Consider the following 144,179-nt stretch of genomic DNA (forward strand, 5'->3'; position numbering starts at 1 on the left):
ACTGAGTATGTCTGATCACTGCCTTCTACATTCCACCAGCATGATTCCTCTGCTGGATCAAAAGCCCCTCACAGATTGAAGGAGCTCTTCAATGGGAGGCTTTTGCTAAAGCCAATTGATTTGGAATTGTTGTTGTTGTTGTTGTTGTTGTTGTTGTTGTTGTTTTTATTATTATTTAGAACTGGGGATTAACACACAACTCTAGGGAATTGTCTAAACCAATTTGGTGGCACCTATAAAAGAAGGAATCTCTTGGGTGCCTCATAAACTTCAGATAATAAGAAGCAACAAGCAAGCAAAAAGAAATGTAGAGTCAAAATATTGTATGATGAATAGGTGTGCATCACTGTAGAGTAAAGAAAATTATTTGATAGATGTCACTGTGGAAAATAAATTGGACTGTTAGGATCTTTGAGCTCCATTTCCTGCTACTGCTATCTCTTAAGACAGAACTATCTTTTAAGAGATAGTTATCTCCCATTATATTTCTGGATACATCATATTCAGGTGCTATGATGCTTAAGATTGTTCAGTTGATTAAGGTGAATATTGGAAGAGGAAAGGCTTCAGTTCAGTTTTTTTTAATTCTTTCCATGAATCTTTTGGTGAAGAGATGTGCCCTAACCCCGGCGCCAGCTTATCTGGCTAACGGGGGGGGGGGGCTATTGCGGGCAGGTGGGGTGAGAGGACATAGGGGCCTCTCATTGGTGCACCCCAGTGGCATCACCATGCAAGGAGTAAGGGTCGTAAGATGCCATGCACCTGGGCAAACTGGTTACCAGGTTTCTTAATTTACACTTGCATCCTCCAGCAGAGATTCCCTGAGAGGGGTTGGGTCCTCACCAAGTATCTGGACATAATATACAGGGCTTACACTGAATATGAAGGGAGTGCATGGCTGGCCTATGATGAGGCCTTCCGCCCGAGGGCCACCATTGACCCTTCCATGCACTGGGATCTGAAGGACCAGGACCTAGGGATGTACAAAAGTTCTGCCACGGATCTCGGGGAGGCCGAATGCCAGCACATTCAGCCCCCCGAAATCGGTGGCGGAACGGCCCCCCACCCCCCCGCCGGGACGGGACTTACCTGGGGCGGATCTTCCTGGCGGCTCCGGTGGCGGCTCTGGTGGCGGCTCCGGTGGCAGCCGCCGCCATTTCCAAGTTAAAAACAAAACAAAACAAAAAAACGTGATAGGCTATATAAAGATTTACATAGCCTATCACGGCTAGATTTTAAAAAACACCGTGATAGGCTACGTAAATGTTTACTTAGCCTATCACAGCTGATTAAAAAAAAAAATGCGCGTACGCAAATGGCGGCGCGTCTACGCTATTTGCATTCCCCTTATTTTTGCTGTAGTCTATGTAAATGTTTACGTAGACTAAGACGTGCCAAAATAAGGAACGCAAATGGCGGCGCCCATGGGCGCCGCCATTTGCATACACATGTGTTGTTTTTTTAATCAGCCATGATAGGCTACGTAAACATTTATGTAGCCTATCACAGCTGACTGCAGGGACGCAAATGGTGGTGGCTACGGCCGCCGCCATTTGCATCCCTGCTAGCCAGCGGCCAGATGTCCATCCGCTGGTGGAGCCGGCCGGCGGCTCCGCAGAATCCCTGCAGAGCGGAGCCGGCTGGCCAGGATTCGGGGGGGGGGAGGGACGGAGCGCCTCCTCCCCCGGCCAGAATTTCGGGGGGAGGGACGGAGCGCCTCCCTCCCAGCATCAGCATAATCTGCGAACAGGTAAGTGACTTTTGTACATCCCTACCAGGACCTTTGGCTCCAATTTATGACCCCTTCCAGTCCGGACTTCGGTGACAGATCCAACAGCGGCCACATTCTCACCAAGCTGTCACCCGCAATGGCCTCCAGACCTATTGCGGGTCCAGGGGTTCAACACCGCTGGCTGTGCTGGGAGTTCAGCTCCAAGGGTTCCTGCTCCCAAAACCCATGCCACTTCTGTCACGAATGCTCCCTTTTTGGTGGTCAGCACTCCTGCGCCTCCTGCCCAAGGGCCAGAGGTTGGAGGGGTCCCCCAAAGGAAGGCCATGGCGGCAGAAAACAGGGCAGTGGGCATCATCCCCCTCCCTAAGGGCCCCAGCCCAGTTAAGATCCTTCCACTCCTTCAACTTTTAGGGTGTTGCCTGAACTGGAGGGACACGATCTACTTGGAACATGGCTTCACACTGGGTTTTAGGATCCCCTTCAAAGGTCCGCGTAGGCTGTGTTTGATCAGTAATCACTGGTCTGTCCTTATCATGCAGTGCTTGGTTCAAGATAAAATCAACAAGGAAGTTCTTATGGGACGAGTCATCAGCCCCTTTTCCACACCCCCAATACCCAATCTTCGGATTTCCCCTTTGGGAATAGTCCCCAAGAAATCTCCCGGAGAGTTCAGGTTAATTCACGACCTCTCCTTCCCCAAGGGCCAGTCTGTTAATGATGAGATCCCAGATTATCTATGTTCTGTGCATTACACCTCCTTTGATAAGGCAGTGGCCATGATATGGGATCTTGGCCATGGGGCATTGATGGGCAAGTGTGATATCAAATCCGCCTTTTGCATTTTGCCTATCAATTCAATGGACTTTGATTTGTTGGGATTCTGCTTCCAGGACAAATTTTACATCAACCGCGCCCTCCCCATGGGATGCTCCATCTCTTGCGCCATGTTTGAGACATTCAGTACCTTACTGGAATGGGCCATAAGGGATAGGATGGGCTCCAGAAATGTGATTCATTATTTAGATGACTTCCTGTTTACTGGACCTGGGGGCGGCAGTCAATGCTCTGACCTAATCAATGCATTTGTATCCCTTTCCTCAGACTTAGGCATCCCTTTGGTACATGAGAAGACAGAGGGCTCATCTATTACTTTGACATTCTTAGGGATCGAACTCGATACCCTCACACAGTGTTCTCGCCTCCCTCACGATAAACAGCTGGTCCTTAGGGGTAAGATCCAGACCATCCTGCAACTTCGTAAAGTCTCCCTCAGAGTGCTGCAAGAAGTAGTGGGGCATTTGAACATTGTTTGTAGGGTGGTGGCCCCCGGCCGTGCCTTCCTGCGACGGCTCTGCTGGGCAATGCGGAGTCTTCAACTCCTGCATCGCACCAGAGTCACCTCCACCATGCGCATGGACCTGCAGGTATGGCTTAAATTCCTGAGGGAATTTAATGGCGTCTCCTTCTGGAGGCGCGAGTTGCTTCTTCTAGCCAACCTGCAGATTCATTCGGATGCTGCCGGCACCTTCAGTTTCGGTCTAATATGGCAGGAGTGGTGGTGCCTTGGCCAATGGCCAGAAAGCTGGGTTGCTTCCAGTATTTGTCAGGACCTCACCTTCCTGGAATTCTTCCCCATTTATGTGGCAGTGCACATTTGGGCGGACCTTATGGCCAATTCCGTCACCCTCTTTTGGTGCGACAACATGGCCGTTGTGCATGCCATTAATACATTGTCCTCCAGAAACCAGAGGGTCATGGTTTTAGTTAGAGCATTTACCCACCAATGCCTATGCCACAACATCTGGTTCTGTGCCCGCCACATCTTCGTTCCCAGACACGGGGTCTGGGGAACCCAATTGCCGATGCTTTGTCATGAAACCAGATCAACAGGTTCCATGTATTAGCCCCATGGGCACATCCGCTACTGGACCCCATGCCAGCTGGATTATGGGAGATTGGCATTCTCAAGTTGAACACGCTATCCTGAATTCTATAGCCCCCAGCACTAGAGCCGCCTACGAGAGAGCAGGTAGGGACTTTCGCGCCTTCAGGAGTAGGGATGTTAGAGAATTCCGCCATGGATCCCAGGGGGGCTGAATTCCAGTGAATTCAGCCCCCCAGAATCTGTGGCGGAATGGAGCAACCCACCCCACCACCCCGTGAAAGCCCCCCGGAACAGAGCCTACCTGGCGGCAGCTCCGGCTGCGGCTTCAGCTCCGGCAGTAACTCCAGCAGTGGCGGCGGCGGCTCCAGCTGCTGCCGGGCTGCTGCGGACGCAAATGGACGTAAATATTTATGTAGCCTATGATGGCTAAAAAGGGAATGCAAATGGTGTCCGGGTCTGGGGAACCATTTGCATTCCCTTTTTAGCCATCATAGGCTACGTAAATATTTACGTAGCCTATCACGGAGAAAACGGAAATGCAAATGGCGTAGGGGACGCCATTTGCATCCCCGCTTTAGCCGTGATAGGCTACGTAAATATTTACGTAGCCTATCACGGGCTACCATAGGGACGCAAATGGCGTTCCCTACTCAGGACGCCATTTGTGTCCGCAGCAGCCCAGCAGTAGCTGGATGCCCCGCTGCGGGTTGGCCTCGCTGGCGACTCTGCAGACTGGCCGTGGAGCGGAGCTGGCAGGGCAGGATTCAGGGGGGAGGAACGGATCACCTCCCCCCTGTCGAGGATTTCGGGGGGAGGGACAGAGCGCCTCCCCCCCACCACAGATGTCCCTGGACGAAACCAGGTAAGCGTTTCATACATCCCTATATCAGGAGTAGGGATGGATGAAAGGGACTTACCTTGTCCCGCAGCTTGCTTCGTGGTGGGGGGGAAGTGCTTCGGTTCTCCCCCCGAAGTTCAGGCGAGGGGGGGAGGCGCCCCATCCCTCACTGGCAAAATTCAGGCCGGGGAGGAGCACCCTGTCTTCCCGGCCACACACAAAAAAAGAAAAACAAAAAACAAAAAACACACACCCGTGATAGGCTACGTAACGATTTGCATAGCCTATCACGGCTAGATTTCCAAAGTCAGCCGTGATAGGCTACGTAAATCATCACATAGCCTATCACGGGTGACTTTGGGGGAAAAAAAAAGCGTGTATGCAAATGGCGGCGCCCCATGGGCTCCGCCATTTGCATTCCTTATTTTGGCACGTCTAGTCTACGTAAAGATTTATGTAGACTACAGCGAAAATAAGGGCAACGCAAATAGCGTTGCCTTATTTTCACCATAGTCTACGTAAATCTTTACGTAGTCTACCCCTGTCCAAATAAGGAACGCAAATGGCAGCGCCCATGGGGCGCCGCCATTTGCATACGTGCTTTTTTTTTCCCCCAAAGTCACCCGTGATAGGCTGCGTGATGATTTACGTAGCATATCACGGCTGACTTTGGAAATCTAGCCGTGATAGGCTACGTAAATCGTCATGTAGCCTATCACAGGTGTGTGTTTTTTTTATTGTAGTTTTTTATTTTGTAATGGTGGCGGCGGCAGCCGGTCGGGAGACCGGCTGCCGCCCCCGCCCCCACCGAAACGCCACCAAAACGCCGCCGGGACCCGCCGCCGAGAGGGACATTCGCCGAAGGTAAGTCCCATTCTGGGGGGGGGCAGGGGGCTGGCGGAGAATTTCTCCAACACTTTCGGGGGGCCGAATGCGTCGGCACTCGGCCTCCCAGAGATTCGTGAAGAAATTCTCCGCCATCCCTAATCAGGAGCAGACTTCAGTTACAGGACTCTTGGCTAGGAGTGGACGAAAGTCCCTTATCTGTCCTCGAAGGACGTTCGCGGTGGGGGGGAGGCGCTTTGCGGCTCCCCCTGCGAAGCTCAGGCCGGGGGGGAGGCTTCCCGCCTCACCCCGGCCAAAATTCAGGCCGGGGCGGAGGCTTCCCGCCTCGCCCAGCCGCGAACGCGAAAGTTTTTTTTTTAAAAAAAAAAACGCCCCCTGATAGGCTACGTGACGATTAACGTAGCCTATCACGGCTAGATCTGCAAAGTCAGCCATGATAGGCTACGTCAATCGTCATGTAGCCTATCACGGGTGACTTAAAAAAAAAAAAAAAGCGCGTACTCTAATGGCGGCCCCCATAGGGACCCGCCATTCACATTCCTTATTTAGTCGCTGTAGTCTACGTAAATGTTTACGTAGACTACGGCGAAAATAAGGGCAATGCAAATAGCATTGCCCTTATTTTCGCCGTAGTCTACGTAAATTATCCGTACACACTTTTTTTTTTTTTTTAAGTCACCCGTGATAGGCTACGTGACGATTGACGTAGCCTATCACGGCTGACGTTGCAAATCTAGCCATGATAGGCTACGTTAATCGTTACGTAGCCTATCAGGGGGCGTTTTTTTTTTCTTTTATTGCAATGGCGGCGGCGGCAGCTGGTTGAAAGACCAGCTGCCGCTCCTGCCCCGCTCGAACACCCGCCGAACCGCCGGCCGGACCCGCCGTCGGGAGGGACATTCGGCGAAGGTAAGTCCCGTCCCGGGGGGGGTGCGGGGGCGGGGGGGTTCGGAGCATTATTCCCCAAAACATGTTCGGGGGGCCAAACACATTGGCGCTCGGCCCCCCGAAGTTTCGGGGAGAAATTCTCCGCCAACCCTACTCTTGGCCCTTGCCTGTGGACCACTTGTTACAATTCTGCGTACATCTGCATAACAAGGGGCTATCCGCTAGGACCATTACAGGGAAGCTTGCCGCTTTGGCCTTCTGGGCCAAAGTGCGAGGGGTTGAGGACCTCACCTCAGATTTCTGATTTAGGCGGGCAGTTCAAGGTTGGGCTTGGATGTCACCTGACCCACCAGATTCCAGGCACCCTTTGTCTCCGGTTATTCTTCTAGGGCTCCAGGGATTGTGGCCCTCCATTTGTTCTTCTCCATACAAAGCCTCCCTCTTCCATGCTGCAGCTTTAACAGCCTTCTTTGGGGCCCTTAGGATTTCAGAACTGGTCTGGGCTTCCAAATCTGACCCAGCCAGGAGGGCCTTAAGGTACTCTGATGTGCAGATCCATCCCAACCTGATCCACCTCCGTATTCAATGGTCAAAAACCAATCAGTCTGGCAAGGGAGCATTGGTGGCCCTCAGCCGGGCCCAGGCTGAAGAGTTATGCCCTGTCAGGGCCTTGCAGGTTTTTCTGGGACAACGCGGAGCGAGTGAGAGACCCCTATTCTGCCATAATGATGGTTCACCACCGACATAGTTCCATTCTGGGCAGTCACTAGATCGGCCTTATCCATACTGGGTTTGGGTCATTATTGTTTTGGGACCCACTCTTTCTGCATTGGGGAGGCCTCTACGGCAGCTGCCGTAGGTTTTTCATCCAAGCACATGATGGCTGTAGGGAGATGGCGCTCCAGGGCTTTCCGGTCCTACATTCGTGATTTGCCTGATACTTCATAATGTTTTTCTTTGCCTTCCCCAATGTTTTATTTCTTAGATGGGATTCGACCTGAGCCGGTACGGGTGCTCATTTGTGAGCACAGTATGGTGTTTTGGGCTGCTTGCAGAGCTTGTACGTCGGCCTTCGGAACCCGGCTGCAGCTTTCCCAACAGGTGGCTATACAGTGGCTTGGCAGGCGGGGTATGCGATGGGACTCACTCCTTCCCATCCTGTTTCATCAAGGTTTGGTCAGTTTCCCTCCACATGTCCTGGTGCTGCACCTGGGAGGGAATGACCTGGGCTGCAAGCCAGGAAAGGGCTTGGTTGAGCAGGCATTGGTCGATTTGCAGACGATCCGACATCGCTGGCCAGGGGTGACCATATTGTGGTCCTCGATGCTCCCGAGAATCAAGTGGAGGGCGCAGAGTAATGCTGCCATGGAATGGGCTTGGCAGAAGGTGAACAGAGAACTGGCACGGGGGCTGTCAGAACATGGCGATGGGTGCATCACCCACCAGGGAATTCTGTGGACAAGGAGGTACCTTTATAGGCAGGATGGTGTCCACCTGTCGGATGTAGAGAATGACATATTTTTGTCCAATCTGCAAAGGGGCCTGCAGGAAGTTCTTCTGCGCAGGTGGGGGGAGTTTCACAAGCAATAGGCTTGTGACTCCTGTGGTGGCTAGGATGGGCAAAACCTGAAAGAGATTAGGGATGGTGTGCATGCAGAGGCACCTTATGGTGACAGGTGACACCTGAGGCCCCCCGAACGGGTTATGCGGCTCAGCGGGGGGATACGGGTTGCCTGGGAGACCAACCCTCCTCACTCACCCAGGTGTTGTGCGGCACCGGGTTGGGGGTGACACCAGAAGGTCTACCTCCCCCAGAAGGGGCAGTCTGGAGGGATGGCGAGATCACCGCCACCCCTCAGGCTGGGTGTGTTTTCGCCTGAGAAGTGCCAGCTAGCCACTGACACAGTTAGATGCCCGTCCTAGTTACCCCTTTGCAGGTATTTCAATAAATGTGGCCCAATTTTCAACCCAAGCTTGTTGTCTGCATCTTCTTTAACCCATCTCCACTCACAATTATTACAACAAATTTAAGCATCTACTATGGAATGTTCAAAGAAAACAGTCTGGGAAACAATAATAAAAAATCTTCTTCATAGAATTCTGATCTACGATGGAATTCCTTTGTTCAGTCACCATTTCTATGTATGTTAAATAGATAATGCTGTGAAGCTATACAGCTTTCTATGACCATGTAGTCTACATTTCTTAATGCTCACTAAGTCTTTGTGGAGTAGATGTAGGTTGAGATTTCTTCACAAAGCATAATGCATTAAATTAAAAAGCTCTATCTTTGTGTGGATATTCTTTCAAGAGAGATGTCAAACATTAACAGAAGGATTAATTCTGAATGATTTATCCACTCTTGTTCAAGAACAAGAATGCATGGACTCCAAAATGCTGCTGGTGTCCTCCTTTTGCTCTGTTTGTTGAGTGCAAACCTTGCTTGAAGAATTCCTTAGAACTTTGAATAGGTTATAAGACTTAGTCAATAGTTGTGAACATAATGTATTTTAGAAACCTGCTGAAGGACAAGAGTGAATTTCATGAATAAACAACTTAATTTGTTCTGTTCAATATGTTTTGATGAAACACTGTGTCATGCTGTGGAGTGTCCAGCAGTATCATTGTGGGTGACAAGAAAATTAATTAGATAAAATGGAAGAGCATTACAATGGCCTTGGCATCAATAGAAAAAAAAGAAGAGAGAGAGATCTGAAATATATACTGTACATAGGAGCTAATTGATTGTCACCAGTGAAAACAGTCTGTGACTCATTGACTTCAATTAAAAACAAAAGGGCAGCTAGAAATACTGGTGTCTTATTAAATAATTAGGTGATAGTCCGACTTGAATTTAATCAAAAGCCATCAGTCAAACTGATCTTTCAATAGCCATTATCAGAAGATAGTAGATAATAGCACCCTTCTTTTCAGCTAATAGCCATGTGGCTACTCTGATAGCTGACAAAACTAGATTTCAGAAGATTCTAATAAGTTCTTATGTTCTTATCCTCATAAATCCCAGCAGTTTCATGGAGAGGGATATTACTGGTTCTTAGTGTCATTACTGCAGGACAATCTGAACTCTACCAAAAATGCATACAAATAAAAAATCTGCAATGCACATATAACCCCCAAATGTGACACAATACTTCCATGAAGATTGTATAGACAACAAATTCATAACATCCCCTCCTCGAACATTATAAGAAACCAGTGAGAAACCAGTGGAATGACTGTTCTTTCTTTCATTCTGAGAATGGGTCAGATACCAGCCAGAGCCTGGAACTGTGACAAAGACAACAGCCAGCAACCCAGTGCCAAAAGGGAGAACTGGCATTTGGTGAAAGAAGAAGCTCTTCTTGGGAGAAAAGCCAGTAGCAGGATGTTGTCTGTTTGTCTGATCAATTTGTTCCCCTCCTTTCTAACAAGAAAATGGCATTTAAGGCCAAAATACCACCCTTACTCTGGACTCATGTCTCTATACACATCTGAAATCTACTTTTCTATGTGCAGGCAATAAGTCCTTATTATGTGACCATTTTGCCCTAGTTCTCCAATGCTAGTGTAACCCCTTTGCCTCTTCAGTCCTGCCTCTATTCAGCAGGAAGACAGGCTATTGTCAACCCAAAAGAACAGGCCCAGGAAACTCACACAGTTATCAAATTCACATGAGCCGAACATGCATAACTTTAGAAACTTCAGTATATGTGGTATAGGGAGCCTTCATAAGGTACCCAGGAGAAAGTAATAGAGACAAAACTAGATTTCTCCCCCAGAAAAAGTAGATTTTTATTGGAACAGTTAATTAAAAGGCAAAATTGCAAGGGAAACTACTGAAGGGGAAAGGTGAGAAACATATATAGAGAGATGAGGTGGCAGCAAGCCAAATGCAGCTATGTAGCGATACATCAGCATTTGGAGGAATAAGATAGGGGCCAACATAGTGGAAACTGGCAATCTAGAGAGGCAGAAAGAAGGGGGGGAGGAGGAGGAGTGGAAATGAGTGAGATCCTGTACACCTATCCTTCCTTATGATCTGTCAAACAATAAATGAAAAGGAGGGGAAGCAATGGTCCTTCACACCAGAGTGAATCCCCCCCCCCAAGCAGGAAGAACAGACATTCCTCAGTCATAAAAGCTTTACCAAGAAAGGACACAGGATGAGAGGGGGTATAGAGATGGGCATGCAAAGGTGCATCAGTCAGGCTAAGCATATGCCAGCAGGACTGCTCTCCTGAGGTTAGAATTCAGTTCAGTTTGATCAGAATTTACCAAAAATTGCGAGTGTCTTAATATTTAGAAGAGAAAGATCTTGATTTTTTTTTTTAAAAAAAACAAATTAAAATGCAGGAGGAAATGAAACTCTCAGATTCATCCATCACAGCTCTCAATAGCCAACTGGTAAATGACACAGTGTTGTTGTGATTCAATTAGGAAGCAGAAGAGATTTGTCTTGGCACTTCCAAGAGTTCTCAGACCAGGGTAAAGAAGGGTTGTGGCACTCTCCTTTCCAAGTAAGGATATTGATGAGACCTGCAAATACACACTGTCTCAATTTACCAGCTTTACATTTACAGACAAAATTGAGACTTTGAGCCAAGGGGATAATGTGGAGACAAAATGGAGGAAAGCTGATGCTCTGGTAACAAGGAGAAAAAGCAAACACAGAACTATCTGTGAAACATCTCCTAGATAAACAAAAAAACAAAAACCACGAGAGTCATTTCTGGTGATTGGCTGACCTTACAGTTCTTAAGAGGCTTAAAATTTGATCTTTGGAATACTGCACAACTGATTATACTAGAGCAAGGCATAAAAGAAAGGCTGAGGTGAGCCAAGGGGGAACTGAGAAGGAATTTGAGGAGGGTTTATTCATTTATTTATTTTATTTATTAACAACATTTGTATACCACTCCACATCTAAACCAGATTCTGGAGAGGTGAACATAAAAGGTAAAATAATAAAAAATAATTAAAACATCATATTAAAATTGTTCTTTAAAAAACAGAATACCAATAAAAACCATGGCTGCTCAGTTAAGGAATGCTTCCTGGAAAAGAACTGTCTTCAGGAGGCGCTGGAAGCAGCACAGTGTTGGCGCCAGCCTGACCTCCATGGGCAAGGAGTTCCAAAGAGGGCCATCACACTGGAGGCTCTTCTCCTGGTGACCTCCAATCGGGCCATAGGTCTATGTGGAACCACTAGGAGCATGCTGTCTGATGGTCTCAGTGACCAGGCAGGTTGGTAAGGGAGAAGGCACTTTCTCGGGTATCCTGGTCCTGAGCTGTTTAGGGCTTTGTACCAAAATCTGAAAACTGATCTGGTAGCAAATAGGCAGCCAGTGCAGTTCCCTCAGAAAAGGAGTTGCATACTGAAAAGGGGAAGCTCCTGTCCAGAGCAGCCTTAAGGGCAGCCCCACATAGAGCACATTGTAGTAATCCAGTCTCGGGGTTACTAATGACTGTACCACTGTGGCCAAGCTATCCCTGTCCAGGAGAGGTCATAGCTGGTGAACCAGCAGAAGTGTGTAAAAGGCACTCCAAGCCAACATGGCCACTTGGGCCTCCAGCGACAATGATGGATCTAGGAGTACCCCCAGACTATGAACCTGATCGTTCAGCGGGAGTGCAACCCCATCCAGAACAGGCGATGAGCCAATCTCCAAGATTCAGGAACCACTCACCCACAGGGCTTCCATCTTACCAGGATTCAGCTTCAGTTTATTGGCCCTCATCCACCCGTTACTGAGTTTAGACACTGATCCAGGACTTGTACAGCCTCTCCTGATTCAGATGTAGCGGGAAGATAGAGCTGTGTGTCATCAGCGTACTGATGGCACTTGGCTCCAAACCCCCTCATGACTGCTCCCAGTGACTTTATAGAGGTTAAACAACATTGAGGACATGATGGTACCCTGCGGAACCCCATACTTCACTTGCCAAGGGCCAAGGAATGGTCACCCAATTTTACTCTGTGAAATCGACCCTGCAGGTAGGTCCGGAACCACCGTAACACAGTGCCTACAATGCCCATCACTTGGAGTCGATCCAGGAGGATACCATGGTTGATTCTATCAAAAACAGATGAGAGATCGAGGAGAATTAACAGGCTGAACTATCCCTGTCCCTCTCTCCATGAAGGTCGTCCATCAGGGTGACCAAGGCTGATTCAGTCCCGTAACCAGATTGGAATGGTCTAGATAATCAGTGCCTTCCAAGAGTGCCTGCACTTGTTCTGCCATGACCCTCTCCCTTTCTTAGTACCTTCCCTAAGAAAGGGGTATTTGTAGGGATGTACGAAAATCACTTACCTTTCAGGGATTATGCTGATGGTGGTGGGGGGGAGGCGTTCCGTCCCTCTCCCCGGAATCCTCGCCGGAGGGGGAGGCGCTTCGTTCCTCCCCCCCGCGGAATCCTGGCTGGCCGGCTGTGCTCCACAGCGATTCTGCGGAGCCACTGGTCAGCTCTGCCAACAGCCGGACATCCAGCTGCTGGCTAGAAGGGATGCAAATGACGGCGGCCGTAGCCGCCGCTGTTTGCCTTCCTGCAGTCAGCCGTGATAGGCTACATAAATGTTTATGTAGCCTATCACGGCTGACATAAAAACAAAAACAAAAATGCGCGTACGCAAATGGCGATGGCCATGGCCGCCGCCATTTGCGTTCCTTATTTTGGCACATCTTAGTCTACGTAAACATTTACGTAGACTAAAACAGCGAAAATAAGGGGAACGCAAATAGCATAGCGTCTACGCTATTTGCATTCCCCTTATTTTCACCATCTTAGTCTACATAAATGTTTACGTAGACTAAGACGTGCCAAAATAAGGAACGCAAATGGTGGCAGCCATGGCCGCCGCCATTTGCATACACACGTGTGTGTTTTTTTAAGTCAGCTGTGATAGGCTACATAAACATTTACGTAGCCTATCATGGTGTTTTTTTAAAATCTAGCCGTGATAGGTTATGTAAATCTTTACATAGCCTATCACTTTTTTTGTTTTTTGTTTTTTTTTAACCTGGTAATGGCGGCGGTGGCAGCCGGTCAGAAGACCGGCCGCCACAGATGCCGCTGCTGAACTGCCGCCGCCGCCGGAGCCGCCGCCACCAGGAAGATCTGCCCAAGGTAAGTCCTGCCCCGGGGGGGTGGCGGGGGGTGGTGGGCCATTCCGCCACCGATTTCGGGGGGCCAATGCGCTGGCATTCGGCCTCCCTGAGATCCGTGGGGGAACTTTCATACATCCCTAGGTATTTGCGACTGGGCGCTAGTTGTCTAATACCATTGGGTCCAGGGTGGGCTTCTCCAGGAGTGACCGCACTACTGCCTCCTTAAGGACAGCAGGGACCACCCCTTCCCACAGGGAAGCATTCACCACAACCTGGACCCAGCCAGTCATACCCCTCAGCTAGCTTTTATTAGCCAGGAGGGGCAAAGATCGAGAAGACATGCAGGGCTATGTGTTCTAGAGCATGCTTGGTTATCTTTGCTTCAAGTCTTGCATTATTTGCACTCCAGCCGACATCCAGCCTGTTTCATTGACCAAGCAGAGCGGGTTCCACAGTGCAGGAAAGGACACTCAGGTGCAATCAAGTCAATGGCCCTCTGCATCTCACAGTGCGACTAGGGCCTTGGCTGGATCACCAGCTTTCTCCACTGGAAAATCCCCAAGAGAAATCAGTCAGATTCCATCAGTCTCCTGAGGCAGCCATCCAAATATGTCCCCCACCCCCGCAGGGGGGAAGTAATGCCGTAAGTTCAAATCTTACTAGGAAATGGTCTGACCATGACAATGGGGCTACTTGACCCCCCCCCCATTTTCAGATTACTCATCTCACAGCTTGGAGCAAAAACCAAATCAAGGGTATGTCCTGCTTCATGTGTTAGGCTGACAAATTGAGACAGCCCCATAGCTGTCATGGAGGCCATGAAGTCCCAAGCTGGAGCTCCAGCGATAGCCTCAGCATGGAAGCTGAACTCACCCAGAATCACTATGTTGGGTTCCTACAACACCACACTTGAGACCACCTCTGCCAGCTCAGTGAGACTGCTGGGTAGCACTGTGGGCAGTACACCAGCAGCATACCCAGATGGGCAGAGCTGATCAGGTCAGGTTAACCCCACCAAGCTCACCCACCCAAATCTCAGAAATACACACCAGATCAGCCTTCTCACCCATGATTAAATCATGAATGAGTGTGGTCTTATTGCAGACCAACCTGGCATTAAATAGCAGCACTGCAAGACAGGAGGGCACAGTGGATGAGCTACCAGGTACATGAAAGCTAGAGGAGCAGGGCAGAAAGGAAAGAGTGTATAAACATCCATTACCCCTTCTACTTGCAACCCCCTCTGCCTGATGTCCTCAACCTGTCCTCCTGCCATACATCCTTCTGCCCCAAGTCACTGGGATAGAGGTGCCATCTTCATTGATCTCCATGGATCCCTCTGAGCACATCCTTGTCACAACAGAGCTTCTCACACACTCTCACCACCCTCTCACAACTGAAATGCATCCCCAGCCATTCAAATCTCACACACTCCATTCATCCAATCAATCACCCACAGTCAACCTGACACAATCACAGATGATAGCTTGTGGGAATAACTAGCCACTGGTCACATAAAGGACATCAGGCTTGCCAACCCACAAGCAACATAACAATAAACTCTTTCTCAGCCATTTAGAGTTGCTGCTGCTGCTGCTGCTGCTTAATATACACTCCGTCTCTCACCTGGAGTGTGACAGACACTTCTCCCCTCCGTCTCTCACCCAGAAGGAAACCCACTCCTAACCACCACAGGCTCTCACCCTGGGCAGAAGAAATAGTTCAAGCACACAAAACCCCTGACCTCTGTCTCTCACCCCTGTCTTAATTCATTTGGGGAAGTTGTCAAGTGATCAGCTCAACACCTTTTCTTGTGCTATAGGAATATGATTTCTAGAATGTTCTCAAGCTAAACTATTAAGGTGCTTTTTTATTTAATGTTTTACCTAATACTTTGCCAGGCATCTGAATATTTGAAATTAAAAACCGAAGTCTTAGTTGAAGTCTTAATATAGAAGTCTTAAAAGCTGACTGCGAGGAAGTCACTGTCTCTAATCATCCATTCCTCATCATAATATATAATGTGTTGACGATGATGATGATGATGATGATGATGATGTTGCAAGGCTCTTCTGATGGTGAGTGAAAGGTTGCAAAGCACTAAATCAACTAGGAGTGCAGTCTTATGGATTGTGCTTGCGACAGACAGAGGGCTCTGAGATTGGATCCTTCTGCCTATCCAATGCCCTGACATCAAGAGCCAGGTGGCTCCAAAAATCAAACAAATTCAGCTTGACAGGCCTCTGAGCTTATCTAGCTCACTTGCCATGGTGGTTGGGGATGAGTAATGGAGAGGCTTCGGTGTCCTGTGGATCCTAGCCTCTCCCCTCCCCACCCATCATCTCACCCCCTTCATGGGTGTGACCTTCGAGGAGCTGCTGCCATGGTGCTTTCTGTGGGAGCTGTGAGGGGGCAAGGGAGTGACTCAAGGTTGGATTCTACCCCCTCCCAAGGTCATAGGAGAGTTTACAGAGGCAGAAGGGAGAATCATATCCTAGGGTCCCTGGACCATTCTTTCAGGAACTACAGGATTGCTCTGTTACGGTGCTATCTAAGTAAGTAAAGTTTTCAAAAATGTCTAAAATATATTTCCAATGTACTTTTCATTGCTTTTCATTGCCTTTGGTAGGGTTTTCCATCAAATGCCTCTGCAAGGTAGAACATATTGGAGAGATTTGCTTTTAAAGGGACTGTACGATTTCTAGCTAAGCTTTCCGTCTTTTTAAGTCAGTTTCTTTACCGAAGGTTTTTCTTTCTTTAAGAAGACCATGTAGTCATTCCTCACATTGTTTTTGGAAAGGTCTTGTTAGTTTTTCTAGCTTATGAAAGGGGGCCTGTATTATTTCAGTGATGGATTGTTATTGCATTACCAGATAACCACAGGCATCACAGTAACTCAAGCATCCTGCCAACATGCTGTGACTTGACATTATTCGCAGTAGGTATATTTCTGATGTATGATGCTATGCCACAGTTCCAGCTAATCAGCATTTTTACTATAGGCAAGTAATACTTCTTGCAGAGCATGGGCTGATGCAGTTGGCCACTCCACATATTATATCAATAAAGCAGTGGTAGAACAAGAGTAAACAAAGACTGTGGGTAACAATATTTCTTCCCAAATACATACCAGGGAGAAATCCCCTTGGGACTCACTGTGAGGTAGTGGTTAAAATGTTGGACCAGGACTTAGGAGATCCAGGTTCTAGTCCCCACTTGGCTGTGAAGCTCACCTGGTTGTCTTTGGGCTAGTCACTCACTGTCACTCACTGTCACTCTAACCTACCTGACAGGGTTGTTGTGTAGATATTTTTTCACAACTTTGCAGCAGGCACTCCTGTAACATAAGGACCTCAATATTTCATTATATATTTTTATATTTGCTGTGTGTTCATGGATGAGAATGTTTGGTTTCCACATCATCCATATGGTCTGGCTAAGTTTCACTTGAACCAATGAAAAGCCCTCTTTTATCAAACAGTGTTTTCCCATTAGTTACGCACACAATTGTTTAGTTGAAAACAGTTGATTAGAATAATCATATGTTATTTTTTCAATTTCCTTAGAGTTTGCACCTTCTAATTCAGAATGATGCCACTTCAAGGTCATTCTCCACAATGGGTAGATCAAATATGTGAAAATATTCATTTTGTGATCACACGCTCATTGGCAAAGAGCTCTCTCTTATTTAAAATATTACTTCTTTTAAAAATGAGGTCCTTCTGTGAGGTGCTGATCTTGATGCTTCACATCACATTTTCCTTCAAATTAAAACTAATAATCAGCTGCAAATTATTCCAATACCAATTATTTAAGGCTCAGCAATCATTGTAGTATGGGAATTTATCTAGAGCTCAAAGGAAAACATGTTCATCAGTTGTTCATTGATATAATGCTGCTGAAACACTGAAGCACTCTTAGCATGTAAGCAAAATATCCAAGCCTATGATCTCTGCTTTTAAACTAGGACTAATCAAAATGCCACTCTCCATTTTATCACCTCTTTCTGGGTGGCAAAATCAATGGGTAGCATTTGGGGCAATTAAGGGGTGAAATTTGGGACTGGGCTAATTAATTAATTAATATAACTGCCCCATAACACAAGTCTTCTGGGTGGCTCACAAAGCAAGTACAACAGTAAGGTACAATATAAAACAATAAAAAAACTATTAAAACTAAAACACAAAACATGGGCTAACACTATTTCACTATAGTGACCAGGTTAAAGTGTGAATAAATGATTATTTCTGTTGAGTGATTGTGTGTTTATTATCTGCCCAAATATTAACAGAGAAATCTTTAGTTTCCTGGCCAAAGTGTGGTGGCAACTATTAGTCAGATTAGTCTCAGTTTGGAGTTAGTACTCTAGCTTGGAGCTATAGTAATTCCTGAAGCCTTTCTTTGGGCACCAGGTTAAAACTGCCCTCTTCTCACAGGCATTTGACAGTGTATAATGAGTCATAGAATCATAGAATAGTAGGATTGGAAGGGGCCTACAAGACCATCAAGTCCAACCCCATCGAGTCTCTTGATTGTCTCTGGCTGATTGTTTTTGTTTTAGATATATGTTGTTGTGGGTGTGTTATTTGTTCTGTGTTATTATGTGAATGGTTTTATATTTTATATAATATATTTTAATGGTTTTTAATTTTTGTCAACCGCCCAGAGAGCTTCGGCTATGGGGCAGTATAGAAATTTAATGAATGAATGAATGAATGAATCTTGCAACTGTGACTCTATCTAAACACAAACGTGGCCAGGTGTGATCCTGCCCTCAACATTTATACTCCTCTGACTAGGGATGGCTGAACTCACTGCCGTTGCCTTACGTTCTGCTCACCGGAACCCTGCTGCCCACCTGCCCTTGCTCGGCATGCAGCATGAGCCACCAGAAAGTCTGTGTGTACCCTGCACGCAGCGTGTGGCATTCCATTTACACATCAGCTGCCATTTTGCAGAAAACTGAGGGTAAGCTTTTTACGTGCATGGCCATTTTGCACAAAAAGGCAGCTGTAAATAGTGCCATTTACACAAAACTGCAGGCCATTTATGTCTGCAATTTCATGTAAATGGTGCTATTATGGCAGTCATTTTGTGCACAATGGCCATTCACGTAAAAAGCTTACTTGCGGTTTTCTGCAAAATGGTGGCTTGTGGGTAAGCAGGGATCCCCAAACTTGCCTGACTCGCCACACACCAAGTTGGGCAAGCATGGGGATCTGCAGTCTGGCATCCAGGGGGCCAAGCAGGAGGATGTCCACTGGAGTCTACCCCTTTCTTGGACATCTGCAACAGCCCTGCCTCTGATGGTAGCCAGTTCTGGTAAAGAACCTACATTCTTATCAGTCAGATTCAAGAGGTCACCATTCTCATAACATACACACTCACTCATCACCAAATGTCAGTATAGATCTTGATCTAGACGTTTCTAAATGACTGGCCTAATCAGATAAAAAATATGTGAGTGTGTTAGGGATGTACGAAAGTCCCTTACCTTTGACGAAAGTTGATTCGCGGTGGGGGTGAGGCGCGCCGTCCCTCTCCCCGAAATTCTGGCTGGGGGGGAGGTGCCCCGTCCCTCCCACCGCAAATCCTGTTCTGCCGGGACTGCAAATGGTGGCGGCCGTAGCCGCCGCTGTTTGCGTCCCTGCAGTCAGCTGTGATAGGCTACATAAACATTTATGTAGCCTATCACGGTATTTTTTAAAAAAATCTAGCCGTAATAGGCTATGTAAATCTTTACGTAGCCTATCATGTTTTTTTTTTTTACTGGAAATGGCGGTGGCGGCAGCTGGTCGGAAGACCGGCCGCCGCTGCTGCCAAACCACCGCCGAACCGCTGCCGCAGCCGCCGCCGCCACCACCACCGCCACCGCTGCCACCAGGGACATTCGCACAAGGTAAGTCCCGCCTTGGGGGGGCAGACCGTTTTGCCACTAATTTCGGGGGGCCGAATGTGCTGGCAATCAGCCTCCCCGAGTTTCGTGGCGAAATTCTCTGACATCCCTAGTGACCATCCTTTAATGACCACTACTATTACTTCTCCCCTTTCCCTGAATAGCACCTTTGGCAAGTATAAAAGCCACTCCAGTGAATACCTACCAGCTGTAACTCAGTTATGAATGTCTGTGTAGGGCTACACCAGTGGAGATAGCTTAGTGGTAGCAGCATGCCATTAAAATGCTAATTCCATCATTTGTGTTTAAATAAATGAGCCATGCTTGATGTTGGCACATGACATCGGCAAGGCAATATCACAGAAACTGCTTCACATTGAATCAGACAATTTCGTCCATCTATGGCACTGCTGTCTACTCTGACTGATAGTGGCTCTCCAAAGCTTCAGGCAGATAGAGGTCCTGTCTAAGCCTTGCTACCTGAGATGCTGCACTAGGAAATTCTGGGGATTGAATCTGGGACTCTCTGCATATGAAGACGTATGCCCCTGAGCTATGTTGCTTCCCATCCTGGGACAGATCATGGCACTACGTGAAGGCCACAATTCATCATCTTGTGCTGGTGTAGCACCTTGGACCTCTTCTTAAATGCTCACTTCTTGGCACATTGGCTCATAGGACTGGTCCATTAGTCATAGGCTGATGAGTACATAATATGAACAGATATGGAAATTGTATTCTTGAAGTGAAGCTTCAAATACTTACAAAGTAAGGTTCAAGCCTTACATTAGAAGGTTTGGGGGTTCTTTCACAGAATCTTTCACAGAATAAGCTAATTAATTAATATGTTCTGCTGATAAATGCACTGATTTTAAAATTCATATATATAATTCCCCCCCCCCCAAAGTTAATGGGCCTTTATTTCATTTGTCACTATAATTTACTGACAATTTCATTTCTCACTATAGTTTACTGACTATAGTTTACTGACAAAGAAGTGTGCACTGACCCCCCCACCCCACCAACTCAGACCCTGATTCAGCATTTTGGAAAACATCCCACTTCTGCTCAGGCCAATTTGTAGCCGGTCCATTTCAGCTCAGCACCAAACCTGAGTCAAGGTTTGGAAAAAGGAGTCTTTATGATTCCCGTTGACTACCATGGGAAATAAGAAAAAAAAAACCCTGTATTTTTTTCTCTTGGTCAGAACTGGGTGGTAATTTCAGGCATAGTACCCCCTAGAAGGGGGCCCAATGTCAGAAAAATAGGTGCAGGGTTTATATTTTGATTTTCTTTTAAAAGGAACTGCCAATAACATTTTTCATCCCTTGGAAGAATTGGACAAACATTTCAGGATTCATTGCTCCATCGGAGGAGATGATGTCTGCCAAATTTCAGAATGATAGCCACAGGGTTTTTGTGCAAGGGTGGCCTTGACATTTTGAGGTCTCCAAAAGAGGACATACTTCTCTCCCTATTTTCCTTGTGGACCATTGTTCTGAAAATTACAGACAGCCTAGAGTTGTCCATAAATAAGAAACATAGGGATGTCAGAGAATTCCACCACGGATCTTGGTGAGGCCGAATGCCAGTGCATTCGGTCCCCCGAACTCCGTGGCGGAACGGCCTGCCACCCCCCCGCCACCCCCTGTGGATCCCCCTTGGGATGAGACTTACCTGGGGTGGATGTTCTGGGTGGCGGCGGCGGCAGCTCCGGCGGCGGCTTTAGTGGCAGCAGCGGCTGGTCTTCAGACCAGCTGCCACCTCCGCCATTTGCAGTCTGGTCGCTTGGATTTTTTTTTTTTTTACAGAGACGTGATAGGCTACGTAAAGACTCACGTAGCCTATCACGTCTGGGTTAAAAAAAAAAACACGTACGCAAATGGCGGTGGCTATGGCCGCCGCCATTTGCGTTCCTTATTTTTCGCCGTCTTAGTCTACGTAAATATTTACATAGGCTAAAACGGTGAATCAAAAAGGGATGCAAATAGTGCCCACTACGCTATTTGTGTTCCCCTTTATTTTCGCCACAATAGTCTACGTAAATATTTATGTAGACTAAGACGGCGAAAAATAAGGAATGCAAATGGTAGTGGCCATAGCCGCTACAATTTGCATATGCCGTTTTTTTTTTACCCAGCAGCCAGGCTGGAAATCCGGCTGCGGAGGGCCCTGGCCTGGCCGGCTGCTGTGTGGAGCCACCATGGAGCAGAGCCAGCTGTCGAGCATTCCGGAGGGGAGGACTGGATCGCCTCCCCCCCATTGAGGATTCTGGGGGGAGGGACAGATCGCCTCCCTCCCTCCAGCGGACACCACCACTGGAACAAGGTAAGGGATTCGTACATCCCTAAAGAAACCAGCAAAGTTTCAGAAGGACAGGTGCAGCAGTTCATGTGGAAGGGGAGTTCTCCAATTTTGAGGAAGGAGTGATTTGCTTTCCCTTCCATTCTCCCCTTCCCCAATAGTTTTTGGATAAATTTGTATGAAAATGCACAGGTCATTAGAGCTGTCTCTGAAGCAAGAAACCTGCAAAGTTTCTGAAGGATATGCATGCATTCAAATTTAGAATTACTAGAATTTATTTACATTTCACTAAGGATCTGCCACGGATCTCGGGGAGGCCGAATGCCAGCGCATTTGGCCCCCCAAAATCGGGAGGTGGAACAGCCCGCCCCCCGCCCCCCCCCCAGGATGGGACTTACCTTGGACGGATCTTCCTGGCGGCTCCGGCTCCGGCGGCGGCTCCGGTGGCGGGTCGGTGGCGGTGGCAGCTGCGGCGGCCGGTCTTCCAACCGGCTGCCGCCGCCACCATTTCCAGGTTAAAAAAAACAAACAAAAACAAAAACGTGATAGGCTACGTAAATCTTTATGTAGCCTATCACGGCTAGGTTTAAAAAAAACACCGTGATAGGCTACATAAATGTTTACGTAGCCTATCATGGCTGACTTAAAAAACAACAACAACGCGCGTACGCGAATGGCAGCGGCCACGGTTGCCACCATTTGCGTTCCTTATTTTGGCACATCTTAGTCTACGTAAACATTTACGTAGACTAAGATGGCAAAAATAAGGAACGCAAATAGCGTAGATGCTACGCTATTTGCTGCCGCCACTTGCGTACACGCATATTTTTTTAAAAAAGTCAGCCATGATAGGCTACGTAAACACTTACGTAGCCTATCACAGCTGACCTCAGGGACGCAAACGGCGGCGGCTACGGCTGCCGCCATTTGCGTCCCTGGTAGTCAGCGGCCGGATGTCCGGCTGCTGGCGGAGCCGGACGGCGGCGCCACAGAATCGCTGCAGAGCACAGCCGGCCAGCCAGGATTCTGGGGGGGGGGAGGAACGGAGTGCCTCCCCCCCCGGCCAGAATTCCGGTGGGAGGGATGGAATGCCTCCCCCCCAACCGTAAACATAATTCGGAAAAGGTAAGTACCTTTCATACATCCCTATGACAAACAAAACAAACAAGATTTGTTTCTCTGCAGCCATGTGAACCCACTTTTCTCAAAGGCTTGAGTGAGAAGAAGGAGAAAATGAACCCCTCTTGTCGGTTTGTATAAAGTCAAATACAGTTCAGAACTTCTCTTGCCCACCGAAGAGAATTCTCTTTAAGAATTCCCCAAGATATGCTCTGGGTGGAATTAGGGTTGGCGGAGAATTTCTCCCCGAAACTTCGGGGGGCCGAGCGCCAACGTGTTCGGCCCCCCAAAGACGTTTCGGGGAGAAATTCTCCGCACCCCCCCGCCCCCCGCACCCCCCCCGGGACGGGACTTACCTTTCCCGAATGTCCCTCCCGGCGGCGGGTCCCGGCGGCGGTTCGTCGGGTCTTCGTCAGGGGCAGGGGCAGCAGCCGATCTTTCGACCGGCTGCCGCCGCCGCCATTCCAATAAAACTAAAAAAAAAAAACCACCCTCATGATAGGCTACGTGATGATTAACGTAGCCTATCACGGCTAGATTTGCAAAGTCTATCACGGGTGACTTTAAAAAAAAAAAAAAGCGCGTACGGCTAATGGCGGCCCCCATAGGGAGACGCCATTGATGTTCCTTATTTGGTCGCTGTAGTCTACGTAAAGATTACGTAGACTACGGTGAAAATAAGGGCAATGCTATTTGTGTTGCCCTTATTTTCGCCATAGTCTACGTAAAGATTTACGTAGACTACAGCGACCAAGTAAGGAACGTGAATGGCGGCTCCCTATGGAGGCCGCCATTTGCGTACGCGCTTCTCTTTTTTTTTTTTTAAGTCACCCGTGATAGGCTACGTGACGATTTACGTAGCCTATCATGGCTGACTTTGCAGATCTAGCCATGATAGGCTATGTTAATCGTCATGTAGCCTATCACGGGGGCATTTTTTTTTAACTTTTTATTTCGCGGCCAGGCGAGGCGAGGCGCCTCATCCCCGGCCTGAATTTTGGCTGGGCGAGGCGGGAAGCCTCCCCCCCGGCCTGAATTTCAGCCGGGAGAGGCAGGAAGCCCCCCCCCCTGGCCTGAACTTTGGGGGGAGAGCAGCGAAGCGCCTCCCCCCCACCGCGAAAAGCTGCGAGACCAGGTAAGTGACTTTCGTTCACCCCTAGGTGGAATAAAGAAGAGAAAGAACAGGATAGGGGAGGGAAAAAGAGAAGAAGAATGGTTATTCAAAATGTGCAGGGTGTGTGTGTGTGTAGAGAGAATTCCCTAAGTCAAGTGGCTCCTTTCTGAGAGGCAGTATTTCAGAGGAATTTAGGAGGTTCTCGTGGGTTTGTAAGGATTGTTGTTCTTCAGTCGTTAAGTCGTATCCAAATCTTTGTGACCCCATAGACCATAGCACGCCAGGCCTTCCTGTCCTCCGCTCTCTCCCGGAGTGTGCTCAAGTTCATATTCATTGCATCGGTGATGCTATCTAGCCATCTCATCCTCTGCCGTCCCCTTCTCCTTTTGCCCTCAATCTTTCCCAGCATCAGGGTCTTTTCCAGGGAGTTTTCTCTTCACATTAGGTGGCCAAAATACTTGAGCTTCAGCTTCAGTATCTATCATTCCAATGAGCACCCAGGGTTGATTTCCTTTAGGATGGACTGACTTGACCTCCTTGCAGTCCAGGGGACTCGTAAGAGTCTTCTCCAAAACCACAGTTCGAAAGCATCAATTCTTCGGCGCTCAGCCTTCCTTATAGTCCAGTTCTCACAGCCATACATTGCTACTGGGAAAACCATAGCTTAGATTATGCAGACCTTTGTCAGCAAGGTGATGTCTCTGCTTCTTACTATGCTGTCTAGGTTTGCCATAGCTTCCCTCCCAAGGAGCAAGGGTCTTTTAATTTCATGGCTACAATCACTGTCTGCCATGATCTTGGAGCACAAGAAAATAAAATCTGTTACTGCTTCCATTTCTCCCCGTTCTATATTCCAGGAAGTGATGGGGCCAGATGCCATGATCCTCGCTTTTTTAATGTTGAGTTTCAAGCGAGCTTTTGCACTCTCCACTTTCACCCTCAACAAGAGGCTCTTGAGATCCTCTTCGCTTTCTGCCATTAGGGTGGTATCGTCTGCGTATCTGAGGTTGTTGATAATTCTCCCAGCAATCTTAATTCCAACCTGTGATTCATCCAACCTGGTGTTTCTCATGATGTACTCTGCATATAGGTTAACTAAGCAGGGCAACAATATGCAGCCTTGTCGTACTCCTTCACAATTTTGAACCAATCGTAGGGATGGCGGAGAATTCCTCCCCGAATCTTCGGGAGGCCGAGCGCTGATGCATTCGGCCCCCTGAAGTTGGTTGGGAAATTCTCCGCCGGCCCCCCGCCACCCCTGGAATGGGATTTACCTTCGGCGAATGTCCCTATCGGCGGCGGGTCCCGGCAGTGGTTCGGCACGGGTGGGGGCGGCGGCCGGTCTCCTGACTGGCTGCCACCGCCGCCATTGCAAAAAAAAAATAACTAAAGTAAAAAAAAAAAAAAAGCACCCGTGATAGGCTACGTAATGATTTACGTAGCCTATCATGGCTAGATTTCCAAAGTCAGCCATGATAGGCTACGTAAATTGTCACGTAGCCTATCACGGGTGACTTTGAAAAAAGAAAAAGAAAAAGCGTGTACGCAAATGGCGGTGCCCATGGGGCGCCGCCATTTGCGTTCCTTATTTTGGCACGTCTAGTCTACGTAAAGATTTACGTAGACTACGGTGAAAATAAGGGCATGCTATTTGCGTTGCCCTTATTTTCGCTGTAGTCTACGTAAATCTTTACATAGACTAGACATGCCAAAACAAGGCCATTTGCGTAGGCTCTTTTTTTTCCCCCAAAGTCCCCCATGATAGGCTATGTGACGATTTACGTAGCCTATCACGGCTGACTTTGGAAATCTAGCCGTGATAGGCTACATAAATCGTCACGTAGCCTATCACAGGGTCTTTTTTTTTTTTTACTTTTTGTTTCGCAGCCGGGGAGATGGGGCGCTTCTCCCCGGCCTGAATTTTGGCCGGGCGAGGCGGGGCGCCTCCCCCCCTGGCCTGAATTTCAGCCGGGTGAGGCGGGATGCTTCCCCCCTCGCCTGAACTTCAGGGGGAGAAGCGAAGCGCCTCCCCCCCACTGCGAAGCCAAGCTGCGAAAAGGTAAGTGACTTTCGTACATCCCTAACCAATTGGTTGTTCCATGTCTGGTTCTTACTGTTGCTTCTTGACCCTCATACAGGTTTCTCAGGAGACAGGTAAGGTGGTCTGGTACTCCCATCTCTTGAAGAATTTGCCAGAATTTGTTGTGATCCACATAATCAAAGGCTTTGGCATAGTCAATGAAGCAGAAATAGACATTTTTCTGGAATTCTCTTGCTTTCTCCATGATCCAGCGAATGTTGGTGATTTGATCTCTAGTTCCTCTGCCTCTTTGAAACCCAGCTTGTACTTCTGGTAGTTCTTGGTTTGCATACTGCTGAAGCCTAGCTTGTAGGATTTTGAGCATCACCTTGCTGGCATGTGAAATGAGCGCAATTGTACGGTAGTTTGAACACTCTTTGGTGTTGCCGTTCTTTGGAATTGGAATGTAAACTGACCTTTTCCAGTGTTGCGGCCACTGTTGAGTGTTACAAATTTTTGGCATATTGAGTGCAGCACTGTAACAGCATCATCTTGTAGGATCTTAAATAGCTCAGCTGGAATACGGTTATCTACGCTAGCTTTGTTGTTAGTAATGCTTCCTAACCCCCACTTGACTTCACTCTCAAGGATGTCCAGCTCAAGTTCAGTGACCGCACTATCATGGCTACCAGGGACATTAAGATCTTTCCTGTATAGTTCTTCTATTCTTTCCACCTCTTCTTGATCTCATCTGCTTCCGTTAGGTCCCTGCCTTCTTTGTCCTTTATCATGCCCATCTTTGCATAAAACATTCCCTTGAGATCTCCGATTTTCTTGAAGAGATCTCTAGTCTTTCCCATTCTATTATTTTCCTCGATTTCTTTGCATTGTTCATTTAAGAAGGCCTTCTTGTCTCTCCTTGCTATTCTCTGGAACTCTGCATTCAGTTGGGTATATCTTCCCCTTTCTCCCTTGTTTTTCGCTTCCCTTCTTTCGTGAGCTACTTGTAAAGCCTCATCAGACAGCCACTTGGCTTTCTTGCATTTCTTTTTCTTTGGGATGGATTTCGTTGCTGCCTCCTGAACAATGTTACGGACCTCCGTCCATAGTTCCTCAGGCACTCTGTCTATCAGGTCTAATCCCTGAAATCTATTCCTCACCTCCACTGTGTATTCATAACGGATATGATTGAGGTCATACCTGAATAGCGTTGTGGTTTTCCCTATATTCTTTAATTTAAGCTGAAATTTTGCAAGAAGAAGCTCATGATCTGAGCCACAGTCAGCGCCAGGTCTTGTTTTTACTGAATGTATAGAGCTTCTCCATCTTTGGCTGCAAAGGACATAATCGATCTGATTTCGATATTGACCATCTGGTGATGTCCATGTGTAGAGTCGCCTCTTGTGCTGTTGGAAAAGAGTGTTTGCTATGATCAGCGTGTTCTCTTGGCAAAACTCTATTAGCCTTTGTCCTGCTTCATTTTGTACACCAAGGCCATGCTTGCCTGTTATCCCGGTGATTTCTTGACTTCCTACTTTAGCATTCCAATCCCCTAGGATGAAAAAGACATCTTTTTTTGGTGTTAGTTCTAGAAGGTGTTGTAGCTCTTCGTAGAATCGGTCAACCTCAGCTTCTTTGGCATCAGTGGTTGGGCATAGACTTGAATTACTGTGATGTTGAATGGTTTGCCTTGGATTCGTACCGAGATTATTCTATCATTTTTGCGATTGTACCCCAGTACTGCTTTTCCCACCCTTTTGTTGACTATGAGTGCTACTCCATTTCTTCTAAGGGATTCTTGCCAACAGTAGTAGATATAATGGTCACCTGAATTAAATTCGCTCATGTTTGTCCATTTTAGTTCACTGATTCCCAAGATGTTGATGTTCAATCTTGCCATCTCATGTTTGACCACCTCCAGCTTACCTTGATTCATTGATCTGACATTCCAGGTTCCTAAACAATATTGTTCTTTACAGCATCGGACTTTCTTTTCACCACCAGACACATCCACAGCTGAGTGTCCTTTCGGGTTTGGCCCAGCCGCTTCACTCTTTCTGGTACTACTTGGAAATTCCCTCTGCTCTTCCCCAGTAGTATATTGGACACCTTCTGACCTGAGGGGCTCATCTTCCGGCGTCATCTCTTTTAGCCTTGTGATACGTTCCATGGGGTTTTCTTGGCAAGAATCCTGGAGTGGGTTGGCATTTCCTTCTCCAGTGGACCACATTTTGTCAGAACTCTCCACCATGACCTGTCCATCTTGGGTGGTCCTGCACGGCATAGCTTATGGCTTCACAGAGTTACGCAAGCCCCTTCATCACAACAAGGCAGTGTCCCATGAAGGGGTTGTAAGGATTGCAGGTTCTTAAATGAACTTTATGAGGTGAGGTGGCTGAGGTCTTTTTCTACCTTTTTTAAAACTGTAGAACCTATTTAAAAGCCCCAGCAGTTTCTCTATCATGATGCCACATAGTCTTAACCCTCCCTTTGGAATAATTTGAGTCCTACAGCTATTTAGGACAAATTAAAGCAGAGGGGGAGAAAGAAGTTTGTGGAGGCTGATTGGATCCTTTGCTGTAATGAAGCATCTAAATTTCTGCAGAACCCAAAGGTTCCAGTTTGGGACAGTAAAATCAGATGCTGTGTGAAATATCAGTATTTCACATGGAGCTCTTTCTTCCCTTCCTTCTCCCTCTTCACAATTTCATTGCAGATAAGGTGAACGCCTCCCTTGAGGAGGGAGTGATGCCATCACCCCTCAAGGAGGCAGTGATAAGACCGCTCTTAAAGAAGCCCTCCTTGGATCCTCAAGTTCTGAACAACTTTCGCCCAGTCTCAAATCTGCCATTTTTGGGCAAGGTGATTGAGCGGGTGGTGGCGGTGCAGTTGAAGGCACACTTGGAAGAAACTGATTATCTAGACCCATTTCAGTCGGGCTTCAGGCCTGGGCATGGGACAGAAACGGCCTTGGTCGCCTTGGTGGATGATATGAGGAGGGCTCTGGATAGGGGTGAATGCTCCTTCCTTGTTCTCCTCGACCTCTCAGCGGCTTTTGATACCATTGACCACGGTATCCTCCTGGACCGCCTGGAGGGGTTGGGCATTGGAAACACTGTATTGCGGTGGTTCCAGTCCTTCCTCTGGCAGGTACCAGAGGGTAGCACTGGGAGAGGAGGTTTCGGACCCGTGGCCACTTACTTGTGGGGTGCTACAGGGTTCCATCCTCTCCCCGATGCTATTTAACATCTATGTGAAGCCACTGGGGGCTATCATCAGGAGGTTTGGGGTGCAGTGTCATCAATATGCGGATGACACTCAGCTCTACCTCTCATTCAAATCTTCACCAAGTTTGGCCGTAGAATCCCTGTCCAAATGTCTGGAGACGGTGAGTGGCTGGATGGGGAGGAATAAGCTGAAGCTCAACCCAGACAAGACCGAGGTACTTTTGGTGGGAGACAAGAGGAGGCTGGGGGATGTTGACCTGGTGTTGAATGGGGTACAGCTACCCTTGAAAGACCAGGTCCGCAGCCTGGGCGTCATTTTGGACTCCCAGCTGTCCATGGAGGCTCAGGTGTCAGCTGTGAGCCGGACAGCGCTGTATCAACTCCATCTGATACGGCGGCTGCGCCCCTACCTTCCCGACCATCTGTTCCCATCGGTAGTACATGCCCTGGTCTCCTCTTGTTTAGACTACTGTAATGCGCTCTATGTGGGGTTACCCTTGAAGACGGTTCGGAAACTGCAGCTGGTACAGAACGCGGCGGCTCGCCTGATTAAAGGCAGCCGCCGGCGAGATCACATCACTCCAGTGCTGAAGGAGTTGCACTGGTTACCAGTTGTTTTCCGGGCCAAATTCAAGGTGTTGGTTTTGACCTTTAAAACCCTATATGGTTCCGGCCCAGCCTATCTTAAGGAGCGCCTCCAGCAGCACCAGACAGGCCGCTTAACAAGATCAGCCTTGGATGGCCTTCTCTCTGTCCCATCAGCCAGGACAGCTAGACTGGTGGGGACGAGGGAGAGGGCCTTCTCTGTGGTGGCCCCCACTCTGTGGAACTCCCTCCCTAGGGAACTCCGTCATGCCCCCTCTTTAATGAGCTTCCGTCGTGCATTATAAACGTGGTTGTTCAGGCAGGCATTTGGGGTGGGTTAGGGTATTTTTTTTAAAAAAAAAAAATTTATGGTAAAATTTTATTGTTTTAAATTGTTTATGGTGGGTTGTACATCGCCCAGAGTGGCTGGGTGACCAGTCAGATGGGCGATTAATAAATTTAATAAATAAATAAATAAAAAGGTCCCAACAGTGGGCATGTAAGAGCAGAAAAGTAGAGGGAGAGAGGTTTTTGCACTTCAAAAAAAACCTACATGAGAGATTAGGGATAGTGACCTCCTAATGGTCACCTTAAACACCTTCTGCTTAGGATCTCTTATCCCCTGGGTGGCTTGACAGTTGTTACTTTTTGTGTTAGACTTTGAGAAAAGAAATTTTATGGATGGCTAGCAGAAAAGCCACTGGACCTAATTGTCTGAAATTTGGTAGGTTCAGTCAACTCCATAGGGCCTGCCAGGTCCCCAATTTCCATGAATTTATGTGGAAACACATAAAAATTACAGCTCTTTACTTTGACAGATTTTCTTGGAAAAGGCAAATTTTACCTGTGGCAAGCACCAAAGCTACTTGACCTAACTTTCTGAACTTTGGCAGGCTAAGTCATCTCCAAAGGGGCTGTCAGGTCCCCAAATTCCACATATGTATGTGGAAGGACAGAAAAAATATAGCTCTTTGCTTTGACACATTTTCAAATTTTACCTGAGACTAGCACAAAAGCCACTGGATCTAATGGCATGAAATTGGGAGGATTCAATCAGCTCCATGGGCGCTACCAAGTCTCCAAATTGCATGAATTTATCATACAAACTAAAAAGGTTATAGCCATTTCTGTTTTCCAATGCAAGTCAACAGGAAAATGTAAAAATTGGCAATTAGCTCAAAAAAGATCCGGGGCCCATGCCCAGGTGGGCCCTTTTCTAATGACACCACTGCTATCCACCCTTCTGAAATCAAAACATCTTGGGTTTATCCAATGTTAGTCCTACATAGAGTAGACCAATTGAAAAAAAATAATAGTTAAGTTAGTCATGATTAACTTAAGTCCCATTTGTTTCAATGTTCCTTGTCTAAGTAGGATTAACGTTGGATACAAACCCTTAACTATTGCTTCTGTGACAAATGGCTGAAGTCTCAAGATCCTGTTTTAATGTCTCTCTTGGGTGGCCTTTACATAGAACTCTGGTCACATTGGAACTGTCCTTCTGTGATTGGATCTCACATAGTTGGGAGACTGTGTCTGAATGACACAAATGCATTGTCTGGGGCTGTGAATCATATGGGTTGACAAAGAGCATATTTTGCAAAAAAAAAAAAAAAGGATGGAACAAGTTTGAACTTAGACATCTGGCACTCTCAGTGAGACCAAGATTGATAGATCTGTCCACCCCTACAATCCACCAATAATAATGTTCTTCATTCTTTTGATGCCAGGTTAGGATGGGGCACAGTGCCTGGGGGCTGAGTGTGGACCAAGACAATATGAGAAAGTAAAACAGCAAGACCAACCCCTGCCACTAGGCACTGTTGAGGAAGTTTCATGTACATATTACATTAGTAGAGGTACTGGTGGTGGCATCCCTAGGTAATGGGTTCCATTGTCATATTGCTCTAAAAATAACAGTCAGGAAGTTTTTCCTGATGTTTAGCCATGAGCTGAGTATATAGCAAGTATATAGGGCTTTGCGGAATCCCTGCGGAGCGGAGCCGGCCGGGCAGGATTGCAGGGGGAGGGATGGAGCACCTCCCCCCCCCACAGCAAAGCAGATCCGCGAAACAGTAAGTGACTTTCCCTATAAGAAATGTCGCAGATGCCTGACTGGATCTGGGAGTCCATCACCTCCAGCCTGCAACCCCCAGACTGTGCCCACTGAGCCTCTGCCCTTGCTTGCACCTGCTCGTGCCCTCCCTGACTCACCGTGACCCGCCCAGGGAGTGCCCGCCATTTTGCCACTTTTTTTTTTTTTACGGAAAAAAGGAGTTTTTAAAAATGCACATATTTAAATATGCTCAGTTTGGGGCTGGGCAACCTTGATATTGCGCATGTTAAGCTTTTCCAGCCCCAAACTGTGCATATTTAAATATGCAGATTTTTTAAACTCCCTTTTTTCCGTAAAAAAAAAAAAAGTGGCAAAATGGCAGACACTTGTTGGATGGGCCTAGGATGAGTGCAGGTGATTAGCTGAGCTCAAGGGGGCTCAAACACAGGTCTGGGGGGGGCGCTTCATTGGGCACCCGGAGAACCCAAGCTGGGGTGTGTTCGCACATCCTTAGTTAAGGAATGTTTCCTTGAAAACCGCTGTTTTCAGGAGGCACCAGAAACAACACAGTGTTGGTGCCTGCCTGGCTTCCAGAGGCAGGGAGTTCCATAGAAAGGGGGCCACCACACTGAAGGATCTTCTCTTGGTGGACTTTATTCAGGCCATAGGTCCATGTGGAACCACTTCTGATGACCTCAGTGACTGGGCAAGCTGTTAGTCTAATATGATAATCTAGTATGCTAACTGAAAACATATCACATATCTAGATGCAGGTATGCAAGTCAATTCCAGGCAAAAATGGGTATGATCAAAAACAAAGATGGCAAGGACCTAACAGAAGCAGAAGAGATCAAGAAAAGGTGGCAAGAATATATAGGAAGGATAATAATATCGGGGATAGATTTGACAGTGTGGTCAGTGAGCTAGAGCCAGACATCCTGAAGAGTGAGGTTGAATGGGTCTTAAGGAGCATTGCTAATAACAAGGCAGCAGGAGATGACGGTATCCCAGCTGAACTGTTTAAAATCTTGCAAGATGATGCTGTCAAGGTGATGTATGCCATATGCCAGCAAATTTGGAAAACACAAGAATGGCCAACAGATTGGAAAATATCAATTTATATCCCCATACCAAAAAAGGGAAGCACCAAAGAATGTTCAAACTATCGAACAGTGGCACTTATTTCACATGCCAGTAAGGTAATGCTCAAGATCTTGCAAGGTAGACTCCACAATTCATGGAACGAGAATTCGGGATGGCAGAGAATTTCTCCCCAAAACTTTGGGGGGCCGAGCGCCAACGTGTTCAGCCCCCCGAACAAGTTTCGGGGAGAAATTCTCCGCCCCCCCACCCCCCGCACCCCCCCTGGGACGGGACTTACCTTTGGCAAATGTCCTTCCCGGTGGCGGGACCGGCCGGCGGTTCGGTGGGTCTTCGTCTGGGGCGGGAGCGGCAGCCGGTCTTTTGACCGGCTGCCGCCGCCACCATTCCAATAAAAGAAAAAAACAAACAAACGCCCCCATGATAGGCTACGTGACGATGAATGTAGCCTATCATGGCTAGATTTGCAAAGTCAGCCGTGATAGGCTACGTAAATCGTCACGTAGCCTATCACAGGTGACTTAAAAAAAAGCGTACGGATAGTGGCGGCCCCCATAGGGAGCTGCCATTCCCGTTCCTTATTTGGTCGCTGTAGTCTACATAAATCTTTATGTAGACTACGGCGAAAATAAGGGCAATGCTATTTGCGTTGCCCTTATTTTCGCCGTAGTCTACGTAAAGATTTACGTAAACTACAGCGACCAAATAAGGAACGCGAATGGCGGCTCCCTATGGGGGCCGCCATTTGCGTACGTGCTTTTTTTTTTTTTTTAAAGTCACCCGTAATAGGCTACGTGACGATTTACGTAGCCTATCACGGCTGACGTTGCAGATCTAGCCATGATAGGCTACGTTAATCGTCACGTAGCCTATCACGGGGGCGTTTTTTTTTAACTGTTTAGTTCGCGGCCAGGCGAGGTGAGGCGCCTCCTCCCCGGCCTGAATTTCGGCCGGGCGAGGCGGGAAGCCTCCCCGCCCCGGCCTGAACTTCGCGGGGGGAGCAGCGAAGCACCTCCCCCCCCACCGCGAAAAGCTTCGAGGACAGGTAAGTGACTTTTGTGCACCCCTATCTGATTCTTGCCACAATTCCTTTACCAAATATACGGCACAAATTAGCATTAAGTAAAGATGTGAAGCAAGCAATTAAGGCATCTGTGAGGAAGACCTGTCCAGGCTGTTTGGACAATGGTCTCCAGTTGAGATAGCTTTCATAAGTGCCTTAAAAATATTCAGCCACATGGATCTTAAGAGGTCTCACCACAGAAGCAGTTCAATTATTCATTCAGAACAGATACTGTTTTATTATATGTCTTGCAGTTTGAATGGTTAGATTGGAATGTGGGGCGTTGTACTCTTGCTGAGGAGCTCGTACTTGCATTTAGACTTTAGCGTTTCCTGCCGAGTAGTAAAATAGTTGCCAACACCAGCTGGGAGAGACAGGAAAATCATTAGCACTTTTTCCCCTCTGTTTTTTTTTAATCTTCAAGGTTACTAAGAATCAAAGTTGCTGGAGCTAGAAGTGAGGAAACAAAGGCAAAGTACTGGAAAGGAATTTATTTACTTTGCAGTGATGTCTTTTCACATTGATTTTAAAGTTTTAAAGCTCAATATACTTAATGAGAAATAACGGGTGCACTTGGCTGGTGGAATTGCAGGGAAGAAATCATCACTCCATGTGCAAACCAGTCTTGCAGAACTGCTCAGGTGGGGTATCACTAACATTCCTTCCTGAGCCAGCAATGGTATAAGGAATTACAGCATATATAGACTAGATCCTGATCTTCCTCTCATTTTATGAAAACGTTAGCTCTGTTACTGTTGCTTCAAGATCAGTTCCCACAGGACCTCTTGCAAAAGTGGTTAAAGTCCCATGGCTAGAAGTGGACAGCAGCCCAGCACACAGTCTGAGTAAATCTGTCTGTTGGTTGTTTATCACTAGCAATGAATACAAGTTATCCTCTGAGAATGTCATCTCTAGCATTCCAATTCACAGGCTACAGTCCTCCTATGCACACTTGGAATGCATGCTATTAAACTCATTACTATTTAGACATTGTTCCTAGGTAAATATGTATTGGGTCAGGCTGCATGTCTAGTACAAGAGCGTTGCTGCCCAAACTTTTTCTAATTATATGTGCCAGGTCACCTACACTACTCTCTCTTCTCTTCCCACCCCCTGCCACCGCCCTTCTATCGTTACAATCATACTACCCATCTTTAAAGTTTAAAGCCTATCTTGGTTCTTTTTGCTTTATAAATCACTTAGATATTAGGTATCTCCACCACTCTTCCCCCTTCCTCCTCCTTTATATCATCTTATTTTCCATTCTCTTCTACTGCAACTCAAAAGCCCATCTACTCTCAGCCCCTTTATAACACTTCCTTTCCCCCACTTAGTTCATGCAGATTCAGGCTGCTGTACATTTTTTCCAAGGAGGCATGACAAAGCTGTCTGTCTGTCTGTCTGTCTGTCTGTCTATCTATCTATCTATCTATCTATCTATCTATCTATCTATCAATCATCTATCTATCTATCTATCAACTATCTATCTAATTCCTTGGCTTCCCTTCACTGGAAATATTTCAGGTTGGCATACACAAGTGTGAATAAAAATTATTTACACAACATATAAATATAATAAAAATAACAAATAATAATAGACAAATAAAAAATAAAACTAACTAAAACATAAAACCAGACTGCACAAAAATCTTTCTCTGCAGATCCACATCTTCTACTATGAGTGAAACACTGAAACACTAATTGACCAGAGGCCATAAAAAGGTGTTATGTGCTGTGATGTACATGGAGTACTGTTTCCTCAGAAAGATCCAAGTTGCTTACAAGAAATAATGCATAATGATGCAAATAAAAGAATGTGTAAAATACATTATACAGTTCCACTGATGCCTTCCTGATTGCTAGGGCTTGCAACCCATGAGGGAAGAGGCAGACCGCATCAGACAGATCTGGGTGAAGTAAATCTGATCCAGTCAAGTAGATAAGATTGAGTCAGTCAGGTCACTGTCAGTCAGGTCTAGTCAAGTACATCAGGTTAAGTTCAGTCAGGTTAAAGTTGGAGGTCAAGGCAAGCCAGTTCATTACTGGCTTAGTCTTGGCTGGTTTGAACAAACAGCAATCAGCACCATGGATAGCTCCCGGTATGCTCAGCTGAGCCAGAAAAAGATAATTCTTTCGGCAAAGGACTGCTATCAACTGAGGCCTTTAAAGGGCTGGCAGAGATTGGCATTCCAATGGCTCTACCCCTTCTGGATGCTGACTGCAATTGTTAAAGGGCCTGTGGCTGTTTTTGCTGTCTTGTGCTCCTTCATGGCTGTGGGATAGGGGAAGCTGCAGGGGAGTCATTGTCAGAGATTGATGAGAAAGCTACATCTTCAGGCTGGAAAGGTATACAAGGTGGTACTAAGGAATCCCCATGAAATGAGACCTGTGATCCATCTGAATCTGAGTCCTTCTCAGGGAGATGCTGACCCTTGGAAAATGCTCAAAATATATTAAGAACATAAGAAGAGCCCTTCTGAATTAGACCAGAGAACTATCTAGTCCAGGAACTTTTCCCCCACAAAGGCCAACCAGATGTTTCTGGGAATCCTACAAGCAGGACATGTGGGAAATAGCCCTCTCCTGCTGTTGTTTCCCAGTTGTTTCTCTGTTGTTCCTCTGATTCTGGAGATAGTATATACCCATCCTGACAAGTAACATTGACAGCCTTTTCCTCCATGTATTGTCTAATCCCCTTTTTAAGCCATTTAAGTGATGATCACCGCAGTGTGTGCCATCAGATTCCATAATATAACTAGATGCTGTTTGAAGAAGTAGTTCTTTTGTATGTCCTTCCTGAGTCTCCCACCATTCAGCTGGCTATGGGTATTATGAAAGAGAGATAAGCCCCCCCCCCACGCCGCCGTTTTCTTGTGTACCTTCTTTCAGTGATTCTTCCATGTTCCACCTTCTTGGGTTCCTTCATTTGCTACTGTTTGTGTCCCTTTTTATGCTTTTATTTACAACATTTGTATACTGCTCCACATCTAAATAGGGATGTACACACTGTGTAAAATCCACTCTGTGTTTTGCAGGTTGTCAGGTGCCTTTTGTTCCATCCTCCTCCCAGACAGATGCAAATATTTTTTTTCATCATGTGCAAAAATATGGAAATAGTTACGTAAGTATTTACATAAATATTTACATAATTTACTTTAGTACATAACATTTAGCATATTGTCCCCCATTTAGGGATGCTGGAGAATGCTGCCACGGACTCCAGTGAGGCTGGATTCTAAAGAAGTCCAGAGTCCATGGTGAAACAGGACAATCCCCCCCCACCCTGTGGAATCCACCCAGGACAGAGCCTACCTGGCTCCGGCGGTGGCTCTGGTGGCAGCGGCAGCAGCCCCAGTGGCGGCTCCGGCAGTGGCGGTGGCTCTGGGTGGTTTTCTGACTGCTGCCAGGCTGCAGCCACAAATGGCGGCTGCTACACTGGCCACCATTTGCATCCCTGCCAAGCCGTAACAGGCTACATAAGTATCAACGTTGCCTATAATGACAAAAGGCAGGGACCCAAATGGCAGCCGCTACACCATTTGCACCCCTGCCTTTTGCTGTGATAGGCTACATAGATACTTATGTAGCCTATCACGCTTGGCAGGGACACAAATGGCGTAGCGGCCGCCATTTGTGTTCCTGCCTTTTGCCATGATAGGGTATGTAAATACATACGTAGCCTATCACAGCCTCCGCAAGGACACAAATGGTGGCCGCTACGGCAGCCACCATTTGCGGCCATGCAGCCCAGCAGCGGATGGAAGTCCAGCTGCAGGTGGCCCTGGCCGGTGGCTCCATGGAGTTGCTGCAGAGCGGAGCCAGCCAGGGATTGGAGCTGGCTGGGGAGGATTCCAGGGGGAGGGACAGAGTGCCTCCCCCCCACCGCAGATGCCCCCACCCGGAATGAGGTAAGGGATTCATACATCCCTACCCCCATTCCATTCAACGTTTCCTCAGCAGAAACTTACACATTTTCCTACAAATTTATATGTGCAAATTTCGGGAAAGTAAAACATCATCTGAAAATCCATGGACTCCATGCGGCCTGAGGGGGTTGCTCCACGGCAGATTCCACAGGTCAGATTCTTAGAAATCTGAGCTCATTTTAGTCCATCACAAAATTCTCCAGCATGCCTACATTTAAAACAGATTCTGGAACAGTGATCATAAAACTTTAAAAGAACTTTCTGTTGATACCTACTTATAGAGGGCATCTGTTACTTAAGATGGAAAGTACATTGACTGGACAGGGGAGGACAAGTTCAAGGTTGCCAAAGCCATTCTGAGCTCCTCTCTTATTTTAGCTCCTGGGTACAGGCATTTAATATGAATGGTCTGCTAGCTTGTTTGGATGGTGGACCAATTCAGGGTAGCTGTTGATTCTCTGGCAAGTAAACAATGCTGGGCTGATCCTCTTATCTCTATCCACTGGGCCCCAGCAGTTGATATAGCTACCATTGTATCATACTGTGTCTGTGTTCAAGTCTTTTGAAAAATGATTGGCTGTACACAGCTGTGCCTTTCAAGCCACTTTTCTCCTTTCAATCCCTCTTCAAAATGTCCTTATTTGAATTATGTGATCATATATTTCCCCATAACTCTGCATCCTTATGCGAACTCTGGAATGTGAGGGCCCATGCCCACTGCTATCTTTTTCTTGTTGTTGATGTTAGCTTTCCCCAAATGTACAGAATGAAAAGACTGATGTCCTCTCCCAGCTAAAACAAACTAAGGTAGCACTCTCTTTTCCCCCTCTTTGGAGCTGATCAAATCAGGACCCTTTAAAGAGTTCTTCTTTCATGATTACAACTGTTTGGGGCCCTGGTGACCACCAGGTTGACACTGCAAGCAAAATATTAGTTTTTGGTCTGTAGTGCTTTTATAGCCCTGGGTACCTGAAACAAGCTTATCTGGAGGATTCTGTTTATGGGGAAGAAATTGCTATGATCAATCACTGTGTAGTGAGGGATCAAAGAAAGTGCTGAATCAAGAATTGTTTTCCATTGAACCTGTTAACAAAAAAACAAGCAAGCAACACATGCAAGCAAACTGTTATAAATATTCTAAAAGGTGACAACAATTGATGGGTGTTTTTGTTTCCTATTTGATGTGAAAATATATTTCCAGGAGATTTCCCCATCTATGACATCCTATATCATGTCACAGTACCCAAAAGATAAGCTGTGTGTCTCTTCTAAGCAGCTCTATACTGGAGCTTTGTATGTCCCCAAATGAAGAAAAGCACAAGGAAATATATTCTTTTGTCTTGTCACTGGGCTATAGTCACAGTGTGGCTGTGCGGGGACGGTCTTCAAGAGATACCCCAGGCCCCTCCCTAAAAGTTCAGCATTCTTCTTCTTTTAAGGTAAGTCTCTAGCTCAGAGGTAGGCAATCTTGTGCTCTCCAGATGTTTTGTACCACAACTCCCATAAACCCTAGCTAACACAGCCAATGACTAGGGATTATGGGAGTTGTAGTCCAAGACATTTGGAAAGCACCAGGTTACCTACTCCTGCCTGGCTCTTTTACTACTAGTGTTATGAGGGAAAGCATGCAGGAGTATTATGCCCAAGAAGTAATATAACCAGAACATGTTAAACATATTAGGCTTCCTGTATGTGTTTTCTGGCTATTTTGCAATGATTCCTGAACCTCAGGCACTGTCATCACAGCAGTGATGATGGACCTCTCCACATAACATCAATTTTAAAATTGAGAAAATCCAAAATATATGCAGATTTATCCTGTAGGGAGGGGACATTGCTCCTGATCAGGAAGGCTCATAGCTTAGTGGCAGGACACAGTCTTTGCATGCATAAGGTCCTAGGTTCAATCCCTGGCATCTACAGGTAGGACTGGGGGGGGGGAAATCCTGCCTAGAGATGGGTGAATCTGTCCATTCACTTTTTCTTGCATTCAAACTTAGTTCTTTCCATCCCGATTTGTGAAGATGTTTGTGAATTTAGGTAGATTTTCATCAAATCTAAACTGAAACAAAACTCTCACCCATCTGCAGTGCAATATTTGCAGCCATTTATTTATTTATTACATGACAACACACAATATAAATATTTAGAAGTTTAAAACTACAATATGAAATAAACAATAATAGCCAAACAAAACCTAGCAACAGTGCAACCATTTAAAATACAGTATCAACAGAAACTGAAAGACTAAAATGCCTGGGAAAATAAGATGCCTGGCACTGAAATGAACACAGTGTAGGTGCCTGGAAAGCCTCTTTGGGAAGCTCATTCTACAAGTGGGATGCCTCAACAGAAAAGGCCCTCTTCTTCGTAGCCACCCACCTTACCCTTTAGTGGGATCTCCCAGAGAAAGCTGATCTTAGGTATAAATGATAGGAGGCGATCCTTCAGGTAACCTGGCCCCAAGCCATTTAAGGCTTTGTATGTTAATACCAGTACTTGAATCAGGCTTGGAAATGGACTGGCAGCCAGTGCAGATGGAAATGTTCTGGCATAATATGATCATTTGGCCCATCTCCATTAATGGGCCAAATCTGGATCTATTTTGGTCCAGCTGAAATTTCTGGACTGTTTTCAAAGGCAGTCCCATGTACAATGTACTGCAGTAATCCAGATGAGATTTTTTGTTCCGCTTCAGGAAGCAAAATGTTTTGAGCTGGTCATGATAGAGAACACAAAGATGTAGGGGAGTGGAACAGTGAACAGATCAGGAGGAGGGTGAGATAAACCTAAACATGACAGAGAGAAGCTCTTACATTCTATCCGGGGTGCCTGGAATTATTGGTTGCATTTTTATTTCCACTTTCCATTTCTATCCAACCAATATGCACAAAGGTAGCTTACAACCTGCCCAATTTAAAAACCAAAATGCAATTCATACCCAAGAAAAACTATTGAAAACACAAAATAATAAAAAAAAATGCCACATCCTCAAAGCACTTGATACATTTTAACTGTGGGAAACATTCAGGTCAGACCCTTAGAATGATAGCTGAAGGTTTTCAGATTTATTTATTTTTAACAGACAATTGAGCTGGCATCAGAAAACTTTCTGCAAAGGGTATCCCACAGCAATGGTTGTGGGCATTTAATGAATTTACTACTTTTATAATATTGATATTTCATTTTGAACAGGCAGAAATATCATTTTCCAGGATAAAGCCTGCCCCCACCCCAAAGTTAGATTATAGGGATATGGAAATGGTAGTAGAATCTTCTGTGCGGCATTTTTTCCTAATCTTATCCATATTTGATAAGAGGTGGGGTACAAACATTGCGTTTTAATTATTTCACAGTTTAGTTGTGAAATGTGTAGCTATGGTTACAAACTCAAACTGAAGAGTGTAATAGAGATCTTCCCTTCCATTTTAACTTGAAGAGAGAGGCAAAATCTTTGCTGTTTTAAATCTGTATTTTAAACTCCTGCACTGCTACTAGGTTTTATTGTGGTTGTATTGTTATATTGTGGTTTTAATGTTCTATATATTTTAAATTGTTTTATTTTGTGCTGTGTGGTTTTCATTTTTATGAACTGCCTTCGGCTTCGGGGCGGTATATAGAAATAAATAAATAAATAAATAAATTTGGGGGCAGAACGTAAGGGAAGGGGAGATGTCTCAAGACATTCTGCTGTTTGGGACGAAGGACAAGATGGTGCCTCCCCCATCCCCCATTCGACATACAGAAGTCAACTGGACTAGCAGCCGAATGTTACTTCCACAGGACAGCAAACTCCACTGCACCTGAGGGCAAGAGGGTAGCTTAGGGGGTACAGGGCAGACCACCTTGGACACAGGCCTTTTCCCTCCAACACCTTGCCTCTCCGGCCCCATATCATCTGCTGCCTGAGGCAGCTGCCTCACTCTGCCTAATGACAGGGCCTGTTCTGGGAAGGGGCAGGCCTTGGCAAAAACTTACTGGCACAGAATAGGAGCCAAGGAGTGACAGAGTGTGTGCAGATAAGGATCAGGGTAGTAACATTACTTGGAAAAAAGAGGAGAAAGCAGGAAATTAATATCGTAAAATTCAGTCAAATCTTCTCTCTCACTCTCTCTCTCTCACGCGCACACACACACACACACCTGATATTTTCAGGTTCTCAGGAAGGCAGGAGCTGCTGTTTGACAACGTCCTACAATAGTCTGTCAGTTCCAGAGTTGGGAATAGCATGCTGCTGTTAATGCTGCATGACAGTTCCCTACTAGTAAGTGAATTGTAGCTCAAGCAGGGCACAGTGAGAAGTCTTTGTTTTCACAGCCTTCACAAATGGGGACAGTTATTGCAATGCCCCTGTTCTCGCACTGTCAGAGCCCTAACCGGCCTAGGATGCATTGCTGAAAGTTGCTTGTTGTCCTGCTGTACGTATGCTGTATTCATTGACTCTGCCATAGTCAGTCTTCCACTGATTACAAAATTCGAGATGGTGCAAAGTTTGTCCAGTTTAATGGGTATATTAGGACAACATAATTGTCTCATAATATTCTGTCAGTCCAAAATATATCTCAGCAGCTGCCCTATGTGAAAGTGAAGGCTGGACGCTGTGCAGGGCATGTGGTGACAGGCAGGGACTCCCTATGCAGCATGCAGAACCCTCTCATCATGCCCCTGCCCCCCACAGCAGGGGGAAAGCTGGTGCCAATGGAAGGTCATTTTAAGCTGAGTTGATAGATGGGCAAAAATGGGAGATGTCACAGAATGTTGGAAAGGGAGCTTCCTCCCCATGTGCTGTGACCCTCTGTGCTGCTATTAGACTTTTAAGAAAGCTTATGGAACTCCCCCCCCCCCCCGGCAACCAGCCAAAAAAGCCTTATTATCATCAGAGAGGTGGGGCTGAGGAGGGGAGGCAGCTGTGGATGGAAGGGGAGAAAAAGAAAGAGGGAGAAGGAGGTAGAGAGAGAAATGGAGGGATGGGTGTGTGAATTGGTGCGTGCGTGCGTGCATGCGTGCGCGCGAGAGAGAGAGAGAGAGAGAGAGAGAGACAGGTGGCCCTGCCCACCTTTGTCTCAGGCCCATTCCTGCTCACTGCTGGTGTGTGGCCCCTGACAGATTGTGTTGCCAATAGGCAATGGTTCTTTATAGGTTTCAGAATACAATGAACACACTAAAATGGGTGAAGACTAACTATTTCTTAAGCAAAAGCAAATTAACAGAGTAATTAAAGGAGAAGAAAGTGAGACACAATAATTGCAGCAATCTACTTCGAAGCAAGATCATAAGCTTGCATCCCTACAGTGGTCGGGGGCAGGGGTATCCCAGACTCAAAATATGACAGCGGATGTGACTCCAAATGGTCAGGAACACATGCAGCACCTTTCCAGATTGGCCTCCTTTGAAGTTCTCCATCCTGGGAGTTTCTCAGGGATTCATATATACTATTATGCTCATATTAACCCCTCCCCTATTCTGGTGCTCTACTTCACTGACTTCAAAAATGTTTGCACACTCTTGGAAAGGGAAAAGTTCTGCTGTAATAGCAGGCTGCTAGATCCTAGCTATTCTGGCTAACAACACACTAACCTTGAGATCTTGCCAGAGGCTAATCTATCAGCCTGTCATGTAGGGATGTACGGACTGTGAAAAATCCACTCCATCTGTGTTTTGTGGATTGTCAGATGCCTTTTGTTCTGTCATCCATCCACAGACGGATGCAATTATATTTTTTCATTGTGCAGAAAAATACACAAATAATTACATAAGTATTTATGTAAATATTTACATAATTTACTTTAGTATGTAGCATTTAGCGTATTGTCCCCCATTCCATTCAACATTTCCTCAGTAGAAACTTGTTTTCCTACAAATTTATACGTGTAAATTTTGGGAAAGTAAAAAAAAATCATCCCTAAGTCCATGGACAATGTGTGATCTGTGGGGGTCACTCTGCAGCAGATTCTGCAGGTTGGATTCTTAGAAATCTGAGCTCATTTTAGTCCATCTCGAATTTCTCCAGCATCCCTACTCTCATGTGATACCATCTCAGACAGATAACTAACTCATGGGAGGGAAGCGATCAGAAGAAGCATAGCTATGCTAACCACTAAAAACAACAGGCGCAGCCAGAAGTCTAGACATGAGAAGGAGGAATCTGTGCACCACTAACTCCTCAAAATAGCAGTTATCTTCCATGTTTCCACTACACATATTTCCTCAGAGGGAATGTGGCCCTCAGGAGAAAAAAAGGGATCTACACTAAAAAAGACACTGACAAAAATTTAACAAGGCATTCCCAAAAGGCAAAATGGGGACAAAGTAGATTTAGTGATTTACCAAGAACAGCTAACTAAATAAAAGAAAAAAGAGGAACTGTCTCTAGTAAATATGAACAGTTGGGACAGTTGAAGGTGTGCTGTTTATCAGATATAAGATAAAACATCCACTTTTGCAAGCAACTCCTTATGTTGTGGCAGCTAAAGCCAATCCATAGCATTAGGGTACCCAAAAGAAATTGCACTGGGTCAAATAGTACTGATGTCTAGCATTACTCAATCAGGTAATATGTGTCATCCATCTTATACAACCACAGGCAAGGCAATGCATTTGAGATGAGGCAATCAGTAAGTATCAATTTAAGTTTGTAAGACAGTTTAGCATGAAAGATGCTACATCATCTGTATCATATTTGCTGGAGAGATATAGATTGACTGATTTGTGAGCCTCTCCTCCACTCAGCTGAACATAACAATACAATTTGGGTTCGTGCCTGCCCAAGTTGTTATTAAGGCCACGAGAATGCGTACTGACACCCACTAACAAAGCATAGTCAGGAAGATTATACAATGAATTTGATATGGGACACCTTTTAAATAAATTCAAAATGGCAATAGCTAAAGAAACAGTGAAGACAGAGAGCACACTAATGCTGCGGTAACACTGAGAGTAAATCCTTGTATCCCAATCCTTGTCCCTCAAATACATGAGTTTTGATTATCAAACATAATGATCCCAGGACTTCCTGTAGTTTCTTCCTCTAAGCAATGCCCCCTGGTGGAGCACAGAATTAGTGATTTAGAAGGCTCCTCCCAGTTTGAATCCCTGTAAGCCAAACCTTTGAATCCAAAATGGGTCAAGATTTTGGTGTGTGCAGTGGGACTGGTGGAAGTAGGGATGTACGAAAATCACTTACCTTTCGGGGATTATGCTGATGGTGGTGGGGGGGAGGCATTCCGTCCCTCCCCCCCCGGAATCCTGGCTGGCCAGCTGTGCTCCGCAGCGATTCTGTGGAGCCGCCAGCTGGCTCCGCCAGCAGCCGGACATCCGGCCGCTGGCTAGCAGGGACTCAAATGGCGGCGGCCATAGCCGCACGCCATTTGCGTCCCTGCAGTCAGCCGTGATAGGCTACATAAATGTTTACGTAGTCTATCATGGCTGATTAAAAAAAAAAAACGCGCGTTTTTGATTAAAAAAAAACAAAAAAATGCATCTACGCTATTTGTGTTCCCCTTATTTTCGCCGTCTTAGTCTACATAAATGTTTACATAGACTAAGACATGCCAAAATAAGGAACACAAATGGCGGCGGCCATGGCCGCCGCCATTTGCATACGTGCGTTTTTGTTTTGTTTTTTAAGTCAGCCGTGCTAGGCTACGTAAATCTTTACATAGCCTATCACTTTGTTTGTTTGTTTGTTTTTTTAACCTGGAAAGGGTGGCGGTGGCAGCTGGTCGGAAGACCGGCCACCGCAGCCACCGCTGCTGAACCACTGCCGGAGCCGCCGCTGGAGCCGCCACCGCCAGGAACATCCACCCAAGGTAAGTCCCATCCCGGGGGGCGGGTGGGGGGTGGCGGGCCGTTCCGCCACCAATTTTGGGGGGCCAAATGTGCTGGCATTTGGCCTCCTGAGTTCCGTGGCCGAACTTTCATACATCCCTAGGTGGAAGCAAACTTCTCCCCCATTCCTCCCAAAGGCAGCCCATCCAGCTTCCCGCCTGCAATGTTTCATAGAAGTTCAGGAGACCCTGCTGACTGGGATAGGTTGTGGTGAGGAGGGCTGAGGGAAAAGGGGAGAATCCTTCCATAGGAAGTGGACTTTCCCAACCCTTCTTTCTGTGAGCTTATACCTGGATCCAACCCATTAAATGTGTTTGGTTTCCCATGATGGAAGCTGGCAAGGGGAAACAATGTTAAAGAACAGAATTAATGACAAAGGGTCAATACATATCCATATTTGCACATGATGACTGAAACCATGCTGTGGAACTATAATACATTCACAAGATTCAAGGAGGAAGAAGAATGGTTGAGTCTGTTAAAATACCTCGGCCTAGATGTCATATTTCTAGAGTATTTAGACACTGCAGTGCTTCACTCCATACTTCGATATTTTCAGGGTATCACCCAGTATTCAGGGTATTCAGTGATATCACCCAGGCCTTCCCTGAATGAGTGTGCTGCCCAGTTTGTTACTTATGGTGTTGTATTGGTTTAAATGTTTTTATTAATGTTTCATATAAATGTTTTAACAATTGTTCTATATTGTATCATAATGTATTTTAATGTATTTAATTTTCTTGTAAACCACTTAGATATATTTAATATGGTCAATGGTGTATGAAACTAATGGATTATTATTATTATTATTATTATTATTATTATTGCATGACTTTAAATTCATTTCTGATTACTTTAATTTTGTTGATTTCAGCCCAGTGTTCCAGCTGGTCAAAATAGTTTTGAAGTAGGGCTGTCTGTCACAGGGAAATCCAGCCCTTTGGGGGCCTGACAGATCCCTGTGACAGACTTGGCTCAGCCTGCCAAGTCTGTCACAGGCTTTACTGGAGTTTTGGCACAAAATGGCAGCAGGTAGTGGTGGCAAGCGTCCCCACCACTACCTGCCCCCATTTTGCATAAAACCTCTGCTGCTGCACACAACTAGTTCCTTCTCCCCCTCCCAGGTCCCAGCAGGGAGAGGTTGCACACCAGTTGCATACAGTGGTGGGGTCACTCTGCACAAGTCTTTCATTCTTCCTCCCAGCGTCAGGAGGGAGGATGACAGACTTGTGCACATAGCGACCCCACTGTGTGCAAAATGGAGGCGGAGAGGGGAGCACTGGTGCCTGACTGTACAGACAGAGGTGCCCAGGCAATTACTACACTTTGCGGTTATAGGCAGTGAGGCTCCTGGCAAGGGCGAGGGAAAATGCACTGGCTGCTAATGTGTCCAAGGGAGTGCCAGAGGCTTTCCTTACCTGTTTCGTCTTCCAAGCTGGCTCAGGCCCCTTGTTTGGGAGAGGGGGACAGAAGTGGTTTTGCTGGCAAAAAGGTCAGCAATGGGCTAGGCAATATATGAGTAGTGTGGCTTGGCTTGATTTGCTTGAGTGGCTCTGGATCTTCTTGGCTCTGAAAACATCTTTCCGGAGTGCACCTGCTGGTTGCATGATCCACAAGGCCAGGCCACATGGGTTGGTGCTATGAAAGAAAAATATTCTCTTTGATCTTTCCACAACCTGAGGAGTGTTCCTACATTGTGTTCTATAGCATGTTTTTACTATTCTGAGTGTTTCTTTTATCTTAAACCTGATACACTTCTGCTTTTTACCATCTTGTACTTTATCTTTGATTTGCCATATATGTGTCTTTTGGGCCATGAGATGAAATGAATTCTAAAATATCCAGTCAGTCCATATTGATGAAAAAGGCTGAGGGATGTCAGAGAAATCCATCTGGAGTGTTAAAGTTCACTGAGCTCTTAACAACTTGCCCCTCCCACCGACTCCAGCTCACATTCCTGAGACCTCGGCCAACTCAATCTGTATTGAACTGGGCCAGCTTGTGGATTTTCGGGTGTGTCCCCCGCAAAAAATGGGCATTTACACAAATTGCGGCCATAGTTTTCATAATTTGCAGAAATTGTGTTCGTAATATGCTTAAATTGCACAAATTGCACCTGCAATTTGCACAAGTTAAGCATATTTGTGGCTGCAATTTGTGCAAATTACACAAATTACAGCTGAAATTTGCGCATCTTACACAAATTGCATCTGTGATTTATGTAAATGCTGATTTTAAGGGAGAAAAAAACCCTGCAGAAGTTCCTGGATTTGGGGAAAAAGCCCCTGATTGGCTCACAAATGTAAGATGAACCAGGGGCTCTGGGGAAATCCAACGAGGCCCCAAAGGGCCAGATTTCCCAGCAATAGTCATCCCTAATTAGGCTGCCTGAAATCCTATACACACACACACTTACATTGGAGTAAGTTGCATGGGCTCAATGGGACTTACTTTTAAATAGATATGCAAAAGATTGTGATGTTAGAGTCTATACAGCCAGGTACTAAATAGTTAGCAAATTGCCATAGCACACCAGGCAATAGGTCTTGTCACAGAATCAAAGCTTTTTATTTCTATAAAATGAAACAGACATATTTCTGATTTCACCACTGCTTTCATGAAGGCACTTGAAAGGACACAAATTTACCAGATGACATAATTAATAGGCTGTAGGACAACTGCTAAATTAAACATTTGAGAATATTGCTTGAACCTAATTACATAATTTAGTGAACATTTAAATGAAGGTAATCTCTTGAAAGGGAAATTTATCCTCTTGCCTTTTTTTTTTAAGTTCTCTTTCACATACAATGGTTGGTGGCAGTAAGGTCAGCATAGTTTAGCAATTTGCTAGCTTTTGTCAAGCCGATACATTAGTGAACCTTGATCTGTGTGAAATATAAATTGAGTGAACATTTTCTGATGTTCTACATTATACTGAGAAAAAGCCTTGGATCTCTCATTTTGTTTGATGTTGGTAGTAGTCTAGCATTTGCTTTCTGCAAATACAATTTTCCCTGGCAGAGTAACATTCTCTGTGTGAGTAATCTGCCTCCCAAAATCAGACATGCTCTGTCAACTTGAGATGACATGATATTCTTCTTCTAAAATGTCAACTCCCCCAGCCAGTATTTTCTTTATAACTGCAAACATTAGTTGATTAAGCAACATGTGAGTAACTGCTTAATGGCTTGACTGAAGATTAAAAACCAAGCTCTGTTTAATTGAAAAAGACCAACTGGGATCTTGTACTTCTACAAGTACACTGCTGATCTTTTTTGCCATCATTATTTCTTTATTTATTAACCATATTTACATCCTGCTTCTCATTTGAAACAAATCCTGAAGTGGCTTGCAAAGGATAAACACACACACATGCGAGCACATACACACACACACATCATGAGACTGGTAGAAATAGCTCGTGACTGGGGGAAAGCCAAAGTAAACAAATATGATTTTGATAAATGCCTAAAACACACCAGCATTGAGGCCCAACATACCTCAGAGGGGAAATCTTTCCACAGGGTGGGCACCACTGCAGAGAAGACCCATCTCCATGTCCCACCTAACAGAAATCTGTAGACCAGGGCATGGACAACAGAGCCTTCCCTGGAGATTGTAGGTATGGAGAGGTTGGTATGGAGCGAGGGGGGGGGGTTCCTGGTCTTGAGTTGTATAGGGCTTTGTATACTAAAACGAACACCTTAAATCCATTTCAGTAGCAGACTAGCAGTCAGTGTAGATCTTTTAGTACAGGTGTAATATATGTGTGGTAAGGCATCCCAGTCAGTAACCTAGCTGCTGCATTCTGTGCTAGCTGCAGCTTCTGAACCAACCCTAAGGGCAGTCCTATATAAAGCTCATTATGGTAATCTGGCCTTGAGTTACCAATCCATGTCCTATATAAAGCTCATTATGGTAATCTGGCCTTGAGTTACCAATCCATGTCCTATATAAAGCTCATTATGGTAATCTGGCCTTGAGTTACCAATCCATGGATCACAGCAGCCAGGCTATCCCTGTCTAGGAATGGGTTTAGTCTGGCGTAACAGCCTAAGATTTTAGTAGATGCTCCTAGCCTCCACTTGGATGCTCCACTTGGACTCCAATGATAGTGATGGATCCAGGAGTGACCCCAAACTGTGGATCTGTTTCTTCAGGGGGCGTACAATGCCACCCAGAGCTGGTAATTCCCCTAATTCCCAGACCTAGGAACCATACACCAACATTGCCTCCATTGTATCAGGATTCAGCTTATTGGTCCTCATCCAGCCCAGAATTTTGTTCAAGCACCATTCTAAGTTGTACATGGCCTCTCCTGATTCAGATATGATGAAGAAATAGAGTGGGGTATCATCAGCATACCTCACCCCAAATCCCTAATGATCATATGCAGTGGCTACATATAAGTATTAGATAGCACCAGAGACAAGCTGGAACCTTGAGGCCCTTCGCATTAGACTCCCAGCGGGCAACTTATAGTCCCCCTATTACTATATTCTTCAACCTGGCCTGCAGTTAGGAGCAGAACCACTGCTCTGTTGTGCCCATGCCCTGCTTGTGGGTCCTGGTCAACAGCTGGTTGGACACTGTATGAACAGAACGCTGCACTAGATGGACCATTGGTCTGATCCAGCAGGGCTCTTCTTATGTTGCCCCCAACCCCTAATCCACAGATGTAATCCAGGAGGATACCAAGATCAGTGAAATCACCATCTGCTGTGAGTCAAGCCCTACAAGTCTGGATCACAGGATCTAAAGGCCAAAAGCTGTGCCACAGACCCCCTGATCAAAGAAGGCCAGGCAGGCTGAGCACCCAGAAGCCTGGCCCAGCTTTCAGTCTGACTGCCTGTGGAAGAAAGAATGGGTGGATGCACTGCTTGAATAAGGTGCTGACATCAGCCCACTCGGCCACCAACTGACCCCCACTTATGTGGCTGTCCCTTGAAGTGGGCAGGGGAGGGGAACCTGCCACCAAAGTACCCCAGGAAGCCTTGGTAGGATATGTGCCTCCCTCACCCGTATGGTCCTGCCCTGCTTTCCACTATGGTCAGCAATAGCTCTAAGGAAAACACAGGCCACAAAACCCTACATGCTAGCTTTGTGAGGCCTGGCCCCTCCAAACCATGGGCGGAGTTAGGCCAGGATCCTCTAGGTTCATTCTGGTCTTCTCAATAGCCAGAGTTTGCAAGGAGGCAGGGCAGGGAAGACCTGCCTTCCTCTGTTCCAGTCAGGCAGGGGAACATATTTCCTGCAGATATGCTGGGCCTAAGTCATCAAGGGCTTTTAAGCATTTTTCAACCGACATGAAATGTTTCCTGCCCTAATTGGATATGCACATGGAAAACTGATGGGCTCAATATAAGGCTTATATTGAGCTCATGAAAAGCCCATGAGAAGTGGGCAAAAAGTTTCACTACTCGTTGCCTGCTTTGCCCTTTGTTCATAGTTGGGGAACTTTCATTGCAGCTACAATACAGATGTATTTCTGCATTAAAACTTAGATGCTTACATCAAAATTATGTTTGTGATAGGGAATGCATTCAGCTGCCAACTATGTTTTTGATGGCAGCCCCTCCCCACCACCACACACATGTAATTACCAAGAGCCTTCTATAGAGCACACAGCCATTGGCATTATTATTATTATTACCATTACAGATTTGCATGCTTAATTTTATGATGCAGTGACTAGATATTTGCGAATAAATCCTACTTACAATAATTCTACTTACAATAAATTAACCCCTTCATGGATCACTGCCGTGTTGTGGTGAAGGGGCTTGCGTAACTCAGTGAAGCCATAAGCTATGCCGTGCAGGGCCACCCAAGATGGACAGGTCATGGCAGAGAGTTCTGACAAAATGTGGTCCACTGGAGAAGGAAATGGCAACCCACTCCAGGATTCTTGCCAAGAAAACCCCATGGAATGTTGGAACAAGGGTAAAAGAGATGATGCTGGAAGATGAGCCCCTCAGGTCGGAAGGTGTCCAATATACTACTGGGGAAGAGCAGAGGGTATTTCCAAGTAGCGCCAGAAAGAGTGAAGCGGCTGGGCCAAAGCCGAAAGGACACTCAGCTGTGGATGTGTCTGGTGGTGAAAAGAAAATCCGATGCTGTAAAGAACAATATTATTTAGGAAACTGGAATGTCAGATCAATGAATCAAGGTAAGCTGGAGGTGGTCAAACATGAGATGGCAAGATTGAACATCGACATCTTAGGAATCAGCAAACTAAAATGGACAGGCATGGGCGAATTTAATTCAGGTGACCATCATATCTACTACTGTGGGCAAGAATCCCTTAGAAGAAATGGAGTGGCACTCATAGTCAACAAAACAGTGGGAAAAGCAGTACTGGGGTACAATCTCAAAAACGATAGAATGGTTTCAGTACGAATCCAAGGCAAACCATTCAACCTCACAGTAACTCAAGTCTATGCCCAACCACTGATGCCAAAGAAGCTGAGGTTGATCGGTTCTATGAAGACCTACAACACCTTCTAGAACTAACACCAAAAAAAGATGTCCTCTTCATCACAGGGGATTGGAATGCTAAAGTAGGAAGTCAAGAAATCACCGGGACAACAGGCAGGCATGGCCTTGGTGTACAAAATGAAGCAGGACAAAAGCTAATAGAGTTTTGCCAAGAGAACACGCTGATCATGGCAAACACTCTTTTCCAACAGCACAAGAGACGACTCTACACATGGACATCACCAGATGGTTAATATCGAAATCAGATTGATTATGTCCTTTGCAGCCAAAGATGGAGAACCTCGATACAGTCAGTAAAAACAAGACCTGGAGCTGACTGTGGCTCAGATCATGAGCTTCTTGTTGCAAAATTTTGGCTTAAATTGAAGAACGTAGGGAAAACCACTAAACCATTCAGGTATGACCTCAATCATATCCCTTATGAATATACAGTGGAGGTGACGAATAGATTTCAGGGATTAGACCTGATGGACAGAGTGCCTGAGGAACTATGGACGGAGGTCCGTAAGATTGTTCAGGAGGCAGCAATGAAATCCATCCCAAAGAAAAAGAAATGCAAGAAAGCCAAGTGGCTTTCTGATGAGGCTTTACAAGTAGCTGAGGAAAGAAGGGAAGTGAAAAGCAAAGGAGAAAGGGGAAGATATATCCAACTGAATGCAGAGTTCCAGAGAATAGCAAGGAGAGACAAGAAGGCCTTCTTAAATGAACAATGCAAAGAAATCAAGGAAAACAACAGAATGGGAAAGACTAGAGATCTCTTCAAGAAAATCGGAGATCTCAAGGGAACGTTTTGTGCAAAGACGGGCATGATAAAGGACAAAGAAGGCAGAGACCTAACAGAAGCAGAGGAGATTAAGAAGAGGTGGAAAGAATACACAGAAGAACTCTACAGGAAAGATCTTAATGTCCCTGATAGCCATGATAGTGAGGTCACTGAACTTGAGCCGGACATCCTAGAGAGTGAAGTCAAGTGGGCCTTAGGAAGCATTAGTAACATCAAAGCTAACGGAGATGACAGTATTCCAGCTGATCTATTTAAAATCCTAAAAGTTGATGCTGTTAAAGTGCTGCATTCAATATGCCAACAAATTTGGAAAACTCAACAATGGCCACAAGACTGGAAAAGGTCAGTTTACATTCCAATTCCAAAGAAGGGCAACGCCAAAGAGTGTTCAAACTACCGCACAATTGCGCTCATTTCACATGCCAGCAAGGTGATGCTCAAAATCCTACAAGCTAGGCTTCAGCTGCAGTATGCAAACCGAGAACTACCGGAAGTACAAGCTGGGTTTCGAAGAGGCAGAAGAACTAGAGATCAAATCGCCAACATTCTAGGGTTGGCGGGGAATTTCTCCCTGAAACTTCGGGGGGCCGAGCGCCAACGTGTTCGGCCCCCCGAACAAGTTTCGGGGAGAAATTCTCCGCACCCCCCCCGCACCCCGCACCCCCCCCCGGGACCGGACTTACCTTTGGCGAATGTCCCTCCCGGCGGCAGGTCCGGCCAGCGGTTCGTCGGGTCTTTGTCCGGGGTGAGAGCGGCAGCCGGTCTTTCGACCGGCTGCCGCTGCTGCCATTCCAATCAAAGAAAAAAAAAACGCCCCCGTGATAGACTACGTGATGATTAATGTAGCCTATCACGGCTAGATTTGGAAAGTCAGCCGTGATAGGCTACGTCAATCGTCACATAGCCTATCACGGGTGACTTAAAAAAAAAAAAAAAGCCCGTACGAATAATGGCGGCCCCCATAGGGAGCCGCCATTCCCATTCCTTATTTGGTCGCTGTAGTCTACGTAAAGATTTACGTAGACTACAGCAACCAAATAAGGAACGCGAATGGCGGCTCCCTATGGGGGCCGCCATTTGCGTACGCGCTTTTTTTTTTTTTAAGTCACCCGTGATAGGCTACGTGATGATTAACGTAGCCTATCATGGCTGACTTTGCAAATCTAGCCGTGATAGGCTACGTTAATCATCACGTAGCCTATCACGGGGGCATTTAAAAAAAAAAAAAAAAAGTTGGAGTTCGCGGCCGGGCGAGGCGAGGTGCCTTCTCCCCGGCCTGAATTTCGACCGGGCGAGGCAGGAAGCCTCCCCCCCCCTGGCCTGAACTTCACGGGGGGAGCAGCGAAGCGCCTCCTCCCACCGCGAAAAGCTTCGAGGACAGGTAAGTGACTTTCGTCCATCCCTACAACATTCGCTGGATCATGGAGAAAGCAAAAGAATTCCAGAAAAACGTCTATTTCTGCTTCATTGACTACGCTAAAGCCTTTGATTGTATGGATCACAACAAACTGTGGCAAATTCTTAAGGTGATGGTAGTACCAGACCACCTTACCTGTCTCCTGAGAAACCTGTATGAGGGTCAAGAAGCAACAGTAAGAACCAGACATGGAACAACCAATTGGTTCAAAACTGGGAATGGAGTACGACAAGGCTGCATATTGTCACCCTGCTTATTTAACTTATATGCAGAGTACATCATGAGAAATGCTGGCTTGGATGAATCACAGGTCAGAATTAAGATTGCTGGGAGAATTTTCAACAAAGCGAAGAGGATCTAAAGAGCCTCTTGTTGAGGGTGAAAGAGGAGAGTGCAAAAGCTGGTTTGAAACTCAACATTAAAAAATCTAACATCATGGCATCTGGCCCCATCACTTCCTGGCATATAGAAGGGGAAGAAATGAAAGCAGTGATGGATTTTACTTTCTTGGGCTTTAAGATCACCGCAGACGGTGACTAGAGCCATGAAATTAAAAGACGCTTGCTCCTGGGGAGGAAAGCTATGGCATACCTAGACAGCATAGTAAGAAGCAGAGACATCACCTTGCCGACAAAGGTCCGTCTAATCAAAGCTATGGTTTTCCCAGTAGTAATGTATGGCTGTGACAGCTGGACTATAAGGAAGGCTGAGCGCTGAAGAATGGATGCTTTTGAACTGTGGTATTGGAGAAGACTCTTACGAGTCCCCTGGACTGCAAGGAGGTCAAATCAGTCCATCCTAAAGGAAATCAACCCTGACTGCTCATTGGAAGGACAGATACTGAAGCTGAAGCTCAAATATTTTGGCCACCTAATGCGAAGAGAAAACTCTCTGGAAAAGACCCTGATGCTGGCAAAGACTGAAGGCAAAAGGAGAAGGGGACAGCAGAGGATGAGATGGCTAGATAGCATCACCGATGCAATGAATATGAACTTGAGCTAGGGGTGGACGAAAGTCCCTTACCTGTCCTCGAAGGACGTTCGCGGTGGGGGGGAGGCGCTTCGCTGCTCCCCCCGTGAAGTTCAGGCCAGGGGGGGAGGCTTCCCGCCTCGCCCCGGCCGAAATTCAGGCCGGGGAGGCGGCTTCCCGCCTCACCCGGCCGCGAACGTGAAAGTTAAAAAAAAAAAACGCCCCCTGATAGGCTACGTGACAATTAACGTAGCCTATCACGGCTAGATCTGCAAAGTCAGCCGTGATAGGCTACGTCAATCGTCATGTAGCCCATCACGGGTGACTTAAAAAAAAAAAAAAGCGCGTACGCTAATGGCGGCCCCCATAGGGAGCCGCCATTCGCGTTCCTTATTTAGTCGCCGTAGTCTACGTAAATCTTTACGTAGACTACAGCGACCAAATAAGGAACAGGAATGGCGGCTCCCTATAGGGGCCGCCATTATCCGAACACACTTCTTTTTTTTTTTTTAAAGTCACCCGTGATAGGCTATGTGACGATTGACGTAGCCTATCACGGCTGACTTTGCAAATCTAGCCGTGATAGGCTACGTGAATCGTCACGTAGCCTATCAGGGGGCATTTTTTTTTTCTTTCTTTCATTGCAATGGCGGCGGCGGCAGCTGGTCGAAAGACCGGCTGCCGCTCCCGCCTCGCTCGAACACCCGCCGAACCGCCGGCCGGACCAGCCGCCGGGAGGGACATTCGGTGAAGGTAAGTCCCGTCCCGGGGGGGGGGTGCGGGGGGGGTTCAGAGGTTTTCTCCCCGAAACTTGTTCGGGGGGCCGAACACGTTGGCGCTCGGCCCCCCGAAGTTTCGGGGAGAAATTCTCCGCCAACCCTAACTTGAGCACACTCCAGGAGAGACCGCAGGACAGGAAGGCCTGGCGTGCTATGGTCCATGGGGTGACGAAGAGTCGGACATGACTGAACGACTGAACAACAACAACAACAATAAATTAAAATGTCATCATTTTATAAACCTGTTGTCCTTCTTTGTCAGATTAATTATAGTGGACTTGCACAAACAGTAGAGCTTTATAAGTCCTGTGTGCCTCTGTTTGTTGCTTGCTTGCTTCCTCAGTTGACCTCCAGTCTACAAGATGAGGCAAAACTAAATACCTAAAGAGGGCAGTGATTCATTGATTAATATTATTATTATTACTACTACAACAAAACCTTTTTGGAAAAGAAGCCTCTTTTTCAGAATTGGGAGGTACAATTGAAAGTTAAAGTTCCAAGTCTCACTTCAACACAGTTGAATAGTGTGCTTAAGCCCTTTGAAAAGGACTTACATACTAAACTCTTTGGATTATAGCAGAATTGTTTTATTTAATAAATTCTATAGTTAGGGATGTGGAAAAAAAATCCCTGTGCATACAGTTCTGCAGTAGAAAGGGGTGTAACAGGCTGCTCTTTAGGGAGGCAACGCCTATCTATCTATCTATCTATCTATCTATCTATCTATCTATCTATCATCTATCTATCTATCTATCTATCTATCTATCTATCTATCTATCTTTCTATCTAATCTATCACATTTATATCCTGCCTTTTTTCCTCCAAGGAACTCAAGGCGGCATACATAATCCTCCTCCCCCTCCTCCAAAGCCTATGGTTAATAATGAGGTAAAACTTAAGCACCTTTGATACATTCTTACCATGTATCAATGTGTGTAGGCAGAGAGAGGCAGTATTGTGCTGGCGGGGCCCATGCCCAACTCCTGTGTATTCACTTTTCTGTATGAAATGATGCATGTAGGCTGGGGAGGGGTGGCAGTACAGGCAGCTGAAATGCTGCCTCAGAGGCTATGTGCCTTGATTGTCCATGCTAAGAATGACTGAAAAGGGCTGTACTGAACAATAGCCACTATTCCACCTTGATCCCTATGCCCAGTATTGGTATGGGCAGTTGTGGAGACAGCTGAGATTTACCAGGTATGGGCATTGGTATGGGCAGCTGAGTTTTACCATATCCTGAGAACTGTACATTCTGAATTATCTTTCAGGAGGGAGGGTGCATTTTGGGAGGTGCAGGAAGAACGTCTGACCTGCATTCCCCAAATGCTTTAGAATATTATGTCATGATGTAGAATCGTTACCACTCATCTGTGAATGTTTGTGTCTGGAGGTATCTTTGGCTGGTTTTGCAAGGTGTCTAATTTTCCTGGTAGACTTCAGCTTTTGGGTGGTACAGAAATGAAATGAAATAAATAAAATAAATATAAACAAATATATGACTAGCTTACCTTAGTTAACACCCCCCCTTTTTTTAATGCACTGAAAATAAAGCCTTACAGATGGACATTGTAGGGATGGGTGAACGCATGATATTTGAGCTCATGAAGCTTCTCCAAATTCCTCCTCCAAGCTCAGTTCACCACATTCACATACCCAAATACGAACATCTTTTTTTTCAGTTGGTAAAATCCACATTTTTTATTGGGGAAGACACACATTTTTAGAAATGTGTGCCCAAGCTGCACACTTTCCCCCCATTCTGTAAAGTATGAAAAATGTGCATTCTTTTGAATGAGCACACAAGATCTGAAACATGTACACATTTGCATTTTCACAAAAAAAACATGTGCAGGTTCACGTTCACATTCAGGGCTGCGAACGGGGCTTCTCTGAATGTTTTGTGAACAGAAACAATTACATCCCTAGCTCACTGTAGTCCTGAGACCCTCTCAGCCCTGCCACATTTTCTGGAATGCACATGGCAACAATACTACATTCCGATCTACTATGGTTGCCCTGGACATTCCAGGGAATATGGTGATTCTGGGAGCTCCAATGAGCAGCCACAGTGCCATTTTTCAAGTGACAAAGGGGGAGGGGGAGACCACAGCCACCTCCTATACCACAGACGCCTCCTAAATCAATTCCCTACCCCACATATTTTGGGAAAATAGCCTAAAGTATATAAAAACCCAGCCTTTGAAAGACACAAGATATTATATTTAATTCCCACTTGGGAGATGGATATTGGTTTAGACTGGACAGGATTAAAGGATTTAATCATAGAATCATAGAATAGTAGGGTTGGAAGGGGCCTACAAGGCCATTGAGTCCAACCCCCTGCTCAATGCAGGAATCCAAGTCAGAGCATCCCTGACAAATGGCTGTCCAGCCCAGCCTCGTCTTGAAGGCCTCCAGTGTGGGAGAGCCCACCACCTCCCCAGGTAATTGGTTCCATTGTCGTATTGCTCTTACAGTCAGGAAGTTTTTCCTGATGTTCAGCTGGAATCTGGCTTCCTGTAACTTGAGCCCATTATTCCGTGTCCTGCACTCTGGGATGATCAAGAAGAGATCCTGGCCTTCTTCTCTGTGACAACTTTTCAAGTACTTGAAGAGTGCTATCATATCTCTCCTCAGTCTTCTCTTCTCAAGGCTAAATATGCCCAGTTCTTTCAGTCTCTCTTCATAGGGCTTTGTTTCCAGTCCTCTGATCATCTTTGTTGCCCTCCACTGAACCATCTCCAGTTTGTCTGTATCCTTCTTAAAGTGTGGTGCCCAGAACTGGACACAGTACTCCAGATGAGGCCTAACCAGTGTTGAGTAGAGGGGAACTAGTACTTCCCAGGATTTGGAAGCTATGCTTCTATTAATGCAGCCCAAAAGAGCATTTGCCTTTTTTGCAGCCACATCACATTGTTGGCTCATATTCAGCTTGTGATTGACAACAATTCCAAGATCCTTCTTGCTTGTAGTGTGGTTGAGCCACGTATCCTCCATCTTGTAGCTGTGCATTTGGTTTCTTTTTCCTAGGTGCAGAACTTGGCATTGATCCCTATTAAATGTAATTCTGTTGTTTTCTGCCCAGCGCTCCAGTCTATCCAGATCACTTTGAATTTTGTTTCTGTCTTCCAAAGTATTAGCTATCCCGCCCAATTTTGTGTCATCTGCAAATCTGATCAGCATTCCCTGCACCTCCTCCTCCAAGTCATTAATACAAATGTTGGATTGGGCCCAGGACTGAGCCCTGCAGTACCCCACTCATTACCTCTCCCCAGTTTGGGAAGGTCCCATTGATAAGCACTCTTTGAGTCCGATTCTGTAGCCAACTGTGGATCCACCGGATCGTTGTTTCATCTAGCCCACTTTGAGCTAGTTTGCTCATCAGGATATCATGTGGCACTTTGTGGAAAGCTTTGCTGAAGTCGAGGTATATGATGTGTACAGCATTCCCATGGTCTACAAGGGAGGTTACTTGATCAAAAAATGAGATCCGATTTGTCTGGCAGGACTTGTTTTTGACAAATCCATGTTGGCTTCGAGTAATCACGGCATTGTTGTCAAGGTGCTTCCAGATGGATTCCTTTATCATCTGCTCCAGAATTTTCCCAGGAATTGATGTCAGACTGAGTGGTCTGTAGTTCCCAGGTTCCTCCTTTTTAGAAGAGAGCTGCAAAGTGTGTGTGTGTGTGTGAGCACAAAAGTAAAAAATCAAATTCAGATTAGACTAGCAAATTAACATACCCAATCTTTGGGGCATTTTCTCCTCTGTCCCCCATGTATTGCCAAATAAAGTTGGACCAAAAAGCTTGCCACAGCTTTTATTTTTTGATATACCATCTATAACCAACTTCTCAGGGACACTTAGAAGAAGAATAAAAAATATTAAAAATACATAAAATAAAAGAGAGAAGCAATAAAACACACACAGGCAGCATAAACACCATGGCAAAGCTAAAACAAATTAGAACTGGAACAGGTGGTCTGGACAGGTGGTTGGATTGTATAATCCACTGAGTCCTTTCAATTCACATTGCAGGTTTTAGTGTGCTCTAGATTCTGTTGCTGTTGTTAAAGTTACCATAAAATGAAGAATAGAATAGATATTCTCAGTGGATTTTTTATTTTTTTAAAAAAAACAACAACTCAGGATGCATTGTGTATTCTCAGCTAGAAATACGACTGCTGGCACGTTGCGAATTATTTCAAACTTTCTTTCTACCTTATACCATTTTTGTTTTTTCATGCAGCAGTGGGGAGGCTGAAGGCTAAGACATTCAGTTTCATTAGCAGAAACTGCCACCTTTTGGATTAAAACACCCAGGTATTGAGAGTAGTCAACTGTAGCTCTACCTATGTGGGGCAATGAAGACCTCTGGTGGCAATCTGGGCTCATTCATAAGTATACTCTCCAAGGTGCTATTTCTACAGCAAGTGCTCAATATTGCAATAATACATCCAGTCTAGCCTGGAAGAAAACTCAATATAAACCTCAGCTGTTAAAAAAAATGGCCTTTTCATTCCACGGGAAATTTCAACAAATAGGTGGAGAGGGCACAAGGTGACCATGAGGAAATTAAGCTTAGAGTAACAAGGAGAGTGAGAGACACATTTACTTTGGCCACTGCCAAGTGCAATTTATGCTGTTGTTGATTATGCCACCTGAGCAGCTGCAGTTTAACTTCTGTATGCAAGTTAATGGAGCAGAGTTTGTTTACCTCAGCTAAGGATATGACCCCTTTCTTCATGATGAGAATATTTCTCCCCTTAGTCTTGTCTCAGTACGATAGCAAGATTGTCCTTCAGGAATGTTATTTACCTCAAAAGCTGATTGTGTTATACATACCACACACTGAAGCTGAAATCTCTGTAATTAAACTATACCAAGAAGGCCACAATTTTGAAACCTTTGATTGCTGGTTGTTTACATTGAAATGTGCATTGCTCTGAGGCTTCTCTACCTTTGTCATTAACCCTGCTCGCACAGCTGGCTTCTGTCCTCCCACACAACTCTACCCTGGCCCTCTTCCATCACTCTTACCAGTTTCTTTTGCCAAAGAGGGCCGGCTGCATGTCTGAGGGGTCCCTCAACATCATGCCCCAGGCTTACCTGAGGGTGGCAGTGGGGGACAGCAGCAAAGAATGACAGAACTGTCATTTAAATTTCCCACTACGTCCAAGAGTGATGCTACATGAGGGCAGCCCATGCCATTCTCATGCTCAGCAGAGCCCCCCCCCCCAAAAAAAAGAGAAGCTCAGGTCAGGTGTCAGCAGCAGGGGCACTACTGGGGCACTGAGGCTGCTCAAGATGCTGGGTTCTGATGTCTGCCGTGAAGTACCGATTGCCAGCCTGAGGTACACTGTCATCAAGTGAAACTTTAGCGTCCAGAGTGAATAAGCCTGGGTCTGGACTACATGTGCAGAAGAATAAGGTGGTAGAAGTCTGAAGTGGTAAAGCTGCCCATGGCACTTCATAATGCCATTTAAATGGCAAGTTTAAATGAAAAAAAAAAAAAAACCCTCCCTGATGTGCTATTTCTCTACTTGAAGGGAGGTTTGTTGTTGTTGTTTTAATATAGGAGGATATTTTCAATGTGAATCCTGCCTCCTGCGGTCTGAAGTGGTAAAGTCCATTCTACAGCATCAGCACTCTATCAGCTAAATCCCACCTTGCTCTAATATATGTAGACCAGACCCTATGAAGGGGTGGAGGTGGAGCTTGAAGGTCATTTAGTTTCCAATCCTATGCATGTTTAGACAGAAAAAAGAGTCCTACAACTCCTAGCATGCCTCAGCCAGCATGGGTGGCTTGTGGCATGGAATAAATTAAGAGCCTCATAAGCAAAGATCTCTATAATACAAGGTTTCAGAAGAGCCAAGGTGAAAAAAATCATAATTAAAAGAAGTAAACTATAAACAGGCTACGCAGAAGACAGACTGAGATCCACCAATGGACCACTTTGCTAGATACTGATAGGGTACCTTCCATTGGTATTAATGCAAAGGGACCATGAATTGATCCAGAAAAGCACTTCTGATGTTCTCAACCCTTATCCAACAACCCTAAAAAAATATACACAAATGTGTTTGGGGCTCATTTTATTTATCTCTGAAATTCTCCAAATTCCATCTCAAATCTAGTTCCAACTCAAGTCCATATCAGACTGTAAGCTTTTTTTTTTTCCCCTTTCAACATGAAAATATGTGCATATTTCCATGCATATTTTTCCAAATGTACACATCAATTGTGCTCAACTTTGAAATGCACACATTCTTTTCCCATTGATCAAAGCATATTTGTGCACATTTTTCAAAAGTACACATTTTTTCATGTACATTTTTCAAATGTGTGCATGATGTTGAATGCATTGGGGGGGATGTTTCCACGAATCACATTGCAAGCTCAGAAATGTACAGACTTCGATCGCAGATTGGGCCCTAGTCTGTGTTTGATCCAGAAGGTACTGGGTAGACCCTGATCAAAAATGAACTGAAATGAATTTCTCATGCACCTCTATGCAATCCTATGCACACTTACCACGGAGTAGGTCTCATGGAAATAACTGAGACTTACTTTGGAGAAAACATGCAGAGGATTGCAGGTAGACATCTTTTCTCAGGACCATACATCTGAGATATTTTTGAATGCATTTAGAAGTGTATATATATAGACTTATCACATGATTTCTTGCTCTAGAGGCTGGCATCAGGTTCCTCCTAGGAACCACTAGCCCAGCCTCCTCAAGCCTTAGTCCCAGATATTCCTGCCAGTCCCTGTCCACACCTTCTGGGCAATACAACCTCCCTCCCAGTGATCCAGCTGAAAACACCACCACCCAGAACCTCCTGACTAATCCAATCTTGCCCCTACAAAGCCTGCTGGAGTGACAGACCCCCACCCTATGAGCTTCCTGGCTGGCATGGTAAGCAGCAGGAGGTAGAAACAAGCTGTAGCCTTCAGGGTGACTCCTGCAGAATCACCCAGCCTGGCAAAGTTCCTTTCAGCACTAGGTTCTTGAAAGGAAAAAAAAAAAGTTGTGCCATCCTAGGTGGAATTCTGCCTGGATCGGCACAATCCCCCCTCGCCCACTTACAAGGGCCCAGATTGAAAGGAGATATGCTGAGCAGCTCTACAGGGGCACCATCATATTTTTCCCGTATGTCCCTGGGCCCCACCCTGATGTAGCATTTCTATGTTAGAGGAGCAGCCCAGAGACATGTGGGGGAAAGAAAATGGTGGCCATTTCAGGGCTGCCCCAACAGCATGTTTTAAAGAAATAAATAAAAATCCTGACGTTAGAACCAGTGGAACCCATGGAGCCCATTTGACTGATAATACTGGGTACTGAAACTGGGTGAGCTGTTCTATAATATGTGAAATATGTCATGTTATTGTTTGAGAGCCTTCAGCAACTATTGATCATCAGTGGCCCAGATGGATGCCTCTTAAAACGCATGAAGCACACACATTCATTGTCTGATTTTTTGATTGGCAGGGATGGGCGGGGAAATTTTTTTTGTAACAGCTTACCAAATGTCTTTGTATGTGGGACAGAATAAAATTGAGATTTTAAAAAAAATCAAATGGGGGAGAAACCAAAATAGACAGATTTGTCCATCAAGGCTTTTGTGTGCTTAGCTCTTTAAAGTCTGAGTTTGAATTCAACCATGTTTGCGTCGCTGAATTAGGGTTGCCACTTCCCTTTTTCTCTTACAGGCTCCTCATCAACAAAACAAACAAAAAGGAATGGGCTTTTATTAAAAGGTACAGGGCAATTCCATCTGATGTATCATCACACATAATTCCTGAAATTGCAAACTCATGAAGAAAAGCTCAGAACCCAAAAGGATTCATCCACTTCTCTCTCTTTTTTTTCAAGTCAGCAGGAAGAACAAGAGTTAATTTATGTTTACAGTGACTCAGTTTGATTAAAAAGTCATACTTCACCAACTCTGAAGATGCATTTCTGAACATCCCTCTTTCCATTCAATTAATTCCAAGTGATATTTGCCCAGAAAATGTAGAGCATGTTTAACCGCAATAGAGATAATGCTAAAGCAAGCAATCCCCATTTAAAACTCAGCCTTACTTCTGTCAGCATTCTTGCAAGAACATTACACCTTGGGTTCCTCATTAATATTGTTCTACATTAGCCTAATGTAGTACTAAGTAATGTGTCATGAATCCAAAATGAGTATGCAAACATCAAGCATTGTACGTCAGGTACATTTCAAATGACCTTCTACACTTTCCTTTCTAAAAGGCAGTTCTCTCCGATGAGACTCAAATACGATTTCCCCCCATCCTTTTCCAGACTATGAGATTCTGTAAAATGTCATTTGTAAAGCAAGTCAGTGAATAGATCACAGGACTACCTAAGGCTCCAATCCTATACACACTTACCTGGGAATAAGGCCCATTGAACTGAATGGAACTTACTTCTGGGTAGACATGTATAGGATTGCAGTGAAAGGCAAATGTTACAATCTTCTCCTGAAATATTTGCACTTCCCTCTACCATGATGAAACAGGGAAGGAGGAAACATTACACACACACACACACACACACACACAATATTGTGACAAATGAATGCTTGTCAAGGACAAGCTACATGGGATGTTTAATATATAGCCTGCAACTACATCTCCCATTTTCTCTTTAACTAATTAGAAGTATGGAGAGGGGAGTTCTTATTAGAGCTGTGCACAAATGGCCTCTCAAAATTCTCCACCCTATTTGCGGGCAGAGAAATTTCACCGAATTTCTCCAGAGGAAAGAGAAATTCTCTAACAGTTTCTCACAGGCAGGGCTTACTAGTGGTAGATGTTGTAGCACAATGCCTTTCTTTTGCCCTAAGGGTTTTTGCACTGCCACCATAATCAACTGTGTTGGCATGCTGGCCCCCATTTTTCATTCTCCGCAATGCAGGTGTGAGGGGAACTGTGTTGTATCCTGCTCCAGGGAAGTGATGGAGCCAGTGCTGTGCCAAAACTTGTCTTCCAATTTCCTGAAAGTTTTCCTCTCACCTTAAAGTGGCTTCTATTATTCTGCCTCATTCTCAGAGCATTTTATAGCTTATTTTGAATTTATTTTGGTGGGGGTTTTGAGTTCAATCACTGTGAGGTGGCCGAGGTTAATGTGTGTGTTGTTTCTTCCTATCATACATCTATCATGATATCATACATCTATCATGATATCATACATTGCTCCGAGGCCTACCAGGCTGCCTGGACTTTCTGATCTTAAAAAGCCCTATGGGAGGAATTACCTCATGATGTCTTCCCCTGAGCTTTAATTGAAGTATGAGAAGCCAAGGAGAATATAGGCTGCCAGAGAAAGGATTGCACAATGAAAGGCAGGACAGTCATACTCACTCCTCAGCCACCTCATAAATAAGGTAAGTACAAGGACCTCAAACCCATGCAATAAGAATTTCTCTGACATTTTCCTGTCCTTTGAATTTCTTCTTGAAAGCAATTTCTTTTCTATCAAATTTAGTGTGAATGGTAAAAAAAAGATTAAAAAGTGGGAGAATTTTTTGGCACAGCGCTAATTCTTATCAAGATTACGGTGCACAGGGAGGGGAGATTCCTTCCTTCCTTCCCCATCTATGGTACCGCCACCCCCCACCCACCCCAACTAGGAATGTTTTAAAAAAAATCCTCCCACTTGAGCTGGCAATGTGGTGGACAAGATGGAGTGATGCATTTATTTAGTACATGGATGTCCCACCCACCTGGGTTCCCAGGTAGTCCCAGGTAGGGATGTACGAAAGTCACTTACCTTTCCGCGGATTATGTTGATGTTGGGGGGGGAAGCATTCTGTCCCTCCCCCCAGAATCCTCAACGGGGGGGAGGCAATCTGTTCCTCCCCCCTGGAATCCTCCACAGCCGGCTGTGCTCCGTGGCAGTTCTGCGGAGCAGCCGGCCAGGCCCAGCCAGGCCAGAGCTGTCCACAGCCGGATTTCCAGCCGTGGAGGGCTCTGGGGGGGGGAACCACGTATGCAAATGGCGGCGGCTACGGCCATGGCTGCCATTTGCGTTCCTTATTTTTGGCCATCTTAATCCACGTAAATATTTACGTAGACTATGATGGCGAAAATAAAGGGGAACGCAAATAGCGTAGCGGGCGCTATTTGCGTCCCTTTTTCATTCACCATTTTAGCCTACGTAAATATTTAAAAATAAAGGGCCGCTGCCATTTGCGTATGCGGTTTTTTTTTTTTAAACCCAGCCATGATAGGCTACGTAAATCTTTACATAGTCTATCACATCATTTTTGTGTGTGTGTTTTTTAAACCCAGCCATGATAGGCTATGTAAATCTTTACGTACCCTATCATGTCGTGCTTTTTTTTTTTTTTTTAACAAGACAAGACTGCAAATGGCGACGGTGGCAGCCGGTCGGAAGACCAGCTGCCACAGCCGCCGCTGCTGCAGCCGCCGCCGCCCGGAAGATCTGCCCCAGGTAAGTCTCGTCCCGGGGGGGATCCGCGGGGGGGCAGGCCATTCCGCCACAGAGTTCGGGTGGCCAAATGCACTGGCATTTGGCCTCACCGAGATCCGTGGTGAAATTCTCTGACATCCCTAGTCCCAGGTACATGGAGCACACAGCTGGTATCCCATCCATGTACTTACAAGACCCAGACTTGTTTAGCTCTTCAGCAAGGTGGCTGCTTCATGGGCCTCAGACCATGCTCTGGGACAATTACTGGATTCCCTGGCATATGTACCTGTATGATGCATCCAGATTTCATACACACATGTTCATTCTGTATCTGTACGGGCTTAAAAATAACATGTGAATCAAGACTAAAGAGTTCATAAGGTGCTGGGTGTGCTTCCTGTTATATTGGTCAGTGCAAAGAAAATGAACACATCCAGTGCTGTAACCAGACATCAAAGCAGCCAGAGAACAAATCTCATACTAGGGATGGACAAATTCTGTCAGTTTGGGTTTCTCTCAGTTTCTCATTTTAGAAATCTAATTCACTTTGTTCTGAATTTTGAGAATTTCTCCAGTCTTAAGTTTGTTTCATCTCAAACACTGAGAATGATTTGCTTTTTTAAAACATGGCAATTCATAAACATTTTTTGTGCAAAAGTCTCCTAATATATGCTTTTTAATGTATTTTGCCTAATGTACACATTTTGCAAGACATTTTCTCAATCTAATGCAGTGTGGGATGTTATTCCTCCAAATATATGCAGTTTTGTATGCATTTTTGGACTGGAAAACCCCATTGCAAAATTTGGAGAAGTCTGAATTTCGAAGGGAAAATGAGTTTCAGTTTGAATAGTGGTTCAAAAGTGCAAACTTAGATAAGTTCATATTAAAATATGAACTGTATGACCATCCCTACCTTATACATTGATGAGCTTCTATTCCTTTCCTTAACCATTCACAGGCTTATAGAGCCTCTAATGTCCGTACCACTGTAACTAACCAATTACAAAACATGAACAGCAGCCCAGTTTCCATAGGTTTTGTGTCTGGGGGCTTAGTTGTGCTTAAAGGAATGGTACACACTTTATTAAAGGTGTCTTGAATACAGCTTCTAAAAATTATCTTTGCTTGATGCCCCATATAGTCTGAGAAAAGAGACAGAAGTGTCTTGGCTGTGCAGTCTGGTCATTTCAACTTTTATTGGTGCATCTGGCTTGTGATTACACTCATGCAGAGGTGGACTGGTTAAATTAAAGAATGAAGGAGTTTTGTGATGGAGCCAGTCTGAGTTTCCAGTTTGAACCTATACAAGTGACATAGTTGTCTGTGGATCCATCATTTGTGTTTTTGTCTCCCTTGATGTATGTATGATCACATTATTATTTCTTTCTATTCTGGAATTAATTTCATAAATGGCTCTAGTTAAACTTGGATTTAGGAAGAGAAGAACATGAAGCAGATTGAAGTAGGAAAATAATAAATAAAAGAGATGGAGTAAATCCTCACATCCCTAGAATTTACTTACTTACTTACTTATTTATTTATTGCATTTATATCCCGCCATATTTCCTTTTGCAAGGAAAATATTGACCGTATGATTGCATTGCTGAAAATTATACATTTGCTGTTAGCTAGCATATGAACCCCCTTCATGGATCACTGCCTTGTTGTGGCTAAGGGGCTTGCATAACTCAGTGAAGCCATAAGCTATGCCGTGCAGGGCCACCCAAGACGGACAGGCCATGGCAGAGAGTTCTGACAAAATGTGGTCCACTGGAGAAGGAAATGGCAACCCACTCCAGGATTCTTGCCAAGAAAACCCCATGGAACGTATCACAAGGCTAAAAGATATGACGCCAGAAGATGAGCCCCTCAGGTTGGAAGGTGTCCAATATACTTCTGGGGAAGAGCAGAGGGAATTTCCAAGTAGCGCCAGAAAGAGTGAAGCGGCTGGGCCAAAGCCGAAAGGACACTCAGCTGTGGATGTGTCTGGTGGTGAAAAGAAAATCCGATACTGTAAAGAACAATATTATTTAGGAACCTGGAATGTCAGATCAATGAATCAAGGTAAGCTGGAGGTGGTCAAACATGAGATGGCAAGACTGAACATCGACATCTTGGGAATCAGTGAACTCAAATGGACAGGCATGGGCGAATTTAATTCAGGTGACCATCATATCTACTACTGTGGGCAAGAATCCCTTAGAAGAAATGTAGTAGCACTCATAGTCAACAAAAGGGTGGGAGAAGCAGTACTGGGGTACAATCTAGGGATGGACGAAAGTCCCTTACCTGTTCTCAAAGCTTGCTTCGTGGTGGGGGGGAGGCGCTTCGGTTCTCCCCCCGAAATTCAGGCCAGGGGGGAGGCGCCCCATCCCTCGCTGGTGAAATTCAGGCCAGGTAGGAGCGCCCCGTCTACCCGTCCGCGAAAAGAAAGTAAAAAACACACAGCCTATCATGGATAGATTTCCAAAGTCACCCGTGACAGGCTATGTAAATCATCACATAGCCTATCACTGGTGACTTTGGAAAAAAAAAAGCGCGTACGCAAATGGCGGCTCCCATGGGGACCGCCATTTGCGTTCCTTATTTTGACTTATTTTGACACATGTAGTCTACGTAAAGATTTACGTAGACTACGGCGAAAATAAAGGCAAGGCAAATAGCGTTCCCTTATTTTCGCCGTAGTCTACGTAAATCTTTACATAGACTAGACGTGCCATAATAAGGAACGCAAATGGCGGCGCCCATGGGCTTCCGCCATTTGCGTACACGCTTTTTTTTTTTCAAAGTCACCTGTGATAGGCTACGTGACAATTTATGTAGCCTATCACGGCTGACTTTGGAAATCTAGCTGTGACAGGCTACGTAAATCATCATGTAGCCTATCACGGGTGTGTGGGGTTTTTTTTACTTTACTTTTTTTTTTTGCAATGGCCGCCACCCCCGCCCCTGACTAGGGGTGCACGAAAGCCACTTACCTGGTCTCGCAGCTTTTCACGGTGGGGGGGAGGCGCTTCGCTGCTCTCCCCCCAAAGTTCAGGCCAGGTGGGGAGGCTTCCCGCCTCGCCCGGCCGAAATTCAGGCTGGGGGGGAGGCTTCCCGCCTCACCCGGCCAAAATTCAGGCTGGGGAGGAGGCGCCTCGCCTCGCCCGGCCGCGAAATAAAAAGTTTTTTTTAAAAAAAACACGCCCCCGTGATAGGCTACATGACAATTAACGTAGCCTATCACAGCTAGATCTGCAAAGTCAGCCATGATAGGCTACGTAAATCGTCACGTAGCCTATCACGGGTGACTTTAAAAAAAAAAAAAAGTGCGTACGCAAATGGTGGCCCCCATAGGGAGCCGCCATTCGCGTTCCTTATTTGGTCGCTGTAGTCTACGTAAATCTTTACGTAGACTACGGAGAAAATAAGGGCAACGCAAATAGTGGCTTTCTGATGAGGCTTTACAAGTAGCTGAGGAAAGAAGGGAAGCAAAAAGCAAAGGAGAAAGGGGAAGATATATTCAACTGAACTCAGAGTTCCAGAGAATAGCAAGGAGAGACAAGAAGGCTTTCTTAGATGAACAATGCAAAGAAATCGAGGAAAACAACAGAATGGGAAAGACTAGAGATCTCTTCAAGAAAATCGGAGATCTCAAGGGAACATTTTGTGCAAAGACAGGCATGATAAAGGACAAAGAAGGCAGAGACCTAACAGAAGCAGAGGAGATTAAGAAGAGGTGGAAAGAATACACAGAAGAACTCTACAGGAAAGATCTGAATGTCCCTGATAGCCATGATAGTGCGGTCACTGAACTTGAGCCGGACATCCTCGAGAGTGAAGTCAAGTGGGCCTTAGGAAGCATTAGTAACAACAAAGCTAGCGGAGATGACAGTATTCCAGCTGAGCTATTTGAAATCCTAAAAGATGATGCTGTTAAAGTGCTGCACTCAATATGCCAACATATTTGGAACACTCAACAGTGGCCGCAAGACTGGAAAAGGTCAGTTTACATTCCAATTCCAAAGAAGGGCAACGCCAAAGAGTGTTCAAACTACCGCACAATTGTGCTCATTTCACATGCCAGCAAGGTGATGCTCAAAATCCTACAAGCTAGGCTTCAGCAGTATGCGAACCAAGAACTACCAGAAGTACAAGCTGGGTTTCAAAGAGGCAGAGGAACTAGAGATCAAATCGCCAACATTCGCTGGATCATGGAGAAAGCAAATGAATTCCAGTCTATTTCTGCTTCATTGACTACGCTAAAGCCTTTGATTGTGTGGATCATAACAAACTGTGGCAAATTCTGAAAGTGATGGGAGTACCAGACCACCTTACCTGTCTCCTGAGAAACCTGTATGAGGGTCAAAAAGCAACAGTAAGAACCAGACATGGAACAACTGATTGGTTCAAAATTGGGAAAGAAGTACGACAAGGCTGCATACTGTCACCCTGCTTATTTAACTTATATGCAGAGTACATCATGAGAAACGCCAGGTTGGATGAATCACAGGTCAGAATTAAGATTGCCGGGAGAAATATCAACAACCTCCAATATGCAGACAATACCACCCTAATGGCAGAAAGCGAAGGGGATCTAAATAGCCTCTTGTTGAGAGTGAAAGAGGAGAGTGCAAAAGCTGGTTTGAAACTCAACATTAAAAAAACGAAGATCATGGCATCTGGCCCCATCACTTCCTGGCATATAGAAGGGGAAGAAATGGAAGCAGTGACAGATTTTATTTTCTTGGGCTCCAAGATCACCGCAGACGGTGACTGTAGCCATGAAATTCAAAGACGCTTGCTCCTTGGGAGGAAAGCTATGGCCAACCTAGACAGCATAGTAAGAAGCAGAGACATCACCTTGCCAACAAAGGTCCGTCTAATCAAAGCTATGGTTTTCCCAGTAGTAATGTATGGCTGTGAGAGCTGGACTATAAGGAAGGCTGAGCCCCGAAGAATTGATGCTTTCAAATTGTGGTGCTGGAGAAGACTCTTACAAGTCCTCTGGACTGCAAGGAGGTCAAATCAGTCCATCCTAAAGGAAATCAACCCTGAGTGCTCATTGGAAGGACAGATACTGAAGCTGAAGCTGAAATATTTTGGCCACCTAATGCGAAGAGAAAACTCTCTGGAAAAGACCCTGATGCTGGGAAAGACTGAAGGCAAAAGGAGAAGGGGACGGCAGAGGATGAGATGGCTAGATAGCATCACCAATGCAATGAATATGAACTTGAGCACACTCCGGGAGAGAGCGCAGGACAGGAAGGCCTGGCGTGCTATGGTCCATGGGGTCACGAAGAGTCAGAGACGACTGAATGACTGAACAACAAAAGCAACAACAACAAGCATATGAACAAGATTTAGATGTTTTCATATACATTATGCTGCAGTAATGTATTTCTCTCCTTTTTAATTAAATTAAATAGAACTATTATGAATGTGCTATGTTGCAAGTGCCATGTGAGATGTCATGGACCTCTGCTAGTAGACAATGAGACTTGGGGCACAATCCTATGGAGGGAGGCATTGGCCTCCAAACTTGGAGGCTGACAGCTATCCAATGCAGGATGGCCAGAGCATGGATCCTCACCTCCATGGTCCAGCTACCCTGCATTTCTGTCTAGACAGGCAATTTCACCTGTCTAGCCAGAGAGCTTCAGAGAAGGAGGTGGGGAGGCTGTGTGGTGCATTGGAAGCTGCATAACACAGCTTCCACATTTTCCTCCCCTCCCCGCCCCCAGGACTGCCCCTTTTCCCCATCACCACACTTTGTTTCCATGGAGATGTAGCTAGAGCAGGGAGAACCACACCAGCTATGAGGGGAGGGGGGAGGGGTGGGGAACATGGTTCCTGGTTCTTATCTCAGAGCCCAGAAATAAAAAAATCCTATGTCCCTTAGATGCTGTCAAGGACAGCCGACTGGGCAGGAGGAAGAGGAGGCGTGGTTCACGCCTGAACCATTAGCCATCTTCTAATTAGCAGCCAGGATGTCAGCTGAGGCCACAGCCTGCCTGGTCGGCTGTCAAGGACAGCCGACTGGGCAGGAGAAGGAGGAGGTGCAGTCCACACCTTGCAGTGCAAGCAGGAGACAGCTAGCAGCCAGGGCACTGGCCGAGACCCCATCCTGCCTGGCAGGAGGAGGAGGAGGCACTGTGCATGCCCCAGCCACTCTTGCCATTGGGGCATGCAAGGTGACAAGTCCGAGCTGTTCCTGGCTGGTGGCCGCTCACTGAGCTTCAGGGCATTCGTCAACCAGGTCCGTCAGTGCCCTGGAGTTTGGAGAGCAGGGGCCATGGGGCCGGGCATGGGGGATTTCACTCGCCTCCCAAACTAAGTTGAGCACTCATGACATTCCTTCCTATGTACCACCTACCCCACTACTCAATAGACTCCTTATCTGAGCTGATGGGGGTAGTTTCAGGTGTTGTTTAGATCCCCCAGACTGTTGGTTCTGGGGGATGTCAACATTCATTCTGAGGGCACCTTGGTGGGGGTGGCGCAGGATTTCATGGCATCCATGTGTGAAGGTTATTCCTCTAATATTGCATAGTTTAAGCTTTCCCAGCCCAAATGTGTGCTTATTTAAATATGTGCACTTTTTTTAACTCCCTTTTTTCATAAAAAAACAAGTCGGCAAAATGGCGGGCACTCGCTGGACGGGGCCCTGGGTGACTGCAGGTGGCTTGCTGAGCTCAGCGGGGGGGGGGGCTTGAGCAGGGGTGGTGCTTCAGTGGGCACCCGCCAATCCCAGATGGGGGGGTTGTATACCCCTAGCGGTACACCAACAGAATCCCCAATCTGTCACACTGGCCCAGCTCAAGATGCAAAGTAGTCAATCGGCCAGGGAGCCTGCTAAAGGAGATGGAACTCCTATAGACCACAGCAACCCCCCTCCCTCCAGCCTATCCTTAAGCTGAACCAAGTACCCTAATGGGCAGAACTGAGAGTGACTAACTCTTCCCTGCTCGCCCACCCACGTCCTGCTTATACAGGCCAGATCAACCACCTCATCCACGATTAAATCATGGATGAGGGAGATCTTATTCTGAACTGATCTGGCATTTAGCAACAGTATCCAGAGGCCCGAGGACAGGCTGATAGGGCAACCACCATGTCCACAGGTGGGGAGAGGGCTGGAATGCAGCATAGGCATTAACTCTCTGGGCTGTGTTCCCCTAAACTGGCTAGCCTTCCTCCCAATGCCACATCTCTCTTGGCCCATAACCACACCCACTGGGACCCCCTCAAGTCCCCTGACTTGGCCCATACCCTCTCTCCTAGGCACATAACAAAATTGTGTTGGAGAAACAGCTAACCCCACGCATGAAAGCTGCAAAGTCAATCAGCTGGATGTTAGGGGGGTGGCCCCTTGCATCCCCCCTGAAGCAGCTCCCCCCAAAGGGGCAACCCTGTCTTTGGTGGTGGTGCCTTTAGCATTGCTGCCACTAGTGGGCTGCGGCCCTACATCAGGGTAGACAGGTAACAAGAGCTGTCCCAGGAACCTTGAGCTCAGGTGGCCCAAATCAGCAGTAATCTTCCTGGGGGAGCATTTTTTTTCCCTCTCCAGCTCCAGCCTCAGAGGTAGCACTTCTCTCAGGCAGCAAGACAGTGCCAGGCAAGGACAGAAGGATGGTAAGTTGGCCCACCTGCTACTATAAGATGTCTTGGCTGCCTGCCTCTCCTCGGTCCACAGCTCAAATGGCTAGCCTCGCATCAGGGTGGGAAGAGAACAAGAGACTTCCTTGTGCAAATGGATTATCGCATATCTAACATCACAAACAGCACTTTTAAACTAGGTTGTATCATCTGAAACTTAAATGCTATACATTCAGCTGTGAGTTATCAAGTGATGTGCATGCTATGTAAGCAGACCTTTGGACTAATTCAAGGATTCTTGGCACTGTTGAGAGCCAACTCTGTTGTCTGCTTCGAGGTAGGGATGGCCAGAGAATTCCGCCACGGATTCTAGTGAGGCCCCCCAGCCCCCCGGAATCCGTGGCGGAATGGCCTCCTGCCCCCCTGCCCCCCCACGGAATCCCCCTGGGACGGCACTTACCTGGGGCGGATGCAGCGGTTCCGGCGGCGGCTCCGGCGGTGGCTCTGGCGGCAGTAGCTCTGGCGGCTGGTCTCCTGGCCGGCCATGGCTGGGCTGCTGCCGCCACCACTGCCATCCTTGCATCCATGATAGACTATGTAAGAATTTATGTAGCCTATCATGGCTAACTCCCCCCAAAAACCCCCACAAACCCAGCATACGCAAATGGCGGCTGCTACAGTGGCCGCCATTTGCGTTCCCTATTTTTCGCCGATTTATCTTACATAAATATTTACATAAGATAAAATGGCGAAAAAAAGGGGAATGCAAATAGTGTAGTGGGCGCTATTTGCGTTCCTTTATCTTTCACCGTTCTAGCTTACGTTAAATATTTACGTAGGCTAGAACGGCGAAAAATAAAGGAATGCAAATAGCGCCCACTATGCTATATGCATTCCCCTTTTTTTCGCTGTTTTATCTTACGTAAATATTTACGTAAGATAAGTCGGCAAAAAATAGGGAACGCAAATGGCGGCTGCCGTAGCCACCGCCATTTGCGTACGCTGGAGTTTTTTTTGGGGGGTAGCTGTGATAGGCTACATAAAGTCTTACATAGCCTATCAAAGCTGCCTGGCTGGATGCAAATGGTGGCCACTATGGCAGCCGCCATTTGCGTCTGCAGCAGCCCATCCACGGCCGGGAATCTGGCTGCGGATGGCCCTGGCTGGCTGCTCCAGGGCCTGGCCACAGAGCGGAGCCGGCTATCGAGGATTCTGGGGGGGGAGGACCAGATCGACTCCCCCCCATCAAGGATTCAGGGGGGAGGGACGGAGTGCCTCCCCCATCCCCCCCACCATGAAAGATTCCGCGAAAAGGTAAGTGAGTTTCATACATCCCTACTTCGAGGGCTTCATTTTAATGCATTTGTACTGTTATGTAGCTCTTATATTATTGGCTTGAGGGCTTTCCATTGATAAAATATTACCTTATCCACAAGGGAAATATCATCACCTTCTATAACTTAAATGTGGGAATGCAAATACTCTATGTATAATGTACATGGACAAGGGCTAGAAACCAGCATGGTAGCCATGAAGAGGAAAAAGAAGATCTGTGCATGATCAAAGTACCATCTACAAAATTCAGTTAGATAAACTCAACCACCAACCCAAAGTTTTTCTAGGTCAACATGTTTTCTCATATATCCCCCTTTTTTTTGCCTCTAAATAAGTTAAATACTTTCATTGGCTCTGCATCATTTTCACAGTCTCTTACTAAGTGTTAAAAATATCATGCAAATAATTAACTGGTGCAATTGAGCATTTAACACCACACCTGCAACGTTTGTTAGCCATGAAAATTTATAGTTTAATAATGTAATATGGCACACTATAATGTGAAATATACAGCTCTGTGAGTGAAACAGCTGTAAATTTCCATGGCTAACAAACTTTGCAGGTGTGATATTTTATGCTCCATCACACCAGTTAGTTATTTCCATGATTGCTAGCATACCATACAAGGCCACAAGGAGAATGCCTTTGGAAGTAAAATGGATTCTGAAGAAATCTTCAAGACAAAACACCTGTACTGCTCCTCCTCTTTCAGGGCTCTGTTTTGTATTTATTTTACATTCAATGAGACCTCAGGGCTATTTGCAGTGCTACATGTATTAAGAAAGCACTTCCAATAGGGAATACTATGAGACCAGTGTGTATAGAATCATTGAGTATAATTTCATATATCATAGTGAACCGCACAGAGCTTCAGCTATTGGTTGGTGTAGAAATGTAATAAATAAATACATAAACAAGCAAATATATCACACACAAACACACACATGTATCTCCCTGCACACACATGCAGGGGAGTCTCAGTGTTATAGTACATATTAGGGATGTACGAGAATTTCAGTTCAGTTGAGAAATCATCTCAACTTGCCCTGTTTGCAACCCTGAATGTGAACAGGAGTGCATTTTTTTTTAAATATGTATGCACATTCCCAAACATGTGATTACATAGTTGAAAAATGCATATTTTTTGGAAAACTGTGCACTTTTAAATTATTAAAAAAAAAAAACACGTTTTCATGCTTTAGTCAGTGGGGGGAAGTTTGCACTTTTCCCATTCAAACAAAATGTCTCAAATGAGAATAGGAGTGAGCTTCCAGATGAATTTCAGAAAACTCAAACGAACTCCCTGGTTCTCTCATCCCTGGCACATATGCAGTGTAGGTTGGATCCAGGATTTGCCTTCCATGGAGAAAAGGGCTACAGATGATTTGGGGGGATTCCCCCTTCCCCCTGCACCACAGCTCTCCCTATTCAGCTGGATCCCTTGACCCTTTGTGTATGGCATTTTCAGGGGGCTAGAGGGGCTGCTGTGGGGAGGAGATAAGGCAACGCTGCGTTGCCCTTATTTTCGCCGTAGTCTACGTAAATCTTTACGCAGACTACAGGGACCAAATAAGGAACGCAAATGGCAGCTCCCTATGGGGGCCGCCATTTGCGTACGTGCTTTTTTTTTTTTTCCAAAGTCACCCGTGATAGGCTACGTGACGATTAACGTAGCCTATCACGGCTGACTTTGGAGATCTAGCCGTGATAGGCTACGTTAATCGTTACGTAGCCTATCACGGGTTTTGGGTTTTTTTTTAACTTTCCTTGTAATGGCGGCAGCGGCAGCTGGTCGAAAGACCGGCTGCCGCCCCCGCCACTGACGAAGACCCGATGAATCGCCGCTGGGACCCGCCGCCGTTAGGGACATTCGTGAAAGGTAAGTCCCATCCTGGGGGGGGCGGGGGGGCAGAGAATTTAACTGCCGATTTCGGGGGGCTGAATGCTTTGGCACTCAGCCCCCCAAAGTTTTCGGGAGAAATTCTCCCCCATCCCTATTTGCATCCCTGATTTTAGTGATAGGCTACACAAATATTTGTGTAGCCTATCACGTAAATGAAATGCACGGATGCAAATGGCATCCATGACGCCATTTGTGGCCTAAAGGCAGTAGTTTAAGGTACATACATGCAGCTATCTACAGCCATTTGCAACTCAGGCCTTTACAGCTGCAAATGGCGTCCTGGACGCCATTTGCATCCGCAGTCAGTCATAGGGATGGAGGAAAGTCACTTACCTTTTCCATGAGGCGATTAGTGTGGGGCGGAGGCTCTCCGCACGTCCCCTCAAAATCCTTCTCCGGCCGGCTCCACTCTGTGGAGATTCCATGGAGCCGCCGGCCGGGGGGGCTGCCCACAGCCAGAAATCCAGCTGCTTGGCAGTCTTCCTTCCAGAAGAAAAAAACAACAACCCATGTACGCAAATTGCGTTCCCTTTTTTTTTGCAGTTTTAGCTTACGTATTACGGTGGAAAAAAAAGGAACACAAATAGCGCCCACTACGCTATTTGCGTTGCCCTTTTTTTCGCCATAATAGCTTACGTAAATATTTACGTAGGCTAAAATGGCGAAAAAAAAGGAACGCAAATGGCGGCCGCTGTAGCGGCCGCCATTTGCATACACATTTTTTTTTCTTGGCTTGCCATGATAGGCTACGTAAATATTTACGTAGCCTATCATGGCAAGGGGCAGATGGTAGATGGCAGATGGCAATGGCAACCGTGGCAGCCTGTCGAAAGACCAGCTACCACCAGAGCCACTGCCAGAGCCGCCGCCATCTGAAACATCCACCCCAGGTAAGCCTCGTCCCAGGGGGAATCCGCGGGGGGGAGGTCGGGCCGTTCCACCACAGGACCTGGCGCCACCAGGTAAGCTCCACCCCGGGGGGATTCCACGGGGTGGCGGGGGGAGGCTGTTCCACCACGGATTCCAGGGAGTCTACGGATTCCAACTGGAGTCCATGGCGGAATTCTCTGACATCCCTAAGTCAAGGACTTTTGGTAGCCATCATATCAATAGCCCAGGTAATCTCCTCATACCAAGTGGTGACCAGGACCTCGGCACGACCGCCGACTAAGCCTGCAGAAAAATCTGCCAGAGACTAAAAAAATTAGGGATGTATGAAAGTCACTTACCTTTTCGAAGGGTGACATTCATGGTGGGGGGGAGGCACTCCATCCCTCCCCCCTGAAATTCTGGCCAGCCGGCTCCGCTCCACAGGGATTCAGCTGATTTACAGTTGATTTAAAAGAAAACAAACAAAAGCGCATACGCAAATGTCAGGGACATCCAGCCACTGGCTAGCAGGGACCCAAATGGCGGCGGCCATAGCCGCTGCCGTTTGTGTCCCTGCAGTCAGCCGTGATAGGCTACGTAAATGTTACGTAGCCTATCACGGCTGATTTAAAAGAAAAAAAACACGTGCATACGCAAATGGCGGCGCCCATGGGTGCCGCCATTTGCATTCCTTATTTTGGCACGTCTTAGTCTACGTAAACATTTACGTAGACTAAGACAGCGAAAATAAGGGGAACGCAAATAGCGTAGCGTCTACTAAAAATCTAGCTGTGATAGGCTACGTAAATCTTTACGTAGCCTATCATGTTTTTTTGTTTTGTTTTGTTTTTAACTGGAAATGGTGGTGGCAGCTGGTCAGAAGACCGGCCGCCGCAGCTGCCGCAGCTGCTGCCGCCGCACCGCCACCGCTGCCCCGCCGCCAGGAAGATCCGCCCGAGGTAAGTCCCGTCCCAGGGGGGCGGGGGGGCAGACCGTTCTGCCACCCATTTCAGGGGTCCGAATGCACTGGCATTCGACCTCCCCGAGATTCGTGGTGAAATTCTCTGACATCCCTAAAAAAAACCCATCCAGATTCATCAGTCTCCAGGAGCAGACTATCAGATCTTGTGTCTGACCCCTGCAGAGGTTACAGGTGGCCTCAGTGTCAAAACTGAGTGATCAGATAATGATCTGCCCATGCCAAAGGAGTCACCACTGGCTCCTCCACCCGCAGATCATTTTCTCCCAATCCAGCACAGAAAACCAGGTCCAAAGTGTGTCCTGCCACATATATTGGGCCAGATGTTATTTGAGACAGGCCCATGGTTGACATAGTGGCCATGAAATCCTCAGCTGCTCCTTACCAAGTAGCCTTGGCATGAATATTAAAGTCCCCCAAGTCCATAACCTTTTGGGTCCTCAACATCACACTTGAGACCATCGCAGGCAGCTCAGGCAGGGAGACTGTTGGGCAGCAGGGTGGGTGGTACACCAACAGAACCCCTAACCTGTCTTGTGTACCCAACACCAGGTACAGACATTCAAAACTGGCTGTTGGATAGGGCATCTGACCAGGGGGATCAAATCCCTATAGACCAAGGCTACCCCCACTCCCCACCCCTCTAGTCGAGCTTGGTACTGCACAAGAAATCCTGGTGGACACATTTGGGAGAGACCGATTCCTCCCCATTCATCCAACCTGGTTTCAGTAACACAAACACAATGTAAAGTGCTGGGGCAGAATCCAATTGGGTGCTTATGCTGCTGATTCCTTTACTCCCCACTGATTCCCTTCCACGTTTATGTGTTCCACTGACCCACCACTTACGCAAAGTAGATTTAGCGCTTCCTAGGAGAAGCCCTGAAATGAGCCACAATACTCATTTCTCGAAAGAGGCAGGTCAGTGGAGTTCCCTTACGTGAGCTCTGCTGACCTGCCTCCTTCCAGAAATAACCAATTCTGCTCATTTTGGGTTGCCCCAGAAGCACTAAATTTCCTTTGCACAAGCGGTGAGAACCACTTGTGCAACAGAATTGGCAGGGCATAAGAGAATCAGCAGGGGCCTCAGTTCCCCATTGGATTCTGCCTCTGGGTTTAACTCTGAAGGCCCTAAATGGCTTAGGACCAGGTTGCCTGAAAGCCCGCCTTCTTTCATAAGTACCTACCCAAACGTTACCATCCAGAGACCCTAGTCTGAGTTTCCCCACCAAATGAAGTTAATTGAGCCATGATAGGCTACGTAAATATTTACATAGCCTATCATGGCAGGGGGAAAAAACCCAGCATACGCAAATGGTGGTAGCCGCCACCATTTGCATACGCTGGGTTTATTTTCCCCCTGCCATGATAGGCTACGTAAATAGTTATGTAGCCTATCATGGCAGGGGGGAAAAAAACCCAGCGTACGCGAATGGCAGTAGCTGCTGCTATTTGTGTACTCTGGGGTTCCCCCCCCCCCCGCCATGATAGGCTACGTAAATACTTACGTAGCCTAACATGGCCTCCGCAGGGACGCAAATGGCATCCCTGCATTAGCCGTGATAGGCTACATAAGTATTTATGTAGCCTATCTCGGCTTGGAAGAGGAGGAAGCGAATGGCGGCTGCAGGACGGCTGCCATTCGCAAAGCAGCGCGGATGGGAGCAGGTAAGTGCTCCGTTTTGTGCGCCTTTCGTGGGGTGGGGGCAGCGGGGACTTTGTCCCGCGCGCCTTTCGTGGGTTGGGGGGGTGGGGGCTTCATTCCGCAATGGATTTTGGGGGGGCCAAATGCACTAGCATTTGACCTCACCGAGATCCGTCGCGGAATTCTCTGACATCCCTACCTCTCTGCAGTAGGGATGTACGAAACCCCACTTACCTGGCTCTGCCAGGTTCCACTGGGGGAGGAGGCACTCCATCCCTCCCCCCGGAATCCTAGCCGGCCAGCTCCTCTACGCGGGGATTCCACGGAGCCACTGGCCGGCTCCACCAGCAGCCAGACATCTGGCCGCTGGCTAGCAGGGACGCAAATAGCGGCGGCCATAGCCACCACCATTTGCATCCCTGAATTCAGCCATAATAGGCTACGTAAAGACTTACGTAGCCTATCATATCTGGGTTAAAAAAAAAATAAAACGCGTACGCAAATGGCGGCGGCTACAGCCGCCATTTCTGTTCCTTATTTTTGGCCATCTTAGTCGACGTAAATATTTACGTCGACTAAGACGGCGAAAATCAGGGGGAACGCAAATAGCATCTGCTACGCTATTTGCGTTCCCCCTTATTTTCGCCGTCTTAGTCTACGTAAATATTTACATAGACTAAGACGGCCAAAAATAAGGAATGCAAATGGTGGCGGCTGTAGCTGCCGCCATTTGCGTACGCATTTTTGTTTTTTGTTTTAACCCAGACGTCTTTATATAGCCTATCACGAATGGGGGGGGAAATAGACTGCAAATGGCGGCGGTGGCGGCAGCTGGTTGGAAGACCAGCTACTGCCGCCGGAGCCGCCGCCATCCCGAACATCAGCCCCAGGTGAGTCTCGTCCCGGGGGGGATCCGCGGCGGGGCGGGGGGGTGGCAGGCCATTCCGCCACGGAGTTCGGGGGGCCGAATGTACTGGCATTTGGCCTCACTGAGATCTGTGGTGGAATTCTCTGACATCCCTACTCTGCAGACAATCTCTCAGCAAACAACCTTTCTGGAATGCCCATGAAAGGATATGGAATTCTAGGAACTGCACCTTCTTGGCCATAGGGATGTACAAAAATCACTTACCTTTCGGGGATTATGCTAATGGTTGGGGGGGGAGGCGTTCCGTCCCTCCACCCGGAATCCTCGCCGGGGGGGAGGCGCTCCGTTCCTCCCCCCCCCGGAATCCTGGCTGGCCGGCTCTGCTCCACAGGGATTCTGCAGAGCCACTGGCCGGCTCCACCAGCAGCTGGACATCCAGCCGCTGGCTAGCAGGGACGCAAATGGCGGCGGCCGTAGCCACCACCATTTGCATCCCTGAATTCAGCCATAATAGGCTACGTAAAGACTTACGTAGCCTATCATATCTGGGTTAAAAAAAAAATAAAACGCGTACGCAAATGGCGGCGGCTACAGCCGCCATTTCTGTTCCTTATTTTTGGCCATCTTAGTCGACGTAAATATTTACGTCGACTAAGACGGCGAAAATCAGGCGGAACGCAAATAGCATCTGCTACGCTATTTGCGTTCCCCTTATTTTCGCCATCTTAGTCTACGTAAATGTTTACGTAGACTAAGACGTGCCAAAATAAGGAACGCAAATGGCGGCGCCCATGGGTGCCACCATTTGCATACGCGCTTTTTTTTCTTTAAATCAGCCATGATAGGCTACGTAAACATTTACGTAGCCTATCACAGTGTTTTTTAAAAATCTAGCTGTGATAGGCTACGTAAATCTTTACGTAGCCTATCATGTTTTTTTGTTTTTTTTGTTTTTTTAACTGGAAATGGTGGTGGCGGCAGCCGGTCGGAAGATTGGCCGCCGCCAAACTGCCGCCGGAGCCACCGCCAGAGCCTCCGCCACCAGGAAGATCCACCCAAGGTAAGTCCCGTCCCGGGGGGGGTAGCAGACCGTTCCGCCACCGATTTCGGGGGGCTGAATGCACTGGCATTCGGCCTCCCCAAGATCCGTGGCAGAATTCTCTGACATCCCTACTTGGCCACCTCGGCCAGAGTAACCCAAAGCAGAAGCAATATTGCCCAGTTTCATTCCACAGAGGCTTCACTGCATCTCGCGTCCCACGTACACGTCCCACGCACACATGCACACATGCACACACACATACAGAAAATAGGGAAGACTGACAGCTAAAAATACAGCCAGCCATGATTGGGATGTACTACGTAACACTTACCTGGTTTCATCCAGGGACATCTGCAGTGGGAGGGAGGCACTCCGTCCCTCCCCCTGAAATTCTCTGTGGCTGGCTCCTCTCTGCAGCGACTCAGCGACTAAGGCAGGAATGGTGTTCCTGCTTTAGCTGTGATAGGCTACATAAGTATTTACATAGCCTGTCATGGCAATAATGAAGAAGAAGAAGCAAATAGCGGCCGCAGATGCAGCCACAATTCACAAAGCAGCACAAATGGCACCAGATAAGGTAAGTGCTCCATTTCACGTGCCTTTCTCAGGGTGGTGGGGCAGGGGGCTTCATTCTGCCATGGATTCAGTGGGCCGAATGCACTGGCATCCAACATCCCTAGCCATGTACAGATTCTGATCTTCATATCATGCAAAAAAAAAAAAATACAGCACACAGAAGGAGCATTGAAGTTTCAGGGAGTTAAGCTGGCAGGAAAGAAAAATCAATGGGGCCAAATGCCAAAACAGTTAATGTTGAGGATGGTAGAACAAGGAAGGAGGGGGAGAGGGCTGGGAATTGAGAGAACCAGTAAAAAGAGACTGCTCCCCTTCCGCGATCCGCCCACTTCTATCACATTGAAAACTCTCCTATTGAACAGTATGAATCAAGGTTACGGTTTCAAGGAAGTACCGAAACGGGGAAATGGACTGAGTGTGAATTATCATGTTTTAATACAATTAGATTAACTGCGGTATTCTACTGGCTACATTGTGATTACATGTGAAGTCTAGATTTCCCCCAGGTTGCTTAAAATAAAGTGTCTGAATCACCCCATGATGACTCTTAACTGTAGGTGTGAACACTTTCAATTGAAGTTTGACTTGACATTTGAGATGTTCTAACTGTGGTGTTTCTTCACACATATGAAGTCATTGCTTGATACTATAGACAAAAAATGATGCATGCATATGTGATCTGGCTCTAAAAGTGTAGGTTCAATCAATCTGAGACATCAGCATTTAAGGAAGTAGACAGTGCCTTATTGTCAGAATGCCAGAGTGTGTTCCTGAAGGATGATACCTATTGGACACTGGCCCAAGCCATTTAGTGCTTTATTGCCTGGAAGTAGGGGTGTATGAAACCCTGCTTACCTGTCTCCGCCGGTTCCTCAGGTGGGGGGAGGCGATCCATTCCTCCCCCAGGAATCCTCAACAGGGGGGAGGTGATCCGTTCCTCCCCCTCGGAATCCTGCCCGGCCGGCTCCGCTCTGCTGCCAGGCCGCAGAGCTGCCAGCCGGGCCAACCCACAGCGGGGCCTCCAGCTGCTGCCAGGCTGGTGCGGACGCAAATGAGGACCTGAGTAGGGGACGCCATTTGTGTCCCTATGGTAGCCCGTGATAGGCTACGTAAATATTTACGTAGCCTATCACGGCTAAAGCAGGGATGCAAATGGACCCCTACTCAGGACGCCATTTGCGTCTGCACCAGCCCAGCAGGAGCCGGAGACACCGCCACCACCACCGCCGGAGCCGCAGCCGCAGCCAGAGCCGCAGCCAGGTAGGCTCCATTTTGCAGGGCTTTTGCAAGGTGGAGGGGCGGGGGGCTCCATTCCGCCACAGATTCCGGGGGGCCAAATTCACTGGAATTCAGCCCCCCTGGGATCCATGGTGGAATTCTCTAACATCCCTACCTGGAATACAATAAAACCAGTGTATAGGCTGGAGCACTGACTGTACAACATGCTACTGCCAATCCAGTCCCATCAGGGTGCATGCTCCCAAATTCTTTACCAATGAAAGCTTTCACACATCTAGGGCAATCTCACGCAGAAAGCATTATTATAAGTGTAGTGCAATTCATGGCATTTGGTAAATTATAGAGGAAAAAGCATCTACATTTTTAACCCTTTAAAATCACCTTATTTAAATGAAAACAACTCATAATCTATTAGAACCTGAAGAGACTAACACACATATTGCTGGTTTTTATAAGCAGAAGACTTATAACGACATCAGTTGCAATAAATGTGTGAGTTTTTAAGGTGTCACATGCAGTTTTTGCTACAGCAGACAAACATGGCTATCCTTTTAAAATGTATTTAAGTAAGAAGAAGAGAGAATTTGAAGTATTTTAGTGCAATAGTAACTTTCCTTGACACTCATAAAAATCCTGACAACAAAATCTATTCCAGAAGCTTCTGGTAAAAGCATTATGAGACAGCTGGTTTCACTTGTATAGGCTGCTGCATTATCTGTCAGTATGATACAACATAGTCGGATACAAAGCATATGAGAAAGTAGAAATATCTTATTTTTGTCTTTTATAAGGGAAAAAAAAATCAATGTCATCTCCTGGGTGCCTTATCCGACAGGTGAAGACTACAAATATAACAGAAAATCATGCAGTGTTTTCCGTAGACATTGTCAATAATGATAAAAAAAAGTATCAACTTTTAAGATAAATGCTGATATTATCCTTCAGATATGTACAGTTGCAAGTTACAAAATTTACTAGGAAATGAAATAAAGCATCACAAAATACAATAAAAGTAGAATTTATCCTGTTTTCATACATCACCATCTTTCTACCATAACAGAGGCCATTATCAGTGAAAAATATACACAGACACCACAGTAAAGCAGACAATGAACAATAACAGCTAATGAATAGCAACATGGGCTTCACTATTACATGTATCGTTAACATTCATGTGACAACAAGGAATTGGTTGGTACTTAGCAGGTTTCCACAAGATTCAAGCAGTATCAGTCCCACTAAAGATGAGTCCTAATCCCATTGGTCTCCCAAAGCTCTTCTGCACGTGCACTAGAATATTCCCATTTTGGTTCCCCCTCCCTGAGATCTCACTCACAGTTCATCTTCATTTTTAAAGCAGGTTGTCAGCAAGGGCTGTTTTTTGGCAAATATTTGCTCTTTAGCATCAGCATGACATCCAATGATACTGACATTTCCATTCAGTTCCAGAGGAGCTAAAGGCTAAGCTACACATGGCGCAGAAGGAGCTACAGCATCAATTCCTGACATTTGGGAGTGGGGAATTTAGACTTGATAGTTGCGAATTTAATTGCAACAGTGTCACTGGAGGAGGGTGTGTGTTTCAACCTTTCTTCATGGTCTTTAAAAAAAATTATAATGCCCCCCTAAATTGCTTTCACTACTCCAGATGAGAAAAAACCCTGAGAGATCAATCACAGATTTTCCTGGTGCCATTTGTAATTTGACCCTGCATCATTCCAGAACTCACACTCAGATACTTTCTAATTTGAGCTCTTCATATAAATTATATAGTGTGTAATAAATTAGATTTGTTTAAACTAGCAGACAAAGCATAGGGAAGGGGGAAGATAAGCAATATACATCAATGTTAACAGGATGTCTCTGATTTGCTCCTGGTATAACTGCAGGAAGTGTGAACTGCTCTGATTCTCAACTCTCTTGTGGTGGTTGATGCACTGTACAAATATAGGAAAGGATACTGAAATACAGAAGTCAGCCAGGCTCATGCACCAAGGTTAGGGAAACATGGATAGGGGGTGAACATGTCCCCCATTCTTGGTAACTCAAGAACCTGAGTATTGTCTCTGAGTATTTCAGTAGCAATGGGGGAGCAATTCATTCAGTTCACATTTTAAAGAGTATTTACCTAATTTCCACACATTTGAAATGGACTGAAACCCAATTATCCTTCAAAATTCACACTGCATACAAAATTGCACAAAGGGAATGTTATCAAATACAGTATATTGGGAAAATCACTTGTAACAAATGTGTGTATCAGGCAAAATTGTGCACAAACAGGCATGCATTAAAATGTGCACAAAAAGGCATACACATTTTCATGAGAACTTAAAACCCCCCCTCATACTTCATGATGAAGTGAACTTGGAAAAATGAGAAACTGAGAGAAAATGAAATTGACAGATTCGTCCATCCCTGGCTGGCAGTCGTTCTTACTATCTTATAGAATCGTAGAACCATAGGGTTGGACCATCAAGTCCAACTCCCTGCTCCATGAAGGAAGCCTGATTCACAGACAGTCTGCCATCCAAGTACTAACCAGGGCTGACCCTGTTTAGCTTCTGAGATCAGACGAGATCGGGCACATCCAGCCCCTCCGCAGGCAAAAATGGAAATCACAGCAAGATGGCAAAAGGGCTGTCTCCAAATGAGGCAGGGAGTCCTGCTTTGAGTAGTTACTAATATTGTGCTAATATTGCTTAGGGGTGGTGGTGGTGGCATGTGTGTGTGTGTGTGTGTGTGTGTGTGTGCCATCATTTCCACCTTTGTTGGTAATGGAAACAAAGAAACCTCAGGCAGGGGCATCAACATTTCTCAAGAAATCTGATCAGACTGTGGCTGTTTGTACATGTTCAGTTCACAACTTCTCAAAGCCTTGGAAATTCTGCCAAGAAGGAAAGACCTTTCCCTACACCTGGTTTGGCTTGGTGTGGGGAAGAGATCGCAGGTGGCAGGAAGGAGGGACAAAACAACTGCTGCACATCACATGCAGATTGATCTATGTGGTGGTGTCGACCTAGAGTGGAGCTTAAAGGGTGCTATTAGCCTGCAGGGCCCTTCCCTTGGCTTCCTTTTCCTTCCAGCTCCCTCCCTCCCTCCCTCCCAGTAATCAGTGTAGGCTTGGCTGGTCACTTTTTAGGGCTGAGTAGGAATTTTTAGCCTAGTGACTGACTGGAAATTGGTATCAGGTCTTTTTGCCTACCCTGCAATGCACACAGAGGTGAGTTAATTTAGTTGTGCTTAAGGTTGTAGGTTAATTTGGTTACTTGCTTTGTATGCTGCTTAATTCAGTCTCATTTGGTTTGACAGGTATGTGTGGTCACCTTTCATTGTAGGTAAGGGTTGGTGAGCACCTCTTGAGGAACCTCTACAGTGACAGGTGATGCTCAAGTCTTGCTGCTCAGAGCTATGAGACCCAGTGGATAAGATACAGATCACCTTTGGGGCTAACTCGCCTCCACCGCTTGGAGTATTGAGGCCCTGGGAGGGGGGTGACACGGGATGGCCTTCCCACACCTATAAGGATGGAGTCCTGGGGGGTGGCACTCCCTGGGGATGCTGCTTGTCAGGACTAGGGTGGCTCATCCAATATACTTACAGCCTAGTTGCCTGCATTAGATTAGATACTCACACAGGTTTCCCCTTTGCAGACCTTAAGTAAATAATTGTGCACGAAGATTACTTCATGTAGATGCTCTATCAACTTGCAAAAGATCAGGAAGGGGGAGAGGAGGAGGAGGAGGGAGGGGGGAAATGGTGAGCTTTGGCGAATGGCAACTCTAGTTGAACTTAACCCAGCAGTCTCTAATCAGTGACAGTGCTGAAGGAGGGGTGGGGATGCTGTATGTAACAGCAGATCTGTCTGCTTTCATTTCACTGTGAGCCGATCTACATTGTGCCCGCCATCACAATGAATTCGGTGTCCTGTTGGGTTAAACGCTCTCACATTAAAACGTGATTATCCACACTCACCCATTTTTCCCATTGCAGTGCTTCATCGAAAGCGTGAGCTCAGTTCACACTTGAGTGCTGTGCTGTTTTCCTGCTCTCACTGGACGATCAGAAACTCTTCCTGTTTCTACTAATTCCACGCCCACCATGCTCACAGCTCTCGACAACCCCATGTCGTCTTCTGGCTACTGATCGCATAGCTTCCTCAGCACTCAAAGTTTCCTCAGCTACAAGCAAAAGGCTGGGCGTGCACACGCTTGTCTGATCTCGGAAGCTAAGCAGGGTCGGCCCCAGTCAGAAGTTGGATGGGCGACCGCCTGGGAATCGGGCTTCCTGCATTGAGCAGGGGTTTGTTCTATCCCTTCAAATGAGACTAAGTTTTACCCCCTCCTATCCCGTGCTTCAGGGTTTTTTTTAAATTAAGGTATTATCTTCGAAGAAGCGTGGCTTCTCCGTGACTTTTTTTTCTAATTCAGGCATGATCTTCGAAGATTTGAAAATTTGAAGATCATGCCTGAATTAGAAAGGAAAAAAAAAATCGCGGAGAAGCCACTTTGCTTGTTGCTGAGGAAACATTGAGTGTTGAGGAAGCTATGCGGGGGAATAGGGGGATAGGAGGGGTAAAACTTAGTCTCATTCGAAGGGATAGAACCCTCTGCTCAGTGCAGGAAGCCTGATTCCTAGGTGGTCGCCCATCCAACTACTGACTCGGGCTGACCCTGCTTAGCTTCCGAGATCAGACAAGTGTGTGCATGTCCAGCCCTTTTCTTGAAGCTGAGGAAACATTGAGTGCTGAGGAAGCTATGTGATCAGTAGCTGGAAGACGACATGGGGCCATCGAGAGCTGTGATTGGACAGGAGGGAAATATGAACACTGCCGCATATGGACAGGCGGGGGAGGGGACTACGACTGGATACGGTAGTGAAGGCAGAAAATCAGAGCGCATTAAGGGGAAATACCGGGATATCAGGTTATTGAAAGCGGGAGCATGGAAGTGGGAAATTCCGGTTCCAATTCGAGGTGGCTACTGCGTAGTGTGAAAGATGGTAGGGATGTCAGAGAATTTCACCACGAATGTCAGGGAGACTGAATGCCAGCGCATTCGGCCCCCCGAAATTGGTGGCGAAACGGTCTCCCCCCTGCCCCCCCCGGGACGGGACTTACCTTGGGCATATCTCCCTGGCGGCGGCGGCTCCGGCGGCGGTTCGGTGGCAGTTCAGTGGCAGTTCGGCAGTGGCGGCCGGTCTTCCGACTGGCTGCCGCCACCACCATTTCCAGTAAAAAAAAAAAAAAATGTGATAGGCTATATAAAGATTTATGTAGCCTATCACGGCTAGATTTTTAAAAAATACCATAATAGGCTACATAAATGTTTATGTAGCCTATCACAGTTGAGTAAAAAACAAAAAACAAAACCTCGTGTATGCAAATGGTTTGCATTCCTTATTTGGCACGTCTAGTCTACGTAAACATTTACGTAGACTATGGCGAAAATAAGGGGAACGCAAATAGCGTCGTGTCTTTTTGTTTTTGTTTTTTACTCAACCGTGATAGGCTACGTAAACATTTACGTAGGCTATCATGGCTGACTGCAGGGACGCAAACGGCGGTGGCTACGGCCGCCGCCATTTGTGTTCCCGGCCGGCCAGGATTTGCGGCGGGAGGGACGGAGCGCCTCCCCCCCAGCCAGAATTTGGGGGGGAGGGACGGGGCGTCTCCCCCCGGCCAGAATTTGGGGGGAGGGAAGGAGCACCTTCCCCCCACCGCGAATCAATTTTGTCATAAGGTAAGTGACTTTCGTACATCCCTAAAAGACGGGTGGTGAAACCTCATTGGAAACGAAAAAACCCATAAGTGTGGATTGGCCTTGTGTGAGAGAGTTGGTTAGAGAGTTGGTCAGCTAGATCTGTGGTGTGTGTGTGTGTTCTACTGTAGCTTCACATATTGTTGTTCTTCCTTCCCACCAAGCCCTTCTCAATTCAACTATTCCTATTAGCCTTCCCTTTCTTTCTTTTCTAGATTCTTTATTAAAAACAAAAAAACACCCCCCATTAAAACAGTACTTTCCTTGCCTTGTTCTTTCCTTTCCTTGCCCCCCCCATTCCTGTATTTCTTCCGTTCCCATTTCAACTCTTATCTTCCTAAAATATATATATACAGAAAAACCTCTATCTGCTCTTAGGCTTTATACTGTACTTCCCCCACCCCCTAGCTTGTAGGTAGATTTCTTCTTCTTCTTCTTCTTCTTCTTCTTCTTCTTCTTCTTCTTCTTCTTCTTCTTCTTCTTCTTCTGTATCTGCTTTTCTTTTGCTCATGTGCATGTGCAAAGCATTACATATGAGTCCATATAATATAGTGGGCAAAGCACTACACATTTATTATACATTTTATACAGTATATAATATATAGTGGACAAAGCACTATCCAGTTTGTTTGTAGACTGTGATGCAAAGCTAGTCCAGTATGAGGCATCTAAGGGCAGGGGCAGAGGTGGATGCAGTGCTGGTGGGACCAGCAGCAGCAGAAGCCAGGGTGGCTCACCCCCAGTCTAGATAGGGCATCCTGGTCTAGGGCAGACCTGTTTTCCCAGGTAATGTGTATTCCATTCACAAGAGCCTGAGGGCACCCAATGTAAAGCTGAATAGGAAAATACTACAGAAGAGGGGTTATTTTGCACTTCAAAAAACCCTACATCAGAGATTGAAAAAACCTACACAGAAAAACTTCCTGACTGTTAGAGCAATACAACAATGGAACCCATCACCTAGGGAGGTGGTGGGCTCTCCCACACTGGAGGCGTTCAAGGCGAGGCTGGACAGCCATCTGTCAGGGATGCTCTGACCTGGATTCCTGCGTTGAGCAGGGGGGTTGGACTCGATGGCCTTGTAGGCTCCTTCCAACCCTACTATTCTATGATTAGCGATAGTGACCTCTTCCTAATCACTTCTTAAACACCTAACTTTTCTGATTATCCCTTTATTACCTTTGGTTTCACTTTCTGAGAACAGCACATTTTACCTGTTGCTAGCACGAAAAGTACTGGGCCAAACTGTCTGAAGTTCGGCAAGTTCAGCCATCTCCATAGGGGCTTCCAGATTTCATGCACTTTTGTGGAACCAGTGAAAAGTTATCGCTTTTTGCTTTGCTAGTTTTTGTTGAAAAATACACACATTTTACCTGCATCTAGCACAAAACCTACTAAGCCAAACTGTCTGAAATTTGGCAGGTAGAATCACCTCTCTGGGTTCTACCAGGTCCCCAAAAGTCATGTAATTATCTTAAAAACTGAAACGGTTATGGTCATTTCTGTTTTCCAATGCAAGTCAAAGGGAAAACATAAAATCCAAATAATTTGGATATCCAAATCTCTCTTCAGATCTGATCTGAAGTGAATTGGATCAGGTGCAAATTGGTCCCAAGTGAAGTGGGGCCAATTCAGAAGGTCCAAAACATCATCCAAATCAAATAAGGAGGTCCATGCACAGCCCTAGTTTAAATATACATTAAAAAAACCTATTATCCCTGAAAACTCACATTTTAAAATGTGTTTTGATGCATTTTAAAGCCAAGAATTGTGTTGGAATATTTGAGAAGTTTAAAACCCAGTGAAGGTTAGTTCTGATCTGCCCATTAGATCAGGGGTATGGTTCAGATTCATTTGTATCAGAATTTGCAACAAATGAATTCCTCAAGCATCCCTAAAAGGAATAAATTAAACAGACAGACATCTTGTTATTTCAGCATCTCATAGAACCTTTCAAACCTGGTGGTGGTGGAAAGTTCATAACAGAAAGAATTCTAATTGAAATTGATACATGCCCATAAAAGCCCCCCACAAAAAACAGCCATTAATCCAATCCCTTGGAAGAATGACTCAGACTTTACCAAAGAGCAAGAGACAAAACAACAGAATCCAGGGCATGCCCTTAGCCTATTAAGTCTTAAAATTCATTAAGGCTTTCATTAGTCCTGCTAAATAATTTAAATCAAGTTCAAGTTGAAGTTCAAATAACTGATTTCATTTGTTCTTCTTGGTTTTTTTAGCCAGTCACTACATATAGGTGTTTGCTTTTTTATTATTTCTTTTATAGGAAAAAATAAATGATCCACTGTTGCGAAATGTACAAGTGAAGCTCACAATCACATGCAATAGAACTCCTCACACACTGTAGCAATATTAATTGTAAGGATCCTATCGATTAGTAATGTGGGGATGGGCGGTTCTACTGTGTTTCAAAAATGAATGGGCTGTAATTTTAAAGTTTTTCTACATTAGGTGTATCTCAATTATTCATGTAACATATTTATGCATGCTATTAATGTTAATGCTGTGTTTACATATCTTTCTGGTGGCAGCAAAGGGAGGGGAACCATCAGTATGACAGATCTTAGGCTGCATTCTCATGCTGGTGGTGACTACAAACAACATTTATTAAACCATACTGGGTGGGTGGGGTATTACTAATGATCTGGCCTATAATTCTATGGTAATAGTGAACTCAGGTACATAACTATGGTGACTAAGTAGCCAAAATAGGGCTACTGGAAAACAAGAGGCACAGTCATATCCAGGTTGTGATGCTTGTCTGGGTTTCACTGAAATGGCTGCGTGCATCTTTTGATGTGCATGATGATGTGCACCTCTGTGCAGGACCACATGTGACTAGTTGTCCAAAACAGCTAGTTCTGCTTAGGTGTGTATGAGAATTCCATTGCAGTGCATTTAACATTAGAAGAACTCGCCCCATTCTAAAATCCCCAAATGTGAACATAAGTGCATTTTTCGGACAAAGCTTGCATATCCCTGAAGTTGCTTTGGCATTTGCAAAATGCATTAGTTAGGAAAAAATGTGCACTTTAAAATGCGCAGTTGGAAAACAAAATCCACATTTTCACACGTTAGTCAATGAAGGAAAAGTTCTCGTCTGGGTGCACACTTTAAAATTTGCACACTTTCCCCATTTGTTTGTTTGTTTGATTGATTTGACTTGCACCCTTCCTTTCTACCCAAAAAGGCACTCAAGGAGGCTTACAGAGACAATTAAAATTGGTTAAAACAATAAAATAATACATCAAAATACAAGAAAAACCTAACAGTTACAGAATAAAAACAGCAGCCAACCCAACAGACCCATTTACAGGCCAAAGGGCTTCTTAAATAAAGCAATCTTTGCCTGTGGCAGAGGATAACAGAGAAAGAGCAAACCTAGCCTCCCTTGGGAGGGAGTTCCACTGCCTGGGAGCGGCCCCCCTCTTGGGTCACTGCCAAATGCACCTCTTGGGTCACTGCCAAATACATCTTGGCAGTCTTGAAAGAAGGGTCTCTCCAGAAGATCTTAAGAACTGCATGGGCTCATATGGGAGAAGGTGGTCTTTCAGGTAGCTTGGTCCCAAGCTGTATCTTTATAGGTCATAATGAGCACTTTGAATTCTGCCCAGAAGCAGACCTGTTTTGCTGTAATAAGGGGGTCACATGCTCCCTGTAATTGGCCCTGGTCAACAGTCTGACCACAGCATTGTGGGCCAGCTGAAGTTTCTGAACAGTTTTCAAAAGCAGTCCCACATAGAATGTATCACAGTAGTCCCAAACAGGATGTAACTAATTCATGCATGACCATGGCCAGATCAGACATGTTTAGGAATGGGTGCAGTCGGAGCACTAGCCTCAGCTGTGGAAATGCACTCCTGGCCACCATGAAGACCTGGGCATCCAGGTTCAGGGCTGAGTCCAACAGTACACCCAAACTGTGAGCCCAAGTCTTCAGGGGGAGTGCAACCCCATGCAACACAGGTTGGATCCCTATTCCCTGATCTGGCTTTTGACTGGCCAGGAATACCTCTGTCTTATCTGGATTAAGCTTCAATTTGTTTGCCCACATCCAGTCCATTACCGACATCAGACACTGACTTAAATATATAACAGCTTCCTTGGATTTGGATGGAAAAGATGGATAGAGTTAGGTGCCATCGTCATACTGGTGACACCAAACCCCAAAATTCCATTGAACAACAACTGAAGCTCACATTCAGGAATGGTAATGAGGTGGGCCAAGTTTTGAGGTGGAACTCGGAGAACCTCAACAACTGCACTGATTCTCCCATCCCTAGTTCTGCTGTGCACATGCTGCAAAAAAGAAAAAAACTCACATATCAGTGAAATCTTAGTAAAGGTCCACCAGAACATTGGTTTCCACAATAACAGAGGGAGGGGCAAGGAGAAGAAGCAGAAAAGTGAACAGCTGGTTTATTTATTCTGTAGCGAATTTCCCCCAGTGCAATTGCTTTTTGTTGCTAGAAAGGCTATTAGCTCCCTCTAGTGATATCTGTTAGGTCTGTAATGTCATGATGGATAATAATCTAAAATGAAAGTGTGAAGAGTGGCTGATTTTGTATTTTTCTCACATAATATTTGGCTTCACTCACAAAAATATAGAAATGGGAAGAAGACAATATTGATTTTATCTGAGGGCCAAATTACATGTTGTGCAGGAGATCCATGATTGAATATCCCTGTGTGTGTGTGTGTGTGTGTGTGTGTGTGTGTGTGTGTTGGAGGAGGGGATGGGAAGGTTAGTTGGTTACTGGAATACAAGCACTGGCAATCGCAAATTTGATCAGAGTAGCAGCAGCTGGGAGTGGGGTGGGGGTGGGGTGGAGGAGTATTTAATCTTCCCCTATGTGCAGTTTTCCCCAATCAAAATCTCTCCTCTCAAGCTTTTGTTTGCTCCTCAGATGATTCCTCCATGGGGCAAACATAAATTTTGGGGGATTTTGATTAGGAAAATCATACTAGAAAAGGTTAAACACCCCCTACCCACTGCTAGTGCTCCAATCAAATGGGCAGCCCCAGTGATGAAATTTCAGAGGGGAAAGAGCTCCAAGTGGGTGATGCAATGGTATTCATCATGGATACCCCACAAAATGTGTATTTTACCTGAAGATATCAACTACATGTTTTCTATACATGGCAAAGTGTGCATATGTGTTTTTAAATGGAAAAGAAAAATAACAGGGATGAAAGAAGAGTTGAACCTGTTATTGGACAGGGCAGGAGAAATATTTGTGGTTATTACTTCTGCATTTTGCCTTTGATGCATTTTTTAACTGATTATGATTTGGCTATATAATGTACACATTAAAACTCTCTCAATAATTAGTGAGCTTCTTGGGCTGTTTACTGTAATTGCCCCATGTTTTTCTACAAACTGTTAACCATGCATTCCCTTTTGCCCTACATACACTTTCTTGGGATTGAGTCCTACTGAATTCCCTTGGATTTACTTCTGAATAGATATTTATATGATTGTGCTTTTAGTGATCTTATTGTATTGTTATGTTGCATTCTTCCTTTCCTTGCCTGTTTTAGGGAGAGAGGGAGAGAGAGAGAGGGGGAGAGAGAGAGAGAGAAACCTAGTTACTAGCATTAGCCAGTAAGATCTGAGCTATATCACAAGTACTTATGCACACGACAGGGTTGACTTTGAATCCAGAAAAAAAAAAAAAAAGATTTTGGATTTTGGTATCCAACTGGGTGGAATTTATAATCTAGGCTGGATGAATTCATTTTTACTTTCTCTCAGTTTCTCATTTTTCCAATTTCAGTTTGGTTCATACTGAACTTTCAGATTTTTTTAAAGTTTTAAGTTTATATGAAAATGTGTACACATTTTTGATACACATTTCTCCTAAAACATGCATTTATATGCAATTTTGCTTAATATACACTTTGCAAGCAATTTTCCTAATGTAATGCATTTTAATGTTATTTTCATGAATATACATAATTTTGTGTGCACTTTCCTGTAATATATACATTTTTGTACACATGTTTTCATTGGAAAACTCCATTGCAAAAATAGGAGAACTGCAAATTTTGAAGGATAACTGCATTTGGGTTTGCATATAGGTTCCAAAGTACAAATTAGGAAATTAAAATGCAAAATGAATTAATCCCCCCATATATATCATTAGAGTAAGTCCCACTGGAACTGGTTCGTTGGTTCCCCAGCTCAACATGCATTCAGAAAGATAGGGAGCTGCATTACTCATGAGGACACATAATTGTGTGACCTTGGATGCATAGGGCATATGTGGGAGCATCTGAGCCCTTCCAGAACTCTCTCTCACACACATATATTTTGATGAATCTGGATGTTTAGGTTCTGAATAATTTATTTTATTTGATCTTAAATTGTGAGGTGAATTTGGTTTTTTTATGAGTGGGTGGGATTAAAAAAACAAATCACCTGCTCTTTTTCCAAATTGGAACGAGGTTTCTCCAGTGGCTGGACCTGAATTGTGATAACCTCAAATGTTCCCCACTTTTAGCCATCCACTCATTCCCCCATCCTGGTCTTAGCCATATGCCATAAGGAGGGCTCATAGCTGAGCCTCCATTTGTTAGATGTTACCGCAAACATATATGGCAACATTCCGGGCTGTCATGAAGCATAGGAAACATAAGTCCTCTTCAGTCATTCTACTTATGTTGTGTGAACAGTGAACATATGTAGAGAGGAGAACTCCATCCCTGCCCCCTCATCACTGCATCTGTCACCACATGATTAAAAACCCTGGAAAATCAGGGTTCTTAATTGTATGGAGAGCCTCCATGAATACAGAAGGTTCTCCTGTTCAGACTGTTGCCCTCCATGTGTACAGGGTGACAGATGCAATGATGGTGGAGCGGGCAGGACTAGAGTTTCTTCACACTTTCATACAACATGGTAAGTAGAACTCCTGAAGAGGGCTGTGACATTCCTGCCTTCTTCTAGTGAGAATTCCCCTTCTCTGAGGCCTTTTCCACATGCCCAGCAGGAACCACCTTCTCTCACACACACTGCGTTTTGCTGCCACCAGAACCTTTAAGGCTGAGGCCCAACCCTTTGCTCACTCCTCCATCTGCGAGGACACACAGACTTTACTTACGACCTCGTTCTGTTCCCTTTATACCTCCCCCTTACATAGCCCAGAGCAGAAAGTGTTGGATTTGGTTAACAAATAAACTGTGCTGCGCTGAAACTTTAGATCTCTCTCTCTCTCTCTCTTTCTCTCTTTTTACCATTCAAGCATGGGGAGGGTCAAAAAGAAATCGCATATGAAAATCGTGGGAAAGTGAGAGAATTTCTGGAGAAATTTTCAGGGGCATGGAGCTTTGACACTTACACGAATACTAGGAGCTGGCTGAGAGAGGGGAGAGTGTGTGTTTTCCTTCCTTTTGCACATACCACATCCCCTGTGCTTGGAATCACTCTTCTCTTGCAGGAAGCGCTGGCTTTTGGCCAGCGCCCCCATGCTTGCAAAGGCTCTTCTCTTCCCTCTTGGGCAGGGGGGTGGTCACTGCTGCTTCCCTCTGAGCAGGAATAGTGCAAAGTGCTTTGGAAGCACAGGGCATCATCTCTCCCTTCTCAAGCAAATAGCGTTGCCCTTATTTTCGCCGTAGTCTACGTAAATCTTTACGTAGACTACAGGGACCAAATAAGGAACGCAAATGGCAGCTCCCTATGGGGGCCGCCATTTGCGTACATGCTTTTTTTTTTTTTTTAAGTCACCCGTGATAGGCTACGTGACAATTAACGTAGCCTATCATGGCTGACTTTGCAGATCTAGCCATGATAGGCTACGTTAATCATTACATAGCCTATCATGGGGCTTTTTCTTTTTTTTTTTACTTTTCTTTTGAAGTTCGCGGCCGGGGAGACGGGGCACTTCTCCCTGGCCTGAATTTCGGCCGGGCGAGGCGGGAAGCCTCCCGCCCCCGGCCTGAACTTCAGGGGGAGAAGCAAAGCGCCTCCCCCCCACTGCAAAGCAAGCTGCGAGACCAGGTAAGTGACTTTCGTACATCCCTAAAATATTTATGTAGACTATTATGGTGAAAAAAAAGGGGAACTCAAATAGCATAGTGGGCGCTATTTGCGTTCCTTTTTGATTCACCATTTTAGCCTATGTAAATATTTACGTAGGCTAAAACGGTGAATAAAAAAGGAATGCAAATAGCACCCACTACGCTATTTGAGTTCCCCTTTTTTTCGCCATAATAGTCATCATAAATACTTACGTAGACTAAAATGGCAAAAAATAAGGAACACAAATGGCGGCCGCCATAGCCGCTGCCATTTGCGTATGCCATTTTTTTTGTTGTTCTTTTTACCCAGACATGATAGGCTACGTAAAGACTTACGTAGCCTATCATGGCAAAGACCAGACTGCAAATGGCGGCCGCAGCAGCCGGTCAAAAGACCAGCTGCCGCTGCTGGAGCCGCCGCTGGAGCCGCTGCCGTCATCATCAGGAACACCCGCCCCAGGTAAGTCTCATCCCGGGGGGGGATCCATGGGGGGGGAGGGGGGTTGGTAGGCCGTTCTGCCATAGATTTCGGGGAGCCAAATGCCAGTGCATTTGGCCTCATTCTCCGCCATCCCTAGTATGCTGGCTATCAGCTGCTGCTGCCCCTGTGCTTGCAAAGGCTCTTCTCTCTCTGATTGGGAAGAAAGAGGCTGCAACCACCTCGCTGCTTGACTGGGGAGAGAGTTTTGCAAGCTCAAATCACGCTGGCTATAGGGAGCTAGTGTCGTTCACCTTGCTCTCCCTTCTCTGGCATGACTGCTGCTGCTGGTTTCTCTCACGAGCAGAGAATGTGCGTTGGGTAGGCTGTGATTTGAGTTGGGAGGAGGGGGAGTGCAGTGTGTGTGTGTGTGTGTGTGAGTGAAAGAGTCTTCACATGAGATTTTTGAAATGAGGGAGAACACCGTTCCATTTTATTCTCTGTCATACTCTCTACTAGTATTTGTCATGTATGCCCCCCCTCTACCGGTATTATCTATGTGTCTGAATTGCTACATTTCCTGACATATATTTTTTAAAAATACATATTTTAATAAATATATTTTATCCCATATAAAATATATAAAAACCCAGTTGGGTGTGATCTCTCAAGAGCTGCTCATGAACAAACCCCACACTGAAATAATAAATGAGAGCATAGTGGGCTTGTTCCATCTAATAACCTGCGTGTGCACACACACACACACACACACACACAGAGCTATAGTGATGCACACAGACTTCAGATGAGCCGGGTGGAATTGATAATGATGACATTAAGACTTCAAGCAAATAAACAACTTCATTTGTCTTTCCATCTCCTTTGATAATCATGTCTGACAGGCAAAAATAGTTGTGGAAATGGGATCTGGTGGGTTTCTAAGGATGCAAACAAGAGTTTCCAATGTTGCAAGCAGGAAAGGGAGAATTCTAATGTTTTAAGAGTTGCAAACGAGTCCCACTGCAAGCGAGTCCTATTGCAAGTGAGTCCCATTCCTGCATTGTCCCATTCCTGCTTGCAAAGAACTTTAAAATGAGTCCCTCTGCTATTCCAGGGCACGCTGCTGAGCTGAAAGCCGACTGTGAAGAGCCCCATTATGCTGTGAGTGCAGGAGAGACATTTAAAAAGTAAAAAAGTTAAGAGGTCTCCAGAGCCACCTCGTACACTAAATAAGGTAGATGGAACCCCTGCCTCCCCACTTCCACTCAAATACTCTCCAAAATTCTCCCCCTCTCTGTAAAAGAGGCAGGAAAAACAATGCCTCTTTTGCAGAGAGGGAAGAATTTCATGAAACTACAGGGCAGGGTTCAGCACAACCCTAAAAGAAACTTGATTAACTATAGCAAATAAGTTGTTAAATAATTAACAATTAACTCTTAATGGCTGTATCCATATATGTTCTCTCATAGACTGTTGATCATACTCTCAAACAATCACTTGTCAAATCCCCATAGACCTCTCTCTCTCTCCCTCTCCCTCTCCCTCTTTCTCTTTGTTCTCAGTCCTAAAATCCTAACCCTGTCTCTATCAAATCATATCCCTGTCTCTATCCTATCTCAAATCCTACCTCTGATTTTATCCCTCATTCTTCCTAGTCTCTGTCCCTGATCTAAATCATCTCACATCAATTCCCTATATCTGTCCTATCTGCCTCTCCCAGCAAAGCACACCGTTTATGTAGCACACATCCTTCACCCCGCTTCACTCTCTCAGCCAATCATCACACATATGCAAATCCACCATTCTTCCCACCACTCATCTGTCTCTCTCACCACAGAAATACTCACCATAAAATAGAGAGATATAACGGGAACACATTACTATACTTACGGATTATACATATAGAGACATGTGACATCACAAGGGCATTAGTTCTTTGTTTCTGACATCCCTACAAGGGCCATTAGGAGCCGTGGTTCATCATGGCCCTGGTGGGTTATTGGGAACCCAATACAGGGTTATTGGGAACCATGGAAACCACATTTCCAATTATTCCTGGCAGCCTGTACGCTACCATATGTACTTGCATCAGTGTTAAGGACCAACTACAAGCCCTGTCTATCACCACTTGGAAGGGGCTGAGGAGAGGTGTTCCAGGCAGGAGTGCAATCATCAGTTAGAATCCAATAGTGACCACCCATGTGATGCCAATTCTGCACCTGCCACTTGCGGAATGGAGATTTAGTGCTTCTGGGGGCAACCTGAAATGAGCAGAAACGCTCATTTCTGTAATGAGGCAGGCTGGCCAACCTCACATAAGGGAGCTCTGTTGACCTGCCCTGTTCCAGAAATGAGCATTTCTGCCCATTTGGGGACTTGTCCACAGAATTGCTAAATCTCCTTTGCACAAAGCAGTGGCTGCTGCTTGTGAAATGGAATCAGCAGGGCTGGCTGCGCATGGAACGAAAGTGGTGCTGGGCCCCGTGCAAGGATGGGCAGCACTGAATACTGATACAACACTTGAGCATCATGTGTTTTTATCCAAATCATTTAAAACATATTTAATTAACAAAGTTGTGTGTTTTAATCAGGTTGAAGTAGAATTCACTTATCACGTTCTTATGGGGGATGTTCATCTATTGCTGAAAATACTTGCGTTTCAACAACAAAAACACCACCGTTTTTGAAAATGTAGAAATCAAAATGTCAAATAATCTCATGAAATACTCAGAGATCTGGTGGAAATGTTTTTTAAAAGGAAATCAGGAGACATGTTGCTTCTTCCTGCTTTTCCAGTGAAATATTTATTGTAAAGCGAAGTTTGCAGGTCTTAATGCCTGGTGTGAACTAAGCACGTTTCAGAAAATATGAGAAAGTAGAAATCACATAAGAAAAGTTATTTTAATTAATGGAGGGCTCAATCCTATGGGGACAGTCGGCCAGCTCCAAACTCGGAGGTGGCCAACTATCCAATGCAGGGCAGAGCATGGAGGGGATCCTCTCCTCCGTGCTCTCTGACTGCCAGGCATTTGCAACTAGACAGCCAATTTCAGCTGTCTAGCTGGGGCATGTTAGAGCAGGTGGTGGAGGCCAGATAGCACATAGGGAGCATCATAATGGCACTTCCGCAGTCTCCCAGGAATGCCCCCTTTCCACCTGCTCCATGCTGCTCTTATGAGCACAGAGCTGGGGATGAATTATGTCACCTACGAGGCAGCAGGGGAGGGGGCAGGGAGCTCAGTTCCCAGAAACTGAAAAATCCTATGGCTATCTAGACACTGTCTAGCAGCCATAGGATTGTGTCCTAATTTATTTTAAGAAAAATCCAGATGCCACTACTTGCATGAATGGTGTGAAGAAGATGTCTGGCTGGATCTTAGTTAGTCATAGTAAACTAAGGAGAAAATCCATTCTGCAGCTGGATACTTTAGAATGTGGTCATAATCTTAAAATGGGTCAAAATGCTATATTTAAGATAAACAACCTGAGCTCATCTTCAAGTCCCACTTTTATTGCCCATGAAACACAAAATGCTACCAATGTCGACAGGACTAACAACTGGAAGAAAATAGGGTTTCTCCACCTAGCTTTTTGCAAAACAGACTAAGGTTCTTCACAAAAGGAATAAAAACCATTTATTTTTAGAGGCAGAAAAAAGCTACAATCATATTAATAGTGGGAGACATTGTTCATGGCTGCAGTACTGTGTGGACAAAAGAAGGTTGAAGAGGTTATTGTTGATGTTTTTGATTCACTTTTAAGAGCAGCAACTTCCTTGATAACATGGTTGCAAATATAAGTTCTACAGTACTAAACCGGAGATTTTAAAACAGGTTCCAAAGGTAGAAATCATTTTCAGAGCCAGAGGACAAATTTAGCTCTCCACAAGAGTTGCAGCCCTTGTGAAAAACTACCACTTTGCCATACATATACAGTAAGTATGTAAATAAAATATTCATTCCCTAATGGCAGCTTTCATGACTTTGTCATAGCTAGATATGTTAGTGAAATTTTCCTGAGCCGGGCTCAGATCAGAACTTCAGGAGACTCCTAAACCCTGCCTCAAAATCCAAGCAAGAGAAGAATGTCCAGCTTCCCTGCTGACCTATCTCCACTTCCTTCCAATCCTCCTAAACCATGCCTTGCCACTCACCTTCCCTTAATCTACCAGTGAGAGCATCACCAAATATACAAAGAGAGCTCTTCACTCCATTCCTCTGGCTGGCCGCTGGGCCATTCATTCCAATGCAAGTTCTTCCATGCTTTTTTCTATAATCATCCTTAAGCTTATTCTCTTCCATCCCACACACATAGGGATGGCAGAGAAATCCACCACAGACTCCAATGAGTCCATGGCGGAACGGACTACTCCCCCCCGCCACCCCGCAAACTTTGGTCAGGACAGACCCTACCTGTCGCCGACCAGGTCCGTGTCCGTCATCTTCAGTCCGCAGCTGGCCGCTGCCGGGCTGCGGATGCAAATGGCGTCCAGCATAGTGGATGCCATTTGCATATCTGGTATGTTCATGATAGGCTACATAAATATTTATGTAACCTATCACGGCAAACAGCAGGGACGCAATTGGTGTCCACTACGCTGGACGCCATTTGCATCTGCAGCCTGGCAGTGGATGGAAGTCTGGCTGCAGATGGGCCCGGCCGGCAGCTCCGCAGACTTGCCACGGAGCAGACCTGGCTGGAGAGTATTCCAGGGGGAGGGATGGATCACCCCCCCCATGTGGATGCTCCAGACCAGAACGGTAAGTGGATTTTGTACACCCCTACCCAGGCATGGCTATACTCCAAGGAATATATAGGGGTGGACAAAAGTCCCTTACCTTTTGCCGAAGCTTGTTCGCGGTGGGGGGGAGGTGCTTCGCTGCTCCCCCTGCGAAGTTCAGGCCGGCGGGGAGGCTTCCCGCCTTGCCCCGGCCGAAATTCAGGCCGGGGGGGAGGCTTCCCGCCTCGCCCGGCCATGAACTCGAAAGTTTTAAAAAACAACAACAAACGCCCCCGTGATAGGCTACGTGACGATTAACGTAGCCTATCACGGCTAGATCTGCAAAGTCAGCCGTGATAGACTACGTTAATCGTCACGTAGCCTATCACGGGTGACTTTAAAAAAAAAAAAGCACGTACGCTAATGGCGGTCCCCATAGGGAGCCGCCATTCGCGTTCCTTATTTGGTCGCTGTAGTCTACGTAAATCTTTATGTAGACTACGGCAAAAATAAGGGCAACGCAAATAGCGTTGCCCTTATTTTCGCCGTAGTCTACGTAAATCTTTACGTAGACTACAGAGACCAAATAAGGAACGGGAATGGCGGCTCCCTATGGGGGCCGCCATTATCCGTACGCGCTTTTTTTTTTAAAGTCACCCGTGATAGGCTACGTGACAATTGACGTAGCCTATCACGGCTGACTTTGCAAATCTAGCCGTGATAGGCTACGTTAATCGTCACGTAGCCTATCACGGGGGTGTTTGTTTGTTTGTTTTCTTTTATTGCAATGGCGGCGGCGGCAGCTGGTCAAAAGACTGGCTGCCGCTCCCGTCCTGCACGAACAGCCGCCGAACCGCTGGCCGGACCCGCCGCCGGGAGGGAGATTCGGCGAAGGTAAGTCCCGTCCCGGGGCAGCGTGTGGAGGGCGGGGGGGGTGCAGACGATTTCTCCCCGAAACTTGTTCGGGGGGCCGAACACGTTGGCGCTCGGCCCCCCGAAGTTTCGGGGAGAAATTCTCCGCCATCCCTAGGAATATACAAGTGGCCTGAGGAGAAGGAGATTATGGATGCTATTAAGGATAGTGTGGAAGGATGTGCCTTGAATGGATGTGTGGGATGTGGTGGTAAAGAAGCATGCTCCACAATTGCCCATGGAGTGACTCTTCATGGTAATCTGAATGTCTAGGTTAATAGTAGTTTGCACAAAATGTGTAGGTCCCCTTGCACACACAAAAAATAGCAAAGGTCAAAGGTGTCAGTATCAGAATTAATCAAAAGTGGGATGTAGTTGTGTTTTGCTTGCCTGGTGTGAACTAAGCACATTTTAGAAAATATGAGAAAGTAGAAATCACATAAGAAAAGTTATTTTAATTAATGGAGGGCTCAATCCTATGGGGACAGTCGGCCAGCTCCAAACTCGGAGGTGGCCAACTATCCAATGCAGGGCAGAGCATGGAGGGGATCCTCTCCTCCGTGCTCTCTGACTGCCAGGCATTTGCAACTAGACAGCCAATTTCAGCTGTCTAGCTGGGGCATGTTAGAGCGGGTGGTGGAGGCCAGATAGCACATAGGGAGCATCATAATGGCACTTCCGCAGTCTCCCAGGAATGCCCCCTTTCCACCTGCTCCATGCTGCTCTTATGAGCACAGAGCTGGGGATGAATTATGTCACCTACGAGGCAGCAGGGGAGGGGGCAGGGAGCTCAGTTCCCAGAAACTGAAAAATCCTATGGCTATCTAGACACTGTCTAGCAGCCATAGGATTGTGTCCTAATTTATTTAAAAATATTTATATAGCACTTCCCATTTGAAAAATCCCAGCATGGTTTACAGCATATTATAAAACAATACATCATTATAAAAACACAGTGATTAATGGTTGGGAAAAGACAGGGTAAACAAGTACGTTTTTAATCATCGTCAAAAGCACAGAATCATCAGGTACTTGATGTATTGCACAGGGTAGGTTATTCCACTTAAGAAATGGAGTTTGATATAAAAATGGAGTTTGATGTAGAGTTTCCTATGTACTAGGGGTGGACGAAAGTGACTTACCTGTCGTCGAGGCTTGTTCGCGGTGGGGGGGAGGCGCTTCGCTGCTCCCGCCGTGAAGTTCAGGCCAGGGGGGGAGGCTTCCCGCCTCGCCCAGCCGAAATTCAGGCCAGGGGGGAGGCTTCCTGCCTCGCCCGGCCGAAATTCAGGCCGGGGAGGAGGCTTCCCGCCTCGCCCGGCCGCGAACTCGAAAGTTTAAAAAAACAAAACGCCCCCGTGATAGGCTACGTGACGATTAACGTAGCCTATCACGGCTAGATCTGCAAAGTCAGCCATGATAGGCTACGTCAATCGTCACGTAGCCTATCACGGGTGACTTAAAAAAAAAAAAAAAGCGCGTACGGATAATGGCGGCCCCCATAGGGAGCCGCCATTCGCGTTCCTTATTTGGTCGCTGTAGTCTACGTAAATCTTTATGTAGACTACGGCAAAAATAAGGGCAACGCAAATAGCGTTGCCCTTATTTTCGCCGTAGTCTACGTAAATCTTTACGTAGACTACAGAGACCAAATAAGGAACGGGAATGGCGGCTCCCTATGGGGGCCGCCATTATCCGTACGCGCTTTTTTTTTTAAAGTCACCCGTGATAGGCTACGTGACAATTGACGTAGCCTATCACGGCTGACTTTGCAAATCTAGCCGTGATAGGCTACGTTAATCGTCACGTAGCCTATCACGGGGGTGTTTGTTTGTTTGTTTTCTTTTATTGCAATGGCGGCGGCGGCAGCTGGTCAAAAGACTGGCTGCCGCTCCCGTCCTGCACGAACAGCCGCCGAACCGCTGGCCGGACCCGCCGCCGGGAGGGAGATTCGGCGAAGGTAAGTCCCGTCCCGGGGCAGCGTGTGGAGGGCGGGGGGGGTGCAGACGATTTCTCCCCGAAACTTGTTCGGGGGGCCGAACACGTTGGCGCTCGGCCCCCCGAAGTTTCGGGGAGAAATTCTCCGCCATCCCTAGGAATATACAAGTGGCCTGAGGAGAAGGAGATTATGGATGCTATTAAGGATAGTGTGGAAGGATGTGCCTTGAATGGATGTGTGGGATGTGGTGGTAAAGAAGCATGCTCCACAATTGCCCATGGAGTGACTCTTCATGGTAATCTGAATGTCTAGGTTAATAGTAGTTTGCACAAAATGTGTAGGTCCCCTTGCACACACAAAAAATAGCAAAGGTCAAAGGTGTCAGTATCAGAATTAATCAAAAGTGGGATGTAGTTGTGTTTTGCTTGCCTGGTGTGAACTAAGCACATTTTAGAAAATATGAGAAAGTAGAAATCACATAAGAAAAGTTATTTTAATTAATGGAGGGCTCAATCCTATGGGGACAGTCGGCCAGCTCCAAACTCGGAGGTGGCCAACTATCCAATGCAGGGCAGAGCATGGAGGGGATCCTCTCCTCCGTGCTCTCTGACTGCCAGGCATTTGCAACTAGACAGCCAATTTCAGCTGTCTAGCTGGGGCATGTTAGAGCGGGTGGTGGAGGCCAGATAGCACATAGGGAGCATCATAATGGCACTTCCGCAGTCTCCCAGGAATGCCCCCTTTCCACCTGCTCCATGCTGCTCTTATGAGCACAGAGCTGGGGATGAATTATGTCACCTACGAGGCAGCAGGGGAGGGGGCAGGGAGCTCAGTTCCCAGAAACTGAAAAATCCTATGGCTATCTAGACACTGTCTAGCAGCCATAGGATTGTGTCCTAATTTATTTAAAAATATTTATATAGCACTTCCCATTTGAAAAATCCCAGCATGGTTTACAGCATATTATAAAACAATACATCATTATAAAAACACAGTGATTAATGGTTGGGAAAAGACAGGGTAAACAAGTACGTTTTTAATCATCGTCAAAAGCACAGAATCATCAGGTACTTGATGTATTGCACAGGGTAGGTTATTCCACTTAAGAAATGGAGTTTGATATAAAAATGGAGTTTGATGTAGAGTTTCCTATGTACTAGGGGTGGACGAAAGTGACTTACCTGTCGTCGAGGCTTGTTCGCGGTGGGGGGGAGGCGCTTCGCTGCTCCCGCCGTGAAGTTCAGGCCAGGGGGGGAGGCTTCCCGCCTCGCCCAGCCGAAATTCAGGCCAGGGGGGAGGCTTCCTGCCTCGCCCGGCCGAAATTCAGGCCGGGGAGGAGGCTTCCCGCCTCGCCCGGCCGCGAACTCGAAAGTTTAAAAAAACAAAACGCCCCCGTGATAGGCTACGTGACGATTAACGTAGCCTATCACGGCTAGATCTGCAAAGTCAGCCATGATAGGCTACGTCAATCGTCACGTAGCCTATCACGGGTGACTTAAAAAAAAAAAAAAAGCGCGTACGGATAATGGCGGCCCCCATAGGGAGCCGCCATTCGTGTTCCTTATTTGGTTGCTGTTGTCTACGTAAATCTTTACGTAGACTACGGCGAAAATAAGGGCAATGCAAATAGCGTTGCCCTTATTTTTGCCATAGTCTACGTAAATCTTTACGTAGACTACAGCAACCAAATAAGGAACGGGAATGGCCGCTCCCTATGGGGGCCTCCATTATCCGTACGCGCTTTTTTTTTAAAGTCACCCGTGATAGGCTACGTGACGATTGGCGTAGCCTATCACGGCTGACTTTGCAAATCTAGCCGTGATAGGCTATGTTAATCATCATGTAGCCTATCACGGGGGCATTTTTTTTCTTTTATTGCAATGGCGGCGGCGGCAGCCGGTCGAAAGATTGGCTGCCGCCCCGCCCAGGACGAACACCCGCCGAACCGCCGGCCAGACCCGCCGCCGGGAGGGACATTCGCCAAAGGTAAGTACCATCCCGGGGGGGGGGTGCGGGGTGCGGGGCGTGCGGAGAATTTCTCCCCAAAACTTGTTCGGGGAGAAATTCTCCGCCATCCCTACTATGTACATCGAGTCCATTACTGCAAAAATATCCTGTGGTCTGGGATGAAAAGTAAACAGGAACTAATGTAAAACTTAGGACAAGTTTGAGAAATGGGAACTTACATGCAAATTTAAGACCTATGGAAAGTCATGGGATGTGAGGAAAGAGATTGTAGTGATAGCAAATATGTGCCTAAGCATTGTGGTTGAAAACATGTATGGGGAAAATATATATTCAATGATTAAAAAACAAACAAACACTCTGGTGTTTAAGACCCAAGTTAAAACTATCTCATATTGGTGCAAACTCCACAATGCCAGGAAATTGGAAGCTAAAGCTGATGTCCCCCATGATAAGTGATGATGTTGTGCAACTTTTCCTTGGTCTTCAGGGCCAAATCCAAATAGGGAAGATGGTGTGCCTGGGACCAGCAAAGATGCCCTATGATGTCCTATATAGCCTAGTGATGTATGAACATCCACTCTCCGGTTGGGGGGCAGGGTCTCTGGAGGGGCAATCCAGGCCACTCAGGGCCCCGCAGAATCCTCCGGAGCCCAGCCACATCCACTGGAGTTGGCTGAGCAGCTCTCTGGCTCCTTATAATATGACGCAATACGCTAATGGCAGCTGCCACTGGCCTATCACGGGAAAAAATACTGCTGTAAATGGCATACTGTATGCCATTTGTGGCTGTAAACTACTGACTTTGACCTAAATACAGCCATAAACAGCTGCAATTTAGGTTAAAGTCAGTGCTTTACAGCCGCAAATGGTATACAATATGCCATTTACGGCTGTCTTTTTTCCCATGACAAGCTAATTGGCAGTTTCGCATCGTATAGGGAGCCGGAGGTAGGGATGGCGGACAATTTCTCCCCGAATCTTTGGGAGGCCGAATGCCAACGCATTCAGCCCCCCCAAAATTGGTGGGGAAATTCTCCGCCGGCCCCCCACCCCCCCCGGAATGGGACTTACTGTGGCCGAATGTCCCTCTCGGCGGCGGGTCCCGGCGACGGTTCGGTGGCGGTTCGTCGGGGGCGGGGGCGGTGGCCGATCTCCCGACCGGCTGCCGCCGCCGCCATTGCAAAAAAAAAAGTAAAGTAAAAAGAAAAAACCCACCTGTGATAGGCTACGTAACGATTTACATAGCCTATCACGGCTAGATTTCCAAAGTCAGCCGTGATAGGCTACGTAAATCGTCATGTAGCCTATCATGGGTGACTTGGGGGGGGGAAAGCACGTACGCAAATGGCGGTGGCCCATGGGCGCCGCCATTTGTGTACCTTATTTTGGCACACCTAGTCTACGTAAAGATTTATGTAGACTACGGTGAAAATAAGGGAATGCTATTTGTGTTGCCCTTATTTTCGCCGTAGTCTACGTAAATCTTTACGTAGACTAGACGTGTCAAAATAAGGAATGTAAATGGCGGTCCCCAGGGGAGCCGCCATTTGCGTATGCGCTTTTTTTTTTTCCCAAAGTCACCTGTGATAGGCTACGTGATGATTTACATAGCCTATCATGGCTGACTTTGGAAATCTAGCCATGATAGGCTACGTAAATTGTTACGTAGCCTGTCACGGGTGTGTGTGTGTGTGGGGGTGTTTTTTTACTTTTTTTTCGCGGCCGGGTAGACAGGGCGCTTCTACCCGGCCTGAATTTTGCCAGCGAGGGATGGGGCGCCTCTCCCCCCTGAACTTCGGGGAGAGAAGCAAGCTTCGAGAACAGGTAAGGGACTTTCGTCCATCCCTAGCCGGGCTGCTCCATGAAAGCTACTCCATGTGGCCGCTCTGCCACAGACTCCGGAGGTCCGATTCTTTGGAACCCGGCCTCATTTGAGTCCGCAACAGAATTCTCCAGCATCCCTAATACAGTCTATACCGCCCAGAGCTTTGGTTATGGGCCGGTATAGAAATGCAATTAATAATAACAATGCATCTGATCCTTACTGTACTGCTTTATAGTAATTTTAGAAGCAGTTTGGTGTGCAGGGAAAAATACCCTGCTTGCCTGGCCACAGGGGGTGGGGCTGTTCCGGGTAGTGGTGGAGTAAGGAGACATGGGAGGCCACCATTGACAGTCTCCGGTGGTACTGCTGGGGGTGGGAGGGGCCCAAGGGCTTTTAGCTCTCTGGCCCCCTCCTCAACACCTCTTTGAAGCACAGATCCCTCCTGCCCTCCCTGTATGCAGTTTGGGTTCTGCTGGTTCCCCTTTTGGGGGCCGAGTAGGAATTTTTGGCTCACAGTCTGATTGGCTGGAGCTGTGGGTCTTTTTGCTTACTTCACACTGTAAGCAGGGAGGGCGTATCCACTAGGTGATTTTGGCCTTATTTGATAGTCAGGTGATTTAGGCACATTTTTCAGGTAGGCTGTTAGGGATGGGCAATGCAGATGAGGACAGGGATGGTGAGCATTCAGAAGTGCTGTTTGGCTGACAGGTGATGCCTGAGGCCTCCTTCTCTGGGTTTTGCAGCCCCAGTGGGCGGATAAAGGTTACCTGTGAGGCCAACTCATCTGACCCAGTGTTTTGCAGCCCAGGAGGGGGTGACAGGGGAAGGTCTATCTCCTCCAAAAAGGGCAGTATCGTAGTATCCCTGAGGGTAGCGATCTCTTAGTCACCACATTCAGCAGGCTTTCAAACTTTCACCCGATACAGTGCCTAGCTAGGTGCTGCCACAGATTAGTTGCCCATCCAGGTCTTTTCCCCTTTGCAGATTGATCAATAAATGTGGCCCAATCGCTTGTGTCTTGTCTCTTTATTTCCACCCTGTATGCCCACAATTGTTAGGATGAGATGAAAAGGATTAGGAATGTATTACCTTAAGTATGGTCTTCGGTTCTTAATGAAGTTGTCCAGGAATGTGTCAATCAAATTTGAAAAATTTGTTATACATAACACATAATGGACCTATCACCAAGCAACAGATGAGTAGTCAGGGACTTGGCAAAATAACATGCCTCTTAATGACTGCTGGGAATGTTTTCCTTAATTACTGGAAATTTCTTTGCAGCCTTCAGAAGGTGACACAATACAGCTAGTGCAAGGGTTGGAGACACAGCTTGAATCTAGTTTGAAGTTAGGCATAGACAGAGGAAAAGAGATGAAAGTTCTTATATCAAGTTGACTATAACTGAACAGCACTCTTGGGGTTCAGTCACTCTTCAGGAATCTAACATAGAATTACTCTGTACATTTGCTTCTAATATGTCCTGCTTGTATATTATTTGTAGTCTCTCAGTCATTCTGTCTCACAATGAACTTGCCAATTGTGGCTGATTTATATGGGAAAAGATGTTATGTTGAATGAAGCTATTTCTTGCTTGGGCAGGTCTACCAGAAGTAGCAGAATGTCTAACCGGCAGAATCATGTCAGGATGCCAGGTCTTCCAGAGAAGTGGACCAGAACTCCTGGAGCCAGGATGGACAACTGATGTACCAGCAAGCAGAGGTGTCCAACCCAATAGCGAAATCTGAGCTGGACACCAGGTCTACTAATAGGCCTCCCAGGAGCAGCTGAGCTAGTCAACAGGTCTACCAAAGGGGGAAAGGGCAAGACAGTAAGTCTAGCCATGCCTTCATGTTTTATCCCTTCTAAGGGGTGGAGGCAAACCAAACAAGGTGGGCTGGGGAGCATAACTGTATAATTATGAGTTTGTAGGAATGAGGAATGTTGCCTTAGGTATGGTCTCAGGTTCATACTGCAAACATGGGAAAACTGTGTGTCCATGAAAATGTAAATAAATTGATCACATAAGACTAACACATACAGTTCTCATGGGTTCTTTCCAAATACACAGAAGTTTTATATACTGGAACCACAGTCTAGTTTACTAAAATAAGCTTTTATGCTGGTAATCATTGCTCAATTTACCTTGAGGAAATTTATTGACTGCAAAGCTCTCACACATACATATATACAGAAGCATCATATAGCTGAATAGCCCTTTAGTTTGCTAAATTGAACATTTATGCTCATGAATCATTGCTAAAATTGCCTTGAGCCATCTGAACTAGTTGCTGATTAGAATTTCTTCACTGAATCCCCTTTCATACTTTCCCCTAATTATCTGTGGTCTTATTAATCCCTGACCTTCTAAATTGCTCTTTTCAAGTGCCTTTTGTTATTCAAATGCTGATATATTGCAAAGATATTAGGCCTATGTGCGTGTAGGGCAAAAGTGTGGTGAAGTACTAATTGTAGGTTTCTATTCCTATAGGGTCTGTTGCTTGAGGGAGTTTTCCCCAAGAAAGCTGTATGCTTTACAACTGTAGCAATACACACAGCCATCTAAAGGCGGCCCCTATAAAAGCATTAAGTCCAGGGGCTAAAATTACCTAGCTGCACCACTGACTAAGGGGAATGCATAGTTTAGCAACAGTGCATGCTGGTGCAGGCCAGAGTATCCCTGTTAAGTCTGATTTAACATTCTCGCAATAACTTTACTAGGCTGTGAACACTGAGCTTTTATTTAGCAGGCTGCACTTATGTCCTGATTAACCCTGCCAGTGAGTGATATTTTTAGGGCTGGGCACCGCTTCGGTCTGAAGCCTGAATAATGAGTCAAAGCGGGCTGCTTCGGCAGTGCCTCCATGTGGTACAAGGCAGAGCAGAATAGCAGCAAGGCACCCCAGAGCGGAACAGTTTGTATATGAAGCCCCTCATATGACTTGGTGATTCATTCTGAGCAACCCAGATAGCCTGGCACCAAAAGTGTCAACGTCAGAAAGTTCTGCGAGGGGTTGAGGAGGAGGAGGGAGGGGGGAGGGAGGGAGGGAGCTTTGGCAAATGGAAACTCTAGTTGCCAAATCGGGGCTGCATGAAACCCAGCAATCCCCAATCAGAGACAGTGGTGGAGGAGGGGGGAAGATTGAATAACTGGAGAAAAATGGCTGCATTTCAGAGACAGAGATCATTCTGGTGGTGTTACTTAGGGATGTGAGAAGTGAGACCCCCCCAGCCCCTGCTCCACTCGCCAGTCCCTCCACCTCTGCCATGCTCACCATGTTTTTAAAAAAACATGGCAATTGGAAGTCTATGTGCATGTAGACTTATATGCAAAAAGTGCCATGAAACTTGGGTATATGGGTCATTCACAGCACTTTTTGCATATAAGTCTATCTGTGCACATAGACTTATATGCACAATGTGCTGTGAATCACCCAGGCTGGAGGAGGAGGTGAGGTGAATGTCCCTGCCACCAGCTAGCTGTCTCCTCCTCATGAGCAGGAGACAGCTAGCAGCAGGGGGCACCTCCTCCTCCTCCTCCTCCCAGGTCTGCTATCAAGGACAGCTGACCAGCAGTGTGGTGCACATCCCTGCCACTCGTTAGGTGTCTCCTCCTTGTGAGCAGGAGACAGCTAGCAGTCCTTGGGGGTGTTTCTACCAGCAATTTACCCCCTCAGTTGACAAGGAACAGTGCCCCTTTGTTACAGAGAGGGTTAAAATGGGGGCTGGTTTCCATCTTTGTGTTGGAAGAAAGTAAAACAAGGATCCATGAAATCAAAAAGGGATCCTCATGATTTATATTATTTTTAAAGGGGAGACTCCCAAAACCACCATCCAATCACAGAGCATATCTTCCTCCACGGACTGAACCCGAAAAATCATGGATCTGCCACTCATGGGTGCAGCCATGGCACAAAAACAAGGATCTGAGGCAGGGATCCTCTTGATTTCATATGATTTTTCACACCATTTGAGGTGAAGTAGAAGATCTGGGATATGCTGAGAAGCAGCAGATCTGGGATTCTTAGTGTGCATACATGGAGAAAGATGAGTTCTGTGCTTTGATGGAGGTGGGTGGGCAGGGGGGACCCAATGTAAAAATTCAGAGGATCCATATTGAACTGGGTATCTTATCCATGGCTTTATAACATGATGATGCTATGAAGCCCCAAAATCTATGTTTTTTTGTCACTCAATCCATGGACATAGATGTGCTCTGTGATATGACGGTGTTTTGGGGTATCTTTCTTGTAAAAATCATGAGGATCCCTAAGGAACCCTGCCTCGAATCTAGGGATGTACGAAAGTCCCTTACCTTTGACGAAAGTTGATTCGTGGTGGGGGAGAGGCGCTCCGTCCCTCCCCCCGAAATTCTGGCCGGGGGGGAGGCACCCCGTCCCTCCCCCCTGAAATTCTGGCCGGGGGGAGGCGCCCCGTCCCTCCCCCCCTGAAATTCTGGCCGGGGGGGAGGCGCCCCGTCCCTCCCACCGCGAATCTTGTCCTGCTGGGACTGCAAATGGCGGCGGCCATAGCTGCCGCCATTTGCGTCCCTGCAGTCAGCCGTGATAGGCTACGTAAATGTTTACATAGCCTATCACGGCTGAGTTAAAAAAAAAAACCGCATGTACACAAATGGCAGCACCCATGGGTGCCGCCATTTGCGTTCCTTATTTTGGCATGTGTAGTCTACGTAAACATTTACGTAGACTATGGCGAAAATAAGGGGAACGCAAATAGCATAGACGCTATGCTATTTGCGTTCCCCTTATTTTTGCTGTAGTCTACATAAATATTCATGTAGACTACACATGCCAAAATAAGGAACGCAAATGGCGGTGCCCATGGGCGCCGCCATTTGCATACGTGTGGGGTTTTTTTTTTTAACTCAGCCATGATAGGCTACGTAAAGATTTACGTAGCCTATCACGGTATTTTTTTGAAAATCTAGCCGTGATAGGCTACGTAAATCTTTACGTAGCCTATCACTTTTTTTTTTTTTCACTTGGAAATGGCGGCGGCGGCAGCCGGTCGGAAGACCGGCCGCCGCCGCCACCGTCGAACCACCGCCGGAGCCGCCACCGACAGGGACATTCGCACAAGGTAAGTCCCGTCTTGGGGGGGTGGGGGGGCCGACTGTTTTGCCACCAATTTCGGGGGGCCGAATGCGCTGGCATTTGGCCTCCCCGAGATTCATGGCGAAATTCTCTGACATCTCTACTCAAATCCCATTTCTTCCACCTGCACCCATGAGTGGTGGATCTGTGATTTTTCTGGTTCAGTCCATGTAGGCAGATGTGCTTTTTGCGACTAGATGGTGGTTTTGTGGGTTTCCCCTTTAAAAATCATATGAAATCAGGAGGATCCCTTTTTGATTTTATGGATCCTCATTTTTATCTAGTCCCCTTAGTGTTTCCTGCTCTCTTTCTCAGCACAAGCATATGTCTGTATACTCGGAAGTAACTCTCATTGTGGTCAATGAGGCTTGTTCCTGAAATGCAGGGGCATCTGAACTTTCAGGGGAAAGGAGAAAGAGGGGAGATGGGGGGAAGCCTCTCTTATTGGTTGAGCAGCCCCTGCCAGTCAGATGACATTTACTCCAACCCCTAGCCCCTCTAGAAGTATGTTCTGTGAAGCAATTTTTACTGCTCTGCAGAACCTGCTTGTGGAGCCCTGCATGGACCACATTGCAGCAAAGCTGATTCCTTAAAAAAACAAAAAAAGGCCAGTACTTCTCCATAAGCTTCTCCTTCCATTGTCATGGAAACATGGCCATAGACAGCTGAGCAGGGAGCGTGGAGCTGAGCGGTATAGCTCTTTGCTTTAAGAGTTTTTGTGGAAAAAATCAAATTTCAGCTGCACCCAGCACAAAAGGTACTTGGCCAAACTGCCTGAAATTGGGCAGGTGGGATCCCCTCCATGTCAGCAGAGAGGTCCCCAAGGTTCATGTACTTATCATGAAAACTGAAAAGGTTATGCCCATTTGTATTTTCCCATGTGAGCCAATGGGAAAATGCCCAAATCGAGTGGTCTGGATATCCGAATCTCACTTCAGATCCGGAACTGAGTTGAAGCGGAGAGGGTCCAAATCGGTACAAGTAGAAGTGAAGCTGATTAGGAAGGTCCAAATCAGCACCTGAAGTGAAATGGGTGGTCTATGCACAGCCATAATATTTTTACACTCTAATTCAAAGAGCATATAAGTATGTGTTTGGGACTCTTATTTTCACAATTAAGTAAGCAATTCACAGATGTAAATTATTGTTCCACATTGTATGCCTATTGTTGTCCACGTTGACTTAATTGCATATCATGTCCTCCACTTAAAAACATACAGGAACACTTCATGCAGAATAATGCAGATTTAAATAATCTTTGAGCATCACATGTTCAACTGCTTAACTGCACATCAGCTTGCAATGGAACATTCCTTCCTGTTTCCCCCATGGATCCACCTATAATATTCTCAAACCTGGATATGTATATTCACATGATAATTGCCTATATTTGTGCTAGCCCTAGTTTTGTACCACTATTAATGTCTCACAGCAAGGGGATTTGCATTTGGTTTCTGAATTGCTGCCAAATGAAGTCCTCCACATCAAGGCCATAACATTTAAACCAGTTTCCCACTTGGAAAAATAACATCTGTGACATGAAATCATAATTTGGGAAGTAGCTCTGAGTGCATTCAATGAAAGTGAATACAGTACATAGATTATTTCTTTATTTTTAGCATTTATACACCACCTTATTTGCTAAAAATCAACGCAGTGCACAGAAGTTAGAACCTTAAAACAATAAAGAACACTAAAACAGTAAAACGTTAGAACATTAAGGGCACAATCCTATCTAGATAGGTGGCTGCCTCCAAACTCTGAGGCAACCACCTATCCAAAGCAAGTCAGAAGAAGCACGGTGGGGATCGTTCCCTCTGCGCCTCTCATGCTCGGCCCCCTTGCGGCTAGACAGCTGAAAATGATGTGTTGTACCGGCAGATCCGTCCTCCCCGCCCCGGAATGCCCACAGCCCTGCCCCTTTTCAGTTGCTCCGTGCTTCTGTTCTGAGTGTGAAGGATGGGGCGACTCCATGCTGCCTCAGAGGCAGCGTGGATGTGGGGTAGGGATGCACGAAACCCACTTACCTGGTCTCGCAGCTTTTTGTGGTGGGGGGGAGGCACTTCGCTGCTCTCCCTCCGAAGTTCAGGCTGGGGGGGAGGCTTCCCGCCTCGCCCGGCCGAATTTCAGGCTGGGGAGGAGGCGCCTCGCCTCGCCCGGACGCGAAATTAAAAGTTTTTTAAAAAAACCACGCCCCCGTGATAGGCTACGTGATGATTAACGTAGCCTATCATGGCTAGATCTGCAAAGTCAGCCATGATAGGCTACGTAAATCGTCACGTAGCCTATCACGGGTGACTTAAAAAAAAAAAAAAGTGCGTACGCAAATGGCGGCCCCCATAAGGAGCCGCCATTCGCGTTCCTTATTTGGTCGCCATAGTCTACGTAATCTTTAAATTACGTGGACTATGACCAAATAAGGAACGGGAATGGCGGCTCCCTAAGGGGGCCGCCATTATCCATACGCGCTTTTTTTTTTTAAGTCACCCGTGATAGGCTACGTGACGATTTACGTAGCCTATCACGGCTGACTTTGCAAATCTAGCCATGATAGGCTATGTTAATCGTCACGTAGCCTATCACGGGGGCATTTTTTTTTTTTTAGTTTTCTTGGAATGGCGGCGGCGGCAGCCGGTCGAAAGATCGGCTGCCACCCCCGCCCCTGACGAAGACCCAACGAACCGCCGCCGGGACCCGCCGCCGGGAGGGACATTTGGCAAAGGTATGTCCCATCCCGGGGGGGTGTGCGGGGGTGGGGAGGTGCAGAGAATTTCTCCCCGAAACTTGTTCGGGGGACTGAACACGTTGGCGCTCGGCCCCCCGAAGTTTCGGGGAGAAATTCTCCGCCAACCCTAATGTGGGGGGAGGTCGGTTTTCGGGAACCAGCCTCACAGCACAGTCTCCAAGTTTGGTTCCCGGAAAACAGCATATCCTATGGACATCTAGCCACTGTCTAGAGGCCCCAGGATTGCTTCCTAAAACAACTACATAATTTAAAAGACTAACTTTAAAAAAAATGTGTCTGCATACTCTTTCTAAAAGCCAAAAAATTGGAGGCCAATGGCTGTTTTTGATGGAGTGCATTCCACAATTTGGGAGTGACACAGGAGAAATCCCTTTCATGTACGCCTGACAAATAGTCCTCTGTAGGGAATGGTCCCCTTCATGGATCACTGCCTTTTTGTGGCGAAGGGGCTTGTGTAACCATGTGAAGCCATAAGCTATGCCGTGCAGGGCCACCCAAGATGGACAGGTCATGGTGGAGAGTTCTGACAAAATGTGGTCCACTGGAGAAGGAAATGGCAACCCACTCCAGTATTCTTGCCAAGAAAACCCCATGGAACGTATCACAAGGCTAAAAGAGAAGACGCCGGAAGATGAGCCCCTCAGGTCGGAAGGTGTCCAATATACTTCTGGGGAAGAGCAGAGGGTATTTCCAAGTAGCGCCAGAAAGAGTGAAGCGGCTGGGCCAAAGCCGAAAGGACACTCAGCTGTGGATGTGTCTGGTGGTGAAAAGAAAATCCGATGCTGTAAAGAACAATATTGTTTAGGAACCTGGAATGTCAGATCAATGAATCAAGGTAAGCTGGAGGTGGTCAAACATGAGATGGCAAGACTGAACATCGACATCTTGGGAATCAGCAAACTAAAATGGACAAGCATGGGCGAATTTAATTCAAGTGACCATTATATCTACTACTGTGGGCAAAAATCCCTTAGAAGAAATGGAGTAGCACTCATAGTCAACAAAAGGGTGGGAAAAGCAGTACTGGGGTACAATCTAGGGATTAAGAAGAGATCTACAATCTGTGAATTACATCACAGTAATTCAAGTCTATGCCCAACCACTGATGCCGAAGAAGATGAAGTTGATCGGTTTATGAAGACCTACAACACCTTCTAGAACTAACACCAAAAAAAATGTCCTCTTCATCATAGGGGATTGGAATGCTAAAGCAGGAAGTCAAGAAATCACTGGGATAACAGGCAGGCATGGCCTTGGTGTACAAAATGAAGCAGGACAAAAGCTAATAGAGTTTTGCCAAGAGAACATGCTGATCATAGCAAACACTCTTTTCCAACATCACAAGAGGTGACTCTGCACATGGACATCACCAGATGGTCAATATCGAAATCAGATTGATTATGTCCTTTGCAGCCAAAGATGGAGAAGCTCTATACAGTCAGTAAAAACAAGACCTGGAGCTGACTGTGGCTCAGATCTAGGGTTGGCAGAGAATTTCTCCCCGAAACTTCGGGGGGCCGAGCGCCAACGTGTTCGGCCCCCCGAAGAAGTTTCGGGGAGAAATTCTCCACACCCCCCCGGGACGGGACTCAACTTTCCCAAATGTCCCTCCTGGCGGCGGGTCCCGGCGGCGGTTCGTTGGGTCTTCATCAGGGGCGGGGGTGGCAGCCGATCTTTTGACCGGCTGCCGCCGCCGCCATTCCAATAAAAGTAAAAAAACAAAAACAAAACGCCCCCGTGATAGGCTACGTGATGATTTACGTAGCCTATCATGGCTGACTTTGCAGATCTAGCCATGATAGGCTACGTTAATCGTCACGTAGCCTATCACGGGGGCATTTTTTTTTTAACTTTTTATTTCGCGGCCGGGCGAGGCGAGGCGCCTCCTCCCCGGCCTGAATTTCGGCCGGGCGAGGCGGGAAGCCTCCCCCCTGGCCTGAATTTCGGCCGGGCGAGGTGGGAAGCCTCCCCCCCCCGGCCTGAACTTCGGGGGGAGAGCAGCGAAGCACCTCCCCCCCACCGCTAAAAACTGCGAGACCAGGTAAGTGGTTTTCATGCAGTCCTACTCAGATCATGAGCTTCTTATTGCAAAATTTCGGCTTAAATTGAAGAATGTAGGGAAAACCACTAAACCATTCAGGTATGACCTCAATCATATCCCTTACAGTGGAGGTGAGGAATAGATTTCAGAGATTAGACCTGATAGACAGAGTGCCTGAGGAACTATGGACGGAGGTCCGTAACATTGTTCAGGAGGCAGCAACGAAATCCATCCCAAAGAAAAAGAAATGCAAGAAAGCAAAGTGGCTGTCTGATGAGGCTTTACAAGTAGCTGAGGAAAGAAGAGAAGCAAAAAGCAAAGGAGAAAGGGGAAGATATATCCAATTGAATGCAGGGTTCCAGAGAATAGCAAGAAGAGACAAGCAGGCTTCATTAAATGAACAATGCAAAGAAATCGAGGAAAACAACAGAATGGGAAAGACTAGAGATCTCTTCAAGAAAATCGGAGATCTCAAGGGAACATTTTATGCAAAGACGGGCATGATAAAGGACAAAGAAGGCAGGGACCTAACAGAAGCAGATGAGATTAAGAAGTAGGGGTGGACGAAAGGCACTTACCTTTCGTCGAAGCTTGTTCGCGGTGGGGGGGAGGCACTTCGCTGCTCCCCCCATGAAGTTCAGGCCGGGGGGGAGGCTTCCCGCGTCGCCCGGCCACGAACTCCATTGTTTTTTTTTAAAAAAAACAAAACGCCCCCATGATAGGCTACGTGACGATTAACGTAGCCTATCATGGCTAGATCTGCAAAGTCAGCCGTGATAGGCTACGTCAATCGTCACGTAGCCTGTCACGGGTGACTTAAAAAACAAAACAAAAGCGCGTACGGATAATGGCGGCCCCCATAGGGAGCTGCCATTCCCGTTCCTTATTTGGCTGCTGTAGTCTACGTAAAGATTACGTAGACTACGGCGAAAATAAGGGCAACACTATTTGTGTTGCCCTTATTTTCGCCGTAGTCTACGTAAAGATGGCGCATTCCTATGCATGATTGCATTCCTATGCAATCCTATGCATGTTTAGGATTTTTTTTTAGGATTTTTTTTTAGGATTCTGAGGAAAAAAAAAGAAGTGTCAACTAGCAAAGGAACTTAAGGGTGCAATCCTATGCATGTTTAGACAGACAAACACCCTACAACTCCCAGCGTGCCCCAACCAGCAAGGCTGGCTGGGCCACACTCAGAGTTGTAGGACTTTTTTTCTCTGTCTAAACATACATAGGATTGCACCCTTAAGTTCCTTTGCTAATTGACACTTCTTTTTTTTCCTCAGAACGGGTTTCTTAAAAGATAATTTCTGTTCACTTTGCGCAATTAGGTTGTTTCTTTTAATGTCCATAAAGTTTTGTTATGTCCATAAATTGCTAGATGAACTAGAAGTCAACTCTCCTGCTTTTATCCATGGCTTCATAAAGCGTTGATATCTCTGAGAGAGGTTGGCTCCAGCTTTTTGAGGCCCTTCAGGCAACTTGGCCCTGGAGTCACCCTGAATGTTTAGGGTCTGGGGGAAGGCACAGACAGATGCAGGATGAATGAAGAATGACTCTGAGACCTTGCACTGTCATTGAGCAGTCCGGGCTGGGGTGCACTCTTACAGTGGAGGCATGGCCAGGTCATAGGCATGGAGAGCTGATGGCGGTGGCACTATTTGCCACTAGGGATGTCAGAGGATTGTGCCACAGATCTCAGTGAGGCCGAATGCCAGTGCACTCAGCCCCCCGAAATCCATGGCCGAGCGAAGCCCCCACACCCCATCACCCCGCGAAAGGTGCATGAAATAGGGATGTCAGAGAATTCCGTAACGGATCTCGGTGAGGCCAAATGCCAGTGCATTTGGCCCCCCGAAATCCATCGTGGAACGAAGCCCCTGCCCCCCCCCACAAAAGGCACGCGGGACAAGGTCCCCGCCGCCCCCACCCCATGAAAGGCATGCGAAACGGAGCACTTACCTGCTCCCGTCTGCGCTGCTTTGCGAATGGCGGCCGTCCTGTGGCCGCCATTCGCTTCCTTCTCTTCAAGCCATGATTGTTGTTGTTGTTGTTCAGTCGTTCAGTCGTATCCGACTCATCGTGACCCCATGGACCATAGCACGCCAGGCCTTCCTGTCCTCCACTCTCTCCCGGAGCGTGCTCAAGTCAAGCCATGATAGGCTATGTAAATACTTACATAGACTATCATGGCTAACGCAGGGACACCATTTGCATCCCTTCGGAGGCCGTGATAGTATTTACGTAGCCTATCATGGCGGGAGGGGGGGAAACCCAGCGTATGCAAATGGCAGCAGCTACCGCCATTTGCGTACGCTGGGGTTTTCCCCCCTGCCGTGATAGGCTACGTAAATATTTATGTAGCCTATCACGGCTCAATACAGGGACGCAAATGGCGGTGGCTACAACAGCCGCCATTTGCAAACCTGCAGGGCTGCTCATTGGCCGGATGTCCGGCTGCGGGTGGCTGGAGCTGGTCAGCGGCTCTGCGGCTTGGCCGTGGAGCAGAGCCGGCTGGGCAGGTTTCCAGGGGGAGGGACGGAGTGCCTCCCCACCTGTCGAGGATTCCAGGGGGAGGGACGGAGCGCCTCTCCTCCACCGCGGATGCCCCTCAGCGGAGCAAGGTAAGGGATTCGTACTCCCCTAGCATGAAACGGAGCATTTACCTGGCGCCGTTTGCGCTGCTTTGCGAATGGCGGCCACATCTGCAGCTGCCATTCGCTTCCCCATTTTTGCTGTGATAGGCTTTGTAAATACTTACGTATCCTATCATGGCTAACGCAGGGACGCTGTTTGCATCCCTGAAGAAGCCATGATAGGCTAAGTAAATATTTACATAGCCTATCACAGCAAAAAAAGGGAATGCAAATGGCGGCAGCTACGGTGCCTGCAATTTGCATTCCTGTTTTTTTTGCCATGATAGGCTACGTAAATATTTACATCGCCTATCACAGCAAAAAAAACAGGGGCACAAATGGCGGCCGCTACGCCATTTGCGCCCCTGTTTTTTTTGCTGTGATAGGCGACGTAAATATTTATGTAGCCTATCATGGCAAAAAAACAGGAACGCAAATGGCGGCCGCCGTAGCCACCGCCATTTGCGTCCGCAGGCTCCACACGGCTGCGAATGCACCTGGCTGGAGACTCCGCAGAGTTGCCGTGGAGTGGAGCCGGCTGGGTTAAGATATCAGGGGGGAGGTGCGGAGTGCCTCCTCCCCACCACGAATCACCCCTTCGAAAAGGTAAGTGACTTTCGCACATCCCTATTTGCCAGCCAGTGGGCCGTTTAACAGGGCTTTCCTCTTCAGGTGCCTGATCCTGCTCTGTCACTGATCATTTATCTTGAGAACCATTTATTTTAGAAAGCTTAGACATAAAATTATTAAAGTTATTTGCAACTATCAAAAATATAATATTTCAAAGTGACAACATATTGTTTTTCTTTGTCCAAGGACCAAACTAGAAATGATATTAAATGCATATTTGCCTTTAATGTGCAGGGTGTGTGTGTGCATGTAATTTCATCAGTTGCATGAGGAGCTGATAATTACTACAATCACAGCAAGTGTGGCGGGGCAATTTAGCCTTCTCCCCCCATCTTTGTGCCTGAGGAAAATCCCTCTTCTGAAGTTGGAATTTGCATTGGAAGTAGGGGTGTACAAAAGTGACTTACCTGCTCACAGCTTCTGTTCACAGTTGGGGGGGCACTCTGTCCCTCCCCCTAGAATCCTCAATGGGGGGGGAGGCGATCCGGTCCTCCCCCCCCGGAATCCTGCCTGGCCATCTCTGCCATCTGGCCGGATTTCCGGCCGCGGACTGGCTGGTGCGGACGCAAATGGCGGCTGCCGTAGTGGCTGCCATTTGCATCCTGCCAGGCAGCCATGATAGGCTATGTAAATCTTTATGTAGCCTATCACGACTCGGCAAAAAAAAAAGCGTACACAAATGGCGGCAGCTATGGCGGCCACCATTTGCGTTCCCTATTTTTCACCCTTTTAGCGGGAAAAAAAATAGCGGGGAAAAAAGGAACGCAAATAGCGCCCACTACACTATTTGCGTTCCCCTTTTTTTTCGCCGTAATAGCCTATGTAAATATTTACGTAGACTAAAAAGGCGAAAAATAAGGAACGCAAATGGTGGCCGCCGTAGCCGCCGCCATTTGTGTATGCCATTTTTTGTTTTGTTTTTTGATTGACTTGCCGTGGTAGGCTACGTAAAGACTTACGTAGCCTATCACAGCAAAGACCAGGATATAAATGGCGGCCGCAGCAGCTGGTCAAAACTAGGGATGTACAAAAATCACTTACCTTTCGGGGATTATGCTGATGGTGCGGGGGGAGGCGTTCCGTCCCTCCCCCTGGAATCCTGGCCGGAACGCGAATGGCGGCTCCCAATGGGGGCCGCCATTTGCGTACGCGCTTTTTTCTTCTTTTTTTTTTAAGTCACCCATGATAGGCTACGTGACGATTTACGTAGCCTATCATGGCTGACTTTGCAGATCTAGCCGTGATAGGCTACGTTAATCGTCACGTAGCCTATCACGGGGGCGTTTTATTTTTTAAAGAAAAACTTTTTATTTCGCGGCCGGGCGAGGTGAGGCGCCTCCTCCCTGGCCTGAATTTTGGCCAGGCGAGGCAGGGGAGTTCCAGCCTGAACTTCGGGGGGAGAGCAGCAAAGTGCCTCCCCCCCACCGCGAAAAACTGCGAGACCAGGTAAGTGGGTTTTGTGCACCCCAAGATAGGCTTATTGTTGTTGTTCAGTCGTTCAGTCATGTCCGACTCTTCCTGACCCCATGGACCATAGCACACCAGGCCTTCCTGTCCTGCGCTCTCTCCCGGAGTGTGCTCAAGTTCATATTCATTGCATCGGTGATGCTATCTAGGCTTCTCATCCTCTGCCGTCCCCTTCTCCTTTTGCTTTCAGTCTTTCCCAGCATCAGGGTCTTTTCCAGAGAGTTTTCTCTTCGCATTAGGTGGCCAAAATATTGGAGCTTCAGCTTCAGTATCTGTCCTTCCAATGAGCACTCAGGGTTGATTTCCTTTAGGATGGACTGATTTGACCTCCTTGCAGTCCAGGGGACTCGTAAGAGTCTTCTCCAGCAACACATTTCGAAAGCATCAATTCTTCAGCGCTCAGTCTTCCTTATAGTCCAACTCTCACAGCCATACATTACTACTGGGAAAACTATAGCTTTGATTAGACGGACCTTTGTCGGCAAGGTGATGTCTCTGCTTCTTACTATGCTGTCTAGGTTGGCCATAGCTTTCCTCCCCAGGAGCAAGCGTCTTTTAATTTCATGGCTACAGTCACCGTCTGCCATGATCTTGGAGCCCAAGAAAGTAAAATCCGTCACTGCTTCCATTTCTTCCCTTCTATATGCCAGGAAGTGATGGGGCCAGATGCCATGATCTTCGTTTTTTTGATGTTGAGTTTCAAACCAGCTTTTGCACTCTCCTCTTTCACCCTCAACAAGAGGCTCTTGAGATCCTCTTCACTTTCTGCCATTAGGGTGGTATCGTCTGCATATCGGAGGTTGTTGATAATTCTCCCAGCAATCTTAATTCCGACCTCTGATTCATCCAACCCGGCATTTCTCATGATGTACTCTGCATATAAGTTAAATAAGCAGGGTGACAATATGCAGCCTTGTCGTACTCCTTTCCCAATTTTGAACCAATCGGTTGTTCCATGTCTGGTTCTTACTGTTGCTTCTTGACCCTCGTACAGGTTTCTCAGGAGACAGGTAAGGTGGTCTGGTACTCCCATCACTTTCAGAATTTGCCACAGTTTGTTGTGATCCACACCATCAAAGGCTTTAGCGTAGTCAATGAAGCAGAAATAGACGTTTTTCTGGAATTCTCTTGCTTTCTCCATGATGCAGTGAATGTTGGCGATTTGATCTCTAGTTCCTCTGCCTCTTCGAAACCCAGCTTGTACTTCCGGTAGTTCTCGGTTCGCATACTGCTGAAGCCTAACTTGTAGGATTTTGAGCATCACCTTGCTGGCATGTGAAATGAGCGCAATTGTGCGGTAGTTTGAACACTCTTTGGCGTTGCCCTTCTTTGGAATTGGAATGTAAACTGACCTTTTCCAGTCTTGCGGCCACTGTTGAGTGTTCCAAATTTGTTGGCATATGGAATGCAGCACTTTAACAGCATCATCTTTTAGGATTTTAAATACCTCAGCTGGAATACTGTCATCTCCACTAGCTTTGTTGTTAGTAATGCTTCCTAAGGCCCACTTGACTTCACTTTCTAGGATGTCCGGCTCAAGTTCAGTGACCGCACTATCATGGCTATCAGGGACATTAAGATCTTTCCTGTAGAGTTCTTCTGTGTATTCTTGCCACCTCTTCTTAATCTCCTCTGCTTCTGTTAGGTCCCTGCCTTCTTTGTTCTTTATCATGCCCGTCTTTGCACAAAACGTTCCCTTGAGATCTCCGATTTTCTTGAAGAGATCTCTAGTCTTTCCCATTCTGTTGTTTTCCTTGATTTCTTTGCATTGTTCATTTAAGAAGGCCGTCTTGTCTCTCCTTGCTATTCTCTGGAACTCTGCATTCAGTTGGATATATCTTCCCCTTTCTCCCTTGCTTTTCGCTTCCCTTCTTTCCTCAGCTACTTGTAAAGCCTCATCAGACAGCCACTTGGCTTTCTTGCATTTCTTTTTCTTTGGGATGGATTTCGTTGCTGCCTCCTGAACAATGTTACGGACCTCCGTCCATAGTTCCTCAGGTACTCTGTCTATCAGGACTAATCCCTGAAATCTATTCCTCACCTTCACTGTGTATTCATAAGGGATATGATTGAGGTCATACCTGAATGGTTTAGTGGTTTTCCCTACGTTCTTCAATTTAAGCCGAAATTTTGCAACAAGAAGCTCATGATCTGAGCCACAGTCAGCTCCAGGTCTTGTTTTTACTGACTGTATAGAGTTTCTCCATCTTTGGCTGCAAAGGACATAATCAATCTGACTTCGATATTGACCATCTGGTGGTGTCCATGTGTAGAGTCGCCTCTTGTGTTGTTGGAAAAGTATGTTTGCTATGATCAGCGTGTTCTCTTGGCAAAACTCTATTAGCTTTTGTCCTGCTTCATTTTGTACACCAAGGCCATGCCTGCCTGTTATCTCAGTGATTTCTTGACTTCCTACTTTAGCATTCCAATCCCCTATGATGAAGAGGACATCTTTTTTGGTTTTAGTTCTAGAAGGTGTTGTAGGTCTTCATAGAACCGATCAACCTCAGCTTCTTCGGCATCAGTGGTTGGGCATAGACTTGAATTACTGTGATGTTGAATGGTTTGCCTTGGATTCGTACTGAGATTATTCTATCGTTTTTAAGATTGTACCCCAGTACTGCTTTTCCCACCCTTTTGTTGACTATGAGTGCTACTCCATTTCTTCTAAGGGACTCTTGCCCACAATAGTAGATATGATGGTCACCTGAATTAAATTCGCCCATGCCTGTCCATTTTAGTTCGCTGATTCCCAAGATGTCGATGTTCAATCTTGCCATCTCATGTTTGACCACCTCCAACTTACCTTGAGTCATTGATCTGACATTCCAGGTTCCTAAACAATATTGTTCTTTACAGCATCGGATTTTCTTTTCACCACCAGACACATCCACAGCTGAGTGTCCTTTCGGCTTTGGCCCAGCCGCTTCACTCTTTCTGGCGCTACTTGGAAATACCCTCTGCTCTTCCCCAGTAGTATATTGGACACCTTCCGACCTGAGGGGCTCATCTTCCGGTGTCATCTCTTTTAGCCTTGTGTTACGTTCCATGGGGTTTTCTTGGCAAGAATCCTGGAGTGGGTTGCCATTTCCTTCTCCAGTGGACCACATTTTGTCAGAACTCTCTGCCATGACCTGTCCATCTTGGGTGGCCCTGCACGGCATAGCTTATGGCTTCACTGAGTTACGCAAGCCCCTTCACCACAACAAGGCAGTGATGTTTATGTAGCCTATCATGGCTGATTAAAAAAAAACAAAATGAAACACGTGTACGCAAATGGCGGCGCCCATGGGCGCCACCATTTGCGTTCCTTATTTTGGCGTGTCTTAGTCTACGTAAACATTTACGTAGACTAAGACAGCAAAAATAAGGGGAATTCAAATAGCGTAGCCAGTGTGGTGTACTGGCAAGAGTGTTGGACTGGGAGCTGGGAGATCCGGTTTCTAGTCCCCACTCAGCCATGGAAGTTAACTGGGTGACTTTGGGCCAGTCACACACTCTCAGCCCAACCTACCTCACAGGGTTGTTGTTGTGAGGATAAAATGGAGAGGAGGAGGATAATGTAAGCTGCCTTGGGTGCCTTGCAAGAGGAAAAAAGGTGGGGTATAAATGCAATAATAAATAAATAAATAAATCAGCCGTGATAGGCTACGTAAAGATTTACGTAGCCTATCACGGTGTTTTTTTAAAATTTAGCCATAATAGGCTACGTAAATCTTTACGTAGCCTATCACTTTTTTTGTTTTTTGTTTTTTTTAATCCTGGAAATGGTGGTGGCGGCAGCCGGTCAGAAGACCGGCCGCCGCCGCACTGCTGCTGGAGCCGCCGCCGGAGCTGCCGCCGCCAGGAAGATCCGCCCCAGGTAAGTCTCGTCCCAGGGGGGCGGGGGGGCAGACCGTTCTTCCACCGATTTCGGGGGGCCAAATGCGCTGGCATTTGGCCTCCCTGGGATCCGTTGCGGAATACTCTGACATCCCTACTAAAGACCAGCTGCCGCCGGTGGACCCGCCGGCAGACCTGCTGCCGTCCGGAACATCCACCCCAGGTAAGCCTCATCCCGGGGGGAATCTGCGGGGAGGGGCAGGGGGGCAGGCTGTTCTGCCACAGATTTTGGGGGGCTGAATACCAGTGCATTCAGCCTCACTGAAATCCATGGCAGAATTCTCCGCCATCCCTAATTGGAAGGAAATTCCACATTGGTAGTAGGGATATATGAAAGTCACTTACCTTTCCATGGATTATGTTGATGGGGGGGGAGGCGTTCCGTCCCTTCCTCCGGAATCCTCAACAGGGGGGAGGCGATCTGTTCCTCCCGCCCAGAATCCTCCACGGCCGGCTGTGCTCCGCAGCATCTCCATGGAGTAGCCGGCCAGGCCCAGCACAGGCCAGAGCCATCCGCAGTTGGATTTCCGGCCGCGGAGGGCTCTGGGGGGGAAAAAAAAAACGCATATGCAAATGGTGACGGCTACAGCCACCGCCATTTGCATTCCTTATTTTTGGCCATCTTAGTCTACGTAAATATTTACATAGACTATTATGGCGAAAATAAAGGGGAACGCAAATAGCGTAGCGGGCGCTATTTGCATCCCTTTTTGATTCACCGTTTTAGCCTATGTAAATCTTTTCATAGGCTAAAACGGCGAATCAAAAAGGGACGCAAATATCGCCCGCTATGCTATTTGCGTTCCCCTTTATTTTCGCCGTCATAGTCTATGTAAATATTTACGTAGATTTAAGACGGCCAAAAATAAGGAACGCAAATGGCAGCGGCCGTAGCCGCCGCCATTTGCATACGCCGTTTGTTTGTTTGTTTTTTTAACCCAGCCATGATAGGCTACGTAAATCTCACCGAGATCCATGGCGGAATTCTCTGACATCCCTAATTGACAGCACCATGTCTCCAACAGGTGAATAATACACCCAGTTCCCCTGAAAGGTTCATAAGCAGCTGCAGTTTTGAAGCCTGCTTATTCCATTACAAAAGGAAATTCATACATTCATGCTACTGATAGGATCATGTCATTGATTAATAACTGCTCCCTAAGCAAAAGCTTCTACGGAAAAGGTAAGGGTCCTTTTCTTATCTCCTTTTAGTCCAACATCCATTTGTTGGGGGGCCCTCAAGGAAGATTCCTTCAGTGTAGATGGGCCTTCATCTTCCTCACTGCTATTGCTGCTAGCTGATCTCTTGCAGGGAGAGAACAGGTGAGTAAGCAGAGAGCAGCAACTGTTGCTCCTCATCCTTGCTTCCTCTGGTCTCTATCTTATCTCCTCTGAACCAGAGGGTGGTTAAACAAACAGGCGGCAACAGCAAGAAGAATGAGCAGCGAAGCCAGGAAGTTCTCAGCTGTGGGCTCCTTTGTGGGACATGGGCCTTGGCTGATGCCCAGCCATGCCCATCTCTGATGGCAGCCTTGCTTGTTTGGGGTGTATTTGTGATGAAGCTGTGAGTCCTTGTCCTAACAAAACATTCATCTCCAGCTTCTTCCGTCCTGTTTCCCAGCAGTTTGCAATTAAGAAAATTCAATTTACACAGTTCTAATACCTTAGCAGTAGAATATTTTGTTCTCAGTAGAATACATTCCAGTTAGGTAAGTTACTTTTCTATTTTTATCATAAAACGACACCTGCATTCCACTTCATCTCATGCTTCTTCCTTCCTATTATGTCGTGAATAAATAATGTACAGTATCAAGGCAAATTGCTTCTTCACTGTGGTAAGTGTAATGACTCATCAAGCTGAGACAGGCTGATGATTAATTTACTCAAACAAGCATGTTTGACAGAGAAGGTCAAAGGGTCCTCAGTTTCCAGGATTTTTGCATATGCTGCTGTTTAGAAGGCAGGCCTTGTATTGAAAATGGATTTTTATAGGGTATTTTTTGAAAGTGCAGCCATTTGGATTTCATAAAATAGTTGGATTATATGAAAACTGATCCATCTTGTTCTATTTTGTGGGCCAATCTAGTGAGCAGAGAGAGGGAAAAAAGTGTGAAAAGAAGCCATCATCTGTTATCAGTTTCTTTATGGCATTTCTATTATTCTGTTTCAGCTACGTATTCTACACCACATGATGGCCAGCTGCTCTGAAAATTAAGTTGACATCTCTTGGGAAATTTGAGCATTTCAAAATCCGATTCCATTTGGAAGCAAAACAAAGGATCAATGTCAACCTGTGTGCGTGTGTGTGTGCATAATCTTGAAAACAAACAAATTCAAAATACTTCATTGTTGAAAAGTTAAACCAACCAACCCCCCACAACCAAAAAAAATCAAATGTCAGTTTCAGAAGACAATGTTCCTGTGAATAAATATCAGGTACTGTATCATGATGATTATGCTGTCCCCACCCACCTCCAAACCAACAAACCTAAGCAAAGTTGGGGAACAATCACAACTACCACTGGGGATATATTGGCATAGGGCTTAAGGAAGTTCTGTCTCTACCTCTCAGGCTGGCTCTTGGCACACGCCCATTGACCCATGTCATCATAATGTGTTGCCCCTATATCTCCCTTAGCACAATACAGCCATCACTCTTCTCTCTGGACTCCCAACTGGAAGTCATTTGAGCTCATAGTCAGCTGGGACAGGACGAAAAAGGTGTCAGTTCTTCACTGCATGTGAATGGATCTGTTGTTGTTGTTGTTCAGTCATTCAGTCGTGTCCGACTCTTCGTGGCCCCATGGACCATAGCACGCCAGGCCTTCCTGTCCTGCGCTCTCTCCCAGAGCGTGCTCAAGTTCATATTCATTGCATCCGTGATGCTATCTAGCCATCTCATCCTCTGCCGTCCCCTTCTCCTTTTGCCTTCAGTCTTTCCCAGCATCAGGATCTTTTCCAGGGAGTTTTCTCTTCGCATTAGGTGGCCAAAATATTTGAGCTTCAGCTTCATTATCTGTCCTTCCAATGAGCACTCAGGGTTGGTTTCCTTTAGGATGGACTGATTTGACCTCCTTGCAGTCCAGGGGACCCGTAAGAGTCTTCTCCAGCACCACAGTTCGAAAGCATCAATTCTTCAGCGCTCAGCCTTCCTTATAGTCCAGCTCTCACAGCCATACATTACTACTGGGAAAACCATAGCTTCGATTAGACGGACCTTTGTCGGCAAGGTGATGTCTCTGCTTCTTACTATGCTGTCTAGGTTGGCCATAGCTTTCCTCCCAAGGAGCAAGCGTCTTTTAATTTCATGGCTACAGTCACCGTCTGTGGTGATCTTGGAGCCCAAGAAAGTAAAATCTGTCACTGCTTCCATTTCTTCCCCTTCTATATGCCAGGAAGTGATGGGGCCAGATGCCATGATCTTCGTTTTTTTAATGTTGAGTTTCAAACCAGCTTTTGCACTCTCCTCTTTCACCCTCAACAAGAGGCTCTTGAGATCCTCTTCGCTTTCTGCCATTAGGGTGGTATCGTCTGCATATCGGAGGTTGTTGATAATTCTCCCAGCAATCTTAATTCCGACCTCTGATTCATCCAACCCGGCATTTCTCATGATGTACTCTGCATATAAGTTAAATAAGCAGGGTGACAATATGCAGCCTTGTCGTACTCCTTTCCCAATTTTGAACCAATCGGTTGTTCCATGTCTGGTTCTCACTGTTGCTTCTTGACCCTCGTACAGGTTCCTCAGGAGACTGGTAAGGTGGTTTGGTACTCCCATCACTTTAAGAATTTGCCACAGTTTGTTGTGATCCACACAATCAAAGGCTTTAGCGTAGTCAATGAAGCAGAAATAGACGTTTTTCTGGAATTCTCTTGCTTTCTCCATGATGCAGCGAATGTTGGCGATTTGATCTCTGTACCCTTCTATATTAAATTTAAGCAAGTTAAGACCAGACTATCCATGATCACCAATGGAGGCTAGTGGGCAAGACCACTAGCCAGTGTTGCACAGTGCTAAGAGTGATGAGAAGAATTCCTGCCATAATGTTTAGCCATGAGGAGGTGGGGGAGTTTGGAGTCCATAGCTAGCACTGTGCAAGCACATGGTTGCATGGTGCTAGCTATCTGTATGCCGCCCTGAGATCTTAATGATATAGGGCAGGATAAATAATAAAATGATAATAATGATGGTTGCTGAGTGGGTAGTCACCCCTGCTAACGTCTTCAGACTGCACCTGTTCCCGCTGTCAATACTCAGCATCTCTGTATTTATACCATTGCAGAGTGCTGCAGCACCCACCTCCACCACTGCCTCCTAGCACCTAAAGCAGGGGTGGGCAACATGCAGCCCCCAGGGGGAGTTTTGCAGCCCCCATCAGGTCACCTGCCTATGCAGTGTGGCCCTCACCACTGCCATGCTGCCAGATTCCCGGTGATTCTGCTGGGAAACAGGGCACTCAGGGAGTGTGCACCCTGCAGCTCTGGCATGTTGCGCTCCCCGCAGCCAGCCAAACACTGCAGATCTGCTAGGCAGCAAGGTGCATGTTCCCTATGAACCTGGTTTCCCATCAGAATCACTGGGAATGCAGCCACGTAGACACTAGTTGTGGCTACAGCTGTGGCAGGGGAGGGGTGCAGTCTCTGGAGGGTTGCAGGTGTCAAATGCAGCCCTCTGCAGCTGCCCACCTGTGACCGAAATGTAAGGGTGGCAACTTTCCTGCCCCTTCTATCACAATGCTGTTTGCAGTTTCCCCTCGTAAACAGCCTCACTGGTCCACTGATGACCTGATATTGGCATCCTTTCCTTCCACAGAAAGCAGCTAAGTGGGGAGATGGGGCCAACTGTGTCCTCTGCGCTGTCATTTCAAGGAAGGGATGATTTAAGTCAGTCAAATGGTATGAGAGGAACTGCTAATCCCAACCCATCAGAGTGTTATGGGCCCAATAGGAATCAGAGCCCTCACCCTCACATATGTTTTTAGTGAAAATCTGAGGCATTGCATTATGCCATTTGTAGCTTGGCTTTATACATCTGTTAAAAAATGCCCTGATAATGAAAAAAATAAATAAATCCTCTTCCTTTTTCACCTAAATTGACTTTTTCCTTAGTGCAAATTGATTTTTGTTTAACCCGACATACACCCAATCTAACCGGTGGGTAGTAATTCGCTGCAGCTCGGTAAAAATAACCAGATGCCTCCAGCAAATTATTTTTCTGGTTATTACAAATCAATTCGTGATTCTCACCTTTGTAGCTCTTAACTAAGTACAGCTCTCTTCCATGCCCATGCCATCACCTCATTTGTCCTTCTCATTGACTTCTTCCTTTAGGCTTCTCCTCATTCATTGGGACAATATCTCTCCTCCTTTCCTGAGGTGTTTTTCTTCTAGCTCTTCCTTTGGAGGCTATTAATTATGCACATGTAGGCTTTCTCCACACCATTGTGGACCCTGGAATCGCCTGGATTTTGCATGGAGGTCAGCAATGGGAGTAGCTGGCATGATTCAGCTCTTCCTCCACACATTCAGCTTATGATTATTGGGCAGTACAGAAATGTAATAAATAAATAAAACGTATCCTTTATCATCTGATTTGCCCATACCCCAAGAGTAATTCTACAGTTTAAATAGTAGCTTTTCAGTAGCTTTTGCACATGTGGGTCTGAGATCTGTGCAGGGGTTTGCTCCAGCACCTGGCCTGGTATTGTTTCCACAATTCTGGTTTTAAACTGAGCCTCAGTACCACAGATTCCTAAAGCTATCAAGTTGGATCCAGATTAAAGCTGGATGAACTGGGTGGGCAGGTGGACGTCCCTGTCCCCCTCCTTCCACCACAGCCCTCCAGCCCCTGAAAATACTACACAGAGAGTCAGGAGATCCTGCTGAATGGGGTGAGCTGTAGTGCAGGGGGGAAAGGCATCTCCCAAAATCTGGCCAAGGGACCTTCCATGAGGGGAACCTTTACACTCTTGGAAGATCATTTCCTTTCATGGAAAGGAGATCCTGGATCCAACCCATCATTTAAAATGTGGTAGTGAAGGTTTGAGACCTACAGAGACAAGGTAAAAAGGTCAAGCCTAGATGCCTGGGGTTTTTTTTGTTGGGAGGGGGTATCCCTGAGAGTAGTAGTTTCATTTCCCTGGTTAGGTTTCAACTTCCTAAGTTAAGTTTAATTTCTTCAGGTTTGAAACAGTACTTTTGGTTTTTGGGGAGGAAGGGATAAAAAGAGGGAGAGATCCAGGGGAGAAGAAGACCAGAACAGGAAGAGAGAGTAGGAAGAAGCAGTCTGGAGAAGTCTCAGTGCAGCTAGGGCAGAGGAACTTGTGTTTTTGCAATGTTTATTTTCTCTTAATGCCTTTTGTATCACTCAGCTCTATTCTGTAAATGCCTTTTGTTGTAATTTGGTTGCTTTAAATTACCAGTAAACTGTTGTGGTTAAAAACCCAAGTGTCTGAAGTCAATCACCCCACATCTACAGCCTAAACCCCACATTATTGGGAAGGGGAAGTTTAAAAGAAGGAAGGTGGGACTCTTAAGGAAGCAAGACATCCTTAAGGAGTTGCTCAGGGGGTCCAGGTCATAAGGGGAATCCTGAGAGTGGTCTAAGACTGTTTCATATTCTGCCTCCCCACACACATTATTTTAAATGTGGTCTACTGCATTCTTTTGTAAAGCAGCATATAAATCCATTCAGTGTAGGACGTCATATCTTTTATCTCTATAGGGCCTGTTCTCACAACCATAATGGTCTAGAGACCCAGGGATTGATGCCTTTCACTTTTCCCCCAGTCATGCAATACTTTCATCTCCAGATGATGATAGCTTCACTTTACTTTTTGCCAATGCCATTCATCTATAGTTGGGCAGACTAGGCTCACACATATTTGTTTAGTTACATTAAAAAAAGCAGCAGTTCCAGGTTCCCTAATGTGACTTCCACGTTCCACCCATGCCACAACCCCCCTGACTGTACTTTTCCTCAGCTGTTGCACTATAGGAAAGTGGTTAAGAGTGCAGAGAGACTATAGCAGTAACTAGCAAACAGGGTAGTCCATTCTACCATATATAACTCTACTGTATAGGCCCAAGGTAGGTAACCTGGAGCTCCTGCACCTAGGGATGTATGAATTATGTAAAAACCATTCCATCTTTATTCCATGGGATGTCAGGCACCTTTCATTCTGTTGTCCACCCAACGGAATTGGATTTTTAAAAAGTTTCTGAATGTGCACAAATTCACATGTGCAAAACTGGACAAATTCCCACAAAATGCGCAAATCCACAAAATGTGCATTTTCAGGCTTCAGCCTATGGGGGAAATGTGCATTTTCAGTAGGGATGTGCAATCCCACCCCTGTCTGGGTTCTCCAGGCGCCCTCCCAGCCCCTGCCCCTGCTTGCCAGTCCCCAGACTGCACTCGAGCTCCTCACATGCTCAACGAACAGCCCACACTCACCCCAACAGCCTCATCAAGCTCTGTGGTCACCATTTTTAAAAAACTAAATTGGCAATCACAAAAATGTGCATATTTGCATATACTAATATGTGCATTTGCAAAAATGCACATTTTTGCATATGCAAATACACACATTTTTGAGATCTCTATTTTATTTTTCTAAAAATGTTGACCGCGGAGCTCGATAAGGCCACTAGGGTGAGTCTGGGCCACTCCCCGAGTCCGGGCAGGAGGTGAGCAGGGATAGGAGGTGTGGGCAGGGGAGGCTTCACCGGATTCCCGGACGGAATCGGGCAGCTGTGCTAACCCTAATTTTTTAGATTTTTTTTATTTTAGTGTATTTTTCTATGACAAATTTTCCCCCAAATTCCTGAAGGTTAGAAAACTGGTTCACAAGTTTGCAGAATCCTCCCAACAGGGGAAAAGCTGGTCTGCTGCGAAATCCATGGGTCAGATTCATAAAAATCCAAACACATTTGGTTCTTTTGCAGATTTCTCCAACTTCCCTAGTCACACCAACATCTGTCTTGTCAGTTCTGAATGAACCTATACCAGGGTGCCTTCCAGATGTTTTGGACAAGAACTCCCATAATCACTGGCCATTGCTAGCCATGCTGATGGGAGCTTGTGGGAGTTGCAGTCCAGAACAGCTAGAAGACACCAGGCTGCCTCCCCCTGGTATAGGTTCATTCAGAACTGACAGGACAGATGGTGGTGTGCCTGCAATGCAGGAACTCCAGGTGCTATTCTGTGCACTAGATAGTTACCTCTATCCCCTGTTTTGCACTGGCAATTGAGCCTGGGGGCCAAACAAAACCTTCTGCTAACATGTGATTGGCTTATTTACCTGTTTTCATCCCAAAATTCTGCCCTACTCTCCCTCATGCGTGGGGTTTAAAAAGAACAAACAAAACATCCCCCTTGGAATTAGCAGAATAAGTTTGGCATGAGTAGAAGCCTCATTCCACACAAGAACTACTCCAAAAATGAAACTGAAATGTCAGTTGCAATTGAAGGGAAATGTTGCTTCCTAGTGTGATGTGGACCTAATTCCCCCCTCCCTTTTTTTAACTGAAAATGTTTTATTTTTATTAGCAATTCCTTGTCCTATTTAATTCATAGCTAAAGTTAATGTTGGCTTCCCATTCCTTTTTACTCATAATTCTACTAATATCTAGGGCATTTCTGTCCATTCATCAAATTATAGACAGCTATCAGATTGGAGTGCTTTTCAATCCCCAACCCCAGCTTTTTAAACAGAGATTTGTTGTGATGTTGCTCTATGAGAAAAAGAGATACAACATGGATAACCTGATAGCTTTTATTGGATCAGTTTCCATTGCGCTAGATTTTATTGGAATGGCTTTTATTGCATCAATATTTATTTATTTATTTTATTAAATTTATTAATTGCCCATCTGGCTGGTCACCCAGCCACTCTGGGTGATGTAGAGCATATAATAAAACAGTTTAAAACAATAAAATTCTACAATAAAAACATTTTCTAAAATACCCTAACCCACCCCAAATGCCTGCCTGAACAACCATGTTTTTAATGCATGGCAGAAGCTCATTAAAGAGGAGGCATGGCAGAGTTCCCTAGGGAGGGAGTTCCACGGAGTGGGGGCCACCACAGAAAAGGCCCTGTCCCTCATCCCCACCAGTCTAGCTGTCCTGGCTGATGGGACAGAGAGAAGGCCATCCGATGCTGATCTTGTTAAGCGGCCTGTCTGGTGTTGCTGGAGGCGCTCCTTAAGATAGGCTCGGCTGGAACCATATAAGGTTTTATTAGCCATTCATGCCTCTTAGGGTTTTTTTTTTAAAAAAATATGAAGTTGTATTGATAACAATACACAGGAAAACAACTAGGTGAGGTGATATTCCATGCACTACTTTAATTTTGTTTAATAAGCTCTTCTGCAAGATCATCTGTTATAATTTTCCTCCTTTAAAGTATGAATACACATGTACATGTGGTTTTAAGGAACCTTAAAAGAAAACAACAACAACAACAACAACAACAACAACAACAACAACTGTAAATTAAATATGAATATATGGCTGGGTATTTTGATGGGGGGTGAACAGGTGAGGGAAATGGTTAAACAATGCATAATTCTGACCTTTCTACAACACAGCAAAATGCTTAAACATTTGTGCTTCAATGAAAAGGAGAACTGAGCATGCAACCATGAACTGTGGGTATAAATCAAATATGCCCTGGGACACTTATCTGAATACAGGTCATCTATCTACACTTCATGCTCTGAATTGGCATGTGGCCACAAAATTGTCCCAGGTGGTGGAGTAGATACAGACACTCACCTGAGTGCCACATACACCTGGATTAGGTCACGCCTGTTTAACATTACATACCCCATATGGGTGATTCACATGAAGCCCCACCATACACACACACACACACACACACACACAGAAAGAATGTGCAAGGGGTGTGCAATGCAGTGCAGAATAGCCCCAGCGCCATCACCCATGGCAGAAATGCTTCTCCAACTAGGGATGTGCGAACTCACCCCTGTCCGGGTTCTCCAGACGCCCACCCGGCCCCTGTCCCCACTCGCTGGTCTGCGGACTGGACTTGAGCCCCTCACACACTTAGTGAGCAGCCCGCACTCACCCCAGCTGCCTTGTCAAGCTCCACAGTCACCATTTTTAAAAGATAATAAAGTGGCGACTGCAAAAATGTTTTTGTATGCGCAAAAATGCACATTTTTGCAAAGGCACACAGTACTGTGTGTGTGCAAAAATTTGCATTTTTCAGAAAATGCACATTTTCGTGCCTACACAAATATGCACATTTGCAAAAATATGCATCTTCACATATGTGAATATGCACATTTGCAAAACTGCATTTTTGTATGCGCGCAAATTTGAGCATTTTTGCGATCACCATTTTATTTATCCAACAATGGTGACCGCAAAGGTCAACAAGGCTGCTGGGGTGAGTGCAAGCCATTCGCCAAGCATGGGCAGGGAGCAAGCAGGGGCTTGGAGAGCAGGGCTCGGGGGTGTGGGCAGGAGTGGGTCTGCCAGATTCCTGGACTGAATCATGTGCTTGCGCCATCCCTATCTCCAACATTCACATATTCAAATGGCCTGGGAAAGGCTTTCCATGCATACTGATGTATGTCTGTAGAGCTCCTCCAGTTAAATTTAAATCAGCATCTTGTGTCTTTTTCCAGAATGCAGGGGCTGTCACATCAGAAAGCAGTATAAGCAACAGGCAAAAGTGCAAAAAGGAGATCTCCAGGAAACAGCAACTGAGCCCAAGTCTGCCAGATATAATAACAAGGTTGCATTTTCTCTATCCGTTATTACTGTCCATTAAATGCCTTCTGGCGTTTCATGTAAGTCTAGCATACTTAATTTGTCACCGGCCAAGCATTAACTGAAAGTAAGTGTTTTTTTCTTCAGTTTGCCAGAAACCTGCTAAATCATTACGGTATTAAATCATTTCCACAATTTAACTTGGAATGCTGTGGTTTCAACAGCCACTCAGGTACATTTTGTGTACAGTTTTCTAAAACACCCGTAGAAGGAAATATATTGCAGTGCAATCCTATGCACATCTACTCAGATATAGGGATTTATGAGAAATTCATTTCAGTTAGTTTTAGACCAAAATTGTTGTGGTTCACATCTTCTGAACTCAAACACAATCTACAAAGCCCACACATTTTGGAGCCTGCCATGTGATTCTCAGGCCAAAGAAAACGGTGTTTAAAAATGCATACATTCAAAAGTACACATGGAAAAAGTGCTTGCTTTTGAAAAAAGTGCATAATACTTTAATCAATGGGAGAAAATTAAGTACTATTGAAAAATGTGCACAATTGATGTGTACCTTTGGAAAAATGAGTACTGAAATATACACAAATTTTGGTACGAACTAAAAGAAAAGCTTGCTATTTGATATAGATACAAGTCAGGATGAGCTTTAAGGTGGAAATTGGAGAACCTTAATGAGCTGGAGTTACAGATTTTCAAGTGCCTACTCAGAAGTAAGTCTGCGGGAGTTCAAGGGGTTACTCCCTGGTAAGTGTGCCTAGGATTGCAGCCGTAGCTGGGTTTTTGTTTTGTTTTACATTACAGAAACTTAGGGAGCAATCCTATGGCCCCTAAACAGCATCTGACAGGCTGAAGGGTATTTTGGAGTCCCACCTCCCAGGTGGGAGACAGCACTCTCATTTCGGAGCTGGGAGTTGAAACTCTGATCCCCCACCCCCTCACAGCTGGTGTGGAAAGCTGCCTTTCCAAGGTTGGGAACGCAACCATGGAGAGTGGGAAAGGGGCAGGGGAGGGATGGGGAGGGAACGGGACTAGAGAGGCCAGTAGCCTCTCCAGCCTCCTTCCCTTCCTCTCTGAAAAATATTCGCTAGATTGGCCAAAAAGCCCATCTAGCAAAAATGCAGTGCAGGAGAACAAAGATCACCTCTGCCACTCTTCCTGCCCTGCATAGGATTCTCATAGTCCTCTGATTCAGGGATGTACTAGCATCAAGGGCGCAACCCATAGGATTGAGCCCTTAAGTTAGAGTACAATCTTATACATGTCAACTCAAAGGTAAGTCCCATTAGGGCTGCTGGAGAAATCTGCAATGGACTCAAATGAGTTTGTAATTTCATGAATCCGACCTGTGGATTTTGCAGTGGACTGACTGGTTTTCCTGGTCATGTGGCTTCTGCGGATTTGCAGACCATTTACTTTCCTGAATTTTTGTGCAAATTTCATCATAGAAAAGTATGCAAAATAAAAAACCCAGCCAAAAATGCACATTTCCCCTGTAGGCTAAAGCATGACAATGCACATTTCAGGGTATTTTGTGCATTTTTGCACTTGCAAAATTTGGGGAAAATCCAATTCCAGCGATCAATGGGCAACAAAACGAGAGGCGCCTGACAATCTACGAAACACAGATGGAACAGGTTTTACACAATCCATACATCCCTAAGTCCTATTGAGTTCAATGAGGCTCACTCCCAGGATTTCAGTTTTAGAGAAGTTTCATGAGCGTTATTGAAAGATGAGATTATTCAGTCCATCATTAGAATTGAGTAAAAGTTGTGTTCTTCTCTGAATAAAATCAATTTAAAATTAAAATAACATGATAACTAGAAGCAAGACTGTGGCTCCATCCATATATCAGTGGGGTGGATTTTCATTGTTACAGACCGCCTCTTTCCATGTTCATGTTTTCTGTGGAGATGGGAGGGATACATCTTATTTCCCACTGCTCATGTCACACTTGTCATGACAAGTTACATCATGTCTCAGCTTATTGTGATTAATGAGTATCCACCTGAAGTGAAGCATATTTCTGAAAAATAGTCCAAGGGAAATCATGAACCCTAACCTTACTTATAGTTTCCCTGTAAGGGGTTTTGATTTTTTTCCGTAAAGGTTCCCCCAAAAGTTACTCAGCTTTCCAAAATTATTGTCAACCAATTACTTCAAAATAAATAAAAAGCAACTAAGTCTTTCTCTCTCTCCCTCCCCTTTCCTTTTTATGTTTATATCACTACTTTCTACAGAGAGTGGTATTGGGGGATTCCTGTTCTACCCCATGGCTTTTACGCTGTGGGGTGCCACAGGGTTCTATTCTATCCCCCATGCTGTTCAAACATCTATATGCAGCCGTTGGGATAGGTCATTAGGAGTTTGGGGGTGGGGTGTCACCAGTATGTTGATGATACTCAGCTCTATTTCTCCTTGTCGTTGGAGTTGGCTGAGGCGGTGAAGGTGCTGGACCAGTGCCTGGGGTCTGTAATGGGCTAGATAAGGACCAATAAAGTGAAGCTAAATCCTGACAAGGCAGAAGCTCTGTGGACTGGTGGTTCCCGAGTCCAGGAATTGGGACAATGACACATACACTATGGCGAGACATGGGAGAGGGCCTTTTCTGTTGTGGCACCCTGGTTATGCAATGCCCTCCCCTTGGAGGCCTGATTGGCACAGACACTGGTCTCGTTTCAGTGCCAAGAACATGGCTTTTTACCAAAGCCTTTGAGGGCTAAATGCATTCCCTAGCACATTGTTTTAACTGTTTTATTGTTTAGATTTTAACTGGTTTTAGCTTGTTTAATAGTTTAATATGTTTTTAGGTGTTAAATTATTTATTGTTTTATATTGTTTACATTGATTTTATCTGTATGCTGCCCTGAGATCTTAATGATACAGGGCGTAGGGATGGTGGAGAATTCCTCCACAGACTCCAGTGAGTCTGTGGCGGAATGGAACAATCCCCCCTGCCACCCTGCGAAACCTCCCCGGGACAGAACCTACCTTTTGTCGGTCGTCCGTGGGTGCGAATGGCAGCCCCGGTCTGCGGCTGCCATTTCCCTCGTTCCATTAGCTGTGAAAGGCTACGTAAGTATTTAGTAGCCTATCACGGCAAAGAGCAGGGATGCAAATAGCGTCCGCTACGCCATTTGCGTCCCTGCTCTTTTCGTGACAGGCTACGTAAATCTATACGTAGCCTATCATGGCTAATGCAGGAACGCAAATGGCGGCTGCTATGCCATTTGTGTCCCTGCTCTTTGCCGTGATAGGCTATGTAAATATATACATAACCTATCATGGCAACGCGGGGACACAAATGGCGGCCGCTACAGCAGCCGCCATTTACGGCCACAGCCCACAGCCCAGCAGCAGACAGAGGTCCGGCTGTGGGTGGCCCCGGCCAGTGGCTCTGCGGACTCACTGCCCAGCAGAGCCAGCCGGGGAGGATTCCAGGGGGAGGGCCAGATCGCCTCCCCCACACCGCGGATCCCTGGAATGGAACCAGGTAAGTGATCCACCCACCCCTAATAGGGTGGGATAGAAATGTTTTAAATAAATAAATAATAAATAAGATACATTGGTACAGGAACCAAGGCTAGGGACCTTGACATTAGCAATAACAAGTGCAGCCTGCATTATAATGTTGTGATGTGGAGAGCTGCTGTGTAAGGCTCCAGCAAGCCAGTCAGCTGTGCCCTTTCCCACAATGTTCCTTTCCTCTTCTCTGCAATTTTCCATTCCCCCTACCCCAGCAGCAGTCAGCATTCCATGGCCACTGAGCATGCTCAGTCCTTACTGAGCTGTTTTTGGCCTCCCCACCCCCGATTTGTTGTACTTACGCAAATTTTGAAGTCTCCCCATGAGTACTGTTGATACTTCCCCCTTGTGCATAGATGGTGGTGTCTTGGAGAGCCACACTTGGAGAATGAATTTGCTACTAGTATATAGGAAAAGGATGAGGCTTCCAAATAGGGATGGACAAAGCTGTAGGTTCTGTTTTTTCCCACATTCAAACTCTCAAGTTCTTTTCATCTCATGTAAAAGAAAATGGTGAATTTTTGAAAGTTCTCATCAAAAACCAAGTGAACCAAATGAAATGCTCACCCATCTCCACAAATCCAATAGGTATGGCTTTTCCCAGCATAGAGGGAACCATGGAGTGTGTCAGAAAAAAAGAGATTCAGCACCACAGTACATAGAGATTCAAAGCCAGACTTTTAAGAGCTAAGCACCCTCATCCTCTGCCTGGATGGATGAATCTGTCAGTTTAGCTTTCTTGCACATAGGCATGGTGCGGAAGTTCAAAAGAGGGGTGGAGTCCAATGTACTTCCCCCCCGTCTGACCTCCCAGACCACTCTTGCCGAGCCCTAGGAAGCTGACCTACCCGGGTGCCAAGCACCGAGGAGCTCAGCGATTAGCTGGGAGCACCGCAGAACTCCAGTGCTCTCACCCTGGCCTCCTCAGGAACACGGGGCATGGCCGCACTGGGACCTGTCCTGCCTCTGCTGGCTGTCAAGGGCTTCCTTAAGAGCCAGTGTGGGGAGGAAGGGCCTTGGTGCAGCCAGCCCTCAGTATTCTTGCCCTGGCCTCCTCCCCAGGAGGCCATGGCAAGTGTGCTGGAGGTTGGCTGCACCAAGGACTTGGCAGTCAAGCCCTTGTGCACATAAAGTACAAAGGTTGACTGCCAGAGTCCTTGGTGCGGAGAGGAGGGGTGGCTCGGCAGGTGGGAGGGGGAGCAGGGGGGATCTCCAAGTGGGTCTGAGCCACAGGGGCAGCTCATCGAGAGCCCCCACCCTGGACAGAGATGGGTCCATCCATCTCTACTTGCATATTTGATTTTTTTTTTTTACTCCAATTA

This window comes from Heloderma suspectum, chromosome 2 (genome assembly GCF_057233095.1).
Source record: "Heloderma suspectum isolate Gila_16-S chromosome 2, 16-S_ref, whole genome shotgun sequence".
NCBI classification, from domain to species: Eukaryota; Metazoa; Chordata; class Lepidosauria; order Squamata; family Helodermatidae; genus Heloderma; species Heloderma suspectum.